The sequence below is a fragment of the Ochotona curzoniae genome, unplaced genomic scaffold, assembly GCF_017591425.1.
Source record: "Ochotona curzoniae isolate NIBS_2020 unplaced genomic scaffold, NIBS_Ocur_1.0 scaffold_4763, whole genome shotgun sequence".
In the NCBI taxonomy this organism is placed as follows: Eukaryota; Metazoa; Chordata; class Mammalia; order Lagomorpha; family Ochotonidae; genus Ochotona; species Ochotona curzoniae.
Genome location: NW_024467123.1, coordinates 2,943,941 through 3,065,836, shown reverse-complemented (window position 1 = coordinate 3,065,836; position 121,896 = coordinate 2,943,941). Strand labels below are relative to the sequence as shown.

Sequence of the window (121,896 nt, the reverse complement as noted above, 5' to 3'; positions counted from 1 at the left end):
TCCTGAATTCCAGAGCGGCCTCCCCGCAGCGTGCAGCTCCTGATGACCACCCAGCTCCACCGGCAGGTGCACACTGAGACGTGCAAGGCACATGGCCAGAATGGGGTGTCTCCAGCATGACCATGGCTTTTCTGTACACCCCTGCCCCAAGGAAGCCTGGAGGAAGACACCTTTCTAAGTTGTGGGGGTCCGAGGAAGGGGTTGATGGGGGCTTGGCACACTGTGGGGGGTAGGGGTGGCCCCTTGCTGCAGTGGGTCCCTCTTGTGGCCCCTTCGGAACAGGCAGGGTTGGGGGACGGGACCAAGGCATTCTTCGGGAGTTCATTCCCCTGTCTGTGCAGGCCAGCCCTGCTGAAGGCGTGGGAGTCCACAAGGCCGGGAAGCTTGACATTGACCCAATAGTTCTCAACACCAGGAACCCAGGGTAACAGGAGAACTTGGGATTTGGCTCAGAAGAAAATGTCCGGGGGTAGAGGCATGTTCTCAGGGTTAGGGTCCCCCCAGCCCCTGCCGAGCCTCAAGGCTCGGATCCAGAAACTTCCTGCCCTGCGAAGATCCATCAAAGGCTGGGACCCCTTTGGTGCTTCTGGGGCGGGGGAGGGCAGTCCGGGACCTCTTCTTCGAAGGCATCTGAAAAGGCCAAGGGGGAAGGGGCTCCCCACCCCACCTCGCCTCCAGAAGGTTCAAGTGAAAAGAACCAAAGAAAACGACTTCACTGCCAAGGTCTCGTGAACAGCTGGCTGGCACTGCCAAGGTCTCGTGAACAGCTGGCTGGCGCAGGTGCCCAGAGGAGTGGCAGCCGTGTTACAGCTTGTTCTCCTCGAAGAGGATCTGGGCGTAGACAGTGCTGCTGGGGGCGCCCTTGGCCGTCTGGTGGGGCTTGATGAGCTCCAGCTCGGCGTAGGTCAAGGTCTCCTCGGCGATCTTGGGCTGAGAAAGAACAAAGCAGGGTTTTGGTTGGTGACATGCAGTTCTGTGTTACCTCCATCCACGCAGCTGGCACCCGGCTGCCTTCTACTTCAGTGAATTCATGAACACGAAGTCAGACAGGCAGAGAGAGGGAAGCAGAGAGAAAGAGAGAGCTTCCTGCCGCAGTAGAACAGCCATTCTAGGCCAGGCTGAAGCCAAGAGCGTGGAACCCAAGCTCGCACGGGGGCGGCAAAGATGACGTGAGCCACCAGGTTGCCTCCTGGGAACCTCATGTGCAGGAAGCTGGGGTCGGGGCGGAGCCGAGATTCATATCCAGGCACCTGATAGGGAATTGGGGGATCCCACGCCAGGGTCCTAGCCACCGCACAAGATGCCTACATGCCCCTGCCCCACAGCATTTTGGAGATGCTTAAAAGGAAACAGGTGGAGCAAAGGAATTAAGGGATATAGGAAAACCCATCAATGTAGTTAATAAGAGATATACTGAACACTGCTAGGCAAAGAGAAACCATGACTCAAGTTCTTTCCTTTTTTCTCTCTCTCTTCCTTCCCCCATCCTTCTTTTCTTTTCTTCCCTTCTTCCTTCCTTCTTTCCTTCCTTTCTTTTCTTTCTTTCAGATTTATTTAAAGATAGCATGCTAGAGAAAGGGAGAAATGAAGGGAGAGAGAAAGAGAGACTGATCCTCCATCCATTGGATCACTACTTAAATGATTGCAACAGCAGGCCTGGTGCAAAAGCCTAGCTGCTAGAGAGTCCTTGCCCTGAACGCGCTGGGATTCCACATGGGCACTGCTTCCAATCTCGGTGGCCCTACTTCCCATCCAGCTCCCTGCTTGTGGCCTGTAAAGCAGTTCAGAATGGCCCAACGCCTTGGGACCCTGCACCCACATGGGGGACTTAGAGGAGGCTCCAGGCTCCTGGCTTCGGATCGGCTCAGCTCTGCCCGTTACGGCCGTTGGGGAGTGAACCAGCAGGTGGAAGATCTTCCTCTCTGTCTCTCCTCCATTCCTGGTCTGCCACAGGGGTGGGGGAACCATGAACTTTCCTAGGTGCACAAGGAGTCAGCTGGAGTGGAGCAGCCGGGATGCCCACCAGTGCTCTGGTACGGATGCCAGCATTGCGGGGTGGCAGCTTCGCCCACTGCACCACAGGGTCGGCTCTGTCAGGGTTCATCCTCAGGTTGATGGAGAACATTAACCCAAAATGATTCAATATTAGGCTACTGCAAACCATCTCTGATCAAATTGAAAACACAAAGGTGGAGGCAAAAACGAACTCCAAAAAGTGAGTATCCAAACCAGAACACTCCCCAACTCGTACAAAACCAAAGTTTCAAACCATTAAAAAAAAGAAGAAGAAGAAGAAGAAGAAGCACCGTGGCATTGATGTGGTGGCAGAGTAGGCTAGTCATCCTCCTGTGGAGCAAACATTCCATATGGGCACCGGTTCTAATTCCAGCAGCTCCACTTCCCACCCAGCTCCCTGCTTGTGGCCTGGGAAAGCAGTGAAAGATGGCTCAAAAGCCTTGGGACCCTGCACCCGTGTGGGAGATCTGGAAGAAGCTCCTGACTCACGGCTTCGGATCAGCTCAGCTCCAGCCACTGTGGCCATTTGTGGAATAAATCACCTGACGGAAGACCTCTCTCTCTCTCTCTCTCTCTCTCTCTCTCTCTCTGCCTCTCATCTTCCCTAAAATTTGCACTTCAAATAAAAATAAATAAAATCTTAAAAGCAAAAAGCACTGCTTGGAAAAACATCATGGCCTTAAATACGGACACTAGCAGGAAACAGACTGAGCATCCAAAACAAGCAAAAACAACAACGAAATAAATACAACCAGGCTGCCTGACTAAGAAAACAGGACAAGGGAAAGACAAGTCTGGTGTTCGGGAGACACCCAAGCAGGAATAAAACGACAAAAGGGAAACCCGGACACAGCAGCCACCCACTTCCGTAGGAAACGAGCAAAGGGGGACATGGCAGATGGAGCGCATTGCTCAAAACAGAGGACAACTCCGATCCACTTGCTAAAAAGATTCTTAGAATTCACGGGGAGTGACCCAGAGAGACGCAGATGACAGACATGCCCTTCAGGAAACCTCAAAGCACCATGACCTTCAGGAAGAGCATGCCCGGTCAGGGAGTGCTCGCCCCCGCAGCCAGGCCGGCAGCGCTCCGGGAGCAGCTCTGTTCCTTCCAGCAACGTAACTCCAGCAACGTAACCGAGCTGTGTCCCCTGTGGGTGCAATTCCCGTGGTCCAGCTCCACGGATGCTTCCATAGGAGTCCTAAATCCAGGATGGAGAGAGCGGATTCCGACACCGGATTCCTCACCTGGAAGTAGGACCTTCCAGGCATGCTGGGGTCTTGACCACACCTTCAGGTGGGCGGCACGAGCGTTGCCCACCCATCTCTAACTGGCTAGGATTCACCAATGGGGAATATGTTACCTGTAGGTTCCTGCCCAACAAGGAGGGGTCAGGGAAGGCTTAAAACCCTAAGATCCTTCCAAGACCCCTTTCGTGTCTCTCCCTCCCCCTTTCGTGAGGTACCCCAACTCCTGGCTTTCTCCTGAGAGGTGTTTTCCCCTTTTCTTTTCCTCCACTCACCTGGTCCCTTGCAAATGAACTACTCTGTCTGCAACAGATTCCCGGCTTTTTATTTCTATGATAAGCTGAGGGGAGAAGCCACCGGGCTTTTCTGGTAACAGGAGACTCAGACATGCGCACCAGATCATCACCAGGAGACACTTCACATCTATTGGTGCAGCAGGAACGAAACGTTTTTAGAGTCAGAGAATGCATAAGTCATTTTCTTTTGGGAACACAATTTTTTTTTTCTAGAAAAATCTATTGGTAGGGGCCAGTTGGCTTAATTGGCTGATTCACCAGGTCCAAGTGCAGGGATCCCACATGGGCACCAGTTCATGTCCTGGCTGCTCCACTTCCCATCCAGCTCCCTGCTTGTGGCCTGGAAAAGCAGCAGAGGACGGCTCAAAACCCTGGGACCTGTGTGAGAGACTTGGAAGAAGATCCTGGCTTCAGATCAGCTCAGCTCCAGCTGGTTGTAGCCACTTGGGGAGTGAACCAGCAGCAGATGGAAGATCTTTCTCTTTGTCTCTCCTTTCTCTGTGTAAAAATCTGCCTTTCCAAAATAATAATAATAATAATAATAATAATAATAATAATAATGAAGAAATCTTTAAGAAGAGAAAAACCTATTTATAGAATTCACCCAACTAAGAGATTATGCAAAAAGCCTTAAGAATATCTTACATGTGTTGGAAAAGAATGTAACATAATTAAGAAGCCATTTTAAGGGACAGAATTATGAGTCAGCTGGTTAAGCTGCTCCACTTCTGATCCAGCTCCCTGTTACGGTGCCTGGAAAGCGCTTGGGCCCCTGCACCTGCGTGGGACACCAGCATGGATTGCCTGGCCCCTGGTTTTGGCCCCTTGCAGCCCTAGTTGTTGCCACTGGAGTGAATCAGTGGATGGAAGGTCTTTCTTATTCTCTGTTTCTCCCTCTTTCCCCATAATTCTAGCTTTCAAGCAAATAAATATTTCCAAAACCATTTTTGTCAAAGGCAGATTTTTGAATAAAGAGATGCATTTTCTCAACATGATTAAAGAACATTATTAAAGTATAACTCAGGATCCAACTGCAGATATATTAAAAATATATAATCTGAAATTAAATTCTGGCATTGGCAGATAAGCAGATGTGTACCAAAAGGACTTTTGAGAAAGATCAGAATTAACCTAAATATTGTTTCTCCATAAATAATATTGGGATAGACAGCCAGTGGAGAGAAAGATGGATCATTTGCTTATAACATTGAAGCAAGGAAATTCAAAGGAGTTAAAATGTTTACTATGGAAAATAAACCCAGAAAAGCACCAGGAAGATATGCAGGAGTTAGATAATTGTCTCAGAGTATGGGAGGCATTTTATTTTATTATTATTTTTTAAAATTTGAAAGTCAGAGTTACAGAGAGATCTTTCATCTGCTGTTTCACTTCTCCAAATGGCTGCAATGGCCAGAGCTGGGCTGATCTGAAGCCAGGACCCAGCAGCTCTCGTCCCCCAAGCACTTGTGCCATCCTCCGCTGCTTTCTCAGGCTCAGCAGCAGGGAGCTGGATCAGAAGTGGATCCAGCTGAGATAGAAACCAGTGTCTATAGGGGATGCTGGTACTACGCTGCAACCCAGTACTGGTCCCTAAGAGAGGTATTTGAAAGAATGACAAAACCCATTGGCAACCGAGGAAAGAGGTGAGCACTTTCACGCTACAAAAATGTACATGGCAAAATTAGTCTGTAAGTCTGGCTGCAGGACAATGAAAACCGCAGCGGAAATGCTTGCAGTTCACATCCAAAGACCTTGTGTGTCAGCAGAGATGCCGGCCGCTGCCTCCCAACCATCAGTGCACTACAGCAAAGCACCACACGGCAGAACGTACCAGAAACACACAGGACACCCCACACACGTGCCTCTGACAAGGACGTTAGGAGACCTAGCCTCGCCCACAAAAAGAAATAATAAGAGACGTGGGGTTTCTTAACCATCACATTGTGACACACAGAAAATAAAAGGACAGACATTGATTTCATTGAATTTTCAGAGGTGGGCATATTTCTGAGATAAGTAAAGCCCTAGAAATACTGAAACGGACGTCAGGGGGAGACTGGGCCATTCGTGTGGGATCCTGGATGCAAAGATGACGGAAGTTTCTGTGTGTTTCATGATTCACCATCATTTATGTAAACACATGTGACTTACATGTGTTTTACATACTTTCGCAACCCCTCAGGGCCCTGGGAACCCATCAGTGCCCTCAAGGGAAGTCAGCAGGCTGGCTGCAGAGTGCCTCACCCTTCACTGCATGGCTGGGCTGGCACCTGGTGCACTGTGCAGCAGGCAGGTGCACTTCCCTGTGCGCTAACGCACTCAGGTTCACACTTTTCTTTTTTTTTAAAGGTTTATTTTTATTTATTTATTTTTTTATTGAAAAGGCGGATATGCAGAGAGGAGAGACAGAGAGGAAGATCTTCCGTCCGATGATTCACTCCCTAAGTGAGCGCAACGGCTGATGCTATGCCGATCCGAAGCGGGTGCAGGGTCCCAAAGCCTTGGGCCGTCCTGAACTGCTTTCCCAGGCCACAGGCAGGGAGCTGGATGGGAAGCAGGGCTGCAGGGATTAGAACCAGCGCCCATATGGGATCCCAGGCGTGCAAGGCGAGGACCTTAACCACTGCACCACCGCACCGGGCCCCGTTCACACTTTTCAAAACGCAAGCTGGCCATTCTTAAAGCATTCTCACTTACAATGCAGGTTACCTTCAGGGTCTTTGGTTGTTGCTTGTAGATTTTGCAGCTGTTGTTTTTGATGTTTGCCTTTTTCTACTTTTTTTTTAAAAAACTGTGTGTCCCTGTCTTGATCATTTCATGGAAATTCTCGACACGCGCGAAGCACTAACACTTGGCCCAAGTTCCTTGACAAGAGTGCAAAAGCCAAAGGCCTGTAATGTTTTGAGAGCAAGAAGCATAAAGACAGACTGAAAAGCAGACGGAAAAATCCTCAAAACCCAGCCTTCTGGCAGGCCACTTGCATCAACTTTGCAGCCCTTTTCCAAGCGCAAGGTTAAGGTTCTTCATGAGGCTGGCGCTATCTGCTTGTGCTCGGACCCACACGTCTCTCATTCGCTACCCACTCTCAGCATCCGACACAGAGCCCCTGTACGCTCTTGCCTTTAGGTTTCATTGCATTTCACATTATAATGATTCCATTTAGAAATGCCATGTGTCCTCAAAAAGGCACTCAAAACCCAACTCATGTAAATTTTAGAGCCAGGATTTATAAAATCACATTGTCCAGGTGCTTTATTGTGTTATCGCGAAATTGCATTGTTTGCTAGTGTAGATTATCTGTTTATTCTTAAGTTATTTCATTACATGTGGATATGAAAAATAACACTAGCTTTCTCAATACAGGTCACCAGGCTGGCTTGGCGGATGTGTTGTTTTCATACATTTTTATGATGTTCCTATAGTAAACATAATTTCATCAAGCCAAAGCACACTAAATAAATAATTGCATCTGGAAAAGCAATAAAAACAAATAAAATTAGTACTTTCATAAGTGGGAAAGGTACTTCAATTACCGCTACAAGCAACAGCCCACGATAAAAATGTGTAGAACCATTTCCCTTATGCATATTTCTGGAATGTAATAATTTGATTGAAGATATGAGGCAGCACACGGGAGGCCTCGAATTGTGACGTGGCTACAGGTTCCAAGAGGAGACACGGAACGTCAGCTCTTGGCATCTTTAAAAAAAAAACAAAACAACAACAACCATTGTTTTCCTGGCAGGTGCACTTGGCCGGCACTGTCAACCATGCGCCTAATTACATCCTCCAGCTTGTTTAACTGGAAATAAATTCCTAATAGCCAATAAAAGGGGGCAAGTGTCTACTCCCTCCCTGCCATGCTCCCTTCTCGCACTGGCATCTCGCTGGAAGTCTTGGGTGCATGGGAAAAGCAGGGGAGAGGGGCTGTTGGCCCCATCGGCAGGACCTGTTCGAAGAACTGGGCACAAAGCAGAACCCACAGTAGATAATGGCAATGGAGCAGAGCCAGGTGAGGGCCCTGCTGACCACTGCAAGGGACAAAAGCCAGGTCGGGGAGCTGCTGCAGAGGCCACCTGTTTTTCGGGTGATGCAACTTCACTGCAATCCAGAGTGGACAAACCTCGCTTGGAGCTTAGCTAAAACAAAGTCACCCTGGCGCCCAGGGCCGTTCAGGCACATGGGAAGCAGGAAGTGCTCCCTGCGGAGGAATCTAGAAGCATCCTGGTAATTCCTAATGTGTTGCTGGCCCCAACAAGGTCTCTTCCTCAGCAAGGCCCCATCTTACTCTTCTTTCCTTAAAGATTCATTTATTTATTGGAAAGGCAGAGGGAGAGACCTTTCAGCCGCTTGCTCACTTCCCAGATGGATGTAACAGCCAGGACTGGGCCAGTGAAGCCATTAGCCTGGAACTCCGTGTAGGTCTCCCACGTGTGTTGTGGAAGGCCTAGGCACTTGGGCCATCTTTAACTGCTTCCCCACTTCATCAGCAGGGAGCTGGTTTGAAGGCAGAGCAATCGGGACTCAAACCAGAGCTCATATGAGATCACAACATCACAGATGGAAGCTTAACCCACTGCACCACAGTAGTGGTCCTCCCATCCTACTATTGAGGGTGCAAGGGTAGTCAGGTCAGTACAGGTCAAACACATGGTAGTCAAAGTGGGGATCAAGGAGAAGAAGGGGAAAGAAAGTTCCCCCGGGGGAAGGGGTGAACTGCTAGAGAGAAGGGCATCAGTGCATTTTCTGTCAACACCAGAGGAGGCAACAACGCCTCCCCAGGGCAGGACAGAGACCAAGGAAGGTCCAAGGCATTTACCCTGGAGTTAGTGGGGAGAGAGACCAGAGTGAAGAGGTTCTAGGACTTTCTCATAGAGCAGTCATCCCCTACCATGACATGGCCTTGACCCGGGACTAAGAGTGCTCTGGCACTTGGACCAGGAAGGGCAAGGCAGGGCTCTTGGCCACAGTGCAAGACGGAAGCCAGTGGAGGCAGCACAGAGGCCGGGAGTGGCTGGCTCCATCTGAGGGGTGAGCACCTGCTGTAGGAGGGCTCTGCTGCCCCGCTACCCCACTCTGACCAAGGGAGGAGAGAAGGGAAAGGTCTCTGAACCCCAGCCAGGCACAGGACCCTGGGTCCCAGCAGCTCCCCAGGTGGCTAGAATTAAGGCTACCCTCAGCTCTGCCAAGATGTGTAAGAGGTACAGGGATATGGTTGTAGAGGTGGTATCTGTGACGTGTCAGTGCCTTTGGAAACACATAATTTGAGTGAGATAAGAAAGAAGGAAGGTGGCCCAGCGGTGTGGCCTAGCAGCTAAAGTCCTCGCCTTGAACGCCCGGGATCCCATATGGGCGCTGGTTCTAATCCCGGCAGCTCCACTTCCCATCCAGCTCCCTGCCTGTGGCCTGGGAAAGCAGTCGAGGACGGCCCAAAGCTTTGGGACCCTGTGCCCCTGTGGGAGATCCGGAAGAAGTTCCTGGTTCCCGGCTTCGGATCAGCATAGCATCAGCCATTGCGCTCACTTGGGGAGTGAATCATCGGACGGAAGATCTTCCTCTCTGTCTCTCCTCCTGTCTGTATATCTGACTTTCCAATAAATAAATAAATCTTAAAAAAAAGAAACAAAAAGAGAGAAGGAAGAAGGAAAGAACGCAAGGAGAGGGAGGGGAAGAGAGAGAGAGAGAGGAAGGAAGGAAGAAAGGAAGGAAGGAAGGAAGGAAAGAAAGAAGGAAGGAAGGAAAGAAGGAAGGAAAGGGAGGGAGGAAGAAAGATGTATTTCCATCTGCTGGTTCACTCCCAGATGCCTGCATGACCAGGCCAAAGCTTTGGGACCCAGGAAGTCCATCCAGGTGCCCCACGTGGGTGAGAGGTATTCAGTCAGCTCAGCAAGGCAGCTGGAGTCAGAAAGCCAAACCAGAGGCGGAAGTCAGGAAGTCTGATGGGACACCGTGGGCAGCTCAACCTGTAGGCCAAACGCCCACAGCAAGGGCACCTTTTGAGACCTACATAATGATGTCATAGGTAGTGGCAGAGGCCCTGTCTCAGGCCTGCAGATGCTACTCCAAACGCCAACATGTTTCAAGGTCAAGGATGCAAATGAGGTCTGGCAGAGCTCTCAGCCCTGCCTGCCGTCCTCAAGGCAGGACAAAGTGTACAGCCAACAGCAGAGCTTGGGGGTAGGATGGGGGTGCTCAGGACAGGAGCCGGGACAAGATCACCCCAGGACCTTCCCGACCTGCTGGTGGCAAAACCCTCAGGGAAGGCTCTTGGTGATTCTGTGTCTTCTGCAGCTGCCACAGGCTCACAGCAGCCCCTAGGATCTGCTCTGGGTCTCCTTCCTCGGTACCCCAGGTAGGACCAGAACAAATGATTCCCAGGGTCTTATTAAACAGCCCATGGGTTGGATTTCCTCCCTCCCTGTGCTAGGTCAAATATTTGCCTCCCCATCCCCACCCCTACCCCTTGGACTCGAAGTTGAGCTTCTGTAGGTGGCTGATGAGCCTGGTTAGAATTTTCACATAGCCCCACTTCCCATCTGAGAACAATTAGGAAAGAGTGACCACAGACCGGCTTTCAAATGCGGGTGGGCCTTACACCTGCACTCCAAGAGCCTTGCGAGGCTTAGAGCTGCAGATGCCCCATCATCCTGCATCCTTGTCTTCTGCCAAGGGTGACACATCACAACCCAAGAGGCTTCCAGGCTGGATCTGCCACCAAGAACCCACGCCTTCCCTCCCCCAACTCCTGCGTATGATGATTATGGAAACTGTCAACAAGGAAGGAGTAACCAACACCAAGGAATTCAGAGGTGGGACACACCGGGGACTTTGAGCTCCCTGTGGGCTGCTGGGGCACATTCTGAGTACGCGCCCACGACTGGATCTGAAAGTTAACATTTCTGCCGGAAGAGCGAGATTTAACCTCCCCTTACACAGACACCTGCAAAGCAACGCACTCTCCCGGAGACGGCAGCCGGATGCACAAGTTGAATTAAGTGGCAGCAGTGAAGGGGAAAAAAAAATGCAATTGCCGCTACTGCAAGTTCTCCAATGCCAAACGTTCAATTGAGTAATAGCATTATCGTAGCAGCAGATCAATGCCCGGGACATGGGATGTTTCGACTACATCACCTTGGAGTCAAAAAAAAAAAAAAAAAAGTGACTGCACTTGTGTAGTTGCAGTATCAGGAATCTATTGGCTCAAGGGGGAATTGTGAATTCTCAGGGGTGCAAACCCCCACTCTGTTCAAGATAAGTGCTCATGTTTTATTCAACAGAGGAGTAACTGGTAAAACAAACTCCCCTCGTAACAGCTACTGCACCTGCAACCCTGAGCCACTGAGGCTGTTGGCAAGGCGCTGTTCAACAGCAGGCCCTCGGTGAGTCACCAGGAATGCAAAGGTCACCATGGTTCTTCACTGGTCCTACTTAGAAGCAACCTGGGCCTGGGATATGAACTCGACTTCAATTTTGAGCTCCATGGATTGGCCAGCTGGTCTTCTAATTTTATGTGAGCTGATTATGAAACGAAAAAATGTAGAGTTCTCTGATGCAGGAACTGAAACACCCAAGAACACGACTAGGGGTGGCTGTGGTGAAGTGAGTTGGGGGGTGGTGGCCAAGCATGAGAGCTTCTGAGACCAGAACTCGGCCAATGTCAACTGGTCATGATCTCACCAACAGGGTGAGATCTGGATTCAAAGCCAGGGGCCCCTGCCAGGATCCACATCCCCCAGGGCTGTAGGCACTTCTCACAAGTGTATAGTCAAGTCCATGACGATGGAGCCCTACCACCGCCTCTACGGAAGGAGGCTTGAGATCCCAATGGGGCAAGGAGTGAAGTTGGTCATTGGCAACAAGGCGTTTGTAACAGGGGTTTGTGACAGGTCCACGCTACGCAGTGGGCAGCATGAGCTCTGACTAAGAAGGAGGAGGAAGACAGCAGCAGACTCCATCTTCCTGACTTTTCCCCGACCTGGTCTGGAGAACACGAAGCCTCAGAATGCTCCAGGCAAAAGGCAAAGAGAATGGCTCCCACCAATGGTAATGGAGGGAAGGAAAAAGGATGCTTTCATGTGACCACAGTCTCCCCTGCCTCCAACACAGGAGCAGGTGTAATCCTGTCTGGCATTGGATGGGGGTGACAAGACTGCAGGCTCTGCTCTGGCCAGGCTGAATGTTCAGCAGCAACAGATCCCTGGTTGGAAGTATCTGCCAGGCAGGTGGAAGCATGAAGCTGAGTGCTGGCTAGGGTAGAAGGGAAGTCCCACCAGAGCTTCTTGACATTACCATGGAGGGCACTGGTCTGCTGGAACCTCTGGCCCGAGTCCTATCTTGTAGCGGTATCCTCACCTATGGCGAGGCTAGAATTCAGTTGTGCACAAGACCCAGACTGTCACTCATGCCTGAGGCGTGCCTTAGAGATCTGAATGGGGCTCCACAGACAAACGGAACCGTACACTCTCAAAGGCGCAAAACACGCCACTTGTTCCTTGTGTTTGAGCCGTCTGTATACCCAGGGACTGCACCTGCTCTCATCCTAATCCCCCCCCCAAGCCTCCATACGGCTATCAGTGACTACTAACATGGCAACAGAGGGTTTAGAAAGGATCTGGAACTCAGGAGAGAGATCCTTGGATGGAGCTGAAAACGTCACTGTCCCATCCAGGTTTGCTGGCCTGGGTTGGGTGGAATGAACTCCTGAGAAATCCCAAACAGAGCAAATACGCATCACACCTCTGAGTTCCAAATTCAAAGGACCCTTAACAGAGTGCATCTTGAGAACGGTCTCGTGCTAACTGCACTGAGAACAGAGGTGACCACCTCCAGAAGGTGTCACCCCATTGACACATGCAGAAATGAAGGCAAGGATGCGCACACAAGGTCGGCTGGTGCCCGAGCCGAGCCTCCACCAAAAGCTGTGACTGTGTCCAACTTGCTCCCTGTTGCATCCAGGGGGTGTGGGAAGATGTGGGCCATCGGGTTCTCCAGGAAACAAAGCTCCAACGTGCATCACCACACGTGACCTCCTGTCACCACACTGACCTCCAACTCCACTCCTTGGATGCTGCTGGGCGTAACCTCCACCCCTAAGATATGCCCGATTCGGGTAAGATTTGGCACATAGGATACACTATTCGTGTTCCCACAACTGAATAGGATAATATAGAAGAAAATCATTCAGCCACTGCCATTGGAAAAAGTCATATCCCTGGCGTAAGGAAGGTGGGACTGGGGGAGGCATCTCTCCCCCTTCCCGCCCCCCTGCCTGCAACAAGCAGAATTCTTTATCACTGCCTGTCTTCTCCAGAGGTTCCAGGAAGACATTTCACAGAGAAGTAGGACTTTCTTTTTCTACTGCTTGGAGCCAGAAAAAACTTGTAGAGCTTCCAGCTTTATAGTTTAGAATACAAAGATATAGCCATCAGCACATATAGTAGGATTAATAGGTAGGTAGCCAGACAGATGGATGATAAATAGAAATGGCTGACAGATATAGACAGATGATAAATAGATATTCTATGTGGGAGAGAAGCTGAGGAAATGGTCACTTTTCCTCTATTTATAAAAAAGCTTTATTTATGTTTATTTGAAAGATTTTACAGGAAGAGGAGAATCAAAGAGAGAATATCTTTCATCTGCTGGTTCATGCTCCAAATGGCCACAATGGTTGGAGCTGAGCCGATCCCAAACCAGGAGCCAGGAGCCTCCTCCAGGTTTCCCACATGGGTATAGGATCCCAAGGAGCTGGGCCATCCTTGGTTGCTTTCCCAGGCCATAAGCAGAGACCTGACTAGCAAGTGGAGCAGCCAGGATATGAACCTGCGCCTCTATGGAATGCCAGCGCTGCACGAGACAGCCTTCTACACAATCATGTCGGTCCTGGAAATGGCCACTTTCATCTTTTGTGAGACAATCAGGTGGAAAAAAAAATAGTTCTGGAAGTCAGATAAGACCCATCAAAATTGAGAATGAGATTATGCTTCTGCATAATAACCCCATTTGCAAAATTCTGTCCTGTGCAAATACATTAAAGAAGTGATGGGTAAATCCTGAAGAACTGGAGCAATTAAATAGATGTGAGCTGGAAGCCGATTGGAGTCATGATGCCACTGAGATCCTGCGCCTCGGACACAAGAATGGGGCAGATCTCTACTTACTAATGTAGGAGGATGTGTCTAATTCACTGCTAAGGAGAAAACAGTTCAATACGTTAACACTGCATGAAGAACCAACCACTGCAATATAGCCATGGAACCTGACATACAGAAACGGAGCCAACAGAATGCATTACCATGAGCTCCAATGAGTGTGGGTCAGCTGTATGTGATAAACTAGATTGGGCATATGTTTTAGAAAAAGTGTTTAGAAGAAGATGCGCCACATTCCTAGCAGGGACCTCCTCAGAGAAATGAGAGGCCAAGGAAGAAAGTTCCCTACGGTTGCATTACCAAATTGTCAGCTTACTCCTGTGTTTGTCCACACACTCCCTTTCTAGTCTCGTCATGTTTCCACCTGTGCAGTGAGAGCAGTACAGAATATACACTGAGAGTCGGCAGGTGCCTTTGGCAAGAGGTGATGAGCCCAGAGTACTGTGGAAAAACAACAGGAACCTGAGGCCACATGACTTGTTTGGGTGAATTGTACCACCTCAGAGTTGTAAGATTTATCATGCTGTGACTCCCCTACCTCATCTGTGAGATTCAGATAACAAGGGTTGTCCCGTGTGTCTGCACGTGGGATGGTCACATTGTCATCATCACCACCACCATTATATCACCCCCATCACATCATCATCATCACCGTCACCACCATAATCCATCATCATCACCACCACCATCACCATAATCCACCACCATCACCACCAACATCACCATAATCCACGACCCCATAACCAACATAACCCACCATCACCACTACCATCACCACCACCCCTTTTATCATATCATAATCAACACTGTTGCCAGCATCACCACCACCGTCACCATCACCATAATCCACCACCATCATTAACATAATCCACCATCACCACCACCACCATCACCATAATCCACCCTAACCCAACATCACCACCACTGCTGTCACCACCCTGAGCACCATCACGGTGGTGTCAGGTCACAGAGGGTGCATATAGGACCCGAGCCAAGCCTGAAGACCACATGTAGAGCAGTGTGGCAGACACGAGCAGCTGAGCTGACGACTTCCTCAGCGTCCACTTGCACTCTCACCCTCCTCCACGGATCCAGTCGGACTGCTTTCTGCTTGTTGATGATGACCTGCCGGAAACTATCCCAGCAACTCGGAATGGAATCTGGCCAGGGGATACACATGCCCTTAAACACTTTGTATGCTGTGAACTCAGCGTTTCCCACAGACGTTTCTTCCTATCTGCCTGGTATTTTGAACACCTCGCTTGACGGCAGAAATAGGTGGATGCTTTTTTTTCCCCTTGCCTTCCAAAAATGGCACTTCATTTCCAGGATTCTTCATTTCAGATCAAGAAAGTCTTTAAATAACAACCCTGAGGCACTCTGTGCTCAAAACTGAAGTTTAAAATGAGAGAGGCTTAAAAAAAAAATCAAATGTGAACAGAAATGAGATTGTTTCATGAGATGAGATTACAAAAATAAAACAGAGTGAAAAGTTAAAAAAAAAAAAGAAAACCACAATTTCCCAGAAGTGCCATGATCTCAGAAATAAAGTGCCCAATTAAGGGCAGCAAATCAGCTGAGCTGAGCTGGAAAACAAGCCCCCGCTCTGAGGAGGGGCCGTGGGCAGCAGGCACTCACTCCTACGGGCACCAGGGACAGACCTTGCCACCTACACCTAGGGACCTCTGGATGGAGGGTGGGCTATTCCACAAGGAGGGGTCACTTACAGGCCTGGGCCATCCCCTAGCTCCCATGCATCTCTCCAACCATCTATTTGCCTTTTTCAGTCAATTCCAACATGGGACCTATGGATGCTCAAGCACTGGGCGGGTGATGGGTAATGACTAGACGAAGCAGTGGAAAAACGCCACAAGTGAATGGATGATGTAGGGCACAGAAGAGGGATGCACACTTTCAGTCCCAGGGGGTCAAGGCCACGGTCACCTCCTTTCTCCAGGCACCTCCTGGAGCAGGAGGCGGCCGACAGCACCTACAGCACAGAGGGGGCTCCTGTACGCGTGCTGCGCCCGCATCGCGCCAGCCTCTCTCCCCTTTCCCTCAGTCCCTCATCAACCACATCAGAGGCTCCAGCAACTCTTGGTGGGCCCGGCCACCAGGTAGCAGAGGGACCAGGCTGTGAAGGGTGCCTGCTGCAGGCCTCAAAGGCACCCAAGTTCAGAGCAGCCTCATTTGCCCTGTGGGGACGGCCTGGGGGAGACCACATCCGGCTGGCAGAGACCGTGTAAGCCTGTGGCTCCTGCCTGCCTGTCTCCCCTCCTTCGGAAGTCTTGCCATTCCTGCTTCCCTCCAGCCGACAGACATAACTCGCGGTGACAATAATGACTTGTACATGTGTACCGAGGGGAGCATAGAATTTTTATCTCTGGAAAAAAAATGGCACTAACATGTAAACTGCAAGCGAAGTTTGTGTGCTTTTCCCATGGCTTTGATTTGGGGGCAATATATTGTACATGTGGTGGTGGGTTCCCCCCCCCCCTTCTTTTTAATTTTAAATCGAGATGATGAACGTATTTTACGCAGGTTAATATATCCTTTTCATGTAAAATTTAACTGAAACCAGTTCTGGCACATTAACGACAACAAGAGAAATTCTCTGGCTTATTATAAACATCCTTCAAGAAACCTAAAATGTGTGTCCTCTGGAAGTAATTTTGCTGGGATCTGGCTTATTATGAGATTCCTCTTGGAATTCTATCACTGGCACCGAAGGGGCCACCGAGCCCATTCCTGCCACCGATCGCAGCCCAGCTCTCCGGCCCTTGGGGTTGCCTTCTCAATGGAGACGACAAAGCCACAAAGGAAAAAGGGACTTCTTGTTGGCCACCAGGCTCGGGGGTTCTCTCCCTGTGGAGAGCCTAATCTGACTCCTCTGGTTTCCGAACAAGCAACAGAGAAGCAAGTCGTGACACTGGAACTAACCACTTCCTTTCTGCAACCCTTCAAGCTCTGAGCTTGCTGGTTATGGGAGAGGAAACAGCAGAGTTTAAAAATTTGGGGGATTCCGGGGCAAGTAAGTCTCTGGGACCCGTTGTGACACCCAGTGAGTGCCAACTGGAGCCCCACCTGCTCCACCTCTCATCTAGCTTCTTCTTAATGCACCTGGGAAAGCGGTGGAAGAAGGTTCAAGTGCTTGGGTCCCTGCACCCACGTGGGAGATGCAGATGGAGCTGCAGGCTCCTGGCTGGCTCCAACCTTGACCATCTCAGCCACCTGGGGAAATAGACCAGCAGACGAAATATTCTCTCCATCTACCTCTCTGTAACTCTGCCTTTCCAATCAATAAATAAAATAATTTTTAAAAGTTTCTAGAAAACTGAAGGGTCAATTTGGGAAGAGGACACGCATGGTTTCTGTGCGGCAGAAATTGAAGTCATATGGGTAAGCAACTGAAGCCTGGTGTAGAACAGGAAGTCTGGTGTAGAACAGGCAGTATGACAACCCAGGTGAGTCAGGTGCAGTAGGAGCCCCGCAGAGACGACACGGGGCCTGTGGAACTGGAAGGAAGTGGCCACGTGAGTTAGCCAGGGCATCGGGGTGGAGGAAAGGGGCATGCGTTGGCATCCTGAGCCATCACACAGGTTCCAAGGGTCGGTGGACAGGGGTGAGGAACAACACACCTGAATGATGGGGATGTGGACTGAGTAGAATATTCTGCGACAGCAGCTGGAAGGGAAGGTGACGAGTGCCATGGTGTTTCTCTGGTGTCTGTGTCTAGTTAACAATCAGATGAGCTGCTCTGGGGACTGACTGTGGAAGATCCTGTTAAGCCACCACCTGTGATACTGGCACCGCACATGGGCACCAGTTCACGCCCGGGCTTCTCCACTTCCAATCCAGCTCCCTGCTAGTGACCTGGCAAGCAGTATTGGATGTTTGGGCCCCTACAACCATATAGGAGACCCATATGAAGCGCCTGGCTCCTGGCTTCAGCCTATCTTCAGATGTTGTGGCCATTTGGGGAGGGAAACAGCAGATGGAAGGCCTCTCTCTCTCTCTCTCTAACTCGTTCAAATAAAACACAATTTTAAAGAAGAAGAGCCGGTCTGGAGTTGGCATGAACCTCCAGAAGGTGGCATAGCTAACCTGTGAGAGTATTGGCTCTCTCAGTCAACATTCTAGGGGGATGGAGAAGCAGCCGCCAGAGGGGACAGCAGTCAGTGGTGGAGAAGGGATTGAGAGTGACTCTGGGTGATCCAGGATTACCCACAGCACAAGACTTAGACAACAGTGAGGCAGGAAGCAGCAACACCAGAGCCTCTCCACACTACTTTAGAAAACAGCACTTTTTCGGCATCAAGCAAGACAACTTGGACACCTGGGGGCAGGAGGCCTCCAAAGGGAGTGAATGAGGGGCCACGGGCTAGAACTATAAACCAGCTCTGCGGGAGGACGAGGCAGACGGCAGGTGCAGGTGGCAAGTGCCTGGGGCCAGGAGGTTGAGGGGCTGGCGGCCACCCACAGGAAGCTGTGCTTCTTCCAGAAGTCAAGGTGAGGGTGATGGAGAGAGTAGGATGGCATGGGTGGAGTTGTGCTTGAGAAAAAAAAATCCCTAAGCAGCAAAGCAGAAGATGAAAGGACAGAACGGCTATGAGACCCGCACTGGGACCCAAGCAGCCAGGACGCTCGTACTGGGCCTCATGGTTCTATATCCCCAGCGTGTGGCTCACAGCAGCCCATAGGATGAGCAAGGAGTGGCTTGGTCCTTCCAGCTACCCAGGGGAATCTGCAAGAGGGGTGAGGCTCTCAGGTGTCCTGGGGCAGGTGTATCAGCCGGCTGAGGTCAGCACTGCCCACCCCCTCTCCAGCCCCCATCAGTTCATGTTGGGGATGTTGAAGACTCTTCCACTCTGGCCACACTGATATTTCCTGCATCCACCTGGCAGACACCCATCTCCTGCTGCTTCCCCCCTCAGCCTCCCAGTCAGTCACTGGCTGACAGTAAGGCAACAAAAGTATCAAAACAAATCAATCACGGGTTCCTGGCAAGTGTGTGCTCGTGGATGAGCTGCAGCGCCACCCACAGAGCCACGAGTGTATCAAATAATAGCTCTTGGCCAACTTGATGGCTCATTACTAATCCCGCCCTTATAAGCACCGGGATACCATTCGGCACCAGTTTGTGTCAATCCAGTTCCCCTGCTTGTGGCCTGGGAAAGAAGCAGAGGATGGCCCAAATCCTTGGGACCCTGCCCCCGTGCGAGAGACCCAGAAGTTGTTTCTGGCTCCTGGCTCAGCTCCAGCCATTGTGGTCATTTGGGAAATAAACCAGCAAATGGAAGATCTTTCTCTAACTCCCCTTCTCTCTGTTTAAAAACAAAAAAGTCTGCCTTTCCAATAAAAAATAAATAAATCTCTATGTATTGCTCCCAGGTGTTTTTCTAAGTGACTCACTAAGTCCTGTGCGAGTCAACAGGTAGCTACTGACTTCAACTACCACCAAGATGTATTGATCAAAGACATCAATAGCTACCAAACTGAGACTGAGGTCAACGCCAGCCTCCCGGGGCAGTACATCTCGAGGGTCACCCAAACCTGGAGACGGCAGGCCTGCTATTTCTGTCTCTGGATCGGCTGCTTAGCCCAAGGCCCAGGTGACGCCAGCTCTTTCCACGACTGTGTGATCGCTACAGGTGCAAAGTGGTGCACACACACATGGACTCCTTCCTGGCGACTCTGTGATAAAAAGTTTAAACTCTCAAATGATCAAAAATGATCAAAGGCTCTTTCGGTGGTTAAACAGCTGCTATGGGGACGGCTTCCATAAAATGTTGAAAAATGCTTTTGAAACACACATGACCACCCTGTAATTCGAAGGGAAGATTAAGAATTTCCTGAGTCTCCAGCCAAAGAAGCAGGCCAGCCCAAACAAACACTGACAAAGAGTCAACAACACAAGCATGCGAGCAGTTATTTTGAAAACACAGTGGAATCTAATCTTTCCATAAGTAACAACAATAAAAAAAAAATGCTTAAGACAGCAATCTGGACCTAAGCGAGGGTACAACCAGATTTTGTTTATGTTTAATGCATAAAGGAGAGACAGGGGCCACCAGACCGTGAACCAGGGAAAGCTCTCGATGCTATACCATAGAGATGGGAAGCACTCAGGCAATGCCCTTAAAACTGAGGATCAAGGAGGCTGGAACTGTTGCACAGCAAGGAAAGCTACCGCCTGTGGTGCTGGTTGGTATCCCACAGGGGCGCCATTTGGGGGTCCCAGCTGCTCTACTTCCTACCTGGCTCTGTGCTAATGTACCTAAGAAAGGCAGTGGATGATGGATCCGTGCTTGGATGCCTGCACCCACATGGGAGACCCAGAGAGGGTGCCTGGCTTCTGACTCGACACTGGCTCAGCTCCAGCCTTTGTGGCCATTTGGCTGGGGAACCAGCAGGTGGACGATCTCTCTCTGCCATTTAGTCAGTGAAGCAGTGGGTAGATGATCTCTCTCTCTCTCTCTCTCTCAACTTTTTCAAATAAATAAATGCATCCTGAAAAAGTAAGAAACACTTGAGAGGAATCCTGTGACAAGTCAGACCATGCAGGCCTGCTGGGGTCTTGGCCACACCTTCAGGTGGGCGGCACCAGATTGCCCATTCATTTCCCAACTGGTTAAGAGACCACCAATGGGGAACATCTTACCTGTAGGTTCCCGCCCAACAAGGAGGGGTCAGGGAATGCTTAAAATCCCAAGACCCTTCCTCAAACCTTTGGTGGCTCTCCCCAGAGGCACCCCACCTCCTGGCTTTCTCTCCAGAGGTGCTTCCCCTTCCCTCTCCCTGCCCTGCTCACCTGATCCCTTCCCAAATAAACTTTTCTGTCTGCAACAGATTCCTGGCTTTTTATTTCTATACTAAGCTGAGGAGAGAACAACAAGGAAGTAAGATGACATGCAGAAGCACTTTGCTGACAAACACCCATGGGACTTCAGTACACGACCCTTGCAGGCCACACACATTTTATCACAGTCATGACAGTTCTGCTCTCTCTCTCTCTCTCTCTTTCTCACACACACGGCTGAAAATTACCAGCAACAAACTAAATAACAGTATGATTGAAAATGAACAAAAACTTAAGTGTCCAGGCATTCAGATCCATATATGAAGAAAATAATAAACAAACCAGGAAACAGGAACTGTTCTCATCCACTGAAGAATCCAAACAACAAATGTAGCAAGTTTATGGGGGAAAAAAAAAGAGGAAATGAACATTAGTAAACAACTCTAAGCAAAAATCCACTAATAAATGCGAACTTATTGGGCAAAACCTCAAGGGAAAGTAGAGTGTGTTCTCAGGGCTTTAGCACACTTCCCCAAGAGTACCTGTTGCCATGCAGGTAACTCGCCTCACTCTGAGTGTGCACTGGGACACAGAGGACTGGCTTGTAACTGGTAGAGAAAGCAAAAGGGAGGAAGCCCAAGCTTACGGTGAAGCGACTGGACAATGGGGCCTTCACGGTGCAAGTGTGACGAACGCCAGTGTCATGAAGACACAATGACATCATGTGTCCCCAATATGATGTCTGACAAGGGGACTGCACCCCTTTATTCTGAGACAGAGGGATTCTCCATCTGCTAATTCACTCCCTAAATGCCTCTAACGGCTGGGGCTGGCCCGAGGCTGGAGCCTGTAGCAGGGATGTCAGCCAGGTCTCTACAGAGGGGACAGAGATGCGAGCACTTCAGCCAGCACCTGCTGCCTCCCAGGTGCGCAGAAGCAGGAAGCCAGATCCGAAGCAGAGCAGCTAGGACTCAATGCCAGTAGTCCCAACGTGCGGGCATCCCACACAGCCTCCTAACTTGCCGTGCCTCAGCATCCCATTTCTGATCATCAGCCAGGCCTAGAGGAACCCACACTGGGGGAGCATTCAAACCAACAAGCAGTCGCTACTCTTCCAAGACAGAAGACCTGTCGCAGCTTGGAGGAAAGGAAAGAGGGTGACAACTCATGCAAGGTGACATCCCGCAGTGGATTCTGGAACAGACAGGGAACATGTGGGAAACTGCCAGGATGCCACTGTAGTCTGGGGTGTGGGTCACAGCAAGGCACAGAAATTGCTTCCTTAGTTCCAATAAACACACCACAGTTATGTAACGTGTCAAGGCAGATGACACAGAAGGTACAGAGGAACTCTGCACGACAACTCTTGTGAACCTAGAAATATTTTCTGAAAGGTTCTTCGGGGACATTTACAAAGTAAAGTTGCACAGACAGGTCTGTATTTCATTTCCTACATAGCTGAGTATGCCCAGGTTCCTTCTCTTTGGACAAAAGTATTCATAACGGAAGAAAAAAATAAGATTCCATTACAGCTTTGCAAAAGTCGCTCTGGGAACTAGCCTGGAGAGAAGCAGATTTCACGTCTGACCCAGGGAGAGAGACCACACAGGCCTTGCCCTTCAGGTGGCCCAAAGATTCCCCAGGGCTTCTGGAACATCTGGGGTCACTCCAGGGTCCTGTTGGGCCCTTGGGGTGTGCAAAGCCTCATGGAGTGGGGTACTCACCAGCGCGACTTTCCTCTGTGGCTTCAGCAGCTTCGGCTTGTGGAAGGTGGTGGCGATTGGAGCTGAGGAAGAAGGGCAAGGGTTTACACCGGCTTCGCGCAGACTCGAAGCTCCATTCCCAGCCCCAGGGAAGAACTCTGCTTTCTGAGCTGGGAACTGTCAGGGGACCCTCAGTGTGTGTGTGTGTGCGCAGGGGTGAGGGGCTCCTGGCTCTTTTGCCCTCATCTCCCCCTCAACAAGGTGAACAGAACAGCTCTGCCAAGAGGTCAGGTGTGCTCGGAGAAGCGTGAGGCTGGGGTCGTCCCTGGGAAACAGGTTTTGGGGAAGTGTCTCCCTATCCCCCTTCAACAGAGCAGGAAATCTCCCGACGTCTTTCAACTTTTTGAGATTTGGATCAGGCATTGAAGTCCAGTGCTACGACCCAGCTCTCAGAGACCGACTTTCCTCTCCTGCAGGATAGAGTACACTGGACTCTGGGACCAACAAGATAGTGAAGCAGTAGGGTGCCTGGCCCAGAGCAGGTGCTGCTCGTCTCCCTGGCCTCCCCCAGATGGCTGTGCTATCCAGCTCCTCTCTGTGTGGTCAGCTTTCATGCCAGGGTTCAGCAGGTGCCTAGGAGACACCCTGGGAAATCCCATGGAGGGATAAAACATACCCTATGACTCAATGGCTCACTTTGCATAACCATATCGAGCTCAAATTTGTTATGGTATATATCAGTGAACCAGGGATTTAGGGATCTATGTACCTATAGGCACTGGTGGTCCCCCTGAGACTTGTAAGCCTCTCTCTGCACCCCCAAAGTACTTTGCATCCCAGCCTGCATCACTCTAAATCATAACCAAATGACAGACTAATTCACCTTACTCCCTTGAACCAACATGCATTGCACCGCCATTCCGGCTGACATCGTTAAAGAAATCAGAGTGTCCCTCGCCCCGAGCTAGACCTCCTAGGTGCTGACACGCCCTTGCCCCACCTCACCAGGCGTGCAGCAACAGGCTCAAGGGGAAAATAGAACGGGAAATGCTCCAGGCATTCTCATGCTTCCTGCTGAAGCTGTGCTGGGCCCAAGGCGCCAAACACACCCCATCCCATCTAAGAACAGGCGGTCCAGCAGCAGCGGTGTCCTCAGATGCATCGTTGTGTTCCCTACAGCCTCATCGCATCCCCAGCCCACCCCCGCCTTGGTCCCGATGGTTTCCAGGTGGGCACCGGCTCATCCGCCTCCTACCTTTGGCAGGGACTGCAGGTGGAACGTCAGCCTTCTCCTTGCGCCTCTTGCCCTTCTTGGGCTGCAGTGGGGCCAAGCTGGTTACACTGGTGACCGTCTCCCCTGAGCTGGGAAAGAAAAAGTTCCCAGTGAAGCCAAAAGCAGGTTTGCTGCAAGAAGCCCAGAGAATCAGATCCATAGACTTCCAGTGTTCCTGAGTGTCCATGGACAGAAGGGCTGTCTCATAGGTCTCCGTGCGTCCTTAAGTCTGGTACCGCCCTTCAGCCAAACACAGTGAGGTGGGCTAGATGTACAGTGGGATGCTTTCAAGTTCAATAGTAGCGCCTGGGAAGACCCAGTCCTGGCTTGTTAAGTTGCTTAGGGATGAATGAGCGGACGGCAGACACCTGACTTGTCTGTGTCTCAGTAGAGCACCAAAAATACCACGGAGATTCCTTGCCTGGGATGTTTATACTCCATAAACCCTCCCCGCAACACACACATAAATAAAACACCTGCTGAACCCCCTTGGAAAGTGCCAGGATCCCCGACTGCTGGGGCAGAATGTCTGTTTCCTGGCACCTGTTCCAGCTGAGCAGGTGTGGTTGCCAAGAGGAGTCTTCTGGCAGCCTACGAGACTTCGGAGCCAGTTGCAGAATCACCCAAGGGGCAAACAGGCAACTTCACCCATTAAGGAAAGTCATGGCCAGGCAAGCATACACCAGTTCCTCATAGCCTAACTGCACTTCCAAGCACTCTTCACCCAGAAGTGTTGCCAGCTCGTGGGCAAAACTCTCCTCATGGAAAATGACCCAGCAGCAGCTATCAACAATTACAGAGCTTAGTGGTTAAGATGTCCACATTCCAGGTCTGGTGTGGTAGCCTAGTGGCTAAAAGTCCTCAGTTTGAACGCGCTGGGATCCTATATGGGCGCTGGTTCTAATCCCAGCAGCTCCACTTCCCATCCAGCTCCCTGCTTGTGATCTGGGAAAGCAGTCGAGGATGGCCCAAAGCCTTGGGACCCTGCGCCCCTGTGGGAGACCCAGAAGAAGTTCCTGGCTCCTGGCTTCAGATCGGCATAGCATCAGCCATTGCGCTCACTTGGGGAGTGAATCATCGGACAGAAGATCTTCCTCTCTGTCTCTCCTCCTCTCTGTATATCTGACTTTCCAATAAATAAATAAATAAATCTTTTTTTAAAAATGGAAAATAAATTGTTATTTTTAATTCTACTTTCCACAATTTTCTGAAGTGTCCTGCTACGTCCTGAAAGAACGATTACAATTATCTTAGAATTAGTATTGGTGTATACTAAGGCTCGTTGCCAGATGCTGAAATAAGCCCTGGAAATATCGATAAGAATTTTTAAATATTAGGGCTGGTGTTGTGGCACAGTGAGCTAAGTTTCCACCTGCAATGCCAACATCTTATATAAGAGGGCTGCTTCAAGTACCTGTTGCTCTGCTTCCAACTCGGCTCCCTGCTAACATGCCTGGGAAGGCAGCAGTAGGTGGCCCAGGCACGGGAGTCCCTGCCAGCCATGGGAAAGAAGCTGAATGGAATTCCTGGCTCCTGGCTTCAACCAGCCGAGCCCTGGCCATTGTGTTCATTTGAGGAGCCAAGCAGTAAGTGGGTGATCTCTCTCTCTCTGCCTTTCAAATGAGTAAATAAGTCTTTTTAAAATTTATTTTTATTTGAAAAGCAGATTTACAGAGAGACACTGAGAGTTCTTCCACCTGTTGGTTCACTCCCTAAGTGGTTGCAATAGCCAGAGCTGGGCCGATCTGAAACCAGGAGTCAGGAGCTTCTCCCTGGGTCTCCCATACAGGTGCAGGGGCCCAAGCACTTGGGTCATTGTCTACTGCTTTTCCAGGCACATCGGCAAGAAGACAGATTGCAAGTGGAGCAACCAGGACTTGACCTGGCACCCATATGGTTGAGACTTAACCTACTGCACCTCAGCGCCGGCCTACAGTCTTTCTTCCATTTCTTTTTTAAGTGATTTAAAAAAATAAGATTTGGCATTGTGGCACAGCAAGTTAAGCTGCTGCTTGCAATGCTGGCATCCCACATCAGAGGGACAGTTCCAAGTCCCGGCTCAACCACTTCTGCTCCAGCTCCCTCAGAACACGCCTGGGAAGACACGAGAAAGTGACTTAAGTGCTTGGGTCCCTTGCCATCCAGGCGGCAAAACTGGTGTTCTTCCCAGAGCACCTGAAACATGCAGTTCCAGGTTCATGGCTGTGGTCTAGAAAAGCTCAGGCCACTGAGCTGACCTGGGGAATTAACCCAGGAATGGAAGCTTGACAGAGACAGAGGGGGAGAGAGAGAGAGAGAGAGAGACAGAGCTCACTGTGCCTTTCAGATAAATAAACCTTCTAAAAACATCAAGTCCTATAAGATGGGGAGTGCTGGGAAACAAAGCAGATGGAACCAAGACAGGAAAAAAATGACTGCTGGATATGCTTGCAACGAAATGCAAATAAATGTATACATAACTTGAATCAGAGGCAAGCTCTACTAACAAGAGTGCTAGAGATTTAAAAAGACATATATAAACACTGACTCCCACAGTGCGGGAAAATGTCCCAGAATCCAGCCTCCACTGAGCTCCCCCAAAGAGCTGTGTGTTTGATTGGGAACACAACTTGCAGGCGATCACAGCTTTAGAGTGGGAGCGCTTGGCCAGTGGTGCCAGTTCACACGGAGCCAGGAGGAATGCGAGTTTGCAAAACACTGACAACGAAGAGCAAACCAGATCAGAGGCTCCAGGCCACCTCCACAACCCGACCACATGGTACAGCCTTGCTCTGTAGTTTTTTCTGACTCTTGTACTGTTTATTTTTCTGGCTTTTTTTTTTTCCTCCCCCTGTTATAAAATAATTCAGCTTCTTCGCATTTTAAAACACTACTTACTTACAGGCATGGAGAGGAAAGGAAGTAAGTTTATTACAACCAAAACACAAATGTGGGAAATGTTTTCCACATTCTTCTCTGCCTCTCCCTGTCTCTCTGGAACTCTGCTTTTCAAATAAATCAATAAATCTGTTCAAAGGAAAGAGAGAGAGAGAGAGATCTTTCATCTGCTGGTTCACTCACCAGGTTGGCCAAGGTTGGGGAGTCAGGCTAAAGTTAGAAGCCTGGAAATCCATCCAGGTCTCCCCCGTGGGTGCAGGGTTGGGTCATCCTCCACTGCTCTCCCAGGCACAGCAGCAGGGAGCTGGACTGGAAGTGGAGCAGCCAGGACACAAATCGGTATCTTTATAAGAAGCCAGCACTGTTGGAGACAGCTTTCCCAGCTACGGCACCAGCTCCTGGGATTCATCCTAAGAGATACGGGCACTCTATGGGTCAGAACCATGTAAAGGACCCATGCTCACCAGCAGAGCATCACTCAGCAGTGTCGCTGCCCACAAAAGCACCTGTGCCCTGCATTCCAGGGCTCCGTCTCCTAAGTCTTGGTAACCACTCATCTTGCCGCTATCTCCACAGTGTCGTGGCATGGGAATCAGATGGCAGATGGCTTTGTCTGCTTGGGACCCCCAGTTCAAGGTTTCTCCCCATCTTTTCATGACTTGGTTGCTGTTCGCCTTCCAGTGCCTCCTGATTCGACTCCATTTTCTGGCTGGGCTCCCATCTGTCCTTCCATCTCCTCCAAGACACCTGGGTAGCTTCCCAGTTCAGGCAACTACGGGTACACATCTGCATGCCAGTTTGAGGGCAGATGGAAGTTTTTGACTCTTCCTTGCTTTGTAGGCACTGTCATACTGGAGTCCAACTTCACATCCTTCTTTTGGCTTCATCCGCATGTCATACCATTCCATTCTTACACTATTCCACTGAGAAGATAAATCTTCCTTTACCTAGGCATTTCCCAACATCTAAACATCTCATTTCATTCCTAGTTTGATATATACATAAAATTGCTAAAAAAATAGCTTTGTGCATTATGGGTTTTTCTTTGTTTTTGTTTTTTGTTTTTTAAAGATCTGGTTATTTTACTTGAAAATCAATTACAGAGAGAGAAAGAGGGAGAGACAGAGAGATCTTCCATCTGCTGGTTCACTCCCCAAATGGCTTCAAAGGCCACAGCTGAGCTGATCCAAAACCAGGAGCCAAGATCTTCTGCTGGGTCTCTCCCACTTGGATAAAGGTGCCCAAGCACTTGAGGCATTCTTCACTTCCTTCCCGCTGTGCGCCAGCGGAGAGCTTTAAATAGGAAGTGGAGCAGCCACGACTTAAACTTGAACATCCATATGGGATGCTGGTACTGCAGTTGGAGAATTGTGTGTTAAGCCACCATGAAGGGGCTCCCCCTTTTCTTTACTCAAATCCGTTTTTTTTTAATCGTGTGTTAATTCCTCTAGAAGATAACTTATTTTCCTTTTCATTTAATTTATCTGAGAGGCGCAGAGAGAGAGAGAGAGAGAGAGAGAGAGAGAGAGTAGGGCTGTTCATCCACTAGTTCACTCCGAGCCAATGCTTGCAATGGCCACCAGCCAGGAGCTGTAGCCAAACCTCCCCTGCAGGTGGCAGAAAATCAAGGACTTGAACCAGCACCATGGTCTCCTGGGGTCCACGTTAACAGGAAGCTGGAGCCAAGAGTGGAGCTGGCAATCAGGGACTCTGACGCAGGATGTGGGTGTTCCAAGGTAGGGCAGGCCAGACACTAGCGCCTGCTGAAATACATTCACATTTTCCTGCCTAAGGCTGCCCCTGACCTTGGTCTCCCTCCCAGACTGCACCCCCTCTCCTGCAGAATCAAATGCCATTTCCACTTCCTCTGCCCGTTTCCCCGCCCCAGGATTCCATTCTTAGGCTCTTGGATATAAACACAACGTTTTGGAAGATCATGTCTGTGAATTCCTGCCATCAGGCCCAGGGCTGTCACTAAACCAGAGAAAAGATCCACTTTGTCATCACCCATTCTCCTTCCAAACCAGCAAGCTGCACTCAACTGCATTTAGTCCTAATTTACGGGTCAAAATAATGAGGCCTCATGTAGACACTGAGTCATCATGATGGCTTACGACGGAACCATTGCTCACCTAGAGTTCCCATTTTCCCCCTGAGCCAGCAGGGTCCACCATATGATTAACTGAGAAGCAAAGTGACTCTCTGCTCCTGGGCTGGGTCTTGCCCTGATGCAGTAATGAGGGTTGCTGGGGCCAAATGATTCAAGACAGAAAACAAGCCCGGAAATGCCCTCCCAAGGAGAGGTCTGCATGGTCGGGGACGAGCTCCACTGCTGGGGAGCAGGGCTACTTTTCTGGCTCTGAGAAGGGTGGAGCAGGATGGACAAGACTCCCACCCGACCGCCTCCCCCAAGTGCAGCTGAATTGAGTGAATGGCATAGACTGCCCTAAAGCCTCTCCCACGTCGACTTAGGGGACTTCAGACAGACTGCTCAGCCTCCACCTTCCAATCCCTACAATGGGACACCAACTCTTGCTGTCTCCTTCACCTGGCTATTACTATAAGGGTTTCATGAGAACCTGTGCCTTAGTTGGGGCACGAAATGGCTCAACAGCGACTGGCCCTTGTCTCCAACAGATGCACGCGGAGTGAGCATTTCAGGACACCATGCCAGCAGGATGCTGCTGCTGCGTGGGGAATCTCACAGTGCTCATGTTTTAGCCCTGAAAGGACACTAGGATCAAAAGTTATTTCTGCCTGGGTTTGTACTGTATGTCCTCTCCCGGATGCCATTCCACAGTTACAGTACCGGTCGGATCCAGCAGCCAATGAGAAGAGAGAGGCCACACCCCCGGATACCAGGCCGAGCAGGCGAACTGGATCTTGTGCAGCATTGAATGAATTATTATCACCTGTGTCTTGCAGAAACCAATGACCCACTATCTTTGCTATGCATGTGTCTACCTTGTATGTCCTTCTCCCATACAAGGAAGAGCTTATATCAATCGTTCCTGCCATGTCCAGACAAGCAAAGAAAATCTCCAGGAGTTCAAGGTGCCTCCCAAGTTCACCAGCTGACTAAGGACACAGGATTTGATCCAGGTCATCCTGTCTCGTGGCTTGAAGTAAACAAGCATTCTGGACCCAACTGGAACAGTGGAGAAAAAGAAAACTGGGCCAGGACGTGGGTGAGCCAAGTAAGATTCACAATGACTGCTGTCAGCATAAGCCACACCCCTTACAAGGTGACATGCACATTCCACTTGCATTTGAAAGCTGTGTTAAGTTAGAGCAGCAGCTCTAACACCTGCCCTGCTGGGAGGAGGAAGGATGCCCACCTTCAAGTGCTGAGGTCGTTAGGGTCCAAAACAGCTGTAGTTGATGCCCAAGGACAAGGCCTATCCCGGCTTGATAGTGAGCAGAGCGGGGTGGGCTGTTTTAGTAAATGGCCAATGCCATAAGCACCGGAATGCATGGAGAAGCCCCGTGTGGCCATTCTGGGTCTCCCCCTCAGGGATGGGACCACTGGGAAATGGGAGGGAACAGGAAGACAACACCATCTAAATGGAGCTGACTGCACCACAAAACGCCATTGTCATGGTAACCAGACCTGCACAACTCAATGCGGCATCCAAGCACGGTGAACCCCAGCAGTTAGAGCATCCTCACCTCTTCCTCTAATGCCCTTTGGCTATTAAGAGGCCATCGCGATGCTGGCCTCTTTCTGGAACTGGCTGGCTATGGCTGTCCATGTGAGAGCATGGGGGCCTTCCTGATCCATGGACCAGGGCACTGCACAGCAGCTATTTCCTATTTTCCAGGCAGCCACTTCTGAAAGACACAGCCGAACACCACTCTGAAGTCGGAGCGGTGGCACTCCAAGCTGGAACATGAGCTGCCCTTGAGCCCTGCTCCCGAAGCTGTCTGCTGCCTGCTCCAAAGGGACTCATTGTGCTCCGAACTGGGACAGCCGAGGGCGGCAGAGGCTTCTGTCAGATCAAAGCTCCCAGCTCACAAAGCCCTCAGCCAGTGGCACTGAGCAGCCGTGTTGGCTCTGGCCCTGTGGAACCCTTCCAGGCTTCCCATGCTCTGCTTTGAACGGTGCCACGTCGGTTGACCCATTTCGCTCCCAGCAACGTCTGTGTCCTTTCTCCCTGCTGCGTATCTCAGTTCTGACAAGAAGCAGGCCTGCAGAAGCAGCCCTCGGTTCCCCAACGCACCTTGATGGTCCAATATTTCACACAGTACGCCTGACATCCCACAGCGCTAGACCCAGTATCAACAAGTGTAGGCTCTTAAAGGGAGAGTGCTGTTCACTGTGGTTAGGGTGGTAGGTCGCTATCACTTTAAAGTTCTATATGTAAGAATATTAGCAAATATAAGGCACGGCATGATGGCTCAATGGCTTTGCCTTGCACATGCTGGGATCCAACGTGGGTGTCTGGATGCTTTACTTCCCATCCAGCTCCCTGCTTGTGGCCTGGGAAAGCAGTAGAGGACGGCCCAAAGCCTTGGGACCCTGCACCTGCATGGGAGACCCAACACTTCTTCCTGGCTTCAAAATGGCTCAACTCTGGCTATTGTGGCCACTTAGGGAGTGAACCAGCAGATAGAATCTTTGTCTCTTCTTCTTCTGTGTAAATCTGCCTTTCCAATAATAAATAAGTAAGTCTTTTAAAATATATATATATATTAGCAAATACAGGTAACCCTTCTCCAGGGCCAACTGCCATGGGCAAAGGCTGAAAACTCGAGCAAACAAGAAAAATTTCCCGACACTGCACCCTAGGCTTTGCTCCAGGGCTTTCCCAGCTGCTGAGAGCTGCAAGGCAATGAGGCCACATGCCAGGGCTCACTGGGTGCACTCAGTGACCTCCTGCAAATGACTATGAGGCATGCATGACAAGCGCACAGGATTGTGTGTGTCATGGATATCCCCCGTGATGGTCCTGTTTTGTATTCTTCCCGTTGTTACTGCCATGGTGTCTCCACTCTGAAGCCTTGACTCAGGAGCAAGGCTAGGTGAGCCACAGCAGGTGTACCTGACCCCTTTGGGGGTTCCCCACGGCTGAATCTTTGCTGCTTCTGCCCCTGTGCTCTATGTGCCTGTATATTTTGAACAGCATCAAAATAAAACCTGTTCTTTGGTCCCAGCACAAGGGCTCAGTCGCTGAAACCTCACTTCGCAGGTATAACGTTCCCATTTGGGTGTCAGTTTATGTCCCAGCTGCTCCACTTTCAGTCCAGGAGAGCAGCAGAGTTCAAGGTTTGGGGCCTCTGCACCCACGTGGGAGACCTGAAAGAAGCTCCTGGCTTCAGATTGACTCAGCTCTAGCCAATGCAGCCATTTGGAGAGTGAGCCAGCAGATGGAAGATCTTTCGCTCTGTCTTTCCTTTATCTCCTTCTCTCTGTAAATCTGCCTTTCCAATACAAATAAATAAAAATCTTAAGAGAAAGAGAGAGAGAAAGGCTGCTCCTTTGCCATTTCTTTGTCCAGGCATCTGCTATTCACAGCCTCTCCGTGACCTTTGATAATAAAGTTTGCTTGGGTCAACCAAGCAGTTTGTTGTCAGCGTCCCATTCAGGACCAGGCTGCAGTTGCTGATGGGGGAACCTTGGCTTTGAAAAGTCCACCCCTGGTCCGAGTGCTCCGTCCAGGGTTGAACACTAACAGGGAGGGCAGAGTTTCCTGGTTAAGAACGAATATGAACCCACCTGGAAGCTGTAGATGAATGCATGCGAGACCCTTCAGCAACAGAGGGCAGGAAGCCAAGGCCATGGGTACCCCCTAGGACAGCTGTCCCAAGGCCGTGCACTGTAGCAAGTCTTGCAGATGCGCCCACCAAGTGCCTTCCAGGGCAAGGCCACCTGAGCTGCTTTCCCTGTTAACCTGGAATCCAAAGGTGCAAACCTGATGGCAGATGGGCCATTTATCTAAGAGCTGACAGTTTTATCCACATCCTTCCTCGGAGTAGACGGATTGGTCTTGCAGGGTTTTTATGAGGGTTAGGAGTTAAGTCCCATAAAATGTGAGCTGTATCAGGACACAGCCTGCAATGAACAATGAGGAACTGGTCCTCGCTTCTGCCATCTCAGGCTTAGTCCTGGGCTTAGAATGCAGCAGATAAGCGAAGCCTGGTTATTGTTATCAATAGAACGATGGCTACCTTGGTGTCAGGCCTTCTCTGGCCTTCCTGCTGCACCTGCACAGCCTCTCATCCTCCAGCCCAATGAGCTATGTTCTCTCCAGCCCTGCCCAGCTCCATTCACCTGCGCCCTCTAGCTCCTCCTTCACACAGGACCCCGAGGGGGCTTTCCTTATCACCACAGAGCCCTGGGTTGGAGTCAGGAGTGTCCTCTTGGTGCCAATGAGAGCTGGGTGGGTGTCCATAGCCTGGGAGCTGCCACTGTTGTACTTCTGTGGGTCTCCCATGAGATGGGGACCTCAAGGGCACAGGCTGTGTGACAGTTCATCTTTGCTCCATGGGCTTCACAACAGCCCAGGACAGAAGAGCTCTTCCCTGAGTACTGATGGTATCATGGCAGAAACACATGCAGGGAGCTCAAAGCACCTTCAACAGACTGACTCACTGATCTCCCCACTGATGCTATGTGCTAGGTCTACTGCTGTTTTCATTTCTCAGAGGTTGAAAGCCTGGCCAAGGACGCACGGCCATCAGGGCGAGAGCCCAGACTGCAATCAGTGGAGTCCAGCTTTCACAAAAGCTCTTCTATGATTCAATGCTATAAAAACGAAGTCAGCAGTGCTCTAATCTGGAAGCACACACCTTTAGAGTGTCTTTGAAACCAGATTTCTGCCTTCACCTGAGATCCTGGACAAATCACTTATAATTCTATCCCATGCGATCCTTGACAAGGTGCATTTTTAAATGTTTACAAAAGACTAAATGGTGTTCACACAAAACTTACAAATGACAGTACACCTGCTCCTGCTATTTATCCAACGAAGAATCCTCGTGACACTTCATAGGTGAGCAGATGCATGCATCACAACCCACAGCCAAGTGCTGCAGGTGCTACAGGCCCAGGTAACAGGGTGTCTACTCCAACTTCTTTTGCTGGCAAGCACTTCCTTGTCTTTTTTATTTTAAGATTCATATATTTGACTTGAAAGAGTGATAGAGAGAGAGAGAGAGAGAGAGAGAGAGAGAGAGAGATCCTCCATCTGCTCATCTGCTCCCCAAATGGCCACAACAGCCAGAGCTGGGCTGATCTGAAACCAGGAGCTTCTTCCTGGCTTCCCACACGGGTGCAGGAGTCCAACGCCTTGGGCCATCCGCCGCTGCTTTTCCAGGCTTACCTTGGAGCTGAATCGGAAGCAGAGCAGCCAGGACTGGAACCAGTGCCCATATGGGACGCTGGCACCACATGTGGAGGATTAGCTTGCTATGTCACCATGCCAGCCCCCAACTATTCATTGTCTTACACCTGGTAGATGGATTGTCTTGCCCATTCCCCCATCTTCCCTCTTGTCACCCTGACCTGCACCTGAATCTATGGAGCAGGTATCCCAGCCCCCACCTGAAGGGATTTCATTTTAAACTTGGTTTTCTGGAGTTCGGGGCAGCCAATTCCCACTTGCACTGGGGGCATATCCGGGGCTATTCTGCCTGGCGGGGGAGCATTTAAAATCCCCCGGACACCTGAGGTGCTCAATCAGACCCTGCTCCCTGCTCGAGGACATCTGTGTCCCCAGAACTGTCGGCCGTGGGAACAGAGAGGTTTCCTAATCCTGAAGGTCGCAGCTGCCCCTCCCAGCAGTCAGAACTTCCGACTCCAGGGATAACACACATGTGTGATGAGTCTATGTGCCTTCCACTTGAACTTCTCTCAGCCAAGTCACAGAGTTCCCCAGAGCCTCCAGGTCCTGTCCTGTGCCTCGGACAGGGACCCTGTCTCCGTGACCGCAGTCCCAGCATGAGGGAGCCTTCCCAGCCTGTGAGTTTCTGTTGCTGACAGCTGGCCAGGCCCAATGCTTTCTGCCAAGGAACACGGCCAGAGGACAGAGGAAGTGGCCAGAGGACAGAAAAGGACATTGGTCCTGATTATAATGTGACAGGCACAGGCAGAACTCCCCCTGGAGGAAAAGGCAGGGCACAAGCCAGGCTAAAGGCCTAGGGTGAAGGCCAGAACTGCCCAGGTCACCAGCCAGGCACAGGGGCAAGGGATCAGGGCTGCCCCCAAGTTGAGCAGAACAAGGATTCCACCCGAAAGATGAATGCCAAATTGGCCTGGTGTTCCCCACCTGGTTTATAGTCATGAAGCTGGGTCCCAGCCAGGTTCTGGGATGCAGAGTGAGCAGACAGGTTGTCCCAGCTGCTAATCTGTGGGTTCCTCAAAGGCAAGCTGCCCACAGGAAGAGCTATAACTCAGGCACCCCACCGCCCCCACTGCTAGCACCTGGCATGGCTGGTAGAGAAGCAAAGGCAGCACTATTTGAATGGAATTCTGCAGCCACCCTTGATCTTGAGTATCCCAGGGTCACAAGAGACCAAATTCTAGTGCCCACCAGTCCTTGCTGTACCTGCACTAGCTCGGAATGCATGCAATTGGAAGAGAAGGCCCAGGAAGGGCAAAACGTGGGGCTCAAGCCACCACCCCAATATAACCTGCCCCAGTGAGGCCCATGGCACACACCACAGAATGTACTCATCACAGCGTGTAACTCGAGAGATCTCAGGACACTTATAGCGTCATGCAATCATCAAAGGTAAGTTCAGAAATTTCTGTCATCAAAACATCGCCTCCTGCCTGTCTAATTCCACTCCCACTCTCAGCCCCAGGCACTGGTCTCCCATCTTGTTTCTACAAGTTGAACTTCCCTGGGAATTCCATAAAAACGCGAGTGCACTCTGCATAAGTGACCAGCCCTGGCTGCGTCCCCTCGGCGTGCTCTTGAGGGTCACCCGCGGTGTGACACGCGCCCCACACCTGGCCCCACAGGATTACCACGCAGTGACTGAAGGGGTTCAGATTCCCTGGGAACCCCTTCGTAGCAGGCAGCCAGCTTTGCAGGCACACACACAGCAGGCCTCCTCCAACATGCAGGATGAGCTCTGTCCCCGGGGATACCAGAGAGCAGAATTCGAAAACACACAGGTGGATGCAGAACACACATTTTTAAGGCTCATCTGTGGACTAACACACAGACCTCTAAGCGAAAATACAAACTTCCCCCATTTCTAAGTAATATCTAAAGAAACTTAGGAAGAGTTCGTGGTAAGAAAAAAAAATAATAAAAGGAACAAAATATTCCTACCTGTTCTGAGGGCATTTCACCAAATAGTGTCTCCCTGCAAAGAGAAACAGAACAGCATTTGGTCAATTCATGCCCCCTGGAGATCCAAGCACAGCTACGCCAGGGATCACGAAGGCGCCGAGGACCCGAGGGAGGTGTGAGCAGGGGCGTCGTGCCTTCCTAACTCACATGCTTGTGTTGTGTGTTCCTTCTTGTTCTCTGGGGGAGGCCATCGGAGCCAACGCCCAGACGCCCTGGGGATTTGCTGCAGTATCAGCGCTCAGTCTGGACAGGCATGGAGCTGTAAGCCCTAGCCTTCCCAGTGGCAGGTGGTGCTAAGTCGGGTTCTGCTCTGTATATTCATAGAGTTGTGGGGTTTCTTAGCCCTGAGCTTGGCTTGAGTTACAAAGAAAGTCCTCTGGGGTCAGCTGGGACAACCTGGATCTGCTTAGGAGCTGCTCATTGTAAAATGGGGTTTGCAGGTTCTGGTTAAAGCGAAGAGCCCAAAGAGGCTCTTGCGGAGGGTCTTGGAGAAAGACCTGCTTCTTTGTCAAGAAGGATGCTTTGGTTTGGGTGTGAGACTCAGTGTCACCCCCAGCACCAAAGCTCCTTAAGTGAGAAGAGGGTGCCACAGACCCAGCTGGAGGTGCTTGGGGGGTCATTGGAATTGCACCCTCCAAAGCAAACTGTGGGAGCCCCGTCTTCCCATCTCTCCTTCTCTCTGCTCTAATTTGAGCCACAGCAACCCACGCTGGCACACACTCCCTCCATTTGCCACCTTCACCAGAGGCAGGCCCAATGTGGAGGCCCGGGCTTAGACACGAACTCCCAAAGCTGTGAGCTAAAGAAACCCTTTCTCTTTGTAAAGCTAGCAGTCTCAGACAGCAGTGAGACAAGGTTGACCACAAAAGCCTTCTCGAGGAACACCCAATGGTTCTGAGTGGAAAGGAAAGAGAACGTCTAGACACTTGGTCCAACAAGTGCTCAACCTGAGCCCCCGAGATGACTTCTGCCAGACCAGAATGGAAGGTGACACAACACAGAGGGGTCCTGGAGGTGTGGTCCACTGGGGCCATGGGCATAGCCATCAGCAGCACATCCCCGGGGTGACCTGTAACACAGGTGACCAACCGATGCTGGTTCCAGACAGTTCCGGAATGAGGCGCTCTCAGTCTCAAAGGCCACTGGAGAGGTTGATTGGGTTCAGTCTGCTCTGAATCCTATACTCAGCCCATTTCCTGAGCTTCTAGTGCCTACTCCATCATTTACAGAAGCACTGATAGGAGGGACAACCATGGTCAACACCTAGTGAACGCTTCCGAGGGGCCGCTGGCGTTGCTCGAAGTGATGACTATAGGGCTAGTGGTCTTCCGTCTGGGTTCTGCAGACCTCTGGGTACTCAGAAAGGGCCGTCAGTGTTAGCCAGTGCATTGAGAACCCAGCACTGGTTCATCCTCAGCCTACGTCTCTTCTCTCCCAAGATCCCACTTTTTTTGGAACAGGCCTCTGGTGTGGCTGTTTTCCTGGCACTCCTGACTTTTACCACTCCCCCTTCCGACTTTGCATTTGTAAAAACCAAGGCAAACCTCTCACCCCTGGTAAGTCACATCTCCTGCAGGGGCGGTTTCCACATTTCACTTCTCAGAGGGACTAAAAGCATGACACGGAGTGAGCGGGTCAACTAGAAGAGCAGTAGGAGCCCTTTGTGACCGTGAATCCTATCGTGACTTCTGACAGAACATTCAGAAGCAACTGAAACAAAAAATGCGGCATACGAACAGTTGATTTTTTTTCATGTGGAAGGAGGTATTTAGGTCTAGCGCCCGTGAACCAAACAGGAATAGAATTGACGGTAAATTGTATCTGTAAGTAAACACAGGCAAGGGAACCTAAAGAAAAAATTAAAATCCATTCCAATTAAAGTACATTTCAATAGCATTTTATTCCTGATTATTAATTATTTATCCGCATCTGTGATATCTTTATTTCACTTTGATTAATCTCATGTTCATTTTCAAAGGATCACTAATTGTGCAAGATTGATAATTCAATCTGGAAAAGTGTGTTAACACCTAGAGATTCATGGAACAAGGTAATGAAAAAGTTATTAACTTAAACCTGTATACACTTATTTTACAGAGAATAATATAATAATCAATAAGGAACTTTCAAATGTGCTAAAAGGGGAATAAAATTTTGCAGAGGAAGTGAACTGAAGATAGAGGTTCCGGGAGAACAGAGAACAACATAGGATTTCTAACACTAACGCTTATTGGTAGGGTCTGTGGTTTTTTTTCACTCATCAAGTTGTTTTGTTTTTGTTTATAGATTTCATCATTTATTTGAAAGGCAGAGTGCCGGGGGAGAGAGAGAGAGATTTGTCTCAGCCGGGTCCCTTCCCAAATGGCCACCCAGGCCAGGGTTAATGCAGGCTAATGCTCGGATTGGCAGTCAGGGACCATCTTCCACTGCTTTTCCACGAATACTAACAGGAAGCTGGGTCAGAGATCCAGTAGCTGGGACTCGCAGGCGGCAACTGAACCCAGTGCGCCGTGACACCAGCCCCACTCATGGAAGCTTTAAAGAATAATTAAGGTCAAGACACTTCGAGGTAAAACAGAGACCGATATTAAGATATCAAAATGAAAAGCTCTAAAAACTGATATTTGGATGGGGAAAAGTTCAGTGGCTAATAACCACCACCAAAAACCCAATCAAGAACACACAGTTTTTAATTGCGGGCAAGAGCGCAAGCCAAGATGTTTCAGTCCCACCATAACTTTGCACTCTCATCTCCCCCAATAACCTTGTCACACCTCCTACCTTGTGACCTGTGTCCCCCCCCCCAGTCCCTTAGGTCCACATCCCAGCCCCCAGAGCCTTAAAATGGGACTGCATTCGGAGTAAGGGCTTTTGATTAGCAGGTGGAATGCAGCCAAGAGGGCAGCCCTAATCCCACATACCAGTGTCCTTTATAAGAGGAAATCAGGACAGACACACCTGCAGAGGTTTGACCATGGGGAACACGGGGGTGGGGGGGGGAATGGCATCTGCAGGGTCAAGGTCAGAATCCGCCCAAGAAACCAACCCTCGACCTTGGACCTGGCGCCTCTGTTGCCTGGCTCCGCTGTTGTTCCTGTGGCCCGCTGTTGTGATGTGTCTTTATGGCGACCCTAGCAACTAACCATAGGGAGCCTCAAGCTCAGGGATTCCAGAGCCCCCTGACAAAACTCACACAGCAGCTGGGCAGCTGGAGTTCTAGCTCCTGCAGGTGGAGAAACCAAATCCCACAGGGTAAAGGATCAGGCCTAAGCTGGAGCCTTGCAAAGCTGGCCAGGAGCTGACGTGTGCTAGGGAACATGTGGTCCAGGCAATGAGGGGCAGGAGGGACATGCGAAGGGGCTTCCCACGGTGGATCAAAGCCCAGACAGGATAGGCAGTACTGGGTACAGAAGATTCCCTGCTGCCTGCACCTGCCCACAGCCCTGATGTCATAGCCTGATATGTGCAGGGACAGCTTGCAGGACCCTGAGCCACCTTGGCAGGGCAAGAACCCAGGCCTCCAGGCTCTGGGAAATAAACCAGAGATGGTATCCTCCACACCCAGGAGCCAAGCACACCGGCACGCATTCAGGAGCCTGCAGCAGATGTGGGAGGCAGCCCTAGGAAAGCACCAAGCGAGAAAAGAAACCAAGTGAGGTGGTGACCGGAGCCAGCCCCCCTAGCACCAGCACCTTGCACCTGAATGTGTGGGTTTCCCACAAGGCGGCCAGGTCTGTCAGGGAACATGGAAGAGTCTCAAAGGAAGGTCCATCTTCCTCGCCTCTCCTGGTAGGACAATGCAAGGCCTGTGCCACTCCTGCCCTTTTTCCTCCCAGCCCTCAGTCCCCAGCTAAGCTCCTAGAGATGTGGCATGTCCAGCCCACAGAGGCGGTGTCCCTCCTTCCGGACATGCCCAGTCACCACTGCCAGACACCGAGTTGGGCGATTTGGGGTGGCAATCTCTATGCACCTCCATTTCCCACACCCTGGGGCTGCAGGACCTCCAAGGCATTCTGACCTTGCCGCGACCCTGACCCCTCATGCCTTGCACAGCTTCGTGGCAGGACCTGGCAATACTGCTGCAAATGCAGAGACTTGTGCACTCATGGCAAGGACACGGGCTGTCCCAGCACTGGGTGTGCATGTTGCCAGTCTGGAGCATTTGCAGAGCAAATGGGTCACTTGCTCTCGCTGCCTCCCGGGGCCGCAGCATGGCCAGAGGCCCTGCAGTCCGTTCCCAGCCAGCCCCTTCCTACACACAGCCCGGTGCTCTCCCACATGAGGCTCAGGAGCTCAGCACGGACAAGCTCTGCCAGCCAAGGCTGTTACCAGGAGGGGTCTCCTCCTCAAAGTGCCCAGGCAAGACACTGAGCAGGAAAACCAAGTCTCCTTTCTTGTTCCCTTGGCACCAAGAGCCACTGGATGGCCTCATTCATCTGGCCAAGAGTCCGAAATGTGGAGCTGCCTGTCTGTTGCCGGTGTGTTGTCCCACACTGTCTGCGAAACCCAAGGTCACCATCAATCCCTTGGGAGGTGATGGGTCCAAAAAGACAATGGTTAAAAGAAGCAACTCAGGCTGGCGTGATAGCTCAACTGGCTATTCCTCCCATTGCAACCGCTGGCAACCCATATTGGTGGTGTGGTCTGTGTCCTGGCTGCCTCACTTCCAATCCAGCTCCCTGTTTATGGTCTGGGAAAGCAGTCAAGAACAACCCAAAGCCTTGGGATCCTGCACCCATGGCAGAGACCTGGCAGGAGCTCCTGACTCCTGGCTTCGGATTAGCTTGGCTCTGGCTGTTGCGGCCACTTGGGGAACAAACCAGCAGATGGAAGATCTTTCTGCCTCTCCTGCTCTCTGCAAGTCTGCCTTTCCAATAAAAATGAATAAATCTTAAGATAAAAAATAAGTGGCAACTCACACCAGATTTCCAAGCCTTAAATCCAAGAAAGGGAGTGGCATGGTATAGCATGTATCTCATTCATAATCTTTTTAAGATTTATGTATTTATTTACTTCTTAAAGAGTCAGAGTTAGAGAAGTAGAGAGAGAGAAAGAGAGGCAGAGAGAGGAATCTTCCAACTGCTGGTTCACTCCCAGAACTCCCAGAAGCCAGAGGCCTCAACAGGGTCTCCCATGTGGGTGGTTGGAGCCCAAGCTCTTAGACCATCGACTGCTGTTTTCCAGCCCATGAGCAAGAAGCTGGATTGGAAGTGGAGCATCTGGGACATGGGCCCAGCACCCAAATGGGGTTCTTGCACCACAGACAGTGGCTTAACTTGATGCGCCACAATGGGGATGATGAGCCTAATGCTTGGGTCCCTGCCACCCACATGGAAGAGTCAGATGAAGTTCTGGGTTTGTGGCTTCCACTTGCCCCAGGCTTGGATGCTACAGGCATCTGGAGAGTGAGTCAGAGGATGGAAAGTCTCTCCCTGCCTGTCACTCTGGCTTTCAAATAAACACAAATATTTGAAGGAAAGACTGTCATTTAAAAGCCCAGATGAAGAGACTGGGCGAGTGCTAGAGCCAGCACACAGCCGCAAGTCTGGAGTAATGTGCTAAGAGGCCAACTGTGTGTGAGGAGGCCCTAGGAGAGCCCTGCGCCCAGGCCTGATTCAGGTTGGAAGGGTCCGGGACAGGGTATGACACACAGCAAGGACACAGAGAACACACTTCACGTGGCCAGTCACACATGGACACCATAATCTCAAGCTCACATGAGCATGGAGCAGCCCTGGCTGGGGAAGGCAGAGCCACAGAAGGCCGGGGATAGCAGTGGCTGGCCAGTGGCTGTCTGGCTTCCTGGGTCCACTCTGGGCCTATACGGGCTCACTTGCTGCTGCCAGGCACAGACCAGCAGGCTCTGGGCTCACTGCTGGCTGTGAGTGTGAGCCGGATGGTGGGGTACAGCCAGCTTCCCCATGTGTGGCCAGGATATGCAGGGCCCAACAAGCACGCATACACAGGAAACCTAAAAACCATGGCAGCAGGATTCTGTGAAAGCCCAGGCTCTCTTCCAAGCATGCACACACAATTCCTTTGCATCACCTCTTTAAATCCAGATGACATCAGTTTGTTAGAGAGCAATGCATTGAGTGCAAGGATATGCTGTATGTGAGTCAGAAGGGTGTTGGTATTTAAATATTTCTTTATAATCTCACTGGAAAGGAAGAAGGGCGCGGGGGAAAAAGCACTTATCATTCAATTCACTCTCCAGATGCCTGCCAACTGCTTGCTAAAGCCAAGCTAGGCCAACGCCAGGAGCCAGGAACTCAGTCCAGGTCTCCTATGTGGGTGTCAAGGGCCCAAGCACTTGAGCCATTACCTGCTGTTTCCTAGCAGGGCACACATTTCAGGGAGCTGGGTTTATGGCTCTTCACACACACACACGCACACACACACTCCCATCTTCAGCCTAGATTTCAACATCAATCTCAAAGACTCTACGGAGTCCAGACACCCCAGCAACGGGGGAGACTCTCACGTCTGATCATGTCATCAATTGTTTTCATGTTATGTCTCCCACCAAACCTGTTAGTGTTCAACGGATTTGGTGGGTACAAATCTTATCTATGGGTTGTTTCGCAGAGCACAGCAGTTCTAGCAGTCTTTTCAGACTCCGAGGCTGTGCCACCCCAGAGGTGACCACTCAGCAGCAGCAGCAGCAGGGGCATCACCAAGAGCTGGTTGGAGGAGACATGGAGCTCTCAGCCCTGGCCCAGATGGTCTGCATTCAAGTCTGCCTTGGAGTAGGTTCACAGTCCTCTGTCCTTGGGACCCATTGCACAGGCTGGCTTGGAGCAGGTACCCAGTGAACCGTCTGTCCTGAAGGCGTGGGTCGTGACAATGCGCTGGTTCAGCGGGCGAGCAGACACTCCACTCCCCTTATACACACAGTCCTCTATCCTTGGCCTTCACGGCAAGGCTGGCTGGCTCCCCAGGCTTCGTCGGACAGAACTTGCCCTGCTAAGGATTATAAGACCTGCCCGTGGTAACCGAAGCCCAGGCGCCTGTAACTGTCGGAGCTGGGCAGAGCCATTCCACAAATGCCTCGGGATGGAAAAGGGAAGTGGCTCTGGCAAGCTTGGCCTCCAGGGGCTGAGAACATGGGCTACTTGGGATTGGATGGGGCCCAGCCTGCCCACACTGCCTCCCACCAGTCCCAGCTTGGGACTTTAATCAAGGTCCCATCACATGTGTACTCTATCACACAAGTCACATGGACTGTCAGCCTAAATTACTTGACACTGAATGGGGAGGAGAGGTAGCAAGTAATGCCCAATTGGGCCATAACAATTGCTCAGACAAATCTCTCAATAGCTGGGAGCTGTTGTGATGCCTGGAGCCCACAGAGGAGGGGGACCCAGCAGCTGGGAGCTCCTTCCCTGTAATATCTCCGTGGGCTCCAGCCTGTCCTTTCTGACCTTGTATATTTTCCCTGACCTTGCCTTGGGCCTCATGGGGCCTCCAGTCCCCATCAGAACCTCTCCACTGGCCACGGGCCCAAGCAGCTCGGAAACTGCCTGCGTGGCTCCCAGGCAGAGCGCTGGGAGACAACCCCACATGTCTACCATTTGCTGAGCATCCGCCGTGAGCCAAGCTCCAAGCGGAGTGACTCACCAGCACCGTCCAGGCCTTCCGCAGCATCCTCTCGGGGAACAGGCCTGCCTGGGCCTGCGCCATGCTCATGTGCAACAAGTCAGCAAGGGCTCAGAGCGGAAGTCACCGGGGAGCCCTGGAGGCAGGCCCCGGGGAAGTACTGATGAGCTCAGCAAATCCAGATGTGGCTGGCACGGAGACACACAGCACAGTTCAGGCTGCAGATCGGAACTTTGGCCCAACCTCCACTGCTAAGGAGCTGGGGCTGTTCTCAGCCTCCCCATCCCCTCTGCCCTTGTCTACGCTGTGTGGGCCCTGGCGACTGTCCTCTGCACCTGCCGGTTCTCCTCCCTCCTGCTTCCGGTTGGCCACAACCTGTACTGAACAGAATGCATGACCCCAGCTCCCTCCCCACTGCCTCCAGGGTTGTCCCTGCCTGAGTCTCTCCTCCAAGGGCCACATCCCACAGCCATGGTGCTCTCTAGGGAATGCCTCCTCCACGGTTCTTGAGGCCTGGGGTGGAGACAGCTTCCCATGGATCCCCCTCTCTGCTGCACCACCCCCACTTCTGCAGACAGTCCCTTGTGTAAGCAGAGTTCCCTGTTTGAGGTCCCCCACAAGCAACGCTGCTGGAATTGAACACTTTCTCAGCGTTAGGACCTTGGGCCAACAGCAATAGTTACTCTGGCTAATTATAACCACATGTCATCCCCAGTGCGGGGACCCTATCTGCAGGCCGCAATGTGCTAAGGAGTTTGAACATCTCTGTTTCCTGTGTCTAAATCTTCCCAGCCATCCCAGCTAGGAGACATATACTGCCTCCCCCATGCCTTGGATGAGGCCAGCTTTGGACGAGGTCAGTGAGGCCCAGAGGGCTGGTCGACAGCCAGTCAACAAGGGGGAGCAGCCATCAGAACTAGTGGGGCCGTGTGTAGGGGGGTGGTCTGATTCCAGAGCCTGGATCTTACTAGTCAGATCACTTCCAGGAGGGACAGCACCCCCATTTGCTTGGGAACCGCTGTGCTTGTGAAAACAGGGTACTCAGGAGGAAGCAGGGAGCATATGTAAGATGAGATGAGAAGTATTATCACCCCCAAGAAAGCAAGCTCCAGGAGCTGGGGACAAGGGACACAGAGACATCGACAGGGGACAGAGAAGGACACAGGCTGGGAAGCTTTCTGGGGTCCGCCGGGGCAGCAGGTGGACATCACAGCACAGCACAAGCTGTCCAAAGACGGGGTGTCAAGCCCTGGTCTAAGCAGAGAAACCCTAGTTCAGAAGGGTCCAGTCCCACAGGGCACAGCCTTAATCAAGTCCACGCTCAGGGCATGGCACAGGTCTGGCCAGGGAGAGGGCAAGCTGAGGACACCTCTGAAACCAAGAAGGGAGGAATGTGGACAAAGGAGAAATTAAATGATGTCATGGTTTGTTCTAAGCAGCACCCGGCAGAAATTCATCTTCTGCCTCACTGGACCGGCAGGTCTCCGGGAAGGGATCTCTGATTCCCAGCCCAGCTCGGTGGCCGTCACCCCTGCCCCTCTCCCTGCCTCCACCGCAGCCAGGATGCGCTCTGGGACCCACGTGACGCAGGTCCGTGCTTACCTCTGGATTTCCTCTTGCTGAACACGGACTGGCAGAGGATGACAAGGGTGAAGAGCAGGACGCTGAGGATGCCCACGCAGCACACGAGGACGGCGTACATGTAGAGATCTGGAAGGCAGGCACATGGCGGGAGGGAGCGTCACCACCCAGCAGCCACAACCTGGGAACCCCAGCAGCCGTGCCACCCAGTAGCACGCAGGTGTTTGTCCTGGCTGTGGAGATGCCAGAGTCCCACACAACAGTATGTGGGTGCAGTTCTCAGCTCTGCTTCCAGCTAGTGCAGACCCCACCTCAAAATCTAGGGTACCCGCCACTCACAGGGGAGACTTGAGCCGTTTCTGACCGTCACTTCTAGCCCAAGTCCCCTGCCCTCCTGACCACTGTGGGCATTTGGGGGGTGAACTAGTGCATATCTCTCTCTCTCTCTCTCCTTCTGAAAGAAAAATGTTGCTAATAAAGAGCTAAGTATCTCAATACTACAGCAATCAAGGTAATGTGGCATTGGTAATAGAACACAGCTCCACGAACAGACCCACACACAGATGCTCAACAGATTTCTTAGGAGAGCTTCTTCAATATAAAGTGGGACAGGGGCAGGCACCTGGCGCACCTGCTGAGACACCAACGTGGGTATCTTGCTCCATCGCATAACAGTGCTATGGTGAGAGCTTCCGATCCATTCCTCTGGCGGCCCTGGGAGACACCAGGTGATGTTTCTGCTAACTGGGTTTATGTCGCCCCCTGTAGGAGACCTAGATTAAGCTTCTGGCTCAGCTTTGGTCTCATCCAGCTGTGACTGTCCCAAGCATTTGGGGAATGAAAATAGCAGACAGAACCCTCACCCCATTGCCTTGCAAATAAATTCATCAATGAAAATTAAAAACAAATAAATGGAGCTGAAACAACCAGATTTCTACTGGCAAAAAATTAAACTTTGAAATAAATACAATATGAAAATCTACATGAAGTGAACCCTAAGTCTAAATGCAAAAAAAAAAAAAAAAATGCAAACTAGAAAATTTTCAGAAAAGAGATATGAGAAAAATCTTTGGAATTTAAGATGAGGCAAAGATTTGTGAGATGGCTCCAGTCTCACCCTCTATAGTAAAACTTGGTAACTCTTATATCATCTAAAACAAAACCATGGGAACTGTTTGAAGAGAGTTGAAAGTTAAGCTATAGACCATGGAACAAGTTTGCAAACCACATGTACAAAAAAAACCAAAAAACAAAAAACAAAAAAACACCAGCATGTCAATTACAGAGAACCTTCAAAATTCAGCAGTGAAAAATAAGCAAAGTACACAAAGACATCACAACCAAGCGAGCACGGGGGTCAAGGTTCAACTTCCCTGGCCATGAAAGAAACATGAAATTAAATCATGACGAAGTGCCCCACACACCCACACACCTTTCAGAATGCTGAAACCCAAAACTGTAGTAACACCAAGCGCTGCCAAAACGCAGAAACCCCAGTGATTCAGCCAGGGCCGAGGGGAAGGGCCCAGGCCACAGTCTGAGGCACAACCAGCCACCCGCTTCGGAGAAGACCTTGAACCTGCGATTGCTGCTCAACCGGGCAGCTGCACTTGGGGCTCTCGGCCCAAAGAAACGGCGACACGTTTCATGCCCAAACACTCAGATGTGAGCAACGGCCTTGTTCACCGTCAGATCCATACTGAGAACAGCCCAAACGTCTTTCAGTGGACGAACGGTTCCACTGAAGGAGAAAAGCAGGCTTGCTTGAAGGGCTCACTGAAAAAAGGGCTTGTAGATCACATACGGGACAGCCGGCACGGTGGACATGGGGAGATCAGTTTGTTCTGAGTCAAGAGGGAGAAGCCAGTCCTGCTGGATGCTAGGATAAAATGTTGACTAAACAGAAAAGTGCCGGAACTGTGTCATAAAGTTTTGACAGCCTGAGGTTAACAGCTGAGTCTTCGCTCCTCTATCCCTCTGCTTGCTTGCTCCTGCACCCTATAAAAGCAGATGACAAGATAAATTTGGGGCTGTCATTGGCAAGAGCAGATGCCCTCTGGAGTATTACAAGTACTTCAACTGGGGCCCTGCATGGTGGCCTAGCAGCTAAAGTCCATGCCTTAAACACACCAGGATCCCATATGGGTGCCAGTTCTAATCCCGGCAGCCCCATTTGCCATCCAGCTTCCTGCTTGTGACCTGGGAAAGCAGTCAAGGATGATCCAAAGCCTTGGGACCCTGCATCCGCGTGGGAGGCCCAGAAGAGGCTCTGGGCTTCAGATCGGTGTAGCTCTGGCCATTGTGGCCGCTTGGGGAGTGAATCATCGGACAGAAGATCTTCCTCTCTGTCTCTCCTCCTCTCTGTATATCTGACTTTGCAATAAAAATAAATAAATCTTAGAAAAAAAAAAAAGTACTACAGGTGACTGTGGAATCTCTGGTGGTCTTAGTTCCATAACCAAACCAAGGCTACTGCCCTCCCACTGTGGAGGAGGACACCACAGTGAAGACAGTACAAAAAAGCGAAAAGCAAAAAGCATCCCAAACCAGCGACCTACAGCACAATGTCATTTATGTGACACAGACAAAGCTGTGTAACAAGGAAGTCACAGAAAAAAAGACCAGAGGGGAGGGTGCCGGAAGCCGAGGTGGGCGAGCCACAGGGATTCCCGGTGGGACTGGTGTGCCTTGCAAGCACCTTGACCCTAACTGCCCCCACAATTCTGTGAGAGGCTGTCGTTGAGAAAAAAAGAAAAAGAAAGAAAAACTCAAACCTTTCCATTGGGTCTCTCTGCAAGGATTTCCTAAAAGTGGACGCTGATCTACCACAGCCACAGAGAATTGTTCTGTCTCCTATGTATTTCTTCAATTTCTACCCATCTGGTCAATAAAAGGCCGGAAATGGAAAAGGGGAAGCCGGAATTATTTCCACGGCTCTGAAGCAAAATGCTGCAGTATCTGCATGGGGCTGATGACTCGTCCGGGACAATTCTTTGTTGACTTAGCCTCTCTTCAGCCAACAGACATTCATCGTGAGTCAGGTGCAGTGTGTTCTTAAGTACAGGAAACATAGAAACGAGCACGCGAGGGGGGGGAGCTACTCCCCAAGAACCAAGAGGGTTGCATAGTAACTGCAAGGAGCGGAAGGCTTGTCCCAAATCAAGAACACACAGGCAGCGGAGACTCAGCCCAGACTGGGGAGGTGAGCAGCAGCTTCCAAGAGCATTAAAACAGCACAGAAGGCAACCATGAGTGGAGAAAAAAAAAAAAAGAGAGAGAAAATTAAAAAAAAAAAAACCACCACTTTCAGCCATCCCATCTTCCTGCGATCATTTATGCTGTAAGAGATCTTTTTTTAAAAAAGCTAGGGATGGATTCCAAACGCTGCCAGCCTGCATCTGAATTTTATCCCCTCTCCCCTTTGTACACAGGCATTATTGTTGTGGCTTGAGTAGGGTCAGTCCTTGCCACGCTCATGGTGAACTGTGACTGCCGTGCTGGGCACAGGGGCCTTTCATAGCTAGCAAAGGCAATCAGGGAAGCCTGTGATTATCTGTGCTCTCCTGGGCCTGGCGTGGTCACCACAACCACTGGCTGTGACACAGCAAAGGCTGGCCCCCTCTACAGGGGCCCACGGACCCTTCACTTCCCTACCTTGCTATGAGAAACACGAGGCCCTGGATGGGATTCAGCCATCCAACGGTGGCCTTCACCTCTCTAGCACCGTGAACCAAGTAACTCCTCTCCTTCAGGAATACCCCAGTCCCCAGCCATTGGCGAGAGAAAGTGGACTCGAACACGTGCACTTCCAACAGGCAGATGGTGCCTTGCTTTTTAATTTACTGCTCATTTCAGCTGATGAGTCTGAACCATCTTGAAGAAGATGATCTCAGTTTATCATCATCAGACACCATCCATCACAGAATAACGGGCTGCTGCTGACCACTCGAGGGGTTCCACCTGCGCTCCGTGATGAAGGGCTACAGGATGAACATACAGAGACCTGGTGCTTAATGCATCTCCCACGTGACATTCTCAAGATTCAGCCCCTGGAAGTCGGATTGCTGGGTCAACAGGAATGCACCTTCGTCAAGCCCTTGGGAGGCACCTAGACAGTTAAGTGCTGAAATTGAGACAGCACAGGCTGCTGGGGTGGTGGGCAGCTGCCTTCCATGGAGAGACCGACGAGGCAGGGCTGGCTCTTGATCCCTTGGGGAGGGCAGGAGGAGGAAATGCAGCAGACACTCAGGGTCTTTCACTGCTGACTTTCTCCCTCCCTGCTACCCCCTACATCCTAGGCCCCCGGGAGACCCAGCGCAGTCTCCATCCTTGGGTCTGTGAGGTTCTTGTGTGCTTCCATGATCAGTCATTTTTTTTCTTTAAAGATTTATTTATTTTTATTTGAAAATCAGGTAAACAGAGAGGAGGATCTTCTGTCTGATGATTCACTCCCCAAGTGGCCACAATGGCCAGAGCTGAGCCAATCCGAAGCCAGGAGCCAGGAGCTCTTCTGGGTCTCCCATGTGGGTGCAGGGTCCCAAGGCTTTGGGCCATCCTTGACTGCTTTCCCAGGCCACAAGCAGGGAGCTGGATGGGGAGTGCAGCTGCCAGGATTAGAACCGGCGCCCATATGGGAGGTTGGTGCGTGCAAGGCAAGGACTTTAGCCACTAGGCTACCATGCCGGGTCCGGTCATTATTTCTGCCGACATTACCTTGAGTAGGTTTCTGTTCCTAGCAACTTGGAAGTCTGAACTTTTCAAACACACTTGGCCCTCTGTACCCTTAGCCTTCACACTCACTGACCGAACCGACCCTGGATCCAAGAAGACTGCATCTGTAGCAAAGATGTACAGACCTTTCTTGCCATTATTCCCCAAATAAGGCAACATAGCCATTATAAAATCTTGACATTGTAATAGGCATGATAAGATGTCTAGAAACAGCTGGAAATATACAGGAGAATTGCATAGGCTACTGGTGAAAGCTGATAGGAGAGACATAAACATCTCGGATTTAGGAATCCATGAAGAAGGTTGTGGAACCGTGCCCAAGGGGCACTACTTACACTAACACTGCGGGAAGTGGAATAGGTGATTGGGAAAGGCAGAGGGCTTGCTACAAGGCTAGCCAGGGCAGGGGCAACCAGAGCGGGTTCTAGAAGCCAACAGTGAAAACATTCTAAGGAGGGGTCCTCAAGAGTTCAAGTGCTGTTGGATAACACATCCTGTGAGTCCCTAGGGAAGGGCCCGGGGGATCCCAGAGGGAAGCCCTGACCGGGGCCAAGGAGGCAGAAGCCAGGCTAGAGACACAGACACCCCGGCCATCTCTGGAGACACCTGCCTCCCCAAGGGACAGGCTGGATCAAGTCCCTTATGACAGGCTGGTCAGACGCAGGACACAGCATGAAATCCAGCAACCAATGGAACTCGAAGATCCTGGGCATGACACACCATGACAAACCATGGGACCTCGCAGAGTCACCAGCAGGATTTACAGTAGGGATACCATGCCAGGGGTTCAGCCGGGGAGCACGGCAAACACCTACTAGTCCCACGTCCATGTGCAGCTGAGCCAAGCACCCTGAGGACATGTGCAGTCACTTCTCACATGCACTGAGGCTCAACCACACTGTCACATGGTTGGGCAGACAGACCACAGGGCCAGTGGATACAATATCCGCCTTAAGGGGATCCTGGGAATATGGGTCCCTGAAGCAAGTGGCAGGCCCATCTGGCTTCAAAGCCTCCTTAGAGTCTCTGACCCTGGAGGCAGACAGAGCAGCCTGGTCCATGGCTCACCTTTCCTTCTACTCTCTGTCCTTGGTCTGGACCCACAGCACCAGGGAGGCATGGGGTAGCAGGTGACAATGGCCAGAGGCACCCACAGCAGCAGGCAGTGGGCATCAAGGGCCCACACTGCCCTGGTGGGAAGCGAAGGTACACCCAGAAGTCCCAGTGATGGTTTTGCAGCCTCCTCAAAGTGGTACAAGGGGAGCGCTCCCAGGACAGCTGTGGCTGCAGATTCCTTAAACATCTGGCAGGTCCCACAGGCCTGACTGCCCAGCCAAGCATGCAGACCATGGAGCCAGGCAGCCAACAGGCACCAGTGTCCTTGCATGAGAAAGGCTCACAAACAACTCAGTCTCTCTCTGCTGGCCAGGAAGCTATACATGACATTTTGATTTTTTTTTCCCCCTTCTGTTCCACGCTACCGGAAGTCAACCAGGTGGGGGTAATGCTGTGGCAGAACACATTAAGGCACCATCTATGGAGTGCACAACTCATGGGTGCCAGTTCCAATCCTGGCTGCTGCACTTCCCATCCAGCTCGCTGCTAATGTGCCTGGGGAAGCAGCAAGGATGGTCCAAGTGCTTGGCCCCAGATGGAGCTACAGGCTATGCGATTCCACCTGGCCCATCCCTTACCATTGGAGCCATGTGGGGAATGAAGCAGCAGATGGTCTCTACCCGGATTCCTCTACTCCCTCTGTAACTTTACTTTCCAGATAAATAATTAAATCCTCATTCTTTCTTTAATAACAACCAGTCTGCTGCTTCCAAACACGGACACCATGACACACATAGAAGCAGGGTCACGGTCACAAGGCTCTGGGCCAGAATGAGGTCCAGTGGTGTTATCCTCGACTTCTTTAAATGTCCATGTAAAAAAATAAACAAACAAAAAAATCAAAGGGCCCAGCCTGGCAGCCTGGTAGCCCAGTGGCTAAAGTTCTTGCCTTGCATGCACCAGGATCCATATGGGTTCATGTCCTGGTTGTTCCACTTCCCATCCAGCTCCTTAATGTGGCCTGGGAAAGCAGTCAAGGATAATGCAAAGTCTTGGGATGCTACACCAGCATGGGAGACCCGGAAGAAGTTGCTGGCTCCTGGCTTTGGATCAGTTCAGCTCCAGCCATTGTAGCCACTTGGCAAGTGGATGGAAGATCTTTCTCTCTATATCTCCTTCACTCTATAAATCTGAGTTTTCAATAAAAATAGCTTAAAAAAAATCTAAACTGTGAATGTCGGCCCTGAAGCTTATGACTCAGACCAGGCCAAGCAACATTCATCTGAAGGCCAAAGCCAAAGTTGGCCTGGATTTAACAAATGCATTTAACCAAATCTGAAAAAGAAAAAATAATTTAAGGATTTATTTATTTTTACTGCAAAGTCAGATATACAGAGGGGATGAGAGACAGAGAGGAAGATCCTCCATCCGATGAGTCGCTCCCCAAGTGACCACGACAGTCAGAGATGAGCCGATCCGAAGCCAGGAGCCAGGAACTTCCTCTGGGTCTCCCATACGGGTGCAGCGTCCCAAGGGCCGTCCTTGACTGCTTTCCCAGGCCACAAGCAGGGAGCTGGATGGGAAGTGGGATGTCCGGGATTAGAATCGACGCCCATATATGATCCCGGCACGTGCAAGGCAAGGACTTTAGCTGTTAGGCCACCACGCTGGGGCCCCTGAAATAAGTTTTCAATGTACCATACAAGAACTGTGAAAATCGTGCTGGATTCTCTGCATTCCCTTACAATTTATTGTCTTCCTTTTTTCAAAGATTCTGTTTTATTTATTTGAAAAGCCGAGTGTCACAGAGAAAAAGAGATTTTTTTTTTTCATCTGCTTGTTCACTTGGCTCAGCCAGTAGCCTGGAACTCCCACTCTCCTAAACAGTTGGTAGAGACCCAAGCAAATGGGTCATCTTCTGCTGCTTTCCCAAGCACCTGAGCAGGGAGTTGGATCCAAAGCAGAGTGGGACTCGAACCAACGCTCTGATAGGGAAGGCCAAAGTCACCAGCTGAGACTGAACCCATGGCACAATGCTGGCCCCTCTGTAAGGACAGCTTTCTCTTCTGCCCTTGGCCTTCCCAAGACACCACGGCCACTTGCAGACTGAGCTACAAGCCACCATGCAGAGAAAGGCCATGCCTCCCTCAAGCAGATGGCAGCTGGGAGGCTGCAGTGGTGGCACATGGCAGGTGGATGCGGGGACAGTGGGACTGCGTCAGCATCATCCCACACAGTGTGATCAAGCCCAGGATAAGCAGGGAGCACCTGCCTGCTGGCGGCCCAGTGTGGGTGTTCAGGAATGCTTTTCAAACCCAGTACCTCCAGAAGCCCGGAAGCCCAGCGTCCCCACACCAAGGTCAAGATCAGTTCTTACATTTCCAGGGAAAATGCAAGAGCTCAGGAAATCATAGTGTGTGAGGACGGCAGGAGGGTGGCAGGGGAGGGAGAGAGAAGAAAAGGAAAAAGCAAACCAATAAACAGAAAAGCTCTACTGTGCTTGCATCTACCATATTTTAATGTAGTCTGAAAGTCTGTCTTGCTTAGGGCCAAATACTTAAATGATAGCCTCATGGGAGTTTAACTCACTCTAGCATCGCATCAAGAGCATCTCAATCAATGGCCGTGTGTGTGTGTGTGTGTGTGTGTGTGTGTGTGTGTGTGTGTGTTGGGCATACAGCCAGGACTTAGCTGAGTCTCAAACTCAACCCACTAGGCTTGCTGCCCTTACTGCAGCTGTCCAGGCCAGGAACAAAAGGGCAAAAGGCCCGGGGCCGTGCGCCAGAGACTTTGTCAAGAGCTAGGTTAAAAAAGCAAAACTCACAGCCACTGCCACTTTTTTCCTATCACGGGAATAAAGGAGAACTCAGCTGCTGGGAGCATGCGTAGTTACAGAGCCAGAAGGCAGTGTGTTCTCACCACGGCGGGAGCTGACTCCCTTGGCCAGGCACACACCACGTGCTGGACCCTGGAGCCCAGGGAGGGACTCGGGCCAGTGGGAGGCTGACTTTCTCAGCCATGCCTGCATTCCACACCACCGAGATGCTGTGGCGGGAGCCCACGTGGACAGGGAGCGGTCACGTCACACGTGAGGAAGCCCCAAGGCTGAGCCATGCATGACAGGACTCAATGCTTTTCCCGGTGAGAGCTGCCTTCATCCTGAGGGTCTCCCTCGAAGCCCCAGCCCTGCCCACTCCCTTCCAGGGACACTGGGTTCCCAGAACTCAGTGCCCATGATGCAGCCCACGTGGGTCAGAAGCACACTGAGACCCTGATTCTGCCTTAATGGTCAGAATCTCAGGGGTGCTGCCCGGCAGGTCCCCAGGAGGGTCAGGCAAAGGGTGAGGAGGAGGGCTCCTGCTTTCACAGCCTTTGAGCCCCAGGTGTGAGGCTCAGGCAGGGTTCCCAGATGTTACACAATAGCAATGAGGAAGGGACACTGTAACTGCTTTTTCTCCTCTTTTACTGCAAAGGGGCAAAGTGCTCTCCATCTCTCTGCCACAGGCAGGCGTTCCCTGCACGAGACATCAAGGGAGGGAACTGTGGGTTATCTTACTAGGTTGGGGTCCCTAAGTGCGCACACACACAAAAAAACACACACAAATACATACACACAGACGCACACACATATACACAACAGACACACACAAGGTTGAGATGCCAGTTAAGACACCTGCCTACAATCCCCATCAAAGCGCCTGAGTTTGAGTCCTGGCTCTGTTCCCAAGTCCAGCTTCCTGCTAATGTGCAGCCTCCCAGGAGCCAGGCCAAGTAAGTGGGTCCCTGCCAGGCTGGCTTAACGTTGGCCCTTGTAGGCATTTGAGGAACAAACCAATCAACAGGAACGCACTCTCTCCGTTACTCTTACTCTCTCTATCTGTCTCATTCTGCCTCTCAAATAAACAAGTCTTTAAAATTATATCTGCTTTGGGGCAGGCGTTGTAGACAGCAATTTAAGCCAACAATGTAGACATCCCACGTGGGCGTGCCGATTTAAGGCTCAGCTACCCCACTTATCCAGCTCCCTGCTAATGTCTCTAGGATTCAACAGGCCATAGCACAAGTCCTCAGGCCCCTGTCACCCTCATCGGAGCCCTGGGTGGCGCTCGTGGCTCCTGACTTCTGTCTGCCCAGTCCCAGCTGTTGCAGGCCCTCGGGGGCAGTGAACCAGCAGATGGAAGACCTCTGTCTCGCCCTCTCTTTTTATCATTCTGCCTTTCAAGTAAATCCATCAAGGATGCCTTCCCTAAAGCCCGACCTGAACAAGCAACAGCATCACCTGGAGTCCTTGTTAACAACACCCACATCCCTGGACACCATCCCCACAGTTGTGGGTCCCTGGGAGCCATGGCAGGGTCCAACCATGGGTATATGTGACGAGCATCCTGGAATGTTCTTGCTGCTGCTGAGCCCAGACCACAACTGGTCCTTAGCGTGGATGCTCCCTGCAATCCCCCTAAGGAGTTTTATTAATAAGTTTCCTCCAGGGCAGCATCTCCAGGGATAGAACTCAGGGATCACGGATTTTGAAACTCTCCATGGCCTTTGAACACAGGAGGCGAGACACTCGCTTGAGATTTCTAATTAAATCCACAATCTCAAACCTCCAAACTCCGACTTGAAAGACCATGTGGTCACAGTAGACTCCGTTAGCATTTTGACATCCCTGGAAGGAACCCTCCCTCACCCCAGTTTGGGAGTGGATGACTCCGCGAGGAAATGACACTGAAATTGTGCAGACGGTGCCCCGATCCTCTGCTCCATCAGGATCTGTGGCCTCCCAGCAATGAGGACCCACCTTCCTCTCACGTGGACGAAGGTAAGCCAAGAGAAGAGTGTGATGCTACAGCAAAACCGACAAGTTCGGGCCCTTCTAGCCATCTCCCCTGCCCCCCTTGCGGTGATATAAAAGCGAGCTGGCTCTCACCAGCGAGGAACATGCAAGGTTTACCTTCAAAAACTGCCCAGGTCTCTTTCTTGGGTTCCAAGGACGAATCTTCTGAGGCCTTGAGGGAAATCACTGGAAGACAAAGCAGGGAGCCTATCAGACAGGGTAGTTCAGGGCCCTGGCCCATCCATGCGGGGACCCCAAGGAACATCACCCGGTGCTGATGGTCCTTCCACTGGGGCCGGGCTGGGGGTGATGTTGCATCACACCTCGCAGCTGAGAGGGCAGAGCACAGGAGCAGCGAAGTCAGCTGCCCAAGTAGGAAAGCCAGCACAAGGGGCAGGTGTGTGGCGCAACAGTCCAGATGCTGGTTAGAATGCCCACCTCTTGTGGCAGAGGGCTGATGTCGGAGTCCTGGCTCCAATCCTAACTCAGATTCCAGCATCCCACCAACACACACCCCGGAAAGCAACAGATGGTGACTCAAGCAGTGGGGTCCCTGCACCTATGTGGGCCACCTCCATGGAGTTTCTAGCTGGTCCCTTTTTTTTCTTTTTTAAAATTTGTTTATTTTTATTAGAAAGATTTACGGATAGAATGAGAGATAGAAAGATCTTCCATCTACTGATTCACTCCCCAAGTGGTTGAAAAGGCCAGAGATGAGCTGATCAGAAGCCAGGAGCCAGGAACTTCCTGCAGGTCTCCCACACGGGTGCAGGGTCCCAAGGCCTTGGGCCATCCTCTATTGCTTTCCCAGGCCACAAGCAGGGAGCTGGAAGAGAAGTGGAGCAGCCGGGATATGAACCAGCGCCCATATAGGATCCCAGTGCATGCAAGGCAAGGACTTATAGCCACTAGACTACTGTGCGGGTCCTACAGCTGCCTTTTGAAAAAGTACTATTATGTTAGTTGAAAGCTAGAGTTACATAGAGAGGGAGAGACCCAGAGAGAAAGAGAGATCTTCTATATAATGGTTCACTCCCCAAATGGCCCCAGTGGCCAGAGCTGAGCTGGTCCGAAGTTGGGAGCCAGGGGCTTCTTCCCTATCTCCCACATGAATGCAGGGGCCCCAGAACTTCAGGTCACCCACCACTGGTTTCCCAGTTCATAAGCAATGAACTGGATCAGAATCAGAGCAGCTGGGACTCGAATCAGTGTCCATATGCAATGGCTGCACCAAGGGCCTGAATAAACCACAGTGCTGGCCCCTTGCCGGCTCTCACTGGCCCAGCTCCAGCTGTTGTAGACATTTTGGGAGTGAATAAGATGGAAGTAACATCTCTCTCTCTCTCACTTTCACTCTCCCTGTCTGGTATTTCCTAAATACATAAACTTTTAGAACCAAATGAAAGCTGGTAAATGCTGAGACGTGGAGGTGTCTGCAGTTCTCTGCTGACTCGTGTCCGGGGCCCGAATGTGCTGCTCTGCGCTAGGCAGTCTCAGAGCAAGCACACCTGATTCTGACACCATTCTGTCTTCCTGCAGTTGCTGGTCATCCCTGGATCCTCAGCACCTGCTGTCAGCAGCTAAGGAGACAGGACTGAGTTACGCAGCTGCAGCGTAAGGAGTCTGGAATCACAGCAGGGTCCCAAGCAGAAGGAACAGCATTGTAACAATTGCAACAAACGCAGCATGTCAGGGACTGAGAACTTCCTGAGCTCATGGGAGCATCCTGTCTGTGTCACCATTGACCCAAGAGGGCTCGTGTGACCTAGGAATGGAATCTGCTGCTTTATTTTTGATGCATCTAAATGTTAACAGCCACACACGTTCAGAGTTCACCATGCTAAAGAGTTCTAGAATAAGACTTCCGGTCTTGCATTTTGGATTTTTTTTTTTTTTTTCTGAAGATAGCTGGGAGATTGAATCGGTACCACAGGCAAGGAATATGGCACAGGCTGTCCAGGGTTTTAGTTCTATTTATGTCTCCTCCCACGAACTTTTGTATTATAATGATTACTGTTTTGGATTTCAATAAGCCCCACTCTGGTAGGTTCTCACTTTCACGGCCTGCATTTCTCTATTCTAAATGATTCATTTAGAGTCATTTCCTTCGTGCATCCAGAATTTCTAGAGAATTTCTCCAACCTGCCATCTAATTTGCTGACCACCTTCATAACAGCCTTACTGACATTCGCACCCGCACTGATCACACACTTAGGTCTTCCATTTGTGGTTTTTTTCACTTTTGATTTTGCCTTCAAGTTCTCCTAATTGAAGGCCAGGCTCTGCGTGCGGAGAAGCAGACAGCTTCTAGATGGAATCTTAGTTTCCTGGTAGGAAATTACAGAGCCGGCAAAATAATCATTTTAAGCTAATCAGAGTTGCAGTCATTGAAATGGTGGGTTTAGTTGGGAGCGCATCTAGCCCAGTGCTGGCTTTCTCTAACTCTCAGGGCTTGATGGAGTCCCCCCTCCCTCCGCCCCCGACACAGATTCTGAGATATTTACCGTGGTCCTTCCCATTTTCAGCTCACTGTTAGAAATGCCAAACGTGGGCCCAGCGTGGTAGCCTAGTGGCTAAAGTCGTTTGCATGTGCCAGGATCCCATAAGGGCGCCAGTTCCTATCCCAGCTGCTCCACTTCCCATCCAGCTCCCTGCTTGTGGCCTGGGAAAGCAGCTGAGGACAGCCCACAGCTTTGGGACCCTGCACCCACGTGGGAGACACAGAAAAGGCTCCTGGTTCCTGGCTTCTGATCAGCTTAGCTCTGGCCATTTCAGCCCCTAGGGGAGTGAACCAACGGACGAAGGATCTTCCTTCCTTGTCTCCCGTTCTCTGTATAAAATCCAACTTTCCAATAAAAATGAGTGAATAAACCTTTAAAAAAGAAAGAAAGAAATGCCTAAATGTCACTTGCCTCTTAAAGGACCTGGCTGTCATTTGGTAAACAGCTTCTCCCGAGTGGCGCTGTGTGAGTGGGGCGAATCACCGCAAGTTAAGAATGTCTGACAGGGCCCGGCGCGGTGGCGCAGTGGTTAAGGTCCTCGCCTTGCACGCCCGGGATCCCATATGGGCGCCGGTTCTAATCCCGGCAGCCCCGCTTCCCTTCCAGCTCCCTGCCTGTGGCCCGGGAAAGCAATCGAGGACGGCCCAAAGCCTTGGGACCCTGCACCCGCGTGGGAGACCTGGAAGAGGCTCCTGGCTTTGGATCGGCATAGCATCGGCCCGTTGCGCTCACTTGGGGAGTGAATCATTGGACGGAAGATCTTCCTCTCTGTCTCTCCTCTCTGTATATCTGCCTTTCCAATAAAAATAATAAAAATAAATTAAAAAAAAAAGAATGTCTGACACCCAGGCTCACGCCACTGCTTTCCTCTGCCACCTGCCTGCCTCGCATGGCCAACTAGGACATCATATAAACATATGTATGGATATATGTATGTATGAACATGTGGACATATGTATAGCTGATCACAATTTCAGATCCCACTGTGTAATTAACATCAACGTGTTCATGAAGATAGCTGGGTGCAGGAAGCAGAAATGCGTCTAGATTTTTCCACCAGCTTTCCTCGTTATCCCCAGAGAAGACTTCAGTCTGCCATTCCCATTCTAACCAAGACACTTTTTTTTTCTTAAAAGCACAATGCCATTTTTCAGATGTCTTGATTTCTTTTTTCAATTCTTGTATTTGAAAGGCAGATTTACAGAAGGAGAAAGAGGCAGAGACAGAGAGAGAGAGAGAGAGAGAGAGAGATCTTCTGTCTTCTCATTCATTCCCCAAATGGCCACAATGGAGGGAGTTGGGCAGGTCTGACACCAGAAGCTTCTTCCCGGGTCTCCCATAGGGGGGTTCAGGGGCCCAAGCACCTGACTCATCTTCCTCTGTTGTCCCACACACAATAGCAGGGAGCTGGATCAGAAGTGGAGCAGCCAGCACGTGAACCAGCGATCATCTGGGATGCCGGCACTGCAAGTGGAGACTTAACCCACTACCCTACATACCCCTCCTCCACCCCAGCCGAGAGACACTTTCAAATCCTAGCCACACCCTTTGCCTCCCAGTCATTCAGGACATTGCTAGGAAGCTGACCTGTGTCCCTTCTGGACTGTGCCACAGAGACACTGCCATCTGGACCCCACAGAGACACATGGGACCCTCCACGTGACTTAGAGACTCGTCAGAAATCATCCCGCCCAGCCTGCTCCACCGGCTGCGTCAGCCCCAGCGAACGCACTGACAGCCCGCCCAAGTTCCCGCACTCCTAGAAATTCAGAAAAAGAGCACATGGTTGATGTGAACCTTGGGTCTTTCAATTGGATTTCGAGATGAGACCACTGTGCTGAAGACAGGCACAACGGACAAAGATGAGAGTTGGCCCAGAGGAAGAGGAGGGGACAGATGGGGCTGGGTGGTGCTTCAGGCCCCGCCCCACCTACTACCATCCTCACATACTGTGAGCTACACAGCCCGAGCTTGCTCACCTCTCCCCTGCATTACCCAGATGGATTTTCACAGCTCCAACGGCAAGAGCTACAGCTTGGTGGAGCTCCAGGTCCCAAGAGGAGCCAGGAGGGGCCCAGCATGGTAGCCTAGTGGTTAAAGTCCTTGCCTTGTACACGCCAGGATCCCATAAGTGCACCAGTTCGTATCCCAACTGTTACACTTCCCATCCTACTTCCTGCTTGTGGCCTAGGAAAGCAGTGGAAAGTGGCTCAAAGCCTTGGAACCCTGCACCCATGTGGGAGTCCCAGAAGAAGCTCCAGGCTCCTTGCTTCAGATCAGCTCAGCTCTGGTCCTTGCAGCTACTTGGGGAGTGACCCAGCAGATGGAAGATAGTTCTCTCTGTTTCTCCTCTCTCTGTAAGTCTGACTTTCTAATAGAAATAAATAAATCTTTAAAAAGCAAAAAATAAATAAATAAATAAAAGAGGAGCCAGCCATGTGTCGTTTCTGATCCTTGCCTGTTCCAAGCCAAGAGGGAACGGCTGTTTCACTTCCCCTCCCCACCAGATGGAGGCGCTGTATGGGAAAGTGCTGCAGCTTTGCTATGGGGGCTTGATGAGTCACTCCATTATCACCCTTCTCTGGGCCTGGGAGTAAGACCAATCTTCACGTGGCCCCTGCGTGGGCTTAGAAATGTTCCCAAGGTTTTGCCCCAGCTATCTTGTTTCAGTCCATAATCCCATGCTATCTCCAACCACAAGGGATACATTATTGCAGGGGGGGATCTGAGTCAGCAGACTAGAAAAACAGAACTGCTGCACGCAGCCAGGCCAGCAGCAAGGACCGTGTGCTGACAGTCAGTGGCTCTGCCCACTGCATTACTGCACTTCGTCTGTGCATCTGCCCCCATGGCACAGCAGCACGCAGTTGTGCGGAAGCTTTTGCCAGACCAAAGAAAAATGAGTCTCAGATAACTCTTGGCTTTTTAGACAGGAACCACTCCATGTATCCACTTGCAACTGGAATGGCTACCCCTTGTAGTTCACCCAGACTCCCAGGAGATGCGGAAGAGGGTAAGAGCAGCTTTCCCCCAGCAAATGCAACAGGCGCAGGGAGTTGGAAGCCCTGCCAGCCCCACCCACCCACCATAACCCAGCCAGGACTGCAGGAATTACCAACACCTGAGCACAGTCAACCTTGACCCTCACAGGTGTCCTGCAGGACCATGAAGGGAGATGGGGATTTCTCTGCCCCTACCTGCTGACTGCCCCTCTCTCACCATCCTGATGCAGTTGAACCTCGGAACGTGGCTCCCCTGTGGGGTGAGAGGAACGTGGCTCCCGTTTGGGGGCCAGCCGCACGGGGGCAGACTCTATGTGTTCCTCTGGAAGGCCGGGGCACCCCAGCTGCTGGGAGCCAGGCTCCTGCTGCTCCTCAGGGGACCCCACTATGACCCCCCTCACACACACTCAACCCTTCCATCCCTGCTGAGGGCAGAGCAACCGGGGCAGAGTGAGGAGAGGAGGGCATGGGTGCTAGGACCCCCATCTCCTCCCCCTAAGGGTTACAAGGCCTCCGATATAGAGCCTGCGGGTAGAAAGAAGGTAGAGAGACAGGTAAGCCAAGAGATTGAAAAAGTAGAGGAGCCCAATTGCTGCCAGTGCCAAGCCACCTTTCTCCACACAGCTGGGTCAGAAACTCGGGGGTCCTTGGGTTTCATTCTGCCTCGTGCTTTTGGGTCACACAGTTTGTGGCTCCCAAGGAGAAAATAGTGAATGTTCAGAACCTAAATCATCCCCCAACCAGTTGGCCATTATTTCCCTGGTACCTCCCCCAAACTCCAGGGGGAGAATGGGGCTGGCCTTCCCGGGAGCTCCAGCTGGGCCCCAGGAGAGCAGCACTGGTCGCTCCCCCATACAGGACAAGTCCACACGGCACTGCCTTCCTGGGGAGACCTGGCTGGAAGTGGCCACAGGAGCCAACAGTAAGGAAGAACGCGACCTGGGAGGGACCAGGCAAAGCCATGGGATCAGCCTGAGGCTGGAGGAAGCCAGTTGGGGAGAAGCTAACCTTGGTCACATCCTCTGATGGGACCTTTCCCAGCTGGGTTGCAACCCAAGAGCCATGGCTACACTTGGACACCGATCCCTGAGGAGGCTGTGCCTCACGCTTTGTGACTTCCCACTCAGAGCCCGTGACAAGGTCCTCTGGACTTGGAGGCTGAGCTGAGGCTGCTCCACCAGGGAGAGGGGCTGACACCCTTTATCTGGAAGACTCAGAGAGGCCCTGGGAGGACTCGGTGTCCCCTGAAATTCCCTCTCTCCCCTGGGCACCATCCCTGCCTCCACCTCCTTGAACGCAGCTCCAACAACTTTGGTCACAAGCAAAGTGCAGTACAGTGACATTTCTGACCTAGACAGGCTTCCAGAAAGTAGGATTTGATGGGCAGGGAGAGCTCAGAAAAGTAAGGAGGCAACCAGAAGCAGGGGAAAAGACGCAGGAGAGGTGGGGGACACATCTCCACCTGTTGGTTCCGGCTGTCGCTCAGGACCTCCAGGGCCCTGCCATCACCCAGTGCCCCGTGGCCAAGATCGGTAAACACTCTGGCTTGCAAGAACGTCGACTCCCCTCTAGAGACTCCAAGATTGCCTGCCTGCCACTCACTGAAACAGGAACACCCAGCAAGGGCAGATGAGAAGCAAGTCCAAGTTGATCAGCTTGTGGGGAAGCAGATCCTGAGCCCCCCGGCCAAAGAAGCATCCAGAAGAGAAAACAGTACCAAGTCCCTTTTGGCTCAACCCTGGACCAACAAACAGAGCAAGGTAAAACCCGACCCCATCGCAAACATGCTCCACAGGGGGAATAAATGGCGTGGTTTCACCTGGGGAGATGTGATGTGCAAGAACATAGCTTTCAGGCGAATGAATGAATGAATGGATGAAATGGACACACTGGTGGGTCTCCCAAAGAGAAAGCGGGGCCAGGACCATAACATTGTCACATTCTGGAGGGCTGGGCAGAGGGGGCATGGGCAGTGTTCCCATGGTGTGCAAGCAGCATTCCCTCCCCCAGGACCTCAGAGGTCAGCAGTCTGTACCAGCCAGCCAGGCCAGTGAGGCCAACTTCTCCCCAAGCATCCTGGCCTGGGAGCTGCATGTTCCGTGTCAGGATTTATCGCAGCACAGACTCCGAGTTTGCTGTGGATGGCCACAAAGGATCCTCACACCGAGGGCCCTCAGGTTGAAAGCCAAGGGGCAGAAAAGGAGGCAGTCTTACGTTGGCAGGTGGACCTGCTCATTTACAGCTGGAGTAGGAAGCCGATTCCCCTCTTTGCCCCTCCCCACCCTACCCCATCCTGGGCTACAGTTTCCCCAGGCAACAATGTTGCACCAATCACAATGAAGTGAGCAAAAGAAATGTTACACCTGAATCTCCCTTCAAAAGTCAGGGTGCTGGAGTTACTGCCCCCTCTTGTACGACAAGAGAGGGATGGCTCCCAATGAGGGACTGCTGAAAAGGCAGGCGACCATGTGCCCACTCTTTGTGATGGGGTCAGTGTGTGCCCAGAGGAGGCCATTGCAGCCGCAGAGACCCAGCAGCCTCCCCTGCCTCTACCCTCCAAGGTTGCCTGCAACTTCCTTTCTCCCTCTCCAGTCCCAAGATCCAGGCCAGAGGCAGTGTCCCTGGGAGTGTGGACGAAGCCATCTGCGCCCGTAGGACTCCTGGGTGACAGGCACGAACCAGCCACTGGGAGACAGCCAGGCCCCAGCTTGGACCCCTTTCCCCCACTCTCCCCTACAGCCTTCAGTCTACAGCAAGTGCTTGAAATCAGAGCATACACAAAACCAAACAGCAAACTGCAGGTCAGGGGAACTAGCTCCAGAAGACACGCATCCCCAGACACGGGCTAGGCAATATCACTCCAGAGAGCATCCGACACACACTGCCGCCTCCACTCCCTGCGGGGGCTCTCGGGGACCTCTCGTCCAGCCCATGTGTGTACAGGCAGATGAGCGCGCAGGGGGAAAAAGAATCTGGCTTCATACCACTGCCCACTGTGCACTCCATCACCAGCAAACGTGTACCCAGCTCCACGGAGCTATTTGTGAGCTCCCACTCTGGCACCTGCATGTGTGTGCCCAGGCTGTCTTCCATCCTGACACGGCAGGGCCCATAACTGTCTCCTAAAGCTCTCCTGTGCCCTAAGTGTCCTCCCCCAGGATGGTCCTTTCACCCTCTTGTTGGTTATCTGGGTAACCTCTGTGACATCTACACACACTTCCTCTTCCAAATGAAAACCCTTTAGCCCCTTGAAAGTAGAGATCCAACCTCTTCCACCCTCACAGGTACGTGGAAATGACAGATTCACAGGGCAGCGCTCCAGGGTTGGCACTGTGGCCCTGGGGGTTAAGCCACCACCTGTGACCCCACATAAACGCTGGTTCCAGCCCTAGCTGTCCTGTTTCCAATCGCTTTCCCTGCCGTTGCACCTGGAAAAGCCTGAGTGCCCGGGCTTCCTGCCACACACGTGGGAGGTTGGATGGAGGTACAGGCTCCGGTTTTCCACCTGGCCCAGCCCGTGTCTGTTGTGGCCATTTGAGGAAGTAAATCAATCAATGGAAGATCTCCTTCCACCTGCCTCTCACTTCCCCTCTCTCTCCATAACTCTTTCAAATAAGTAAATACATCTTTAAAAAAAAAAAAATTGGACCCCATACATGTTTGTGATTTCCAGTGTTTAATCCCCTAAATGCTTCCAAGCGCATGGCAGTTGGAATGAGGGTTGGCACAATGAGAAACAGTTTTCGACGGTGTTTCAATTACACTCCAGTTGTCAATTTGTTCCCTTTGAGTATCTGAACCTGTTGACACTTTAAACACCGTGATGTGGGCTTGCTTAATTAAGCAGCAGCACTAAATGTTCAGTAAATCTCATTCCTAATTATCTGTTCCCCGTCTCCAGAGAAAAAGGAATGACTTAGTTAATTTCTTCCGCTGAAACCTCAAGTATCCTTTCCCTGCGGTAGCAATTTCGGGTCTGATGATGAAACTCCTCTCCCACTTCAGGCCGACAGAGTCAGCGGATCAATTATAATTTCCACTTGACTCCCACACACTTTTAGGGGGAAAGGGAGTCTGCACGTAGTTTTGCCACTCACCCCCCATAAACCTGACCGATGTAATCTGCAATACCAACTGGCTTGGTAAAAGTTTTCACTATTTGGTTAAGAATGAAATACCAATTGGAGTCACAGGAGAAGCTTTTCAAATCGCCTCCATTATTAAACATCTCACTGGGGATGAAGACAGCTCCATCATTAAGTATGGAGACACCCTGGAGCTCAGAGTGTGAGAGTTTCCAAGACTGCTTTGCAGACGCAGTAGCAAAGGAAGGAAGGTTCATTTCTAGAAGAAGAAGAAGAGGGGCGGAGGATGGAAGCCACAGCTTGTCCATGCTCCCAGGTGAGGCTGCGCACACTGGCACACCTCAAAGGCACAAGCAACCCAGGGTGTAGGGCCTGAATCCAACATGGGCTCTCCTTGGAAACACCGCTGCCTGCACTTGAAGCAGCCAGCTGGCCGAGCGGCTGGGCCAGTCCCCGACGTCCTCAGAGGCCATGCCAGGGCTGGGCATCCCTTGACTGCTCAGCAGCATGGAGAAGGCAGAGAGTGCAGGCTCCTGAGGCTGGGAGAAAGCAGAGGCGCCAAAGGAAGGGGATGGAGTTCCTAAAAAGAGCAAGAGACAGGACACCAGGAGTTTGACAGATAAACTGAATGCCTAATAATACACCATGACCCAGACAAACAGCATGCGGAGAACAGAGTGTCAGCTTGGGTCACCAAGTTCAAGTCTAGTGAACTTCTTCAGAAATCTGAAATTCACTCAAAAAAGTTTTGGATTTCAGGTTTCATACACACACACACATGAGTGCATATATATATATATATATATATATATATATATATAGAGATATATAGAGAGAGAGAGAGAGAGAGAGAGGAAACCCCATTATTCCCAGGATTCCAGACATGGTATCCTCTACTGTGTTCTGTTTCCCTTCCATCACACACTCCAGACCCCGAAGTGAGATCCTTGTCTTGTTTCAGAGGAGGCCTTGCAACTGAATCTGAAAAGGTCAAGAGAAACTTTTCTCCACACCCAGAAGCATCATTTATAATTTTAGAGTCAGGTTGTTTTTTTTTTTTAAGATTTATTTATCTTTATTGGAAAGGCGGATAGACAGAGAGGAGAAGAGACAGAGAGGAAGATCTTCCATCCGGTGGCTCACTAACCAAGTGGCTGCAACGGATGGAGCTGAGCCAGTCCGAAGCCAGTAACTTCTTCCAGGTCTCCCACGTGGGTGCAGGGTCCCAAAGCTTTGGGCCGTCCTCTACTGCTTTCCCAGGCCACAGGAAGGGAGCTGGATGGGAAGTGGGGCTGTCAGGATTAAAACCGGCACCCACATGGGATCCCGGTGCATTCAAGGCAAGGACTTTAACCTCTACACTATGGCACCGGGTCCCAGTCAGTTTTTCTAACTACGGATGTCGATCATGTGGCAAAGCAAAACTGCAACCCAAGAGCACTGGGCATTTCTGCACCCTGGGCTATGCTGCCTGCCAGGCAGGAAACTCATTGCCATTCAAAAAGCCTTAGACACCTCCAACACAAACAAGCCACCTCCTTAGAGAGAGAAGGAGAAACTGAGTAGTCTCCCCTTCCTCTGTACATCCCCCCATCTGTCTGCCCAGATGCCCTTCATGTCTGTCTAGCTCGGCCGCTTCCCCACAGCACTGAGCACATTTCACCAACAAAGATCAGCGGAAACTGTATCTCATGGATTTTGATTTTGTTGTTGTTAATTTCATCTCTTCAAAACACTTTCTTCTGATTAAATTCCTCAGTGACTGATGGGTCGTACAGTAGCATCACTTTCTTCAAGAAGGTTCTTGGTTTTCTTTTTCATTTCTTCAACGACACATTAGTCATTCAGTAGCATGTGATTTAACTTCATGGTGGTGTTAATTTCTTTTTTTTCTTCCTGTTGTTGATTTTGTATCATGGCTTTTCATTTAAGGGGATGTATAGTAACTGTGTGATGGAGACTATCATATCCAGATATGAGGATACAATACAGTATGCATCTCTACTTCCAGACCAAAGATGGACTCTCAACGAAACTGTTAACTATATCTTGACAATAGGATGCTGGACTCTCTGCCACTGTCCATGTCCACAATGATGGACATATGACTGTGTATGAAGAACTATACTATAGTAATGATATAGTGGAACTCAGTGAGAGGGGAGGGAGTTGGGGAGGGGGTAAGGGAAATCCCAGGGCCTACGGAACTGTATCATCAAATGATAATAATAAAAAAGTAAAAGTTAAGTAAATAAATAAATCTTAAAAAAAAAAAAAAAAAAACAAAGAGTAAGCTCCAGGTCCCTAGAGATTAAGAAGGGGAAGATACAGGGACACTAGAAGGAGGTTGGGTAATGAGTGGGACCGACAGTCCTATAGTAGAAAGTTCTACTCCACAGTAGGAGGCCTCAGCTGACAACGCATTCCGTCATGTTCTGGGAAGGAACTAGAAGAGAGGCATTCAGAGGTTCCTCCTAAAGAAAACGGGTGAAGCGTCCATGAGATGAAACACAGCAAGCAAGAAATCATCACTCCTACACCCAGCTTCTCAATGATCACCAGAGAATTTACCAGCAGGTTAAGCGAGCACATTAACAGAACATAAAGTCTGTTAGGGGCCGGCACGGTGCCACAGCCAATGAAGTCTCTGCTTACAATTCTGACATCCAGATCAGGGCATGGGTTTGAATCCCAGCTAGTCCATTAATGGCCTGGAAAAGCAGCAGATGGTGGCCCAAGGATTCGGGTCCCTGCCCCCCAATCCACCACGGAAGATGCAGATGAAATTCCAGGAGCCTGGCTTTGCCCTGTCCCAGGCCCGGCCATGTGGCCACTTAGGGGAAGAACCAGGGAATAGAAGTTCTCTTGCTGAGAGAGCTTTGTCATTCTGCTTTTCAAATAAATAACTGTCTTTTTTCCAAATAATAAAGTTTGTTAACATTCTTTTAAAAAAGAAGAAGAAATAATAAACATTTGGAAAACACTTTGACAGCTTGGGGAAGAGATACTCTCCAAGGTTAGGTACAACACAGAGCGGCTCTGTGCAGTTTGCTAGATGTAAATTATACCTCAATTAAAAAAAAATGACTACTGGAAAAAGAAATATCTTAAAGGAAAAAAAAACTGATGACAGATATATCCTGAAAATGTGAAATATCACATCCCCTAAGTGGCCACATGGCCGGCCCTGGGACAGGTACATGTATTCAGGCAGTTAAACCAGCATCTCGTTTCAGTGCTGGTTCAAGCCCCGGCTGCTCCACTTCAAATCCAGATGCCTGCTACTGCACCTGGGAAAGTAGTGGAAGATGCTCTGGGACTTGGCGTCCCGCCACTCACACGGGCAACCTGCACAGCCTTCTAGACTCTTGACTTGAGCCTGGCCCTGGCCCAGTCATTGCAGACACCTGGAGAGTGAACCAGATGAATGGAAAGTTCTAACTCTGCTTTTCAAATAAATGAATAAGAATGAACGATCAGAGACACACACACGTATGTGCATATAAAGACAGCAGCTCAGCTATAAGCAATTACAGATAGGTACTTTACAAAGGAAATTCTTTAAAGCCAATAGACACGTCAAGCCATGCTGAATTTCACTAATCACGATGCTGAATTTCACTAATCATGATGAAACACAAAACAAACTGTCCCCTGTTGTATTGCACATAATGACCAAAATTAAAACAACAATGAGATATTTTTGCCATGACTGTGACAACTGCTGGGAAAGATGACTAATATTGATAGTCCGTGAGATTTCAGGGAAACAGACACTGTCATGCAGCACTGCTAGGGGTAGGAATCTGCAAGGCCTTCTTAGCCATCAAATGTTGGCACTGTCTGGCAGAAAATGAAACAGGTGCAGCCTTAGACCCTGCAATCCCATGGCAGACACTTTGAAATGTGCACCGCAGCACCGTGTGTGTGTGTGTGTGTGTGTGTGAGAGAGAGAGAGAGAGAGACAGAGAGACAGAGAGACAGAGAGACAGAGAGAGAAAGAAGAAGTCCTCTCAGTGGCCATCGCTGGACAACGACCAGATGAGATCTGGTCTTTTCTCACGACACAAACTTAGTCACTAAGAGCATATAGAATCACCAACAACCAGTCCCAACAATGCAAGTGCTGCTATTCTAAAGGTGAGCCTGAAAAAAAAAAAAATAAAGGTGAGCCTGCATACCCACAGAACAGGGACTCCAACAACCCAAACCTGGGCCCGGCGCGGTGGCGCAAGTGGTTAAAGGTCCTCGCCTTGCACGCCCGGGATCACATATGGGCGCCGGTTCTAATCCCGGCAGCCCCTCTTCCCTTCCAGCTCCCTGCCTGTGGCCTGGGAAAGCAGTCGAGGATGGCCCAAAGCTTTGGAAACCTGCACCCACGTGGGAGACCCAGAAGAGGCTCCTGGCTTCGGATCGGCATAGTATCGGCCCGTTGCGCTCACTTGGGGAGTGAATCATCGGATGGAAGATCTTCCTCTCTGTCTCTCCTCTCTGTATATCCGCCTTTCCAATAAAAAAAATAATAAAAATAAATAAATCTTAAAAAAAAAAAACAACCCAAACCAAAGCCTGGACAATGAGTACCCCTGAGGGTGCAAGTAGGGCTGAGGACACTGGGTTGGGGAAGAGGCAGAGTGCCACACCTCAGTATTTGAGTGATGTGACATCATCTGTCATAAACTACACTGGCTTAGGAAGCCAGTAGAGAGATGACTATGGGCACAGTGCAGGCTGGGAGGGCTCTCCACAGGGTGGTACCCTGAGAGCAGGTGGGATGAAGAACACAGGTAGACATGCATGATTGGAAGAGGCCAAGGGAAAGGGAAGCAAGGTCTCTCGGCAGGATGAGTGCACCCACGTCATGCCAGCCTCGTCAAGGCCAATAACAGCAAGAGGTACTGACACTCCCTGACAAACAGCAGGTGGTCCACTCCCCACAGTGTTAGCTGAGGACCAATGGTGTGCCAGGCTCTCACCATCATCACCATCACCACCCTCCTCCCGAGCGGCAACAAAGGATCGCACCAGTCAGGGTTCCCCCAGAGAAATGGCACCCACACAGGTGCCATCTGGACAACCCTGAACCCAGTCACATTAACATCATAAAATTAAGCCATGAACCAACCCACGGGAAGAGGCATTGCTAATGCCAGTGGGAATAGCCACACAGAGCAATTCACATCACTTCATCTCAATCTTGGTTCTAGGACTGTGCGCTTGGGGCAGGACTGTGCATGGAGATTTGGCTGGGCAAGGATTTAGAGCAGCTTCAGTCCCCAGAACAGTGAGCGGGGAGCTATGTTGTGACAGTCCACATCAGAGAGCACAAACTCTCCAGGGAATATTATTAACCTATGCTACAGACCCACATAAACAGGAAACATGAGTACCTCTACTGAGCCGCATCAGAGAAGCCGGCCCCAGAACAGAGTGGAGAATAACACTGAGATTAGAATTTATGTGTGTATATGCATAAAAGAACTACGAGGGCTTTGCTCTGAAATGTGAAGCTCCGCCTGGGTGAAAACAGAGTAGCTTGTTTCTATTTTCTTCTTTAAATGTTTCCAGAATTTTTCCATCTTTTTTTATGATGAAACCCTGGGGGATGGGGTTAGGGGTGGGGGTTTGCAATAAGCAACGAGTCAACACATGGGGAAGCAGCGAAAACAAGAAGCAACAAGCTAGTGGCAGACACTGTGCCAGCAGCCATGCCTGATACATCAGCAAGAGCCCACCCTTTCCCGGCAACCATGATGGGAGGTGAGAGCAGAGGCTGCCTTCTGCGCTGCCAACACTGCAGGAAGAGGCACCAGCTTGAGACCATGATGGCAGCCAGCGGGCGGGGGCACCTTTAGAAAGGAAATTTCCTGGGGTGCCTTGAGAAGTGAACAGAAGGGAGGAGAGCAGAGGCCGCCTGTTAGCCTGTAGGCGGCCAGCAGCACGGCTCCACAGGTTGGGCTGCCTCTCAGGACACGTGGATGCTGGGGCCCTCCCCTGATGCTGCTTCTGATCCAGCTTCCTGCAACTGCACTTCGCGGGCGACAGTAGGTGATGGTCCAAATGCTGGGGCATTCCTGGATCTTGGCTTTGGCTTGGCCCTGTTGTAGCCACTGAGGCCGTCAGGGGAATAATCCAGCAGATGGAACGTCTCTCTCTCTCTCTCTCTGACTTGCTCCCTACCCCCATATCACTATGTGCGTCAAGTAAATAAAAACTTGAAAAAGATAAAAAAGAAAAATAACAAGAAGAAGCCACAGAAGGGGGCAAATGTTACAGCTCAGAGCATGCCTCCTTAACGTTCCATCCCAGAGCTACTGGCCCCCGGAACTCTGCCTCGCCAGCACCTGCTTTGGTCAGGTGACAGCCATTAGCTGAGATGGAGATTCAGAAAAGCAAGCACCCAGTAGAGGAGCACTGCACAAGCAGGCTCTGGGACATCAGAGCCACAGGCCTGTCCCCAGCCCTGCCCAGGAAGGACACACAGTGGACATAACCCAAGCTAAATACCCCAATCCTATTTCAGGCCACTGGCTTAGCATCTGCTTTCCTTAATCCCATCCCCCCTTGAAGTAGCCCACTAAAGTTGACGTCGAACATTCTAGAAGCTATGGCATGGCTTCCCAAGGTTTTGATTCTGCCATCGGCAAATTACAGTCTTTCCCAGAGGCTAAGGCAGAAAAGCCCCAGGGAGGGAGGCAGCTGTGTTGTGGGGTGAGTACTACTTCCACTTCCGGGTGAGAGGTTGGGGGGTGCAGGGCGTTGATGGGACTGAGCTAGATGAAAGAGGGAGATGAAAGGTATGGCATGGGAAGATGGGGGGAGGGTGGCAGGAGAGAAACAGAAGGGACAGGAATGAAAGGAAATAAAGAGAAGATGGAGGTACGTGTAAGTGAAAGGCAGGTGGCACTTCCTTGGGCTGTGGTGTCTGATGGATTTTTTCGGTTGTGTTTTCTGAGCCGAAATGTGTGTTATATTCATACCGGAAGTCATTGATTTTCTTGAACTCATCTGCTTACAGAGAAGAACCAGGATGAATTCTGCTTCCTATGCCATTTCACACTTTACAATAAACCAACCCCAAACAGCAGGAAAGGGGGGCTACGTCAAGTTCTACTCAAGGTTGATTATTTCACCTTATTCACTGAAGACATCAATGGCACCTGAGTTGCACGTCACCCAGCCCCTTTCCGTTACGCTGCCTCTGTCATAAATCAAGCTTCTGCTTCTTATGAGGAATCATCAGCTGGAATACGTGGTCCTTGTGACCCTCTGCCAGTTTAAATTCAAGTTCAGAGCAGTCCCAAGAGGATACAGTTTTAGGACACAGCACAAAGTCTCAGGCAAACTGAGAGGTGACAAAAAAAAAATTAAATAAATGTATCACATTCCAGGATGGCATGGGATGGCTAAGATATTCCAAAATTGTAGCCCACACCTCCTATCTGTGTCAGGGAGGGGAGGGCCCTTGCCCGCTTCCGGAGGAGTTTCTCAAAGATCCATGGCCTGAGCTCGGGTCAGCTCCACCGGGCAGCAGCTCAGAGTCACCAGTTCCTCTGTTCTCAGGCTGGCAGCGGCTCCCCCTCCCCCAGGTCCTCCCCCCAGGAGCTTCTCCTCGGCTGGAGCCAGCACCACCACCACCCAAAGCCACCCAGGCTGCACAGCAGGCCTCCCCTCTCCCATCCCGGCCAACGCCAGTTCCTCTGAGCCCTTAGGAAGACTTCAATCTCGACCCCTGAAGACTAGAACACACACTCTCGGGGTCTCTCACAGCTCACGGCTGCACACCTAACAGGAGCCTACTCCCTCCTCACAGTGGCGGCCTGTGGAGACAGGGCTGGTGCACACAGCTTGCTGACCGCTCCAGCACTGGCTACAAACAGACCTGGGCCTCCCGACCACGCGGGAGAGTAGGATCCCAAGGTCAGCAGGTGCCTTGGCCGAGGGTGAGGGGTTCCCCGTGGACCCGATGCCCTCCCTGTGCTTTTTGTGGCTGTTGCGCATCCTTGGTGCCACTCAGCCCTTTAGTGCTATACCCCTCTGCACAAAGTCAAGTTCAATTCACACTGTGCTCTTCTCTCTAGGGCAGTAGTTACCAGACCATTCCTACGAGGGAGCTGATTTTATTGAGTACTCTCTCTCTCTCTCTCTCTTTCTCTCTCTCTCTCTTTCTTAATTTCAGAAAGGGGGGGAGGGGAAGAAAGATAGATAGAAAAAGAGAGAGACAGAGAGAACAAGCTCCAATTCACTGCTTTACTCCCAAATGCCCACAACACTTGGGGTCGGGCCAGGCCAAAGATGAAAAAGCTGGGCCCCAGTCCAGCTCTCTCCATGTGGATGGGTGGCAGGGACCCAATACTTTGAGCCATTATTACTACCTCCCAGATGCCCATGAGTGGGAAACCGGGCCCTGGGATGGAGCCAGGACTTCGAGTACCCCAACTGGCAGCTCTAAGCACGAGGCCAGATGGCTGTCCCGTGTTTATCTTGAGTGCACTCCTTCAGACACAGAAAAGATCTTGCCCTGAGGATGGAGTGGAGGGCCCGGCAGCCACCACTCATTTTCTGTCCTGGCTTCCGTATCTACCACACACACACATCAGCCCCCTTGTCCAGCTCAGTGCCTCCTCTCGGCTGGACTCCTGTGGCTGGGGTCCACCTAGGCCAAGAATGTGGGTGCACCACATTCAGCCCAGTAGGTGCACCTGCCTAGAAAGCAGAGAAGAAGCCACCAAGCGGCTCCCACATCTCCACCAGCACCCTCCCTAGAGACACGCACCGCACTCTCACCTCTCATCTCTGTCGCCGAGGAGCCATTGGACCAGGCTGTCCACTTATTCCTGTGCTTGCTGATCTCCTGTACTTTGCAGGCATAGTGGCCCTGATCGGCTGGCCGGAGGGTGAGGACAGACAGCCGGTAGAGTGAGCCTCGCTTCTCCTCCAGCAGGCGCAGCCGCTGGCGGTGGGCACTGCGGCTGAAGTTGCCATAGTACTGTACCACCCGCAGTTTGGTCATCTTCACCATCAAGGCTTCCTGCGAGTCGGCACGCGCAAAGAACCAGCGCACGGCCAGCAGGCTGTCCTTGCGCCTCTTCTGCGAGACGTGGCAAAGCAGAGTGGCATTCTCTCCCTCCAGGTAGTCCACCACGGGTCCAGGGGACACGGTGACATTGAGGGCTCCGCAGACCTCTGTGGAGGAAAGCAGAGAAGTGGGTAGTGAGGAAGCAGCTGTGGTCTTAAAACCAAGGGGATACCCATGTTCTCCCAGTACAATTGCAACAATCAAGGATGAACCAGCCCCCAAACTTCGGTAGCCCCGCACCTGGTCCCACTACTTTCTGTACTCTGGTTTTGTAGACTCAACCCAGGAGCTGCCAGCCACTGCCAGCCGCAGCTCTGGTCCCTGAGCTGGTCTTTGAAGGAGCCAGATGTCTCCTACAGGTGCTATCCAGTATGCAAATGCCATTGTCACAGCATGGAGTGGTGGGACCAGTAAGAGGCCACTAGGTCATGGGGGTGACATCTTCACAGATGCATTAAGGCCACTGACACACGAGTGAGTTAGAAAAGGAGACATTTTTTCTCTCTCTCTCTCAGTGAAAAAGCCCTCGACAGAACCCTGCCTTCAACTTGGAAGTTGACAGCCTCCACTAATGCATTGCTCAGTCCTCGGAATTCTAAAATAACAGAAAAACCATGATGGGGTCACCTACCACACAGACCGAGCGAACTCAGGGAGACCAAGGGTCTTTCTCCAGGAGGCGCTCTGTGTGCTGCGTGTAGCTCACAGGTAAGCAGGGCCCAAGGAAGGATGTTCCCTCATCCCAGGGCATTGGGACTTTTTCCTGTCCAATCAGGATGATACTTACACCAGGAGCCACACCTGTGCTGCCCAGTGGACGGCTCCGGGACATATCACTATCAACACATCAGCTTAGGTGTCCCCAGCACCAGTGCAAACTACAATTTCAGACTTAGATGTCACCTTCTTCCTTTTTAAAATTTATTATTATTGTTTTTTTTTATTTAAAAGGCAGAGTCACAGAGAGAGAAGAGACACACACAGAGAATCTTCCATTTGCTGGTTCACTCTCAAGATGCTCGTAACAGCTGGAGCCGCCCTGGTTTGACGTCTCCCTTGGATCTCCTTCATGGACGCAGGGGTCCAAGGACTTGGTCCGTTCTCCACTGTCCTCCCAGGCACATTAGCAGGAGCTGAATCGGAAGCAGAGAACCGGCACTCGGGTCACTGGTGCTTCAGGAAGAGGCATAGCCTGCTATGCCATGGTGCAGCCCCGGAGCTCACCTTCTTCTTCTTTTTATTTTTTTTTTTTTTAAGATTTATTTATTGGAAAGTCAGATATACAGAGAGGAGGAGAGACAGAGAGGAAGATCTTCCGTCCGATGATCCACTCCCCAAGTGAGCGCAACGGCCGATGCTATGCCAATCCAAAGCCAGGAGCCGGGTGCAGGGTCCCAAGGCTCTGAGCCGTCCTCGACTGCTTTCCCAGGCCACAAGCAGGGAGCTGGATGGGAAGTGGAGCTGCCAGGATTAGAACCAGCGCCCATATGTGATCCCAGCGCGTTCAAGGCGAGGATCTTAGCGGCTAGGCCATGCTGCTGGGCCCCGGAGCTCACCTTGTAATCACAGACTCTGTCCAGCAGGAAACAAGGAGCCAGAAGGAAGAAGAAACTGAGAAAGAGCTAAGCAGCTGCCAAAGAGGCCGTGAGTCCCAAGGCACAAGGTGCCCTACAAACGCTTGACTTCCTCACAAAGACGCAGGAAGTAAGCCGTCATCATGTAGGAGGGCGCTTCAAGCAATGGGATTCACAGAAAAGTGGGATTTCGAATATTGGTTTGTTCTTGTGCCAAGAAGTTTTTGAGAGCCATTCATAGGTTTTCTGTAACACACATTTTCCTCATGAATTCTCATCAAATAAGCTCCTACTTCTAAATTTCGTTCTCCCAAGAACTTTCTGAAGTGCCCACGAGTGGTCTCTTCTGGTGAAATCCATCAACTCAACACATAGAGATAACATGAGGGGCTACGCTCTCTCCTTACTCAGCTCTCGGAAGCCAGGCACTGGCCCCAGAATATTCTGGAATAATCCAAGAGCCTTAATCGCAGCCAGAAAATGTCTGCTCTCCAGATCCAAGACAGGTAACACTCACGAGTTCCCAGACACTGAGACACAGGAATATTTGGCACTTTACAAAAAAAAAAAAAAAAAACCCAAAGATGAAGGCTAGAAGAGAGTGGTAAATGCTGAGTCAGATTCTGCTTACAATCAGGTAGGAAGGAGGGCTCCCTGGCTACAGCAATGAGTGGCAAAGCCAGTCCAGGGAGACACCTGGAAAATACAAGGGCACCTCAAAAAGATCACGAGGGGTGAGAGAGGGACAGCACGGTGGCACAACAGGCTGATCCTCTGTCATACAGTGCCAGCAGTCCATATGAGCACCGGTTCATGTCCTGTCTGCTCTACTTCCCATCCAGCTCCCTGCTTGTGGCCTGGGAAAGCAGTCGAGGACGGCCTAAGATCTTGGGACCCTGCACCCGTGTGGGAGATCCAGAAGATGTTCCTGGCTCCTGGCTTTTGATCAGCTGAACTCTGGCCATTGCAGCCATTTGTGAAGTGAACCAGCAGACAGAAGATTTTTCTCTGTGTCTCTCTCTCTCTCACTGTAAAATTCTCTTTTTCATAAAAATAAATAAATCTAAAAAAGATAATGGGGGATGGGATTAAAAGGTAACTTCGTTTGATGCAAAAATTATTTTGAAAGCCCTATGTAGGCTTTTATTTGTGATGCTCCCTTTTCATGAAGTTTTTAAAGCACCCTTGAATTTTTAAATGGATTTAGAGAATCTGCACTGAAATGAGTGTCTTTCCATTCTATTTTCCACAAACCTTTTTTGAAGTCACCTCCTGCAGATCAGTACCAAACCATGAAGGGTCTCACGCTTTCACAATCCCTTAGTGGGTCAGAAGTCACTCAGCAGCCAGGATGAAGAACCAGCAGTGGGGACAACTGGCCTCAGGCCCTCCTGCCCCTGTCCCGCCCCCAGCAGGTGCCTATTCAATCAGCCAGCATTCCTGGCACTAAGGCCTCCCAGTGGGAACTCCCTGCCTGGTCAGCAGCCAGGCAGGCAGCTGACCCAGCTGTTCCCACAGCCTGGGATGAGCTGGCAGCCAGTTCCAAGAGTAAAGCCCACCCCTGCTCTGCTTCTCCCCCACCCTTCCAGGCACCCCCTTGGAGTCCAGGAGAGCCACACCAGGTTTAAGCTTTGTTGTCACTTCCCTTACATTTTAATAACTTAAAACACACACACACACACACACACACACACACACACACACACACACACACACAGTGTGTGCGGGAGAAAGTTTCATTCTGTACCAGATCATAGAAATTAGGTAACTGGATCTTCAACTCCCCAAGGCAAGGGTAAAAGGCTCTAACCCCTTTGTGTGAGCCTAGATAGTATGACAGAAAGATCTAACAAGCTTAATCACACAGAACACACACTAATCACTGGCAGATGCAGAGGGGAGGGCCCAGCAGTGGGCAGGTGCAGGGGAGGGAAGGACCAGAGAGAGACACAAGGTCCTGGCCTTGCCCGAGAGGCAGAAATGGTCACAGCCGAGATCCCCGGGCCCTGACCTGCACCAGGGATGTGCTAGTGTGCCCGCCTCCCTCCCACTTCCTCTCTGCCTGAAGAACAGCCCCACTCCTGTTCGAGCCCCCAAAGTCAGAAGGCAGGCCACGTGTCAGCAGTGATCAGCGGGGAAAGCTTGTCCTGTTACAGCAGCATCTGCACCCATGGCAATCTCTGAGAAAAACACAGAGGTCTTAGAGCTCCAGGCCAAACCAAGACACTGCCAACCAACTGAGGCTAGGGGCAGATCCGTCCATGTGACACCCAGGGCACAGTGCCCGGTGCAGGTGCTAACATGGGTAGGTGGAGACCTCCACACCAAGCCCTCCCTGGCTGATGCACCTTGAATAAGCTTCCTCCATTTACTCTTGCACTTCAGGTTTAAGGCCCAGAGAGGCGAAGCAGCTTGGCCAAACCCACACAGCACACAGCCAAGCTGGAATCCTGGCCTAGGCATCTCAGAGTTATCAGATGTTCTTTCCTGTAAAGCAACAGGGGGACAGCGACCACCAAGGTCCCACTCCATCACAACTGGGGGAGGTAGTTCAGTAGTTAGGAGCCTGAATTTCTAGACATGATAAGTCTGCCAGATCCACAGGAGTCCGGTTATACGGGAGGCTTAAGACAGCACGAGACAGGCTTGTGGCTAGGGTCCCCCAAAGCAGGAGCTGTTAGCCCTAGCACAACCAGGGAAGAATAAAAAGCACAAAATTATGCCTCTAAAACCTCATGAACACAAGAAAATGTCCTGGCCCTTGGAAGGAAGGGGGCCGAGAATCAAGACGGCGGAATAGGGTAAGGACACGTTTAATCAGACGGAGAAACATTTAATCAGGATGAAGCAGAGAGGACATATTTCAGGAAATAGGAAAGAACAGAACAACAGCAGAGGGGTACCTGGAGACTGACAGACACGGGAAAGCAGCGGGCACAGCAGTGTGGTGTTGCAGTGAATGATATTCCAGCATGGCTCCACCAGCAGCGGAACTCCACCAGCAACCAGGTGGGAAGGGACTTTCAATGGGAACCTGGGAGGTGAACCCAGACAAAGTACTGTCCGTCCTGCTGGTCCCTTTGATTTGACCAAGAGCAGAGACAGAGCAGCAGGTCCCAGGCAGGCAGTTCGAGAACAGTGTGAATTTCATAGCCCAGTCAGCCCCCTAGAGCCGAGTTGGGCCCCATTTTGCATAAGGAGGAAAGGGCAAGGGAAAGGACTGAGCATGCTCTGAGCAGGGAGTGAGCTCATTTCTGACTCGGTGAACTGCAACGACGTGGCATTCTACGGGTTCCATCCGGGGCAGGTCTGGGTAGCCCTAAGACCTGATGGCCAGCAGATCAAGAACTGTTGTGGTAGCACGCCAGGCGCCATTTTGCGCACTGTGGCAATAGCTTTGGGACTGCAGGTGACAACAGAGAACTGCGCATGTGCTGAGCTCGCGAGAGCTTGCTGAGGTCCCGCAGGAAAATAATACCGACTGTGACATTGTACCACTCAAAATAGGTCCGTGTGGCACCCAGACCTAGCGTCCAACAAGTTCCAACAAGATCAGCGTCACCAACAACCTAACTAGATAGTACACCTGGTGTCTCTTTAATCCTGGAAACCACTCCAACCAGAAGAGGGAGAAAGGTTGCAGAGATAACAGTGCAGCCTCAGCACAGTATCCACAGTAGGTGGAGAGTGGTGAGCCAAGAGCTGGGGCTGTGGAGACCATGGTGGAAATCTGACATAAGAACCCAGACCTGGAACTCGCTGGAGGTTGTGGCACAAGTGGCTGCAAGCAAAAAGTTGTGTGCCAACTGCAATAAGTAAAATCGCATTGTAGACCTGTGGGTGACACAGCTTAGAAACCTGCCCCAAGAAGAAGACTCTGCTAACCAGAAGTACAATGACCAAGAGCAAAAGGAAGGAAGGGGGCCAAGGAGCCCGAGGGAGGAAGCACCTCCCTGGAACCTCTGCCAGCCTTCTGGGTGTTGTTACTCTATCAGGCTGAACAACCTGTTAGCCACGCCTCCCAGGAAGGGCTGGCATCGCAGCACAGCTAGCCAAGCCGCCACCGTCACCTACAGCACGGGCCTGTCAGAGCCCCAGCTCCTCCACTTCCAACCCAACTTCCTTCTCCTGCGCCTGGGAAGGTGGCAGACGGTGGCCCAGATCCCTGTCACACCTGTCCCTGGGCTTGGTCCAGGCCTGGTTATTGCAGCCACGTAGGGAAGGAACGGGGGGAGGAGGTGGGCTGGAAGATCGCTCTGCCACCCCCAGTCTGCAAGGCCCTTTGCTTTTCAAATGCAGTATTTCGAATTTTTAAACAAATAAGCAAGCCTCTCATCATTCCCCAGCCAAGACAGTGACAACGGAAACACAGCATGTCCCAAGACACTGAGTCCTGACTCCCTGGGAACAGGGCAGCCCTGGGAGGCGGGCCCGGAGAAGGAGTCATGCCAGCTCCCTGACTTCCTAGCAGGGCTACCCTCAGCAGAGAACCCGGCACCCTTCCCAAATTCACACAAAACACAGCTGGTCAGACCCAGCTCTTCCGTTTTCCAAGTCTGGAGACTTTAGCTGAGTCCAGTCACAGGCCTAGGCCTCGGTTTTATCACCTATGGAATGGGCATAACAGTAGCACCTTCGTCTGGGAGTGAATGGCAAAATGAACCGAGTTGTCGCTTTGGGGAGTACTGGGAGGAATGAACAGCTGCTCCTGTCGTTTAAGACAGTGAAGTAGTGTGGGATTCCACCACAGGAAGCACATACAGGGCACAGTCAGATACGGTGAACTCCCAACGCAGTTAATGTTGAACCACGGGGCGCTGGAAACCCAGAGAAGTTCAGCAACTTTTTACAGGTGGCCGCAGAGCAAACCAGGGACACGGGCAGAAAGGCTGCTCCCCAGGCAGTGGGCTTGTGGGATAGGGACCTGCGTCTTCCAGCACCCGGACACCGAGTCTCACCAGGCCCGGTCACTTCATGGGTCCCCAACAAGTGTCACCGGGGACCCCACGACCGGTCTGCGCAGAGCGGCCAGTTCTGCGCCGCCCAGGCCTGCACTTGGAGGGGACTGAGGCTGTGAGATGCAGCCTCTGCTGCGTGCGCGCACCAGCCCCGGGCCAGGAGTGTGGCGGCCGGCTGGGCCCCCGGAGGGCATGGGCGGAAAGTTGGGAAGGCGCCGCCGTGCCTGCCGCGCCCGCGCCGCCAGCAGCAGTCCCGCGATGCGCCGAACACAAGGACAGCGCAGCCCGGAGCCCCAGGCGCCCGGGCTGGAAGGGGACGACCCGAGGCGGCAGGGCCTTCCCGCAGCGGCCGCAGCCCTCTAGTCACCAAACGTGCGTCCCGCCCGTGCGCCCAGCTCCACCGCGCTTACCCGGGGCCGGAGCCCGCGCCAGCAGCACGGCCGCCAGCGCCAGCAGCCGCATCTCCCCGCCGCCCGGCGCTGTGACGCGGGAGGCGCCACCACCGCTGCTGCCGCCGCCGTCGCCGCCGCCGGGTCTGGCCGCTACCAGCCCGCCCCCTGCCCCGCCCGCCTCCGGCCGGCCCGCCCCTCGGGCAGCCAGCCACCGCTGGGGCCAGCCGCACTCCAAGTTCCTTGGGTGCCTCCTTCCTCCATGCCCATTTCTCAGATGAGCAAACTGAGGTTCTGAGAGGGGGAAGCGAGCGCTCTTGACTTGGGGGAGCAAAGAGCTGCAGTGAGGACCAAGGAATGCCTCCTCTGACCTGGGTTTAATTCGCTGCAGGTTGACTTCCTGTATGCACTCTTCAGGCAAGAACGATTGGGGGGTAGATATGGGGGACGGATTGGGGAAACCACCCTGTTTCCTCAGCCCTAAATTTGGGGTGTCCATACCACATGCAAGTTCAAAACTTGTGCAGACCAGGAATATAAGGACCACGCTCGGCAAGCCAGGCACCCAGTCCTTCCCCTATGCTACTCATCTTCACCTGCCTCGGCTTCCCCTATTTCTGCAAATGGGGAGGAGGACCTATCCCTCCAGGGGTGTTTTAGGGGACCCAGGCAGACACTAAGCATCCCACACCAGACCATCAACCACCCTGCTGCCATGGTTGCAAGAGACTAGGGTCCCAAAGCAGGGACAAGCAGAGTGCCCGGGTTCACCTCGCAGCTCCCCTCCTGCCATTGGTTTTCTGCTGCTAACAGAATAAGTATATTCTTGGGGGTCACCTACAAGACTGGGCTCTTCCTCCTTCCCTGTGCTTGAGTTATGGGAATCTGGGTGTGACAGCAAATGCTAACCAGGGAGCACCCGGGATAAGAAAAACAGCACCCTTGGAAGGGGGTGGCGGATTTCCAAGCATTGATGTCTCAGCCTGTGCGTGCACACGAACATGACGGGGTTTGAACATTTCCTCCTCCATGTAGCTCACGTGCACTTTCCAACCCAAGAGGTTCCTTACGAACCTGCTTGAATTGCCACCAGCAAAAGGGAGTGACTGGAGCAGCCATTGGCTCAGAGAGACTGTGGGGGGGGGGGGAGGAAGGGAAGTAAGGGATGATGGTTGAAGATGGTGAAGCCAGCCAATCAGAAGGGAACACCCGGAGCTGCCCTGGAGGCGGAATTGGCAGGAAAACCTACTGGGAGAGGTCGGGAGGTCCCCCCCCAAATGCCTGGGGAAAGAGATGCAGAGTGCAGTGTTTCTCCCCAAAAGGTGTGGAAAGAGAAAGTCAAAACTGACAGCTCATCTATAAAGAAGCAGTCTCCCTGGAGCAACGCTGTGGCAAGCAGGTGAAGCCACCATCTACAATGCCAAGATTCTGCATCAGAGCACCAGTTCAAGTCAACGCTGCTCCAGTTCCAATGCAACTCCCTGCTCATATATAAATAAGCCATCATTTGTAACAAGTTAAATAACAATGAAGTTGCAGCCAAGGAGCCTGCAAGCTAGCTGAATAAGATAACTTACATCGCAGGAAACCAAACATGGCTCCAGATTCCTAGATGGCTCCAGATACAAGGGGGTTGGAATAGGAAGGGAAAGCTAAAAACTGGACAGGTTATTCACATAACTGACCACAAAGAAAAAGTGCCCTGAACCTGATCACGGCACCCAAAGCTAGGAATCTCAGGCCATGCCTCTGCTCTCAGCAAAGATGCTAGACTCAGGAACCGTACAAGTTAGGTAAAAGACATATCAATCAAGCGTAATCAGTGACCCTGGATCAGACCTGGACTCACTGGCCACACCTGAACGTGGGTAGGCTCTACTGAACACTCAGTGTTCAGCTTCCTGGGCATGGTTACGGAGGGACTTTCCTGGGTACTTCTTCTTAGAAGATTTATAAGGCATACAGATGGTAACAGCCAGAAAGTCTATAAACTACTGTTCATTGGCTCAGGAGGAAAAACAAGAGAGAGAGACAGAGAGAAAGAGAGAGAGAGACAGAGACAGAGACAGAGAGAGAGAGAGAGAGAGAGAACAGCAAGTGTGGCCGTGTTCCGATGTGTGTAAAAAGAAAGGGAGTGATAACCACACTGAGAAGAACTGATGAAGCTGGGTTAGAACAAACAGAGTGTATGTTAGTATTCTAGCAACTTCTGCTAAGTTTTGGTGTTTAAATATGTAGAGACAGTGTTTAGGAATATTATTTGAAGACAGTATTGTGTGTTGTCCTAGCATCATGTGAGTACGGATAGAAAGTTTCCATTTGTCATCTCTTCCAAGGGTACTGTTGGTTATGACACGCTGCCTCCCCATCTCAGGGATGGTCCAGGGAACTCGAGTTGTGCTCTTCCGTAGACTGAGCAGGAGACTTGGGTCAGGGAAGCTCCTCCCGTGGATCCTGATAATCTGGAAATTCTGGATCAGAAGACATTGAAGGGTTGAAGACACAAACGTTCTGGGGATTCGAGCAGGTGCACGATGATTCTGGCAAAAACAACGGGTCCTTGGGGTGAGGACCCCAACTCTGCAACCTTCCTCCTGCCAGACCTGTGCTCATGAGATCCCAACACGCCCAGAAAGAGCCCAAGTCCCTTCGAGGCCCCAACTCACTGAGCCAGGCTCTCAGCTGTCACATGAAATGAACATGTTGAGTTTTGTTGCCATTGTCATTCAGTGTTTGATACATGCATTCTGTTTTATGGTGGTGAAACAACTATATACTTGGATGTTTGATTCGACACTGTTTAAATTATTTACAAGAATGAAAGTCAACACAGGTTCTGAAGACACCTTGGGCCAGGGTAGCCCTCACATGTGGCAAACCCTGCCAGGGGGCAGTGGGTCATTTGCACCCTCTTCTTCCATGATGGACAGCCCCTTGGTCTCACAGTCTCTAGCAGGTGCAGCAGCCCAACAGCAGAGCATCGACCAGCCCTTGTGGTGTGTGGCATCATTGGCTAGCCTGCTGCCATGGGGTCCTTGCGCTCTGCCCTGAACCAGATATCAGCAGGGACCAGCACAGAGGAGTAAGGACCCCATGAGTGCTCACACACACTCATTCACTTACCCCCACTTGTGTACACATGGGATCTGGCTTCCTGCTACTCTGGCTACGAGTTGCACACGTGGCATTGCCCTGGACCTCTCAGTCTTTGCCAGGGCTCAGCATACCTTGGGCCCCATTCATTTCCCAGCAGGACATTGCAATGAGTCTCACAGTGGGGTCTACCATGCACTCACTCCAAATCCCATAGCACTCACATCCACAAATCTGAGGTTACAGGACCTTAAACGTGCCTACCCTCCTGATGCCTCCCTGGGCAGGCCTTCCTGCTCCTTGGAATCTAACCTGCCAGCTCAGCCTGCCAGAACAAAGTGCCACCAACCTGTCAGCTGTCATAATAAAGAGGCACTGTTCAGTAAGGTCAAGATGCCAATCGTCCCATCTTGATGGACAGAATTTGGCTTGTCCTGGGCCTCCCCCCTTAGCTTGGAGATGGCTCTGTGTGTGTGTGTGTGTGTGTGTGTGTGTTCCTTTAATATCAGTCACTCCACAATAAATCCATCCGTGTCTCCTCGCTTTCTCTTAACGGTGTTCTTGAAGACACCATCTCCACATTTGGTCACAGTCTGGAATACGCGGTTTTGGAAAGTTCACAGTTCAGCCTGTACCAGCAGCTGCTTCTGAACAGCGCTGAGATTGGGGACTGCCCTGGGGAAAGGGCTCAGGATGCTACCATCTTTGAGGGTGGGGGACTCCACAGCTTTGGGACCCACCGCTACTGCTTCTCTGCTTCACCCCGTCTCCCTCATCCAGTGTGCCTACCCCTCTCTCCCTCCCCGCCTTCCCCCATGCCATCTTGTTCTCTTTCCCACGTTCATTATTTTTGTTCCTCTCAGCCAGGAGTTCCCAGCCTGATTTTCTCTCCCAGGACCTTCCTCTTTCAAAGTCTGCAAGAGCCTTCACAGCATTGTTCTGTCATTTAACTGCCTGGTATCAGCTGGGTTCTCAACTGATAAAAAGTGCCTTTAAAATGAAAGCAAATTTCATTCTTGAGGAATAGGAGCTAGCAAACCAGGATGCTATTGTGGCAGCCGTTAGTGCACAAGCGAAGATGAGGAAGACCTCCAACGTGACTTCCAACAGAGCGAATGTTAGGTTGAATGTCTTACGGCCTTTCTAACCTAGGAACTGTGCGAACTACTGGAAAAAAAATTCAACAAGCGTCAATTTGAAATAGTTACTTGGACATTTCATTGTATTTGGGAGAAAGATCTTCCATCCACTGGTTCACTTTGCCAATCCAAAGTCAGGAGCCTCCTCCAGGTCTCCTACATGGGTACAGGGTCCCAAGGCCTTGGGCCATCCTCTACCGCTTTCCCAGGCCACAGGCAGGGAGCTGGATGAGAAATGGAGCAGCTGGGATATGGGATCCTAGCAGTTGCAAGGCAAGGATTTAGCCACTAGGTCTCTGCGCCAGGCCCTCCTTGAATATTTTTAATCTAGTAAATGGAATAGTTTCCATGTTATTTCCTAACTAGTTATATCTAACACACAAGGAAGTTTTTATGTTCTTTATCTCAATGTTTCCATTTGTTTTTAATCACTTCAGTCAACTCATTTGAACTTTCAAAATTATATTGTCCTCTTCTGAAATGTTTAATTTTCTGTCCATTATGGATAACATCTGTTTGACGTCTCATGTATAGGCTGTTAACTTCCAAAATAATGTCAAATGAAAATTGTATGACAAGGTTACCTAATTTAAACAGGAGCAGCTGTGAATAGTTTATTCTTCAGATTGAGATAGTCGGTATCACTTATTTTTCATTTCTAAGGAATGTATAAATTTGGTTGTGACAATAACATTACTAAGTATTCCTTTTTTTAAATTGGAAATTCAGATATACAGAGAAGATGTTCTATCTATGATTCACTCCCCAAGTGGCTGTAACAGCCAGAGCTGTGCCAATGTGAAGCCAAAGCCAGGAGCCTCTTCCAGGTCTCCCATGCGGGTGCAGTGTCCCAAGGCTTTGGGCCATGCTTGACTGCTTTCCCAGGCCAAGAGCAGGGAGCTGGATGGGAAGCAGGGCCTCCGGGATTAGAACTGGCACCCACATAGGATCTTGGCAAGTGTAAGACAAAAACTTCAGCCACTGGGCTACTGTGCCAGGCCCTAAGTATTTGTTAAATTGAGGTATAATTTGCACACCCTAAAATCCTAAAATTTGTAGTTTCGGTGGTTTGTAATATATTCACTAAGTGATGTAACCATTGCCGCCATCTACTTCTGGAATGTTTATCCACCCCATCCACTAACACTTAGTTCCCTTCCTAACCTACCATTCTATGTTTTGCCTTTATAAAAGAAAGCTTCATGGACATTTGCATAATGGAAACATGCATAATACGGCCCATGAGGGTCCAGCTTCTTTGACTTCCCATAACATTTTCAAGGTTCATTCTTGTATAACTGAATCAATACTTCAGTCCTTTTATGGTTAAATAATATCCCATTGTAGGAACAGACCATATTTGTTTATGCCCATCACTTGGTGGACATGAAGTTTGTGCGGACATCTTTGTGTTGTTTTTTTCAAATGCTCATTTGCAAGCTTTTAGACTGACATGTGTCAGTGACAGAATCTGAGCTTGTGTTTCCTTCAACAACTGTGTATCTTTGGCTCTTAGATTTAGATCCTTCCCGTTTAAAGTTCATTTCTATATATGGTGTGAGGTAGTGATCCAGGGAGCCTCTTTCCAATCCAGCTGCCCCAGCACCACTTGCCAGAAAGATTTTTCTTTCCCCGCATTGAATGATCATGATGCCCTTGTGAGAAATCAACTACCATAAACTTAGGAGGAGTTTATTTCTGATGCCATATTTTCTAATATCAAATGAGATCATCATGTTTCCTTCAATATGAAGTGTTGCAAAATTTAATTAAACATATGTTTGTTTTTACTTGAAAGGCAGGAGAGAGATTTTCCATCTGGTGGTTCACTCCCTACATGGCCATAGTAGCCGAAGCTTTGCTTGTCTGAAGCTGGGAACATAGATCTTCTTCCAGTCCCCCCACATTGACGGCAGAGACCCAAAGTCTTGGATATCTTCTGCTGATTTCCCAGGCACATTATCAGAGAGCTAGATTGGAAGTGAAGCATCCAGGACACGAATCAGTGCCCATTTAGGATGCCAGCGCCACATGCACTGACCCCAAGATTCCATCATCCTGAACTGTCTTTACTCGTGAGTGATCCACACCCAGTCGGGGTGAGTGTGTATGTTTCTAGTCTGGATGAGCTGTTATTCTGGATTCATCGGTGGTATTGATTTTAAAATCACCTTTGGCAGGCTCTGTTAGCAGGTTTATGGCAGGTTCATAAAATGAGTTCCATCTTTGGCTATGTATGGGTCTAGAAAGTAGAGGGTATTTGTGAACATGCAATCTAGGACATCTGGGGTCCCTGGGCCCTATGGAAGGATTCCCCTTCTCACTCAGATGCTACTCATGTCTGTGGAGCTTCCAGGGCAATGCAGAGAGATCAATTTAATCACGAATGAACACAGAACTGTTATGTTGCAGAAACAAGTCAATTACAAAAATTGCAACCCCTACCTCCTCCACATCCATTATCAGCTGAGCTTCCCAGCAGAGAGAACGCATCCGATAGGATGGACAACACCCAGTTAGCTGCATAGATGACCACACGTCCATCTTCATCCCAGATACCCATCTTGCTAGTTTCTATTCTTTCCGACCAGCTCTGTTCTGCTGGTTTCTATCTGAAACTGCCTGCTCACAAGGAACGTACTGGTGCCCCAGCCAATCTTCTCCTTCTCCAACTTGCCCTTATTTGAAAATGGCACCAATATGCACAGGCACCAGGGAACAAAAGCCCTAGCGGTCCATGGACATCTTGTTCTTCCTCACCTTTGTCTCACACCAGTCATGCAGGAGGGCTTCCCTTCAGCACCTGCTATGCCAGCCTGCTTGTCCCAGCAATACTCCAATACTCACCCTCATCCATCCCCGGCCTGTTGGACAGAGCAATCTTTCACAAATACAGATCTCCCTTAGAGACCCTCTGAGGAGTGTCCATTTGCCACAGCCTTGAAGATGCCGTGCAGAAAGCCCTGTATGGTGGGGTGCACACATTCAAGCCCCAGCTTTGCTCCCAATTCCAGCTGCCTGCTATTCTACACCCTGGGTGGCAGCAGGGGATGGCTCGATGACTTGGGAGCCTGGGATTCAGTACCTGGCTCCTGGCTTCAGCCAGGTCCTAGCTGTCACAGTCAGTTGAGGAGAAATTTCTCTTTTTCTCTGCCTTCCAAATAAGATTAATGTGTCGAGCACCCCTTGTGATTGTTCAGGAAGAACAAGCCCAGGCTGTGACGTCTGGACTCGGGAGTTTCCACCCCACCACCATGTGACCCCAGTGCCCCTCCATGCACAGGGCACATAGACCTGTTGTCTCCAAGATCCATTTCTCTCATCCGCTCAGCCCTCCCCCTCCTGCTGGGCCTCTCAGCTGTCCCCACCACCACCACCTTCCTCCTTGTGTTATGGGTCTCTTCCACTACAGAATCCTCTCAGCCAGTACAGAAGTGGGCTCTCTCCCATCTCTGCTTCCTTCATCAGTGTCCTGGGGCCCCACTGCAATCTCTCTTGCTCTCTTGAACCCATCTTGCCAGCCAACATGCTCCATGCTTGTCTCTGGCATGTCACCTGGTGTCCCCTATGGACTGCCTGACCTTGGTTCTGCTCAGCTGTTGAGTCTGTTCCATCAGAGCCATCAGCAGCCCCCATACACCCAAGGAAATGACCCCACGTTATCTTCAGCTTCCTCCAGGTCCTCTTAGCATTTAGCACCGCACACCAGCCCTGAAAGCCATCTGCCCCAACTTTGGTTAGCTTTGGAGAAAAGCCCTACAAAATTTCTCCCACTCCATTTCTTATATCCCAGCCCACACTCTGGCCAACCCTGGCTGCGATCCCTGTTGGTTTTATCCATGCACTGCAGTGGTTTTAACATGATACCATCCATGTGCCATTAATGGCATCGTTTTCCAATCCAGACTTGTGCCCTGAGTTCCAAACCATTAACCCCTTTCCCCTCAGCCTCTATGCATGGACAGAGTGCTAACTAGCTCCTAGCATCTTCTCCTAGCACCTAGGTCTGAGTGTCCACAGGCACACACACATGCATATGCACACACGATGGCCATACGTGTTCATGCACATGTGCACGGTCGTACACACACACGTCCACACGTCTGGTCTCCAGTCAGCTCCAGGGGCAGCCGGCCCTCAGGTGCTCCCTTCAGAACCTGGGACTCCATCTTGAGACATCTGTCTCCCGCCCTACCCAGAAAGCTCCCTGTCCCCAGGTGTCTGTGCTCAAGTGTACAGCGCTTTCCTCTGGGGTCTCTCAGTTACCACTGGTTTGCATTTGAGTTATTCAGGTTTAATCCCAATAATATAAGACATAGAATTGGGGCATATGACGGATTCCTAATAGTGAAAAAAAAAATAGGGCCGAAACTTCCCTGGTTCAAGTGTGGGCCTACTTGATCCATCGGCAAAAAATAGAAATCCCTGTGGTCACGTGCTCGGCGTGGGGAGAGGCTCTCAGATCTTGCACCCACCCCGGGAAGCACCTGAAGCCCTCTCCTTCGCATTCAGCCTTTGAGGTGGACTCTGAGCCAAGCGCTGTGACCTTGAGAAGGGTGCCCGACCTCCCATCTTGCTCCTCCAGTCTCCACTCTTCTTCTCCCGTGCTGCCTGCTGACTGCCCCCCAGGCGCTGGTCCTGCCGGTTGGGGAAGGAAAGAGCGGTCCCAGGCTGTGGAGGTGAGGACAAGGTTGGGCTCTGCTTGCTGCTGCTACTGCTGCGCCTCCTGGCCCTGGGGGCGGGACGACTCACTCTTGTCAGAAGGATTCTGTTCCTCCTCTTCCTCCTCTTCCTCCTCCTCCAGCTGCTCATCTTGGGCTTGGTCCCGGGCCCGCCTCCTCTCCAGCATTTCTTCATAGAAGATCTGGCAGCTGAAGCCCTCGCGGATGCCGAACTGAGCGTGCGCCAGCAGCTCCTCCAGCGAGGGGAAGACGCGGCAGCAGGCCACGCAGCGCAGGCCATAGTTGGTGGTGACCAGCCAGTCGGGGGGCCGCAGCTCCTGCAGGCAGCACTCCAGCGGCTGCAGCTGCTCCGTGTCGTCTTCGTCGCCCTCGGCCGGATCCGGGCTGCGGCTGTCTTGGCAGGCCTCCAGGTCCCAGTACAGGTCCGTGTTGGACGCCATCTCGAAGGACGACCCTTTCTTCCTCTGCCTCTTGATGAACTCAGCTTCGTGGATGCGGGGCTTCCTGTTGACCGGCTGGAAGCCTTCCTCTGTCTCCCAGGCCACGGCCACTCCTCGCACGGTCTGCACGTGTGTGTAGAGGGCGCACACGCTCTGCGGCGGGGCGTCCTCATCGCCACACAGGCAGGAGCAACAGGACTGGTACTGCGAGTAGGAGTGGTACTCCGAGGATGACTGTGAGGACGACGGAGAGCTACTCCAGCCCAGCAGCCTGCGGGGCCTGGCCAAGAAGCAGGTGTCCTCATTGAGGGGGTTGGCGGGCACCAGCCGCGGGGAGAGTTTGTCCTTCTTCAGGATCTCTGAGAAACACAAGGACAAGCTTGTTAGCAACCCCCAAGGGTTCATGTCTACGGCCTCTTTTCAGAAGCTGCAGGCTCCAGGACTGCTGGCTCGGGGGAGCACGGAGCAGGTGCCCTTGTAATTCCCCTGCTTCTGTTTCCCCTAAAGTGCGGATGAAAAGGAAGTTCACCTCCTAGGGTGATGCTGAGGAGGGACCGGTCCACCAAGGCTTGGATAAACCCCAAGGTTGGCGGCTCACCCCCGGGATGCCATGCTATCAATGAATTAACTGCTGATGCGCAGCAAGGTGGAGGAGTCTCCAGCGCATTGTACTGCATTTAGAAGGCCAAGGGGGATAAGCCAGCACTTCAAAGGACTTCTAGGAAAGGTGATGCTACCGGGACAAAATGGAGCAGGTGGCCAGGAAGCAGGGACGATGGGGTGGGGTGGGACAGGGAGAGGGCCCAAGGGAACTTTAGGGGTCATAGCCTAAACCTTGCTTATGGGGGAGGTCACCTAAAGCTTCACACACAGGACTCTCCAACTGGGAAATATTCCTCTAAAAATGTCATTACTTACATGACCATTTGAAAGCAAGAGGAACAGCAGTTAAACCAAAGGGAGTCCCTTTTTAAAAAATGTATTTGTTTTTTATTAGATAAGGAGAAACAGAGAGAAATCTTCCACCTGCTGGTTCACTTCCCAAAAGGCTACAATGGCCGGAGTTGAGCCAATCCCAAACTGGGAGTCAGGAGCTCCTTCTAGGTCTCCCCCATGGGTGATAGGGCACTTGAGCCATCTTCTGCAGCTTTCCCACAAATCTTAACAGGGAGCTGAACCGGAAGTGGAGCAGCCAAGACTTGAACTTGAACTGGCATCCACCTGAACTTGAAATGATGTGCTGGCTCTGCAGATGGAGACTCCACCCGCTATGCCACAATAACAACTCCACCCCATTCAACATAAATCAATTTTTATATCGCTGCCTTAATACCAAGATGGACACATGGATTCTACTAGGTTCTGGTAGACACTGAAATAAACAGAGTGATAACCATTTAGCAAGCCCATCTGCTCATCTCCTGGAGACATGGCACAGGTCCTCCCCACAGACTGGGTCACACCCCTCCTCCCAGAAGTATCAATGGCCACAGCCTCCCTCCACACCCACCCTTCTTCAGTAGCATAGGGGAACCACCAGGTCCCCTCCTCCCCACTCTCTCCCTCCCGACAAGCACACCTGGCTGTCCTAAACCCTCCGTTTCGTTGGCCCCACCTGACCAACACAATTCCCCGCTGTCTTCCGTGGACTCAGGTGTGGGCAGGCTAAGCGTGGCTCCATCCGTTGGTGACTGCTCTCCCCTGAGGTCCGAAAAGTGACGTTGCATGACTTGAGAGCAGAGCCTGGGGTCTGCTTGCTACAGCTGTTGGCTGAGCGTTGGCTTGAGCTGTGCTGACCCATTCAGAGGACCTCAGCCCACGTGGCTGGCCACTGGGCTCTTGTGGGGGCAGTCACCAGGATGCTGGCTGTGTTTTGTGACCTCATCAATGACACTGTGACCCACAGCAGGCACAGAGACCTGGCCTGGGTGGCCAGAGACACTCCGCCCTCCCTTGTATGATACCATTTTCCCTTGCAACCTGTCTGTCTTGTGCATTCTCGGGGGCGCCACACATATACACCCAGCCCAGACACAGAACAGGTATACACACGTAACAATATAAACACACACAGGGAAACAGGTACATGCACGGTCACTCAGATGCGAGCTCGCTGGGTCATGCATGAACACGCTTGGCAGCATAAACATATGTGCACGTTTACACACTGCCACATACATCAGCACTGGAGACTCGCATTCACTTCACCGTCCACACATCTGCTTGTGCGCCAGCTCACGCCGGTTCCACAGACCCACGGGTGCACTCACAGCCATCATGTGCCGTCAACCTGAGCCTGCTTCCCTTCCACCCCCATGACCATTTCCAAGTCCCCACTCCAGCCTCGTCGTATCAGCTGTTTGGTCCTTGTACGTCCCATCCTCCCCTCCAATACACCTCTGCTCTGGCCTGGACCCATCAATGAGCACCCAGAAAATAAATGCCAATGAAACAGGTGCTTGGTGCTCCCTGGGACTTGGGATCAAGTCCCAACTCCACTCCCAATGCCAGCTCCCTGCTGATGAGCACATTGGGAGGTACCAGCCGGTGCCTTAACTACTTAGACTCTGCCAGGCACTTGGGAGACCCAGACAGAGTTCCAAGAATCCTGGTATCAGCCTGGATCCACCCTGGCTGTTGCAGGCACATGGGAAGGAAGCTGTCTATTGGTCTATATCTCTCCATCACAATGCAAATACATAGAAACAAAAATAACTGTTGAAGCAGTACAGAAATAATGAACGTGTATGCATTGTGCTGACAAGGGAGTCACCTCTCTCTCTTGCCAAGCTGTCTGTCTACACCTCAGGTCTCTGCAGCTCCCAGGGGGCTGTTTTTCTCGCCAGAATGCTGAATCTCCTCTTCTCCACCTGCACAACCACTCACTCCCCAGCCAGTTCAGCCGGGTGCACCTGCCACTTCCCATCTCCTTCCGCACCGGAACGTCGTGGCTGGTGGCACACACAACCGGTCATTCCACTCCCGGTCCAGCTTTCTGCTAGTGCACGTGGGAAGGCAGCAGAGGATCACCCAAAGTGTTTGGGCCTCCCATAGATATGTGACAGACAAGGATGGGACCCCTGGCTTCTGGCTTCAGCCTGGCCCAGCCCTAGCTGTTGGAGTCATTTGGAATGTAACAGCAGATAAAAGATGCTCTCTCTCTCTCTTTCTGTCTCTCTCTGCTCCCCACCTACTTCCTTTCTCCCTTACCCTGTCTAATTTTCTGCCTTCCATATAAATAAATAAATAATTTTAAAAGATAACAATACAGAAAATAATTTAGATTCATGGACCGCAGGCAGTTCAGAAACAGATGACTTTGGGCCCGGTGCAATGGCCTAATGGTTAAAGTCCTCACTTCGTATGCACCCAGAACCCATGTGGGTGCCAGTTTGTGCCCTGGATGCTCCATTTCCCATCCAGCTCCCCACTTGTGGCCTGGGAAAACAGTCGAGGATGACCCAAGGTCTTGGGACCATGTATCTGTGTGGGAGACCCAGAGAAGGCTCCTGGCTCCTGGCTTCAGATCAGCTCAGCTCAGCCCCAGGCACTGTGGTTACTTGGGAAGTGAGCCAGCAGACGGAAGATCTTTCTCTCCATCTCTCCTTCTCTCTGTCAGTCTGCCTTTCCAATAAAAATAAGTCTTCTTAAAAAAAAGCTTCAAAGAATGTGAAAACGTTAAAAAACAAAAAACAAAAAAAAAAAGGAAAAAGAAGTAGATGAACTTGTGTTTTAGAATTCTTCACTTGATCTTAGCGAAAAGGCCGAGAAGCGAAATGTTTTAGAATTCTTAAAGGAGCCAGAACAGTAGAGAGAGAGCGGGGGAGACAAGACTTGGTTAACAGGTAAGACGGGAGCATTTTATCCACTATTATAGAAAAAAAAAGTCAACGTTGGCCCACTCATCCGAAACATCCATGAATATCTTCACAAAAGAGGCTATGTTCCAATTCAAAGGGCATCAGAAGGCAAATAGCATTGAGAGCTGTAGCGTGGCTTTCCTTGACTTCAACAAAAGTCTTCACGAGCATGGAGGGCCTTAATCATTTTCTTCCCTCTGTCCCCCTAAAGAAAATCTCACTGTATCCGATTCTGCTTCCCTGCTTCCTCGTGAAACGGAACATGAACACGAGGAAAGGAACGGAAGCGGGAAGCTCTGGGAGCAGCGGCACAGCCGGCTAACACACATTTGAGAAAGATGTTCTTTCAATTGGATCAGGGGAAAACTAAAACCAAAAACCCTCCACAGAGAGCTCCTGGCTGCCCACCTAGACGCTAGACACGAGTTAAAAGGATTTAATGCCAAGTGTTGATGAAGAATAGAATAATCTGTCTTCTTTTTCATCCAAGAGACAGATAAAGGGGGGAAAAAAGTTTTTATCTGCTGGTTCGCTCCTCAAACAGCCAGCCAGGGCTGGGTCCAGCTGAAGCCCAGAGCCACAAAGTCGGTCCAGGTATTGCAGGTGAATGGCAGGGGACAAACTGCCTGAGCCATCACCAGGGTCATGGCTAACACCGTCACGGTCACTCCTCTGTCCCCCTCTATAAGCCTTAGAGCTTCCTCAACGTCCACCCTGGCCCAGAAATACTCATTGGAAAATTTCAGAAATAGACAATCCATCCACTGATGTATTTATTTCATCTGCTGCTTAATTCCTTATCTATCTGTAACAGACAGGGCTGGGACAGCCACCAGGACCTCAACCCAAGTCTCCCAACTGCCTGAGCCATCACCCGCTGCCTCCCAGGCTGTTGCCTGAGCAGGCAGCTGGAGTCAGGAACACTCCAACCCCGAGCGGTCATCCCAAGCAGCATCCTACTTCCTGGGTCAAACACCCAGCCGGACATGTAGGTTTCAAATGGCACACTGTCAGGAGCAGTTTGCTGAAATTTCAGGCCAGCTGACTTCATGACCTCATCCCTTTGCCCTTGCCTTATACACCACTCATCCAGGAGTCACTGGGCAGCTGTCTCAGTTCCCGTATTGCCTGCTCCCGTAGCACAGGGGGCACGTGCTCAAGTCACCCTCATTTTCCCTAAGAATTGCCCCCAAGGTGTAGTTGTCATGCTGGCCTGTTCACTACACTGCACTGTTCTAATTCTTCCATCTTATGATTGATTGTTAATCTCTGTTTTAAGATTTATTTGCAAGACAGAGTTGTGAGAGAGTGAGGGAGAGCGAGAGATCTTCCATCTTCTGGTTTACTCCTTAAATGGGTGCAGTAATCCAGGCTGGGCCACACCAAGGCCAGGAGCCTCACCCAGGTCTCCCGTGTGGGTGCAGGGAACCAAGGAATTGACTCATCTTCTGCTGCTTTCCCAGGCACATTAGCAGGGAGCTAGAATGGAAGTGGAGCAGCTGGGACTTGTACTGAGGAATGCTGGAATTGCATGAAGTGACTTCATCCACTGTGCCACAACACCAGTCTTTCTTGTTCATCTCTTACCTCGCCTCTTAGCACATTTTTAAATTACTATAGCAAAAAATCCCAGAGGCAAGATAGCCTGATAAAGAAAAGGCTTCTTTAAGCTCCTGGCTTTGAAGGTTGAACGGAGATGGCACATCAGCTTAGGTGGCCAGCATGGTGGCATAGCAAGCTAATCCTCAGCCTATAGCACCAGCATCCCATAAGGACACCGATTCCTATCCTGGCTGCTCCACTTCCCATCCAGCTTCCTGCTTATGGCCTGGGAAAACAGCGGAGGATGGCTCAAGACCTTGGCCCCTTGCACCAATGCAGGAGACCTGGAAGAAGTTCCTGGCTCTGTACCAGCTCCAGCCACTGTGGCCACTTGGGGAATGAACCAGCAGATAGAAGACGTCTCTCTCTGACTCTCTGTGAAATCGGCCATACAGATAAGAATAAATAAATCCTAAAAGATCTGGATGTCAGAGTGGGATCTCACAAGCCCCACCCCCTCGAGTGAGCCCCACCCCTTAAAGGCACAAGCACTCAGATGTAAGCCGCAGCAGTGCCCTGGTTACAGATAAAACCTCACTGGGGGGTGTGTAAGCACCCAGAAAAAAAAAAAAAAAACACTGGATGGAACGATAAATGCTCCCTGTGACTTTGGCAATCCACGGAGCTTTGGCTCCAGTCTTTTTCCAGTGTGTGTGTGTGGGGGGGGTGGTCCCCAGGACACAATTGAGGGGCCAGTGACTGGGTTCTACCTGCCAGCACAGGGGGCTGAGAGCACACCCTTCTCCCAGGACTCCTGGGGAAGCTGGCTCCCCGCCCTACCCTCCACCACCAGCATCCATGTCCCATTTCTTCTATCAGGAATATCCAGGGACAGCAACCCCGGAACACTGGCTCCCGTGGAGAGATCACTTCAGCATCTAGATGGGGCTTAGCCTCGTAGTCTCTGAGTAGACCACTCCCCAAGTCCTGTGCCCTTAGGGAGGTACAGAATTTCAGGGTGGGGGGCTTCTGTCTCAAGCAGGGGGACAGGGCTGCTTTGCAGGGAGGCCCAGACCTAGGTCCTAGACTCTGCCAATGCAGAGTGACTGTCCTTGTCCTGTCCCCCTCCTGTGCCCTTGGGGCTGCTAGCCTCCACAGGAAGAGGCTCCAGACTGATCTTCAGCGCAGACCACCCATGCAGGACTCCAGCCCAGCCTCCCTGCAGTTTTCCAGCTGGTTCCTCCAGCTTCGCCAGGAAACTCCAACTTTCCCCCGACTGGACCACCGCCAGCAGGGTGGCTGTGCGAAACCCCAAAAGAGCTAGCGCAGCACTTTCTCGCAGCTCCGAGTGCTGGGCAACCCACTGCACACATCACACATGAGCCCTAAACTACCCCCTCCCTCTCTCTTGTACTCCCTCCCCTGCCCCAGAGGGCTTGGCGGCTTTTCCTTCTGGAAACCTCTCTTCCCAGTGGCCTCTGTTTTGCTCAGCTGGGAAGGCTTGGGGGGGGGGGGGCGGGACAGAGCAGCCGCGGCCGGGAAGCTAAGTGGCCCGTTGGCTTCCTGTGCACATGGGCACCCACCTGCCTAGCCCAGGTGCCTGCCCCCACGCAGGTGCATCGTGACATTAGTGTGGCTGAACCACTGCATAAAGGCTTTCACAAGGGTTTTGCTCCTCCCTGGACACTGAATGTGGGGTTCCTTGAGCGACCCTACTGCTCGAGGGCAACTCTAGCACCCAGTGCTGGAGTGCGGGCTGCTCCACTTCCGATCCAGCCCGCTGCCTATGGCCTGGAAAAGCAGCGGAAGACAGCCCAAAGTCCTGGGCCCCAGCATCCAGAGGAGTGGGAGAGAAACCAGATTGAGTGGGGGTTCTTCCCACCGAAGATCAAGCCCCTGGAATCAAGGAAGACCCCGACCCTTGCGCTCGACCTGCGGAGGAGGCGCCAGGAGTCATTAGGACTAAGGGGGCATTATCTTTTAAATAGAAGCTGCTGCTTCTATTTAAGAAGGGGGTGATTCAGAAGATGCCAGAAGGGGAGACGCAGCCGCAGAGGAACGAGTGGGAGGAGCCGCACCCTGCCCGGCCCACCGCAGGGAAGGGAGTGGGGCTTTGTTTGCCTTCAGCCCTAATCATAGGCTTCAGTTTCCGCACGGTCTGCTTGGCGCTGTCTGGGGCTTTTGACCTCCGCCTGAAGGCGACCACACAAAACGCCCAGGCCTCCCATGTCCTCAGGGAGCTGGGAGCATTGGGCCCGCGGGCATGCCAAGCCCCTGTCCGAACCTGCCTCTCTCCTGCTCTGCTCAGCTCTGGCTGGCAGCTTCCAACACAACTTCCTGGGAGGGTGATGTCAGTCAGGAGGAGGGACAGCCAGCTGGACACCAAATATGCGAGCCGGCTGTTCCCAGATCCCGGCTGTTGGCCCACGTCCCTGTTGGTGTTCATAGCGGACAGGGCTGACTCTTCCCTCGCTCCCTCTAACCTCCCGTTCAGCCTAGCCCTAGACCACCCTGGTCTAGGCTCAGGCCACAGTCAGTGACTTGTACAACCGGTCCCTTCCTTGGCAGCCTAGCCGCGGGCTCTGATTTGGAGGATGATATCCTGGGACAGCCGGAGGCCACCTCTATTACCAAGTGAGCTGTGCTCCAGTCGCCTACAGCCTAAGCTTAGACATCCGGAGGGTGAGGGGGACGACGGGAGGTGCTTGTGACCGAAAAATAGCACAGGCATCCACAAGTGACCCCTGTGCAGAGCTGGGACCTTCTGTTCTTATCCCGACCATTGGATTGGCTATTGCAACAACTGGAGCAAGAACTGGCTTCCGCCCAGCCCACCCAGCCCTCCCAGCCTGTCCTTCAGAGGGAGTGAAGATGCAGCTGCCTGACCTAGGGTCATGGGGTCCCCCAGGGAGCCAGCCTACAGTCCCTGCCTGAGCACATCCCAAGGGTCTTGAGCAGATCCCATGCTCCCTAGCAAGGATGTAGCAGGGACAGGGCTCAGTGTGTGAAATGGTTCATTCAGCCACCCCTATGGCTGCCAGCTGTGTTCCTTGCGGTGTAGCAGGACTGGCCAGATACAAGCCTTTAGCACCCCATCTGTCCCCAAGTGCCAGACCCAGCTGAAAGACCTGGGTTTCCCGTCATCCCTCCAAGAACCCTCATAATGTTAGGAGGGATTTATGGGAGAGAAGGACTCCAGTGGGGGGGGGGGGAAGAACTTGGATCTTGACACCCGCCAGTGCAACAGGATGGGGGGCAGAGGTGGTCACAGCCGTGCAACCACCCCCCACACATACCTGCATCCCACAGCGCTGGACACCCTATGTGCTCCTCTAGCAAAAAGCCCACAGGCCGGATCCTTGATAAACAAGGAAGCCGAGTGAGCTTGTAATTCGGCTGGCTACATGGTCCCACTATTCCTGTGAAACCTGGTTTCTTGCTAAGTGCCCACCCCGCCCGTGTGCTGAGTGTAAGCTTGCCTTTTATCTGCACACGGGTCAGTTCTCTCCTCCATCCCCTCTAAGACCTGACCACCTGTCCCCAGACCTCCTGACTCAAAGATCCACCACCTCTCAACCCCACTACACTAGGGATCCAGCCTCTAGCCCAAGAACTTCTGGGAGATACACTCCATCCAACCTGTTAGGAAATAAATGCAGAAGAGAGGTAGGGTAGGAATTACCAGCCAGAGTGAGCATGGGACACAGTATAATAGTCTAGTGGCTAAATACTCGCCTTGTATCTGCCACGGTTCCCATACGGGCTCTTCATGTCTACGATGCTCCAGTTCCCTTCCAGCTCCTTGCTTGTGACCTGGGAAAGCAGTGGAGGATGCCCCAAGGCCTTGGCACCCTGCACCCGTGTGGGAGACCCAGAGAGGCTCCTGGCTTCAGATCAGATCATTGCAGCCACTTGGGGAGTGAACCAGTGGGCGGAACATCTTCCTCTTTGTCTCACCTTCTCTCTGTATATCTGTCTTTCCAATATACATAAGTAAATAAATCTTAATTGAAACAAAGAAAGAGTGAGCATGGATGCAGGGCCCAGTCTTTCAGCAGTGGGGTTCCTGGGGAGATTATAATTTGGAGTCTTGGGAAAGGAAGAATGCCAAGAAAGTGGGGAAGCAGATAAAGACCAGGTCAAGCTGTCCTTGGGCATTCCAACTTAGTAGGTCTTGCTTCCTGGGGACAAGGGATGCAGGGGTGGGTGGGGACGGGGGTGAGGGGGCACAGGTTGGACACATCCTTTGAAGTTCAGCGTCAGCATCCCTAGTAGAAGGTTCTGTACCTGCTATCCCTAAGGCATAAGGCTGAACACAAACCCTAGCACCTACTGTGTCAGGAGCTGTGCAGACCCCACTCCGTCTGTCAGAAATCCTGCAAAGTCAGGGAGATTGGGTGGGACCGGACTGGAAGTATCGCCTATTAAGACAAGACCATACGTATTCGGCTATTACGTAAACTCCAAGCTACCATTTAACAAGGAGTCTCCGTAAACTTGAAGGTGATGCTGAGAATGTACTATTATAACACTACATACATCAGGTGATTTAGATAGCTCAAATTCATAGTTCAGGGTGTCGTACAGTCAAATCCCACTGAACAGGCCAAAGACATACTTTTAAAAACATGTACTATTAATTTGCCTTAGTGAATAGCCCATATTTGAGCCACAAACTGAAAGTTCATTCTGGACCAACTACAGGACACGAACATCATTGTTACAATCACAAGTCCTGCTGCTGGCTTCACCCCTCACCCTCCACAGGTGGTCACACTGATGGCCAGAAAGCACAGGGAAGATCATTCGCAGGCAAGAGCAAGCGGCAGTGGGGGGGGGGTGGTCTCGGGACCCCCAAGAGATGAGGTTCTGGGCACAGGAGCAGCAGGAGCTGGCTGCGTGGCCTGCAGGTGCCTCCACGGACTGACCGCACATGCCCAATACTGCACCTGCACAGCCCAACGCTGGACGGGCTCTCAAGTGTAACGGGCAAACTTTCCGGATTAAAATAGCTCTGAGTACCAATGCAGCCTCAACAGTTGCACAAAGTGGATGTTCAGGGAACCATTGCCCTGTGTCCGTGGCCAATCATTTGTATTTCTGGTGGGTTCATAGCCAGCAGGGGCATCCTGCAGTACGCTGGGACTTAGCTTGGCCTGGCTGATGAGAACCACTTGTTAAATCTTTCAACTGCAAAGCCAGTTGGTTAAACATAGTTGTTATTGGAGTCAAAATCCTATAAACTTACAATTAAGGAAATTATATTAAGTGCAAAGACAGTAGATACTCAAAAACTCTCCTCTCTCTAATGGTTATACTACATTTTACCCTCCACCCCAAGTGGCAACTTGAAAGAAGGATTAGCGGGCGTTTTTACACCACAGTACTTAGCAAAAGGCTGAAATCAGCTCCTTCCTCATCTAGCATGATGATAAATACTTCTTTGGATGCAAGTCGAGAAGCATTTGTCATCCCAATGGTTCTAGAAGGTTCCATACCAGCTCTGGGGGCAGGTCCCAATAACCTGGAGCCCCAGACTCCAGTCAGGGAGCAGGATTGGGGTCACTGTCCGCACACAGCTGGGGTGAGGAGCTGAAACTGCCTCCTGTGCACACAGGGTTAAACCTCACAGGCGAGGAGCAGGCCGCGTGGGAAAGATATGACATTTGTTTGCAAGGGAACATAAACAAGGACAAATGAAGACAGTGAGATGTGGCATGCAGAGAGCGCCTGATCAAAGCCAGCTGGGGAATCGCGGGCTGCAGGGGCGGGCTTGGCCAGTGGGCTGGGGGATGGGGATGACCCGCAGAAGGAAGTGTGGCAAGGATAGGAAGTTGGCCCGCGGGAGCTGGGGGCTTCACTGGAGACCTGAGTTCGGCTAGCCGCCCCAGCTGCTGGGAGGAGGGCTTGTCTCATGTGTCTTCTCCACTCCACAATTGCAGCACAGGAAAGAACTGGTGTTCATTTGCCAGCAAACCCGTGCCAAATGCTGAGCAGAGAGTTTTATTCCATTGTGGAATTCGCGTGATAGTCCTGCAGAAGGTCGGCGTGGGAAGAGGGCAGGAGGGGTCTCCCGCTCCCCACCACCTCTACGTGATCCGCAGTGTGCCCGTCTGGAGCAAGGGCTCAATTGGCTAATGCCTTGTAAGCATGATGGGCGTTCTATGTGAGCTCTGGCTTGTATCCAGGCTGCTTCGCTTCCCATCCAGCTTGCTGCATGGCCTGGGAAATGCAGATAGAGGATGGCCCAAACCCTTGTGGGAGACCCAGAAGAAGCTCCTGGCTCCTGGCTTTGGGATCAGCTCAGCTCCAGCCATTAGAGCCACTTGCGGAGAGAACAAGCAGATGAAAGGCCTTTCTGTCTCTCCTTCTCTCACTAAATTTCCCTTTCCAAGAAGAAAAAATAAATCTTAAAAAAACAACGGAAAAAAAAAAGGAAAAAGGAAAAAGGATCCACAGTGAGGACTCCTGGGGTCAAGTCACTTCCTGTCTAGAAGGTTTCTCTGCCAGAGGGCAGATCCCTCCCTCCCTCCCCTGCCTCCCCCATCCCAGTTGTCTTTGAAACAATTAGCCCTCTGGGTCCTGTGGCTCCCCAGGAATTTGGTTTTTGCTTGTTCCTTTGGGTAGATACAAAAGGCTGTGTCTGGGGTCAGTGCCTGCCATGCACCCCATCCCCGCCCCGAAATGCTTGTGCTGCTCTAAGACTCATCCCATACATGTTGAGCCCATGCAAAATCATCCCGGACGTATGTCCAGGTGTCCTGGCCCCTCCTGCTCCTTTCGCCTCTCTGCTAGGCACGGGCGGGCTCAGCATGACACTGATACCCACGGCTGGGCTGGCAGCATCCCGATCCATGACCTCACCCAGGTGTCTAGGATTCCTTCAGCTAAGCTCAGATTCCCCAAGCTACCCCTTCTACCTGTCTTGGTACCACAGTCCTTTCTGCCCATGTTGTCGTTCCTACTTGGGGGACTCAGCTTGGCCAAGGCCACCAGCAGAGCAGCCGCGCTTGGGTCTCTCCAAGAGCATCTTGGTCTCCTCAGAGTCTGTGGCCAGAGAGGACAGAACATGCCTCCATGCCAACGTTGGGGACAGAAATCTTGCAGACCAGGCTCCCCAGGAATCTCATTGTTCAGTCCCACACCCTGGCCATGCCATAGGCAAGTTGTGTTTTTAAGGAATAAAATCCCATTTCCTGTCAGCTATAAGAATACACACGAGATTTCTCATTAAATATTGCATGTGGCTTATAGTTAAACACAAACGAAATTTTTGTAATTAAAAAAATACCGAGCAAAGGGGCTGGTGTGGTGGCTCACAGGCTAATCCTCCACCTTGCAATGTCAGCATCTCAGAGGAGCACTGGTTCTAGTCCTGGCTGCTCCACTTCCAATCCAGTTGTCTGCTTATGGACTGGGAAGGCAGGAGACAGCTCAAGCCCTTAGGCCCCTGCACCCATTTGGGAGACCTGGAAGAAACTCCTGGTTCCTGGCTTTGATGGGGCTCAGCACCTGCCATTGCAGCCATTTGGGGAATATACCATCAGGTAGATCTCTCCTCTCTCTCTCTCTCTCTGTTTCTTCTCTGTAAATCTTTCAAATGAATAAATAAATCTTAAAATACTAAAGATGATTTCCATCAATTGAAAAACTGGCAAAATGTCTAAAAGCCAAACACAGCGGTGAGAGTGTGGGCTAGTGTGTACTGATGGTGGCGAGTGAGTTGGCAGTGATGTGTCAATGCAGATTCAAGCAGTAAGTTTTAATCCCCTCACCCCCACCCCCCTCCCCCGTGATCATTAGCTTATCCAGATTTTCAGCTCTTTGGCTGTTGTTGAACCACAGATGTTCATGTCACACTTTGAGGATACCATCCATTCACTCCTGATTGCAGAACATATTTCTACACAAGTCTTCTTTATACTTGCTCTGATTTATACTGTAGGTCCGGAGCACTAAACACTTAAGTATGCACCTGCTTTCTGTGGGGCACTGTGCTTTGAGCTGTGAGGTGTAATGGAACCCAGTAATTCAACTCTGTGTCTGCAGGAAGCCAGTCTTCCCAGGGGAAGGAGGAGCCACACATGGACCAAAGCAAAAGTGTATCACAGTGACCAAGAGAAGGAATTCCTGGCAGGAAGGCGGGAAGGCAGGCAAGGAACAGACCTGGGTACTTTTTAATTCCCCTAATTCCTCATGACTCTGTTGTACCATCCATTCCTCTCTGTTCGTCTTGGAGTCCCCGGTTGCTGATCTCAGCCCCTGGGTTGGCCCAGGGCCGTTGGCATCCATTTGCTCTTGTTAGGAGTGACGTGCTTCCAGTGCCTTGGAATGAATGCCTGGTGGGTTCTGTAGGCACATGCAGCAACTCTGCATCCTGTTACAGTCCTCTGCAGAGTGCTGCTGAGGTCTTAGATGTTTTGCCTTTTTTTTGAGATTCTGCCTTGGTGGCTTTGGCATCTGACTTTGTGCCTGTCTCTATTCATCAATGCACTAATTTGTGAACTGAGCATCCCAGCTCACAGTCAAAGCCATGTGCATCTCCCCGCCCCCTGCCACCACCACAAGAGCTTCACACCGTAAAACGCCCAGGCAACCCCAATTCCACAGCCCCAATCAACTCCTCTAACTCCCACGGACCAAGCCAGTGCCTCGTTCCAGAGACCACACAGCTAGAGAAGTCGCAGACCAGAGCTCCATGACGTTAGTCAAACTGCCCGCCACCCTGCCTTCCCCAAGAAAACACGGCAAAGGCTCTGGGCCAGGCTCTCCACTTGCTCTTTCTGCCTCCGGACCCAAACTGGCATTTCCTCCCTGTAGTGGTGAATGGTGTGTTTCATCCCTGCTTCTTGGGGAAAACGTGTTGTCCCCCAGTGAGCTGTATGAGCTAACACCTGAGCACGTCATCAGGCTGCTAAGCGGGGGAACTTTCCAAATCTATACAGTCCTTCCTGGCAGTTTTACTGAGTGGCTCTATTTCGGTGTTGTATCTGATCTTGAGGTATGATCCCTCATCCTGGTTTCAATGGGAAGCTATCCAGTACTTTAGCTGTCTCCAAAACCCACCAGGTTTGAAAGTAGACAGACTGATTTAAAAAAAAAAAATTGATTCACATGGTTTGATTCTATCCATGCTTGCACTGACACACAATGTTCACCTATGTGTGTGAGGCGGGACAGCCTGCTTCACACAAAGCCTGCTCACTGAAATACAAAGATTACCTCCCAACACACACACACACACACACACACACACACACACACACACACACACACACACACACCATGAGAAGCATCCAACCAAGGGAATCCAGATAAGTTTCCTCATTACAGCAAGCCCTGATTTGGCAGAACTGGAACTTCAGCCCTGGGGACTCTCTGCTCAGTTCCCACGTGGCCGCCAGCTGCTCTTCTCCACTGGGCTTGGGGCACGTCACCTGGTGCATGCCTGGCTTATGAGATAGCCATATCGCAGGGGAATTTTAAAGCAGATTTCTGCATCCTTCATTTCCAATGATTTGGCTTGATTTTGTTTCAGTGTTGCTACTTCCTGTGTGATATACTTCTTAAATTCCTTGAACTCCTGTATGTGCCTCTCATTGTTGATAAGAAGCTGTATCCCCCATTTTCTCGATGTCTTCCTCAGTGAACTCTGAGGTTGGCAAAGACTTTTGCTCTTTTGCAGGGGAGTCTTCAGTAATCTTGGTTGCGCTTCTGTCTCTTCTTTTGCTCTTGGTCATTGTACTTCTGGTTAGCAGATTCTTCTCCTTGGAGAAGATTTCTAAGCCGTGTTACCCCCAGGTGTACAATTCAATTTTACTTATTGTATTTGGTACCCGGTTTTTTGTTTGCAGTCACTTGTGCCACTCCCTCTAGCGAGTTTCAGATCTGGGCTCTTGTGTTAGAGTTTTCACTCCAGTCTCCGTAGCCCCAGCTCCTGGCTCACTGCTCTCTACCTCCCGTGATCCTGCGCTGAGGCTGCACTGTTGTCTGTACAACCTTTCTCCCACTTTACTGTGTGTCTAGAAAAATCAGGCCTGCAGGTGTTAACATAATTGAAATGAACCAAGCATCCACAGGTGATGAGGAGGGTTGCAGGTGCCTGCCCTCCAACTGGGAACAGCCCTTCCTTCTTGACCATCAACCGCACGGACTCCCAGGCTAAAGAAACTTGGCTAAGGCCTGACAGAGGAGCAGGAGCAGCCAAGGCGACCAGCTGTCCATAGTTTAGGGCAGCTAAGATGGGCTCTGTCCGTCACACAGCGTGAAGGTGTTGGTTGGAGACCAAACAACATCCCGCTTTGCTGTGAGTCCCCTGGCAACAGGAATAAAACGCCCCAGGGAGGACCCATCAGAGCTGGTCCTCGGACGAGGCTGCCATTGCTGCTAATTTTCAGCTCTGAGAGAGAGAAGAGCAGCCAGAACCACACTGCGAAGTCTCCTTTGCTTTTGGCCCAAGGAAACAAGAGGGCAGCTTGAACTTGCCCAGGGAGCTGGCGGTAGCTCTCAGAGCCTGTGCCGTGCGCAGTGTGGGCAGAGAGCCTCTGTCACTTCGGTGAGGGTATCAGCAGTGTGCAGTCTGCCCTTGTTGGCCAAGGGCGGGGAGCACACACTCTCTTGTCGCCACAGCGGCTTCCTCGAACTCACAGGACAGTCATGCGCTGTTAATAACAGCAGCCTGTTTGGCACATGTAGGAGGCAGCCCCTGGCTCAGCGCCTGTGTGTGCAGTAGCAGAGGTTGGTGGACACTGGGCATTGTAGGACAGCACGGACGTGTTATCCTTAATGTAAAAGAAATGTGTCTTGCCCATTATAGTTCTCAACTAAAGATAATGCAAAGAAGGAATGCCTGAGTGTACCAGTTTTTTGCTGCCAACTCATTCTTTTGTCCAACTTTCTACCTTTGTCCAGCACATTGGTAGGGCTTATATACTACGTAGTTGCCATGCAATTGTTGCTATTTTAAAATGTATGTGAGTAATGTTGGATATATTCTCATGCAATCTTGTGTGTAACTCTTATACATTTTCCTGTCTGAATGTGATTTTAGTTTTTGCATATTGAACTCCTTATTTAGCGAAGCCATTAAGCCTTTGTGTAGATTTAAGATCTGCTGTCTTAAAACAAATAGGTAAGGCCCGGCGCGATAGTGTAGTGGTTAAAATCCTCGCCTCGCACAGGCCAGGATCCCATATGGACATTGGTTCTAATCCTGGTGGCTCCACTTCCCATCCAGCTCCCTGCTTGGGGCCTGGGAAAGCAGTGGAGGATGGCCCAAAGCCTTGGGATCCTGCACCTGTGTGGGAGACCCTGAAGAGCTCCTGGCTCCTGGCTTCGGATTGGCTCAGCTCCAGCTGTTGCGGCCTCTTGGGGAGTAAACCATCAGATGGAAGATCTTCCTCTCTGTCTTGTCCTCTCTATCTATCTGCCTTTCCAATAAAAGTAAATAAATCTTAAAAAAAAAAAGCCCAAATATTATGTTAAAAAACATGTATCTTCAGGAGAAGGATATCAGATTCCAGGCCAGGGTCAGTCCTCAAAATCCCCAACCGAGACTCTTCAAAACTGCCAAGGCGATCGAGCCACAAGGAAAGTCCGAGAAGCCATCACGGCCAAGGGCACTGTAAGGAGACATGACAGCTATGTGTCTGGTGAACTCCCGGGCAGGGTCACAAATCAAAAAGAAGGACCTCAGGAAAGCATCAAGAAAACTCAAATAATATATGGGCTTCAGTCACTTCAGATGTGTCAATACTGGCTCAGGCACCGTGAACACTGTACCACCCAGTATAAGGTGTTTATAATAAGATTGCACCATCTCCCAACTCTTAGGCAAATCTAAAACTTGGAGAATCAAAGCCTGATTTTTAAACTATACAAAGAAATTGACTTCTGAGAATAAGAATCTCACCTTCTCTGAACTTTGGTATGGGGTCAAGGTTGACCCTAAGCAAGTGCAAATATTAACTTACACACCCCCTGAGTGTGGGCAGCAGGTCAGTGTGCCAAGTGCCCTGTCCACAGGATTCCACAGAGCTCCCATGCTGATCTGATGCTGTAGATATGACCTCTAAGCCACTGTGCGACTAAGGCCAACAGGCCTGGCTCAATAGCTTGTCCAAGCAGCCATAGGCCGAGGGGTCCACATCGTCTACCATAGCTCTGAGGACCATCCAGAGAGGAACACAGGAATGAGAAAGTCAGGAGCCAGCAGGTACCCCAAGACAGGGAATGTGGTGACAAAAGAGGCTCTGTACACATGGCCTGTGTCTCTCTCACACACACACACACACACACACACACACACACACACACACACACACACTCTACTACTGCTATCACTTCAAGCCTGCAATGATGACAGATGACCTCATGGGAAAGGATCTGTGAGCAGGCTGTGCCCTGAACAGTCTGTCCCATTTTTGCTTCCTGTCCGTGACCCCTAGCCCACTGCCTCCAGCTCTCCTCCCAGTTCTGTCTGCCTACTCCAGCCACAGATCCTGCAGGCTACAGATCTTGTACCCGGTCTAGAGCCATCTTGCCAACTTGCATCTTTTTTCCCCCCCAATATGCAGCTTGGAACTGGGACTGAGGGCTCAAGGTCCTGGGGTGACTCTCCTAGGCACGCTATCCCTGCCTCCCCTAGAGTCAGTGTAGGGGGGACCAGGAAAGCAGTCCTCCCTTGCTTGTCAGAGTCAGCAGCTCCCAAATCGGGCTGGGTATCCCTCCCTCTCCCCACCCAGACCTGATCCTCAGGGAATCCTGGCTGGCCTCCACAGGGCTCATCGAGTTCGATGCTCCAGCCTGGCCGTCATCCACCAACAGCCTGTGCTTTATTTCAAAATCGCACCTGCTCTGTTCTAAACCTTTGTCCACCTCCCCACTCTTGCCAGACTCTGATGATAAGAAAGAATATCCTTCATGAACTCCTTCCATCTCTGTGTATTTCCTGGAATTGTACAAAGGATGCCTTTTCAGCGCACTTACAGGAATGTATACTCACACACCCATGCATTTATTTCATTTTTATGTAGAGAAGCTAGCATTTCTATTTTTGTTGATTGGTTTTAAGAGACAGCCAGAGATATCTTCTGTCGACTGGTTCACTCCTCCAAATATGTGTAACAGCCAGGAATGGGCCAGGCTTACAGCCAGGAGCTGGACATGCAATATGAACCTTCCAGTTGGGTAGCAGGAACCCAACGACTTGAATCACCCTTTATTGCTTTTTGGGGGTCTGCATCAGCAGAAGCCGGGTATCAAAGCCAGCAACTCCAATAAGGGATGCCCACATCTCACCAGGTATCTTAACCACCAGGCCAAATGCCTGTCCTTGATTTTTATGTGCAGGCCTTAAGATTCAACGTAAGCATATTTGTACCTTATAGGTATGTACACGGATATCCCTATAGGTGATTTTTACTACACTGACTTGGCCAGATAACTTTCTCCCATCTCACCTGCTGACCCTCCAGTCCATCCTCTGGGAGGCCCCAGAGCATTAAGGACACAGTTAGACCCTGGCTCACTGCTGCCATCTAGAGCCCGCTTGCTCCACTGAGGGCTGGCTCCCCTGCCTGGTCTGTCACAGTCATTGGTCTCCTTCCCCTTGGCCGTGCGGTTCTGTATTCTTGGGATTGCATTGGCGTTGGGGGATCCCAAGGCCTTACTGGGCTGGATAGGCAGGTTTTATACCAGCCCCTGGCTTCTGTTAGCACTCTCCAAGACCACATATGGATGCAACCACTTTGCAACGATCTCCAAGACATTGTAGTTGCGTCATCAGCCCAGCGACTTGCTATGTGCTTGTTTCCAGAGTTCTGTGCGTTGGAGCCACCTTCCCCCGAAGCTGCCCTCTTGGAGGGGATTATCAACAGGGGCTTCACAGTTTCCAGAAGGAAGTCCCTGAGCTGATGTCTGGGGTGAAAGCCAGGTGGACCTCACTTCCAAGGACCCCCAGCCTAACTGGCCTCCTGGGTGGCATGAGTCTTCAGGACTGGAGAAGGGGCTGGCCTGCAGAGGACTTCTCTTTGCACAGAGCACCTCGTGTGGGGCTCCGCCCAGAGACCACGTGTGCAAAGGGGATTGGGTCAGGGAGAGGAGTCCTGGTTCCGTGCTACGTGAGAACCCCCTGCAGGACAACAATGCCAGGAGCTCTCACCTTCGGTGCCCAAGTGTGTCTGCTGCTCACACATCGGATGTCTTAATTAAAACGCTGCTACAAGAAGCAAATCAATTAACAAATTCCTTCTAAGAAGGTTTATTCCATCGTAGGTGGGGAAAATTGCTTCTGAGAATCGTGCTCCCGCTTCCGTTACCGTTAACAAAAGCTGCTAATGAACACTGCTGTTATCAAGTCAGATAAAGGACACCGTGGGAAATCCAGAGGGGTTACAAGAATGCAACGCATCGTTTTGAAACACAGCTCGACTTTCAGCACACACCAGGAGGGAGAACCCATTCAAAGCTGCACCTGACATCTGCATGCTTCGTGGTGTACCCACCCCCAAAAGTGCAGGGCCCAAAACAGAAGGCAGAGGAGTGTTTTGGGGGGGCTGGATCACAGGACCTTAGATGGGCAGCAATTCACAGAATGGCGTGAGCTTGCAAGCCCCTTGCCTGTCATGTCTTGCCTGTGTTAAGCGCATACCCACAGTGATAATGACCACAGCATGATTGTGTCAAGATAACAGCGAGTGCTTGCATTTCCCCGGCTCTCTACAAGGCCTTGCAGCTGCTCACCCCGTTCCCCCTTGAAGACCTGCAGAGATGCAGACCTGACCTGTGGCTCTCACAGCCTCTTCCTCTTGCTGCCTTCTCCGTGGTCCTCTCTTTAAGAAAGTCAGCTTTCGTTGATGGCACTGGAAACTGGCCTCTGTATCTGCCCTTGGTGTTGCATTCTTCCAGCAGCTCTGAAAGTGAAGCGAAGTTCTAGAAAATGCTGAGTGATTGCTGACGGAATGTGGTGCCAAGCCAATCAGGTGGGTGGTTGCTTTTATTTCACTCTTTTTGAGAGAGAGAGAGAGAAAGAAAGAGAGAAAGAGCAAGCAAGCACTTCTAGCCCATAGTTCACTCCCCAAGTGCCCACACAGCTGGGGCTTGGCCAAGGCCAAAGCTGTGAGCCGGGAACTCAATCCAGGTCTCCCACTTGGGTGGCAAAACCTTAACTGTTTAAGCCATCATCATTGTCTCCCAGGTCTCTCTGTGTGCAGGCAGTGGGACTCAGGATCCAGAGCCAGGAATTGAACTCAGAGACTGCAATGTGGGATGCAGGCATGATAGCAGCCAGGTGGATTCAATGCCGCCGACATTGACAGGGTACTGGTGCAGCAGCATGAGCCGCTCCAGCCCTAGAGGGCGGGGTGTCAGGCTGAGAGGAAATTGCCCTCCACGTTTTTCTAGTGTTGGCTAAAGTGCTCACACTTCCCCGACAGCTGTTTGCTGAAGACCGGGGCAGCACTTCCCTTCAGCAGAGTCCTCTCCTTCTCATCCATTATTTGCACCCCAGCCCCTGTATGGAGTCCACACAACAGGCCACTCCCAACCTTGGCTGCTTGAATTCACAACATCTGAAGATGGTGACCACGAGCAGGTGTCAAGATCGCAGTATCCTTTCCGACAGTTGCTTGCTCACAACTCAATCACTTGTGCATTTCTGGAAAGGGAAAGAATCACCTGGAAGTCTTAACAGACAGGGCGACCATGCACTGACACATCGCTACGGGTACTTGGGCTGGTGTCCCACAACTAAGCGACACAAAGAAATTCACCGACAGATCCCAGTCAGGCAGGGTGCTTCCTGGGGCTTCCTGCTAGCCACTGAACCCCAAATCTTCATCCACTTGAATGACACAAAGGGAAGCAGTTGGTCCTTGAGGGTGATGGGCACACAGGGAGGAGGGCAGGGTAGAAGGGTCCCTTTTTGTAGTTGGAAAAGTTTGCACAGATTGGGCAACCGCACAGGGACCAAGACAGATGACGTGTGAGGGGGTAAGTCAACCATGCATGTTACAGAGAAAAGACTGTAACATGCTTCATGCCCGGGCTTTGACACGAGGAAGGAGCAGCATGGACACATTTTTAAAAGAGGAAACCCAGAAGAAAAGGCCGAAACCAGACCCCTACATGCAGACCGGAAGTTGGGGAAAGAGTGGCCATTTTCAGCACAGGGCCTCCCCAACAGTGGCGGACACGAGACCATGTTCGTTCACATGGATACCACAGCAACATGGCAGCATCATGTGTGGGTACGATCGGGTGCTTTGTCAACTCACAATGGAGGCTGTAGAATTGTTCTTGCCATTCCTGGAGTACAGTCAGCCAGGAGCCCCAGCTGTCTGCCATCTCCCCAGGATAGACAGGAAGCAACAGCTGAGAGATGGGACAAGAGAAGCGTCCACGAGAAAAGCTGAGGCCAGCTGGTCTCAGGGAAAGTGAGTTCTGAACACCATCTGAATATGGCGGCTGCGACGTTTACATCTTTTGCCACATCTTGCAAAAATTACCTAGATTGGCAAGGACACGTGGAAGAGGAGAAAAACAAACCAAAACAAATAGCAAGGGTGCCTATGTACGCTGGTTAACCTAGGACAACACCAGGATACATTAACGCCTGCTAATGCAGAAAAGACTTCTGACCAAATTCAGCACTCTTTGTTTGAAATGCCCTGTAGAGGGGCCCGATGTTATGGCTCAATTGGTTAATCCTCCACCTTGTAAGCGCCGCTATCCTATCTAGGTGCTGATTTGTGTCCCAGCTGCTCCACTTCCCATCCAGGTAACTGCTTGTGGCCTGGGAAAGCAGTAGAAGATGGCCCAAAGCCTCGGGACCCTGTACCCACGTGGGAGACCTGAAGAAACTCCTGGCTCCTGGCTTTGGAGTAAACCAGCTTCAGCTGGAGAGTGAACCAGTGGATGGAAGACCTCTCTGTCTGCCTTTCAAAAAAATTTAAGAGTGATGATAAACTGAATAAGGACCAAAGAAATGAGATCCCTATAAGAGTAAAAGTTGGAAATTCTCCTCAAATCTACAAAAAATAAGCTTGTAAAAAAAAAAAAGTCCTGTCTTCTTGGAAGACCACTTAGCATCACAAAGATGCCGATCGTCTTTGATTTCCTATGTGAATGTAAGGCAGCTTATACAAATACCACATTTGTTTCCATGGAAAGATTCTGAGGTCGGTGCTGAAACGCATACGGAAGAATAGATATGCACAAACAGTTGGGCGAGAAGAGCAGGAATGCAGCCCCAGAGAGGAAGCTCAGTGTGGGTGTGCGGGCCGGGGCACCTGTCCCCAGAGGCTAGAGCACGGAACCCACACGCGGACACTCACAGGCAGCCCACAGACACTCCAGCCACGCATGAAACATGAAATCACACAAGCACTAGAAAAATCTATATACAGGCATGCTTGGTTACATATATACACACATCTAAATATATAAACACGCATATATACATACAAATACATAAACGTTCTTAATTTTATATATAAAAAAAGTGTTAATATGCAAGAGAAGTTGTTATTCAGGGACCAGCATGGCAGGCTAATCCTCCCAACTCCAAGTACCAGGATCCCATATGGGCACCGGTTTGTGTCCCAGCTGCTCTACTTCCCATCCAGCTCCCTGCTTATGGTTTGGGAAAGCAGAGGAGGACGGCTCAGGTCTTTGGGCCCCTGCCCCCATGTGGGAGACCTGGAAGAAGCTGCTGGCTCCTAGCTTCAGTTGGCCAGCCCTATTATTATTATTTTTATTCCTGCAGAAGAACCCAGCTAAGAGATGCAGAACGAATGCTAGGATTAGGAACTCAGTATTTTGTAACCACCAATGGAAATACATGATTTCAGCAGTGATGGCAAATGGCTGTAGAAGCACCGGGTGAGAAATCGCTGCGGCTCGGGCTAGTGCCACGGTTCCCCAGGGCCAGCCCTTGAATTATTTGCTAATTTAAAAGTGGTGGGCATGGAGGAGAATGTTTGAATCTCTACAAAATAAAGAGCTGACAGCAGCATCCTTCAGCAAGCCACCAAATAAAATGGCTCCATCAGTGAGCAGGCCTGGCCAATTATGTCTCAGGATACAATGAAAGAAAAGGCACCTGCTGCCTTTTCTTTCACCACTGCGTCAGCCAATCAGGCAGATCCAGAGCACGGAACGGGCTGGCTCAGATGCTTCAGCTCTGACCACAAGGACAGAGGGGCTTTACCTCAGAGGGACGGGACGTAACTGTGAGACCTACACTGGTTTACAAGGCCATCGGCCTCCCAAAACTAGACAGGGAGAAAGTAAAGGAGACCAGAGCCCAGTGTAGTCTGGGAGAAGGACGCACACACACACACACACACACACACACACACACACACACACACACTACAGCGCTGCTCCCACATTCCTGTGGATTTGCCAAGTTTTCCCAAAGGAAAGAAAGAAGGCAGGAAGGAGACTGCCTGAGCCTGGGTAGGGAAGGCATGGGGGATCTTCATGGCTTGGCCGGAGGGCTGCTGCCCTGGATCCAGGGTGGGCTAAGGGACTCAAGAGCTACGGAGTGTGGACGGTGGTGCTGTGATTGCCACCAACCGTCTTTCCTAGGAATGCAGTTGATCCAGCTGTGGGGTCCAAGACGCCATCTGCCTCAACAGCCCCAGCTGTGCAGACCAGCTTTGCCCACTCTGAGCCACCAAAGCCGTTGACAAGCAGCTAGTCTGAAGACATACAGAAATGCTGGGCTTCTTCTATTTCTTCTTTTTTTTTTTTAATTTTTTTTAATCAAATGGATCACAATGCCTAAGGGTCAGATCAGCCATTGGAAAAAAAATCTGAGTAAACAAACAAACAAATTGAACTCTCCTTCGGTTAAAACCCTGTTTCCCCCGCCCCCCATAATCCCTGTAAATCCAGCCACAGTTCTCTTAGTGGCCCTGGCACAGGTTCTGGTTAGCCAAGGTTTAGCAATCCCTGCTGTCCCGCACTGCCAGGGTGAGGAGGGGAGCATGTCAAAGAACCCTGGCTATGCAGGGCAGCCACTGCCTCCCCTCCTTTTGCTACAAGTGAGCCCACGCACCCCCCTCACTCCTGGAACAGCTAAGGTTCAGCCCGTGGGACAGCAGGGCGCTCATGGAGCCCATCTCGGAGGGGACGACCAGCACACGCTGAGCACACTCCGGGAGAGTGGCGGCTCACACTTAGCCTGACTTCCTCTCCACTTCATCTGGTGCTAGTTTTGGAAACTTGAACTTCTCATAAGGGTCCCCTATTTGTACAGGGTCTCTGGCAGGACATCTCCTGAGAGCAGCTGTTGGCACCTTGGGTGGGTGCCTTTTCCCATCCAGCCCTGGCACTCACCTCTCTCCCCCATCCTTCACATCTTTTCCCTTCCTCTCTTCAGCTGCCTGTCTTCTGCAGCTCTTCCCATCCCTGCTCGAAACTCTTCAAAGTGGAAGAGCCAACCCAGCCACGTGACCTGTATAATGCACATGGCCCCTTAAAGCCTTGAGGTTTCCAAACAGTCCAGGAGCATCCATATTTGGCCATCTCTGACTCAGCAGAGCCTTCCAGCAGGTCTCAGTTTGTGTCCCTGTCTCCCTCCATACCTGGGCTCTTTTCTGCCTATGCCTACAATGGAAAAAAAAAAAAAAGAGGTCCCTCCATCATCCCTGCCTGGACTTTGTCCATGGTTGATCAGATGTTTCAGGAGAGGATTATTTGGATTCTTGGAAACTACCCAATAGAACCGAGTCTGCCCCCACTCTGCTCTCCACACACTCACATAAAGCATTTGCACCTGCCACATAGCCTACCTGTTCGATGAATGGTTCTGCAATTTCCCATGCTTTCCTACAGGCTCCAGGGCTCCCTCCGCCTGTGTCAGTGTTTGCACCAGCTTGCACACACATCCCAGACCCAGGCTCACCCACACTCAGACACCTCCAGTTTCCCAGCTGGCGAAGCTCCTCTCTGCACCCGCAAGGCACAAGTTCCTGCCACAGCCCTCCTGGGACATGGCCTCTGCATGCAGCCGCTGCCTGTGACCCGCCTGTAGGCCGAGAGAACCTGTCCTTGCTCTTCGGCTCCTCGCCCACATCCTCACACCCACTCATTCATTGACTCCCCTCTCCCCATCATGAGTAGCTGCCCTGACCCTGGCTAACTGAGACAAGAAGAAAGATTCAGCCCCCAAGGAGTTAAGATTGTTAAGGGTGGCAGGGGTCGTGGGGAGCACTCAGAAATGAAGTTGATGCATCAGTTACTAACGCCAAAGAGCAAAATGGACTAGGAAGAAAACAAATGCTGGTAAGGAGATGAGCATGATGGCTGGTGGGGGGCGGGTGGGACAGGCCAAGGGACATGAAATGGCGGCTTGGAAACTGTGATGTGAAGGAAACGAGGTGCAAGGCTTGCAGCCAACTGGGCAAAGAGCATTCCACAGGCTTGAAAACAGCAGGTGCAGCAAGTTGGTGGCAGGCTGCCCATGCAGAATAGCCTGGGGCAGACCGGGTGCAGCCTCACAAATGGGTTGTGGCCGGAGCTTTGGGTCCTGCACCGAAAGGCTCAAGATGGGAGAGGATCCAACCCAGGGTCCGCAGAGGCAGGCTCCAACCCTTGATGACCGTAACCTACAACTCTCACTCTTGTGACACCTGCTGACAGCACGAGGAAGGGGGAAGAGGGAGGGCAGGGCCGAGAGGTGTGTTCAAATCCCCTGGAAAGGGGAAGGCCCCAGAGGACAGACAACAGAGTCAATGGCAAAGACAGAGGGAAGACGCACCCCCTTTTACAAACCAGGCTGCAGCAACCTTACCTCGTGGATCTCCTCTTCTTCCATGCGGCCGGGTCTGAACAGAAAGAGCAGGGTGTTAGGAAGGAGGGCATGTGGCATGTGATCATGCTGGTGCCCACCCCTTGCCCTGGCAAGACAAGTGGGAGAGGGCTAGAGCCACCCACCTCGGGCATTGCTCTGCCCCCTTCCTTTGGAGCTTCCAGGTCTCACCCCTGAGCCTACTTATTAACCCCAAACATGAGCAGGGCTGGGTGCTCGCTAGTGACCTCTGGCATCCTCCAGCTGTACCCCCACTTCCTGATGCCCTCGAGACAGCAGGGTCTAGCAGTCATGCGCTCAGAGACCTGTATTTGTGCCTATGCCAAGTGTGAAGGGAGGAATTCCCGTGCGTAGTGGAGCCTCCACATGCATCGGGGCCCTTGCGTTGCTTCTCAGACTCCAGCTCACTGGCCTTGAACTTGTGAGTTCGCTCTCTCTGCAGCCAGTGCTGTGAGGTTTGCCCAGTGGGGCTACCCAGCACACAACTAGGCTCCACTCATCCCCAGTCGGTGGCCCTTGGAGGCCCATACCACTGCTGCCCACGGGTGCACTTCTGGCATCCGAGGAGTCACTCTCCAACAGTTGCTTCCTGATGACACAGATCTTCAGGGCCAGGAAGGCAGCTGAGATGGCCACACCCACGGCGGTCCCAATGATGGCGTACTTGAAGTCTGTAATAGGAAATGGAGTTGAACACCTGACTTCAACAAGGCCCCACCCCTTCCCCGTGCAAGTCTCCTACAGCTCCTTTTATGCAACCCAAGTCACACATGGGGGTCTTATGTCCTCCACTGCCACCTGCCGAGGGCGACTCTCCTGGGAACTCTGTGTGCTCCCAGCCCTTTGTCCGCACCCTGTCCTTGTCCTTCTAGAATGCCAAACTTGGTGCCCTGAGGCATGGGAACTCTACCCAGAAAGGATCCGACCTCTCCAGGCCTAGATGATGAGTGACCCACTTCTCCAGCATCCCTTTAGTAAGCTGTTTATCGTGCATTTGTCCATGGCCTGCTTATTGGTGAGTCCCAAGGCAAAGACAGAAGTCTCTGTCTCATCTTGGAGGAGCTGGTCTGCAGCCATATGGGAAAAAAAAAAAATGGACAAAGAGCACACCCTGACACCCCCCAGGAATTCAGGACTGGGTTGATGTGGGAGTCCTGGGGGAACGGGACCTTCTCGGAGGAGGGAACAGGAGCTGTAATAACCAATACACTTAGACCATCTCCTGCTGCCTCCCCAGGTGCGTTAGGAGGCAGCTGGCTCAGAAGTGGAGCAGCTGAGACTCGAACTGGCACCCCTATGGGATGGCAGCATTACAGGTGGCAGCTTTACCCACTGGTGAGATAAGCCCCAGATGAGGAGGAACTGGTACTGCAGGAGGCTGGAGGCATAGACAAGAGGCATGGGAGCACTGCAGTGCCTGCTAAGCAGGGCCTCCCAGCTGCAGTATAGGTCCCATGGGTGCTGGAGCTGTCCAGCTGGGCCCAGAGACCAGGAAAGGATGGCTCTGGTGCCTCATGTTCCCGTTGAGAACACCCTGTTTTCAGGATACAGTTGGGAGCCACTCAGGCAGGGCTGGAGGTGAGTATGGCCCTCAGGGTACCTGCATCAAACCCTACCTCCCCGCCACACTCTCCCCCTCCCCCTCCAACCACATACACCTGCCTGTGCAGTCACCTACCAATTTCAGTTCCCGCGGACTTGCCTGCTGCCAGCACTTGAGCACTTCCGACATCTACAAAGACACGATGCCCAGGATCTGGTAAGATGCGTACATGCCGGGCCCAGTCTGGGAGCTTCCTCATTTGATCTTTTATGATTTCTTGGCATCAGTTAGGCTACTGCAGGCAGGGGGAAAGGATCCGGAGGTGGGGATGGGCACGGACAAGAGCCAGATTCCAGCTGGGGCTGACCCCCAGGACTGAGTCATGTGCTACATTCTCGCCTTGCCCTAAACCCTTTCTGCAGCTCTCTGCATCATCAGGTGGAGACGGGGGTTGGGGTGGCGAGGACCAGGGACCAGGACTAGGACAGCACATGTATCAGTTGGGCCAGACCTCACCCCCAGAGTCAGCTGCCCCATTCATATGCGGGCATCTTGCTTGGTTCCCATCAGGGCTCCGGCCCCTCACTGACCAGGGCTCTGCACGTGGAGTTCACCGAGATGAAACCGGAAGAGAGGAAGGAGGGAGAGGGAGAGAGAGAGAGAGACCCACACGCAAACAACTGGTATAAGGGAGGAGAAAGAAAGAGGAGGAAGGCTCCCTTCCTCCCCCCGCCCCAGCAAGAGACCCCTGATTCTGGCCCACCTCACCCCCTGCTGTCCTTCCCCATCAATCTAGCCCTCCACGAATGCTCTCCCAGGCTCTCAGCTCAGCCTGCCCCTCCCTGTTGCCACAGTCCATGGCAGGGGCTGTGGGCTCCTGGGAGGTGGCCCCTCCAGGCTGTGTCCCTCTGAGGCCCTGCCTGCTCTGGGACCCACCCTGTATTTAGCACTGTTATGAGATCTGTTGTCCAGGAGACAAACCTGAGCCCACCACCAAGCAGGCAGGGCAGCAGGCAATTTCCCTGCAATCCGGCTGATGGCCACTCGGGGGCAGCCTTTCCCCTCCTCGGGGAGGGAAGTCCACAGTGCTCCAAGGTCTGAGCTCTGGTCAGGATCATGGCCATGACCACAGCTCAGGCGCCCCTGGCTGAGAACCCATCCCCAGCAGAGCGACTCTGTTCACCCTGCCTCCACCTCCTCATGGGGGTCCACGAGTCCCTGGTGGGCTGTAGACATTCCCTGGGGGGCAGGGATGCTCTGCAAAGTCGGAGCCGATGGTTGGCCCTAGCAGGTCTCAGCATGGCCGAAGGACTGCGGGTTTCAGCATGGCCAGAGGAATCCAGCGTGCCCACGTCACTCACCCTGTATTCTGATGGGCATGAGACCCTTGTGCTGGATGAGGCAACAGCAGCCACCACCTCACTGGGCTTTGTGGGCTGAGATTCTCTCGTGCAAAAAGGAACACACACTTGGGATGAGTGTGAAGTGGCTGCGCAGGGACCCACAGCCTCGCCGAGGCCATCATCGGCCTGGGGCTTAGCCTAGTCCTGGGGACTCTCCAAGCTGACTCAGGAGCTAGAGAGAACCTTCACTGCTGGCCAGGGCCGAGAGCAAGGGGCCTACCTCTCGCTGGGGCTGTGGATGTTCCAGAGGTTTCCACGGCCTCCACGGCCTCCACTCGGCCAGATCGAGCCCCGACCACAGAAGCTGGCGACAGGCAATAGGGCACTCATAATTGGTGCTTTCTCTCCAGGCCCTGTTTGGACCTGGTGCTGCCAGGGAAAGAACCTCCTGCAAGAAGGAGTGGCCTGTTGGAAGCCAAGGAAGGTGGCAACACTGTTTCTTATGAACCCAGGGGATTTGAAGCGAGCTGAGCTTTCAACACTTTCAGCACAGCCTCACTCCTCTGTGTCTGTTGGAATGCAACCGACAGAGAGCCTACCGAGCTCCCTATGAAGTCCACCTGTTGGCTCAGCCCTTGTGGGTGGGGGTAGGGGGCTGGCACTCTTGGCCACCCATCCTTATTTGGGCAGAATCAGGACGTGTGGCTCCCAGTTGTGGCCCAGTAGGCGTGCATGTGCTCAGATGTTGTTCTATAAGTATCCAAGCTAAAAATAGGCCCGAGGCCACCATAAGTGCTTATCAATGGCAGGAGGCCTGGCCGCATTCAGCGCAGAACTCGGCAACGCTGCAGAGTGGCTCTGAGCTCGAGTCTCGCAGACTCCAGTGCTGTTGGCTGGAGGAAGGGGCTTTGCCAGCCGTTCCCATCTTGGGTCGTGAGCATTAGTGAACCAAGTCCCAGGGGACACCCCAGGGAACCTCGAACCTGCGTCGTCCTCCACATGGAAACCCACAGGAGGTGACGAGAGGCAAGACTCAAAGCAGGGACCTCAGAAGCAGCGTAGCGCGGGGCCTGGGGCTGCCCACTGACCTGCAGACCCCGGGGCTCAGCCAGCAGGAGGGCATCTGAACAGGTATCTGTGGCATGGGGGACAGCCCTGCCATGGCTTGCTTTTCCTCTTCCTGGAGAAGTACCTCTGTGTGCCTCCACGGACTGACACCAGGATGCCAGTGGGAACCTCATTGTTCCATTAACATATTTCTTCTTCCTGTCCGCAGTGATTGGTGGAGAGGCTTGGAGAGATGGGGTTTGGGAGGAGGGAGTGAGTGCTTCAATTCTGGCCATTAAGACTCAGTCCTGGGACTTGAGGGACGGCTGAGAGTCTGAGGGGACTTGTTGCAACCAAGACTTATAAAGGTGGGCTTTGGGCTCCTGAATCCAGCGGTGCCTGCAGCACCCTCTCTCTTGCTCCTGGTGAGAAAGCGGCTTCATTCTCTCCCTCTTGCCTGAGCTAAGCAGCTGTCGTCAGCCCTCGGGGAAATCCCAGTGGCTCAGGTGACAGGTGCTGGCATCAGGTGGGTGAGGCAGGAACAGGTGCCCAGGAGTCAGGCTGCAAATGAGGAGCTATGCAGCACAGCCTCGAATACCCCAGACTGGGATCTACAAATCAAGCAATGCTGTGTTCCCCTGGGCCTTTGCACATGCTGTTCTTGTCCATGCAGATCCTATGGCAAGTACTTCCTCATCCTTCCAGACTCAGCACAAAAGTCATCTCCCCTGGGAGTCCCTCCTGCCCTCTGCCAGACCAGGATCACCCTAGCCATGTGGTCCTCCTTGGGAGACATCAGTTGTTCAGGATGACCCAGGAGACGCCTCGGGGCTTGGAGATGCAGGGGAAAGGTGGAAGAAGAGCATCCGGAATAGGCAGAGTCATTGCCTGTGAGAGCTCCTCGTGCAAACAGGAGGCGGGGAGCGGCAAGATCAAGTTCATAGCACTGAGTCATAGGAAGCTCAGGAGCCAAGTCAAGCTGAGCCACAGAGGAACAAACCCAGGGATAGCGCTGCACAGCGAGACCTGGCTGGCCTCTCTCTGCCTTCCCCAGCAGGCCCACAGCATGCAGTCCCAATGCAGCCCCCCGGCCTGTGAAAGGCCAAGAAAGAAAATGGGACACTCTGTTAACTCAATCTGAATAAGGGAGTGCAAGACCCTGAGGCATAGCGGGGACTCCCTGGAGCTCCTGGCTTCTGGCAGATTATCCTGAGCCTCTCGCAGTGTCAGCCGCCCTCAAGGTCAGGGTGGAAACCAAGGGTGTTCGTTCCCAACTGGGGCTGCTATGGGTGCTGGCAGAGCCTGTGCAGAGCTCAAAAGCAGGACCGCTCTCTG

At 51.5% G+C, this 121,896-nt stretch overlaps 3 protein-coding genes across 5 annotated transcripts in view; all 3 read right to left on the bottom strand.

Annotated features, from left to right (window-relative positions):
• Positions 1-793: 793 nt before the first annotated feature.
• Positions 794-81,142, bottom strand: VSTM4 (V-set and transmembrane domain containing 4). Its single transcript, XM_040970414.1, has 8 exons — positions 81,076-81,142; positions 73,842-74,240; positions 55,584-55,652; positions 44,867-44,974; positions 35,645-35,678; positions 23,469-23,575; positions 22,235-22,296; positions 794-930 (listed from the first exon to the last, which is right to left on the bottom strand). The coding sequence occupies exons 1-8, from the start codon at positions 81,125-81,127 to the stop codon at positions 805-807; spliced, it is 957 nt and encodes a 318-aa protein (XP_040826348.1). The 5' UTR covers positions 81,128-81,142; the 3' UTR covers positions 794-804.
• Positions 81,143-89,555: 8,413 nt separating this feature from the next.
• FAM170B (family with sequence similarity 170 member B) lies at positions 89,556-92,135 on the bottom strand. The gene is made up of 2 exons (XM_040970477.1): positions 92,024-92,135; positions 89,556-90,767 (listed from the first exon to the last, which is right to left on the bottom strand). The coding sequence occupies exons 1-2, from the start codon at positions 92,133-92,135 to the stop codon at positions 89,998-90,000; spliced, it is 882 nt and encodes a 293-aa protein (XP_040826411.1). The 3' UTR covers positions 89,556-89,997.
• Positions 92,136-111,427: 19,292 nt separating this feature from the next.
• TMEM273 (transmembrane protein 273) overlaps positions 111,428-121,896 on the bottom strand; it is a 24,443-nt gene continuing 13,974 nt past the window's right edge. The window contains exons 2-6 of one of the 3 annotated variants that reach the window (XM_040970513.1): positions 118,307-118,360; positions 117,159-117,299; positions 116,611-116,644; positions 112,085-112,181; positions 111,428-111,465 (exon numbers count right to left, since the gene is read on the bottom strand). In XM_040970513.1, coding sequence (XP_040826447.1) covers positions 112,127-112,181; positions 116,611-116,644; positions 117,159-117,299; positions 118,307-118,360 — 284 coding nt within the window. In that variant the 3' untranslated portion in view covers positions 111,428-111,465; positions 112,085-112,126. Of the gene's footprint in view, positions 111,466-112,084; positions 112,182-113,565; positions 115,425-116,610; positions 116,645-117,158; positions 117,300-118,306; positions 118,361-121,896 lie in introns of those variants that run through there. The other 2 variants (XM_040970514.1, XM_040970512.1) reach the window with 2 other exon arrangements.

Bases quoted from the DNA above. Each gene is read 5' to 3' on its own strand.
- FAM170B (XM_040970477.1), bottom strand. From the start codon at position 92,135: ATGCAACGTCACTTTTCGGACCTCAGGGGAGAGCAGTCACCAACGGAT. The intron at 90,768-92,023 runs GTGGGGCCAACG...TGTGTTTCTCAG, and splicing joins CGGGGAATTGTGTTGGTCAG to AGATCCTGAAGAAGGACAAA.
- VSTM4 (XM_040970414.1), bottom strand. From the start codon at position 81,127: ATGCGGCTGCTGGCGCTGGCGGCCGTGCTGCTGGCGCGGGCTCCGGCC. The intron at 44,975-55,583 runs GTAAACCTTGCA...CCTGCCTTCCAG, and splicing joins GACCTGGGCAGTTTTTGAAG to ATCTCTACATGTACGCCGTC. The intron at 35,679-44,866 runs GTAAGCACGGAC...TTCTCTTTGCAG, and splicing joins CAGCAAGAGGAAATCCAGAG to GGAGACACTATTTGGTGAAA.